General features: G+C 44.0%; 3 protein-coding genes across 4 annotated transcripts; 2 read left to right on the top strand and 1 right to left on the bottom strand.

Annotated features, from left to right (window-relative positions):
* Nucleotides 1-2,094: 2,094 nt before the first annotated feature.
* LOC147107548 (uncharacterized) lies at nucleotides 2,095-48,388 on the top strand. Its single transcript, XM_086006648.1, has 2 exons — nucleotides 2,095-2,871; nucleotides 42,859-48,388. The coding sequence occupies exon 2, from the start codon at nucleotides 42,982-42,984 to the stop codon at nucleotides 43,927-43,929; it is 948 nt and encodes a 315-aa protein (XP_085862774.1). The 5' UTR covers nucleotides 2,095-2,871; nucleotides 42,859-42,981; the 3' UTR covers nucleotides 43,930-48,388.
* A 6,531-nt stretch (nucleotides 48,389-54,919) lies between these two features.
* atp6ap2 (ATPase H+ transporting accessory protein 2) lies at nucleotides 54,920-93,629 on the bottom strand. 2 transcript variants are annotated; one of them, XM_086006643.1, is made up of 9 exons: nucleotides 93,497-93,629; nucleotides 82,662-82,789; nucleotides 77,456-77,584; nucleotides 70,733-70,828; nucleotides 70,021-70,158; nucleotides 68,787-68,840; nucleotides 63,435-63,584; nucleotides 56,688-56,807; nucleotides 54,920-56,369 (listed from the first exon to the last, which is right to left on the bottom strand). In XM_086006643.1, exons 1-9 carry the CDS (start codon nucleotides 93,573-93,575, stop codon nucleotides 56,175-56,177), a joined length of 1,089 nt encoding a protein of 362 aa, XP_085862769.1. In that variant the 5' UTR covers nucleotides 93,576-93,629; the 3' UTR covers nucleotides 54,920-56,174. The 2 variants fall into 2 exon arrangements, with proteins under 2 accessions (XP_085862769.1, XP_085862770.1); XM_086006644.1 differs by lacking the exon at nucleotides 63,435-63,584.
* Nucleotides 93,630-93,838: 209 nt separating this feature from the next.
* On the top strand, nucleotides 93,839-131,054 carry LOC147107546 (uncharacterized). Its single transcript, XM_086006649.1, has 3 exons — nucleotides 93,839-95,093; nucleotides 95,379-95,460; nucleotides 130,376-131,054. Exons 1-3 carry the CDS (start codon nucleotides 94,984-94,986, stop codon nucleotides 130,613-130,615), a joined length of 432 nt encoding a protein of 143 aa, XP_085862775.1. The 5' UTR covers nucleotides 93,839-94,983; the 3' UTR covers nucleotides 130,616-131,054.
* Nucleotides 131,055-131,818: the final 764 nt, after the last annotated feature.

Genomic DNA, 131,818 nt, shown 5'->3' with positions numbered 1-131,818 from the left:
TTTAAGTTTGTGCAAGATTAGGTCTTTTCCTGAGTTGATTCGTTTTAAAGGGAAGAATGCGTGTTCTGTCCAATTCCAATTCAAATGCTCTCCGTTAGCTGTCTGGTTTGAAATAACAAATCAAAGCTGTCTCCCACAGGCCCAGGCATGTCAGGTTTTAAGGTTTTGAACTTGACATGCTGTTTGCAGGGTCCTGCTTTAACCTTGCAGGTTTTGCCATGAAGTCCAAAAGCCATTCCCTTTAGGGTACCCTTATTAATAACTTGTCCTTCAGGGTCCCTTATTAATAACTTGGGAGATGTGGGAATTTTGAGAATCCTACACTCCCCATTTAAAAAATATTTTTATCTATTCTTCCTACCAAAGTGAATAAACTCACATTTCCCCACATTGTACTCCATCTGCCACCTTATTGCCCACTCACTTAGCCTGTCTATATCCCTTTGCAGGCTCTTTGTGTCCTCCTCACGGCTTACTTTCTCACCCAGCTTTATATTGTCAGCATCTAAGTCATTAATATAGATTGTAAATAGCTGAGGCCCAAGCACTGATTCTTGTGGCACCCCACTAGTTACAGCCTGCCAACTGAAAAATGACCCGTTTATCCCTATTGTTTTCTGTCCGTTAACCAATCCTCTATCCATGCTAATATCACCCCCAACCCCATGAACCCTTATCTTGCATAGCAACCTTTTATGTGGCATCTTATCAAATGCCTTTTGGAAATCCAAGTATACTGCATCCACTGGTTCCCCTTTATCTACTCTGCTAGTTACATCCTTAAAAACGTGAATAAGTTTGTTAAACACAATTTCCCTTTCGTAAAACCATGTTGACTCTGCTTAATATTATGATTTTTCTAAGTGCCCTGTTACCACCAATTCCTTAATAATGGATTCCAGTATTTTCCCGACGACTGATGTTAGGCTAACTGGCCTGCAGTTCCGCTTTCTCTCTCCCTCCTTTCTTGAATAGCGGGGTTACGTTTGCTACCTTCCAATCCGCTGGGATGGTTCTAGAATCTAGGGAATTCTGGAAGAGTACAACCAACGCATCCACTATCTCTGCAGCCACCTCTTTTAGAACCCTAGGATGTAGGCCATCAGGTCCAGGGATTTGTCGGCTTTTAGCCCCACTAGTTTCTCAAGTACTTTTTCTCTACTGATATTAATTACTTTCTTTAAGTTCCTCATTCTTATTAGCCCCTTGGTTCTCCACTATGGGAAGATGAAAGTGATGCTGCCTGACCAACCTACTTAAATGTTTTGAAGAAATTATATCCCCAAATACATTGTAGAAAGTCTTACAATTTGGCAAACCAAGACTTCCATAAAGTATTTGATAACATTTTGTGTAACTGGTGTACGTTTAAAGCAAGGGGATTCAAGATGTATCCTGGGAATGGATGAGAAATTATCAGATATTTATTAGAGGAGTTATATCAAGATGGGTGTAGGGAAGTGGTTACTGGAGTGCCTTCGATTAATAACTTATATTCAGAAACTCAATCCAAACTGGTCAAATTAACAGACAATATAAAGCTAAGAGAAACATTTGAAGGTGAGGAGGCAGCCCAGGAACTACAGGATGAGATACACAAAATGTGTAAATGACTAGAACAAAGACCGATGAAATTATTGTAGGCAAGTATCAACGCTGTACATGGGAAGAAAAATGGACATCCTAAGTATCCCATGAATTGTGTTGAAATAGCTAAGGATGAACTTAAATGACGTGTGAGTTTTAGTAGACTCACTGCTCAACATGTTCAATCACTGTGGACTAGCAATTAACAAAGAATGCTGAATTATGTAGCCAAAATAGTAGAGTACAAGTCTGAACATGTTTTGCTTAAACCGTATAGAGTAGGGGTTCTGGACCTTTTTGCTTCAGAGTCCCCTTTCCGTGTTATAAAAACACGTTTTTTCCTGTATAAAATTAGTTATACAATTAAGCATACATTTTTTTTGTTTTACTTAATGTGAAATTTGGTGCTGGTGCTGAGAAACAATTCTCAATTCCAATGCTGGAAACAGCAGGTCAGGCATCGGTGGGGAGAGAGAAGTGGAGTTAACGGCAGGTCGGTGACCAATTCTGATGAAAGGTCATGGACCTGATGCTAACTCCACTTCTCTTTCTCTACCTGCTTAGTGTTTTCCAACATATTCTGATTTTAATTTCAAATTTCCAGCATCCGCAGTATTTTGCTTGCGTGTAGGTGGGATGTCAAAAGCACAATAATCCCTCCCCTCCCCACAAAGGTTATACATGGGAACTTTACAGCTGCAAATCAAAAAAGGAACACCCGCATTGTCATAAAATGATGAAACTAAGAAACCGGTGAATCTCATGCATCAGCAGTGAGTCACTCATATTGGTTTAAACATGTGACTTAGTATGGTTGTCACTGATGATTGAACACCGCTCCATGTATTTGAGAAGGGCTACAATCTGCCTCACTCAATGATGATAAAGCTGACGCCCACCCTTGCCCTGAATCCTTTCAAACCGCGCGTTTCCCTGCTGCGAGCGTGGCCCAATCGCCCGAGGGTCGAAGCGCTGGATACCAGGCACCGAGGAGCACAGGGCCGAGTAGTTGCACTCGAGCCCTGCCTCACTTGCCGTACCTGTTCCTCCAAGGGCTGCTACTCCGGCTCCGCTAACATGACACCGCACAGTGCGGCCAGGCTGTGAAAGCGGACAAACATCAGCGGCGCTGTTGCATTTAACACTACGCATGCGCGACCAGGCTGAGGCGATGGTGACCGAAAGAAGGCCAAAAAAAAAGGCGAACAGTTGGATTTTACCAGCGGCGGCGCCGGAAGTGAAGGACAAATTGCTATTTGGATGGTGATGGTGACGGTGTGGCAGGTACGGTACTTCTTAGGCAGTCCCTCGGAACCGAGGATGACTACGTGTATTTTTAACAGACAACACCCCCCCCCCCCAAGGAGGCCGCGGACCCCCTGTTGAGAAACCCTGGTACAGAGCACAAGGGAGACAAGCCTTGGAAATGGTGCAGCGAAAGTGTTGCAAGACTGATCCCTAGTATTAGAGGAATGAGTTCTGAGGAAATTCTGGACAAACTTATGCTTTTTGGCCATTGTCTTTTTGATATGTACAATATAGTAAAAGCCTGAAACCTGTAGAATGCAAATTTAGGACCGTTTTGGAACTACTTGTAATATATGTGGGTAGAACAAATGAAGGACAGAGACATGATAAGTTGCTACTCTATGTGCTTGCTTTACTGGGCCAGAGCGAACTGAGCATCCTCATACTAAACCATGTGATAATATATTAAACTGCTTTCCCCTTAAAAAAGTGTGTATTCCCCTCTCAAATACAACAAAACTATGGCCCCACTTGTCCCAGCATTACATGTTCCACATAACAAAAACTCGTGGGTTTTTTTCTTTTTAAATGAACTACAAATCCAGTTTAATGACAGGTTTCTGAAACCATCCTGATCTCCTTAAAGAAGGTTTTGGTGTTGAACCAATTTTCAGGCTGTTTTGTTTTGGTTCCGAACTCAAAGATGATCCTGTTTCTATCTCAGACTTGTTTGAACCTGGTACTTCAATTACCGAAGTCAGAACTGAGTCAAACTCATGTATTTGTTCATGATCAAGGGGATCAAGATCACGTCTTCGTTCATCTCTAGCAGAGATCATTTGATCTACATGAACACTTTGGATGTTGTCACCAATTTCAACCAAATATCTCTTGGTTCCACCAACCTCTACTATGGTTCCTACATCCCACTTGTGTGAACTCGACTTTCCAGGGGGACTAAGAACATGAACACACTCGTTTTGTTTGAAACTGCATTCTTTCTGATTGCTGTCATAATAACATTTCTGACAACTGTTTCTGTTCAACTCTTGAGGCCAAATTTGGTTGAACAAGACTCAATCGTGTTCTCAATCTCCTCTTCATCAAGAGTTCTTCTGGAGTATATCCAGTTGTAGTGTGTGGAGTAGTTCTGTACTTCAGCAAGAAATTTGCCAAATGTTGCTTCATGCTGAGTCCCGAACAACCCTGCAACATTTGCTTTTTGAGAACTTTTACTATTCTGACTGACCTTTCAGCTGCTCTGTTTGAAGCTGGATGATATGGTGGAACGAGAGTGTGTTTGATACCATTCTGTTTCATGAATTCTTGGAATAGAACAGAATGGAACTGAGGGCCATTGTCAGAAATAAGCTCTACAGGTAAGCCATGACTTGCAAAGATAGACCTCAACTCATCTATGGTACGTTCAGTTGTAGTATTTGAACCCATGTGTTTCACTTCAATCCACTTTGAGTGACTATCTACAAGTACCAGGAAATAATCATTTGCTTTCTCACAGAAGTCTACATGTACTCTATGAAAAGGTCTACTTGGCCATGACCAGGGTTGTAGTGGAGTTTTGGGTGGTTTGTTTCTGCAATTTTGGCAAACACTGCATTTGCTGACAAGTGATTCAAGATCACGGTCCAATCCAGGCCAATAAACAAAGCTTCTTGCAATTGATTTCGTACTGACGATCCCTGGATGTTCAATATGAAGTTTGGCCAGAATTTTATCTCTCAAAGAAGTAGGTACCACCACTCTATTTCCCCACTTGATACAACCTTGCTCACAAGCCAATTCAGTATGACAGTTATGGAATGGTTTCAATTCTGTGTCCAGACACTGATCAGTCCATCCATTCATACACTTTTCAGTACTGAGTCCTTTTGAGTCTCATCTGCAATCTCAGTTGCATTCACGGGAAAGTCTTTGTCAACTGCGCCTAGCGTGAAAATCTCACCTTCACTCCCAACACATGAGTCCTCATGTGGCAACCTGGACAAAGTATCTGCGATTGTGTTTTGCTTTGAAGTGCGATATTCAATCGTGTAGTCATATTGTAACAACACTGCCCAACGTTGCACTCTTGATGCGGCAATTGCAGGGATGACAGATTTGGACCCCAATATTGCCAGGAGCGGTTTGTGATCAGTTATCGGGGTAAACTTTCTGACGCTCAGGAACTGTTGGAATTTCTTGATTCCAAACAAAATGGCGAGTGCTTCCTTTTCAATTTACGTGTTGTGGGCATTCAACCTTTGAAGCACTATATCTAACGGCTTTGGGTTGAAATGGTCCTTGAGTTTCTCGACAATGTCTTCAAACGACTCATCCTTCGCTTTCCCTGGCGCAAGTAGGTTTGTCAACCGTGGTGTATGTAACCTGTTCCACCTTAAGAGAACTTAAGCCTGTTCCACCTTAAGAGATGTACTACTTTCTCTGGCTGCTGTATACGTAATACCGGTGGTGACCACCGGTATATAAGCACTGTGTAGTAATATTGTATTTTAGTATAGTCCTGACCTCCAACCAGTAAAGACCTGTTGAACTTTAATCTTGTAGTCTGTGTTAGTAATTACAACTAGAACACACAGAGTTAACAGTGGCGACGAGTCCGATTCTTACCCTGCGGCAGTTTATATCCACGGCGGCTTCGTCCACAGAATGGACGTCGAAGAGAGGCTTCTACCCTCATCACCCTGCTGGAAGACACGGCGCGCGGCAGACATCGAGAAACCAGAGTGCAGAAGACATCCTGAACTCGAAGCCTCCATCAGCGGCTGTCAGCTATCTTCTTTCTTCCTCGGTGGTGGGTAAGCTGGGCAGCGACGCGACCAGAAAGTCGGCTGCGTTGGCTGTACAGACGGGGAGGGAAGACGGAGGAATAAGGGCGGTGAGATCGATCGCGACCGGAGATAAGGGCCGGGTCGCATTCCGGCCGAAAGGCGCAGCGCGGGGACATCGATCGTGGCTGGTGATAAGGGCCGGGCCGCATTCGGGCTAAAAAGGCGCAGCGTCTGGGGCAACTGAAGGCGCGAGAGGCGCGGTGAAGCGGAGACAGCGTCGGGGGATGGGTGAAGACCGCCAAGCATGGGAAAACCGCCATTTTGTAGGCGGAGGACGAAGGCAAGAGCGGGAAGCCGCCATCTTGGATAAAAATAAAAATAAATTAAATTGCAACGATGCCTAAACATGGGAACATTAATACCTTTGATAGTAACATCGAAGATTGGGCCATGTATGTAGAACGCATACAAAATTATTGTAAAGCAAATAAAATTCCAGATGAAGAGAAAGCACTAACATTATTAAACTTAATGGGTGCGAAGACATACGGGCAATTGAAACACCTTTTATCACCAGATGAACCGGCGGATAAGACGTTCGAGGAGATTGTTACTGTCCTGAAAAATCATCTAAACCCCACGCCGCTGATGCTAGCGGAACGATTTAAATTTTACAGCAGAAGGCAGCTGAAGGATGAAAGCAATGCTGAATATTTAATGGAATTGCGTAAGCTAGCAAAGTACTGTCAGTTTGGAACGAGACTGACAGAGGCGCTACGAGATAAATTTGTGTGTGGTTTATTAAAAGAAGATACACAAAAGCGACTGCTCGAGGAGAATGAGCTGACGCTTGAGAAAGTGGTCACTATGGCAACAGCACATGAAGCCGCAGCGAGAGGCACGGCAGTAATGCAGCTACGGTCACCGGAACTCAGTACAAATAAATTGGGTTTGAGTACTGTAAAATGTTATCGTTGTGGAAAGACAACGCACGATCAGAACCAGTGTTGGTTTAAAAACCAAGAATGCAGAACGTGTGGCAGGCTTGGCCACATAGCTAAAGTATGCCGGTCAGGAAAGAAGACCAGCAACAAAATGTCACTGCAAGGAAAATACATAAAGGTACACAAGGTAACAAAGAACAGTTCGACCGAACAGAAGTCAGATTCAGACGCTAGCAGTAATGAACTGGGTAGCTTAAGAGTACACAACGTTGGTAAGGATGCAGATCTCCAGACAATTTGGGTCACCCTTCAGATAGCAGGAGTCCAAGTAAAGATGGAATTGGACACTGGATCGGCATTGACGGTCATGAATAAGAAAGATTACAAAAGGTTATTCCAACATATTCCCTTACGGGATACGGAGATTATATTGAAAACATACACGGGGCAAAGAGTGTACCCCATCGGAAAGATAGAGGTAAAAGTGGTCCACAAGGGCGAAGAAAGCCAAGTAATGGACTTATATGTGCTACCTGAAGGAGGTCCACCACTACTGGGACGGGAGTGGATTAGGAAAATGAATATGGACTGGCACTCCTTGAAGGCACTAACGGTAGATTCCGGGGAAACCGATGTCAAACCTAAACGATTGTCCAAAATATTGGATGATGCTAAAGAGGTGTTCCAGCAGGGACTGGGAACACTGAGAGGAATTACGGCAAACATCAAGATTGATGAACATGCACACCCAAAATTTTTTAAAGCCAGACCGGTACCCTATGCAATACGACCTACTGTAGAAGCGGAACTGGAAGCGCTAGAACGTTCAGGTGTACTGTCTAAGGTAGATTGGAGTGAGTGGGCTACGCCCATTGTTCCCGTTATGAAACGTCCTTCGAGCAACAAGCCAGGAGAACCAGGGAAGGTTCGCATCTGTGGAGATTTCAAAATCACCGTTAATCCGGTGCTTCACACGGTGCAGTATCCGCTTCCGCGGATTGAGGATATTTTTGCTTCGTTGTCTGGCGGGAAACACTTCACCAAGATAGACCTGGCGCAGGCGTACTTGCAGATGGAGGTTGAAGAAGAGTCACGCCAATACCTCACGATCAACACGCATCGAGGTTTGTACCGGTACAATAGGCTGGTTTTTGGAGTGGCATCGGCTCCAGCAATTTGGCAGAGGGCCATGGAGCAGGTATTACAGGGAATTCCAGGCACACAATGTTACCTGGACGATATTCTGATTACAGGTGATGGTGATGAAGAACACCTCGCAAACTTGGAACTGGTGCTCAACAGACTGAAAGAGTATGGACTTAGAGTTAATCGGCAGAAATGTGAGTTCTTCCAGAAGCGGATCTCGTACTGTGGTCATGTCATTGACCGGGAGGGGCTTCATAAGTCTCCTGACAAGATAGAGGCAGTTGTAAAGGCTCCCGCTCCGGATAATGTCTCTCAGTTGAGGTCGTTTCTAGGATTGATTAACTATTACCATAAATTTCTACCAAATCTATCCACGGTACTGCACCCGCTAAACGCTCTTTTACAGAAGGGGGTACCATGGGAATGGAGCGAAAACTGTAAGAAGGCATTTCGCAAAAGCAAAGAATTGATCACCTCAGAGGAAGTGTTGGCTCACTTTAACCCGACACTGCCTATTCGGTTGGCTTGTGATGCTTCTCCATATGGTATTGGGGCAGTACTCTCACACAAGTTGCCAAATGGCACGGAAAGGCCAGTCGCGTTTGCATCCAGATCATTGACCTCCGCTGAGCGCAACTATGCGCAGATCGATAGGGAGGCTCTCAGCCTTGTATGGGGAGTGAAGAAGTTTAATCATTACCTGCAGGGCCAAAGATTCACACTTCTGACAGACCATCAGCCGTTGGTATCCATTTTTAACCCTAAGAAGGGTGTTTCAGTGATGACAGCACAGCGTCTCCAGAGATGGTCCCTTTTCCTAGGGGCACATCAATATCAAATAGAATTCAAAGGTACGAAGCAGCATGGCAATGCTGATGGGCTGTCGCGCCTGCCACTACCTGAAGAAGAAGAAACGACGAAAGTTGACCCTGTTGAGTTATTTCATTCGACCATCATCGAGTGTTTACCAGTCACCAATGCAAGTATTGAAAGAGAAACCAGGAACGACCCGACACTGTCCAGAGTCTACGAGGTGACAGTGAAAGGATGGCCAACACGTGGTGATCCTCTGTTACCGGCATTCTCGGCAAGGCGAGACCAGCTGTCCGTCTGCCATGGTACTTTGATGTACGGGACAAGAGTGATTATTCCTCCCAAGTTAAGGGAAAGAGTTCTAAAAGAACTGCATGAAGGTCATCTGGGGGGAGTTAAGATGAAAAGTCTTGCTAGGGCTTATGTATGGTGGCCGGGTATTGACCAACAGATAGAGGAGTTGACGAAAAGCTGCGCTGGGTGCCAAAAAGTGCAAAATGCACCTCCGATCACACCACTATACCCATGGGAATGGCCTTCAGACCCATGGGAATGGCCTTCAGCCCCATGGCAACGCGTACATATTGACTTTGCTGGTCCATTCATGGACTCCATGTTCCTAATTGCGGTGGACGCACATTCCAAATGGCCAGAAGTGATCAAGATGAATACCACTACTTCAGAAAAGACAATTGCGGTGTTAAGAACAATATTCGCAAGGAACGGATTGCCAGAACAGATCTGTTCGGACAACGGACCACAGTTCGTGTTGGAAGAATTCCAAAAATTCTTAAAGAAGAATGGGGTGAAACATTATACCTCTGCCCCATATCATCCGGCGACAAACGGGTTGGCCGAGAGATTTGTCCAAACATTCAAAAAGGCAATAAAGGCCATGAACGATGATCAGATTCCGCTACAGCACAAGGTGGACAATTTCCTAATGGCATATCGAAACGCCGCTCATGCAGTGACTAACCAAAGTCCTGCCATGATGTTTTATAACAGGAGGTTGCGGTCCAGGTTGGACTTGTTAAAACCAAATGTGCGGAGGGAAGTGGAAAACAAACAGTTCCGGCATATTAATAACAAGACCACTCGAAGTTTCGACGTAGGACAACTAGTGTTGGCAAGGGGCTATGGAAACGAAAAATGGCAGTCCGGAACAATTTGGGCCAGACAAGGACCTCTAATGTACACAGTAGATATTGATAACAATGTGATAAGGCGTCATGCGGATCAACTGGTAGAATCGAGAGCAAGGGTCGAACCCATGGTTGCGACAGAGACAACTGTGGAAGACGTTAATGAACCTGAAGCATCTACCTCGGCAGGGAATGTACCTGAGGATGATAACACCCAATGCATGGGAGACCAACTAGAGGAGTCACCTCAGCAACAGGAATCAGAGACCACTGAAAGGCGTTATCCAAACCAAATCAGAAGGCCTCCTGAGAGACTGAACCTTTGAACTGTTTATACCTGAAGTTATATATGTTATTATGTTATGTTAAATGGGGATATGACTGTTAAGCTAAAAAGGGAGGATTGTGGTGTATGTAACCTGTTCCACCTTAAGAGAACTTAAGCCTGTTCCACCTTAAGAGATGTACTATTTTCTCTGGCTGCTGTATACGTAATACCGGTGGTGACCACCGGTATATAAGCACTGTGTAGTAATATTGTATTTTAGTATAGTCCTGACCTCCAACCAGTAAAGACCTGTTGAACTTTAATCTTGTAGTCTGTGTTAGTAATTACAACTAGAACACACAGACTTAACAGTCAACGTTCCGTAGACATCTGGCCTGATCTCCATTTGAAAAAAATTGCTTTCTTCTGTTCCCGAATTACTTTATTTTGAGCTTGAACATTCTCATCTGCACCTTCGGTCTCAATAATGTTATTGGCCCTAAAAAACATCTCCATCCGCTCAATGTAAGAACATGCCGAGGCTTCCAATGAATCCTGTAGGTGTGGCCATGATTGTCCCGATCCCGTCGAATAGTGACTCAGCACGCTACCTGTGTACCTGTGAGGATCAATGCCGCTGTTGCTTTGTATACGTACACGCGAAGGCGAACCACAAACGATTCTGCATGAGCATTAAAGGTAAAACATCACAAATTCACCTTAAACTTGTCCAGTCGAAGATTGGACACTGTGTCCTTTCATGATCCCTAAAAATAACTTTGGGGTCCCATTCTCGTCTCCAAAATATAATATATGTGGGTAGAACAAATGAAGGACAGAGACACGATGAGTTGCTAGTCCATGTGCTTCCTTTACTAGGTCAGAGCGAACTGAGCATGCTCATACTAAACCATGTAGCAAACCATGTGATAATACATTACACTTGGCTAATTTTTAAAAAATCTAAACGTATAGATAAAAGAAATGACATGAATCTTGTCATTCATGTGAAAATGACTTATGCAATAATACTGGGCGGCCTGCTGGTAGCGCTGTCCAGGGAGAGTATAAATACTCGGGCATGGGCCCAGCTTGTGCAGGACATTCTTTAACAGGAACTAGTGAAGGACACAACTAGATCTCCATGTTGAAAAACAGTTGATTAAAGCCTTGTTTAATACTCAGACCAAGTGCCTAGTAGTTTTCTTACGTCAATAAATGTAGTGGATATTACATGTATGGATTTTCAGAAGGTGTTTGTTTAGGTGCTGCACAAGAGACTTGTTGCTACATAGGGGATTGTTATGAAAATTCAAGCACATGGTATTAAAGGGATTGTAGCTGCCTGGGCAGAGAGATAACTAGGGGGCAGAAAGCAAAGAGTAGAGGGTAAATGGGTGTTTTTCAGACTGGCAAGATGTGTTAGTGTTGTGCTCCAGGGGATCTATGCTTGGACCTCTTTTGTTTTCCATTTATATATAAATAATTTACACATGAGTACAAGAGGAATGATATCAAGGTTTGCTGATCATACCAAATTAGAGGGCATGGCAAACTGTGAGGAAGAATGCAGAAGATTGTCAGAGGACGCGCGCTGATTTGGGAGATGCGGAGAAATGTGAAGTACTTTTTGGGAGCAGTAACAGCAAAATAGTGCAATCCTTAGAGTGGAGGAACATAGATATCCAGGGGTGCAGATACATAGATCTTTAAAGGTGAAAATGCAGGTAGAAAAAGCAGTAAGAAGGGAAATGGAATTATGGTTTTTATATGTAGGGACATTGAATAAAAAGCAAGGAATGGTGTTGAATTTGCACAAAACATTGGCTAGGCCACAATTGGAGTACTGCATACAACTCTGGGCATCCTATTGAGACACAGGGCTGGATTTTGTCAGCCCTAAGGAGGCAGGACTGCCGGTAAAGTTGCAGAATATTGGGGCAAGTGGCAAACCCGCCCCCAACCCGCCTCCGTGCCCTCTTGCCAGGAGGCGGGAAGCTGTCCTGCCGCGGGTCCCGCCTCCTCGAGGCGGGAAAGGGAATAACGCCTATTAACTGTCTGTTAACAGGTAGTTAACAGGCAGAAAATAGGATTATCCCCATTTTTCATTCTGAAGTGCAGGCTTCCCGACCTCGGGGAACCCTGCCAGGGTGTAGGAGACGAGTAGGAGGTCTGCGGGGGTCGGAGGGGTCTGAAAGTGCGATGTAGAGGTGAGTTGGGTGCAAGTGTGGAGTGGTAAGTATGTAAGGTGAGTGTAAAGTGTTAGAAAATGTTCACTTACCTTTGTTTCTGCCGACAGCCTTCAGCCGCTGTGGAGCCGGAGTCCCGACATCTCCATTGTAGATATCACAGACTGGCTGTTGGATCCTCCGAACCAACAGCCACGTGATTTCTGCAAAGTTGAAAGGTTTGATGAGTCCTGAACACAAGAACTCATCAAACTACACAGAATGTCAGTGTTAGCTTCACAGAGCTGTCAAACAGTGACATTTCTTCTTTCAAAAGTTCTTGACAGATGGTACGTCATACGTTGACGTGCTCTGTCACTGACTTCCCCCAATTGGCCTGCTGGGCGGGCTTAACAAGGTCAATCAGGAGAAAATCCCGCTGGTTGGCCAGAAGCTGATGGAGGCAGGATTGAAAGCCGGCAAGCAGCAGTCCCGCCTTCAAAAGCTTCCCATTGAGAAAATCCAGCCCACAGACTATAACATAATTTGAAAGAGAATCGGTGAGTATTTGAAAAGGTCCTTGGTAGGAAGAACAGGAACTTGGTAGAAAGAATAAGGAGGCCACATATGCTTTGGAAAATAAGTGTCTAAACAGGTAGAGGAGCAGAGGGATCTGGGGGTAAAGATACACATGTCACTAAAAGTAGCGATGCAGGTCAATAAGTCATAAAAAAGCAAACAAAGCACTGGGGTCATTTCTAGAGGGATAGAATTGAAAAGCAGAGAAGTTATGTTAAACTTGTAAGGAGCCTTGGTTAGACCACCCTTGGATTATGGTGAACAGTTCTGGTCTCCATATTATAAAAAGGATATAGAGGCACTGGAGAAGGTTTTAGATTTACCAGAATGATACCAGAACTGTGAAGTTATACCTATCAGGAATGATTGAACATACTGGGGCGCTTTTCTCTAGAAAAGAGAAGTCTGAGAGGTGACCCGATAAGAGGCCTAAGATTATGAAAGGGTTTGATAGGGTAGACGTAGAGAAGATGTTTCCACTTGTAGGAGAGGGCAGAGCTAGGGGCATAAATGTAAGATAGTCACTAATAAATCCAATAGGCAATTCAGAAGAAACCTCTTTACCCAGAGAGTGATTAGGCTGCAATGCGCTACCACAAGGAGTATTTGAGGTGACTAGAATTGATGCATTTAAGGGGAAGCTAGATAAACACATGAAGGAGAAAGGAATAGAAGGATATTTTGATGGGGTTAGATGAAATGGGGTGGAAGGAGGCTCGTGTGGAACATAAGCACCAGCATGGACCTGTTGGGCTGAAGGGCCTGTTTCTGTGCTGTAAATACTATGTAATACAACTGGGAAAGAGCAGGGAAATGGGATTAGAATCCATGGCTCCAGTTGAAGAGCTAGCACTGGCACAAGTGCAATGGGCTGAATGGCCTTCTGCGCTGTAATTCCTATAATGCCAGAAATGTTCACATGGAATGGACTTCCAAGTACGGTTGTGGAGGTGAAAACCCTGGAATTATTTACAAACAACAACTTGCATTTCTATAGCACTTCTCATATTCAGGAAGACACTTCAATATGTTTATTAATAAAGTGGAAAATAAACTGTGGACACCGGGGAGAAGGGAAAAAGTGGAGAGCATTAGGATGCTCTGGTTATAGGTCAGTAGGTCAAATTCTGGAATGCATAGGACACCGGTCCTAGAAGCTGATTTTTCTGATACGCTAGAGGTTTGAAACTCATTTAGCTGCTAAAGGCCTTCCCTTATCATTTGGATGGTCAAATCTCTTAATTTGCATTGTTAAACAGACCACTGATCTAACCCAATTTCAGAGGTTGTGGGAAGGCTCCGGATGGCTAATTCTGCTCCAGAACCTATAAGAAGAGAAAGGGAGTAAGGTTTACAAGGTAAATAAGACAAAGTGCAAAATGCATACGTTTATAAGGATTTTAATGCTTTTTTCAACTGTAGCCCCATGCTGTGAAGACTTGGAAAGGCTGTATGTGTAGAAAGAATCATTAAAATAAGGATACTTGCTGGGTGGCGGCACCATTCCTCCAAACTGTTTTTGCCGTTACCCTCTATGGATTTTTGGCCAAAAAAGAGCACGGGCTATCTCCTCAAACTCAGATAACTGTTTCCGTATGACTGGCCCATTGTCTGTCCCAATTATTGTGAGTAGCCCAGGCCTGTAAGCAGAGCAAGTTTATGAAAATGTTATCAAACTTCTGAACACCCCAAATGCACCTTGTGTCTTGATTACCTCCGTCCCTCTATCAGGCCTTTTCGCATTAGTTGCATGTGTTTTTCCTAATGGTACTTGTTTGGAGTGTCCTGTGAAGAGCTATACACATGATGCTATTGTCCCCTGCTGCAAATGTGGCATACAACTTCTGTGGAATAAAAGTGCTGCAAAAAAGGGGTCAATGCTATGTGCCTGCTTTTCAGGTTATCTCTCTGAGGGTTCAGTAGATGAGAATTTACAAAGTCCATGCCTGATTTGAAGGGACAGTATGTAAAGGTTTTACCCCCACATGTACACCTTGGCACCTCTCCTGACACTGTACCTTTTCTTCCCATTTTCCAAAGTATGGTGAGTTTGGAAGTATGGTGAGTTTGGAAGACTATTCATTCACTCTGTGTCCTCCATCCAATCACCTTGTACCTGAGCTTTTACCCGCTATCACCAAACAGGTCCGCCTCTCCCTCTCACTGCATTTCCTGTAGAAACACTTCCAAAGAGTAATTACTGAGGGCTGGAGTCTTTGGCTGCGTGATCATTATGCACATACTGATCACAAATCTGTTCCTGCCAGAAGAACAATTGCTGCTAACTAAGGGCAAGTGCAGTTCACTCAATTTTGTGAGTTTCAGACAGCCATCTTGCCTCCATGTGCAGAAAGACTTGCCTTGCAAAATTAGGCTAGGCTAGTCCTTTGCAGTGCAACTGCTTCACGGGTAAGCAGGGCCCAGTTTTGCTGAACTTGGAAAGTCTGGCCTACAAAGTTAATTTAAAATGTTGGAAAGTAAGTGGTTTGTTGCCCTCTGCTGGAAGCTCTCATGAAATAAACAAACAGCACTCCCTAGTTGCAGTACCCAGGTGTATCTGGCTTGATCTGAAACTACATGGGTACTTTATTTTTTTCATTTAAATTTTATTACCAAATGTTATCAAGTGTTCAGAAGATTCATATAAACCAGATTAGGAGCAACATGCTGCTTAAAAAAAATCTCTGCCCAGACTGGCTTTTAAGCTATAGATGTGATCTAGGAGAACTTCCAAAAAATTCATATCAACACAATCTATGAGCTGGTGCATGAAAAATGAGATTACCTGTACCCAGGTTGTATAACAATTTGTTTCAACAGTTACATGTTCTACATTGTGCAAAAACATGGTTCAGAAGCGAAAACCCAACATGAAGAGAAAGCTCAACATGAGCCTTACCTTTGTCTCCTGGGACTGCTTGAAGAATTTTGTCAAATGTGTACCAGCCAATCACTAGAGTATTTCAGTGCAATGCAATTTTAGGTGAGGAGCAGAGAGATCTGGGGGTACAAATACACAAATCACTAAAAGTAGTGACGCTGGTTAATAAGCCATAAAAAACCAAAGCACTGGGGTACAAGGTTTAGGGAGAGCTATGGCAGTCTGATTTAATAATGGAATATTTTCAGAGATACCAAGTTTGGAATTATCCTTCAAATCATTTTCCTTCTGTAGATGAGTTTTAATATTTTCTAATCAGACCATTATCTAATATGCAACAACATTGATGATAGTTATGTAGGAATTTGTGACCCAGACATCTAGCTAAAGGAGGGTAGACTGAGAATAGGAAGATAAAAGAGAAATATCATTCTTAAAGTGTTTAAAATTTTGGATCTACCACATGCTTCTTGTTTGACACACTTACAATCTGCTATCAGACTGTTGCCATCAGATATTTGCCAAATAATGCCAAGGAACCAGATGAATCCTTAACACCCTCCCTTAACACCTCGCGAAGAAACTGTCTGGAGCATCGAGTTGATGAACCCCTTTGGCATTGGGTTATTTATTCCATTTGGATCTTCAGTTCTAGCAAAATCCATCTTCTGTATGAACGATGATATCTGAGCTGGCTGGCTAGCCTCTCACCTTGCTTGATCTCAAACAATTGTATAATCTCTGCCGTACATTTTTTAAAATTCATTCATGGGATGTGGGCGTCACTGGCAAGACCAGCATTTATTGCCCATCCCTAATTGCCCTTGAGAAGGTGATGGTGAGCTGCCTTCTTGAACTGCTGCAGTCTGTATGGTGAAGGTACTCCCACAATGCTGTTAGGAAGGGAGTTCCAGGATTTTGACCCATCGACCATGAAGGAACAGCGATATATTTCCAAGTCAGGATTGTTTGTGACTTGGAGGTGGCGGTGTTCCCATGCGCCTGCTGCCCTTGTCCTTCTAGGTGGTAGATGTTGCGGGTTTGGGAGGTGCTGCAGTGCATCTTGTAGATGGTACACACTGCAGCCACGGTACGCCGGTGGTGGAGGGAGTGAATGTTTAAGGGAATGGATGGGGTGCCAATCAAGCGGGTTGCTTTGTCCTGGATGGAGTCGAGCTGCTTGAGTGTTGTTGGAGCTGCACTCATCCAGGCAAGTGGAGAGTATTCCAACTCCTGACTTGTGCCTTGTAGATGGTGGAGAGGCTTTGGGGAGTCAGAAGGTGAGACACTCGCCGCAGAATATCCAGCCTCTGACCTGCTCTTGTAGCCACAGTATCTATGTGGTTGGTCCAGTTAAGTTTCTGGTCAATAGTGACCCCCCAGGATGTTGATGGTGGGGATTCAGCGATGGTAATGCCATTAAATGTTAAGGGGCAGTGGTTAGACTCTCTCTTGTTGGAGATAGTCATTGCCTGGCACTTGTGTGGTGCGAATGTTACTTGCCACTTATCAGCCCAAGCCTGAATCTGCTAGGCAAAGATTACTACGACTGACTACTCTATTCTAAACCATCAAGAGAGACTGCTGCTACTGGCTAATACTAACCGAGACAAAGAAAGACTGACTAATCTGTGACATGTGCCAGAAGGGTTTCACCCTTCTTCTGTCAATCATCCTAACAGTCAGCAAGTGGCTTGGGAGGCCTTTGAGCCACTGAAGCATGGACTTTTAGACATCTTAGCTCCATTTTACAACTTCCCCAGCCTCAGCTTTAAAAAGGACCAGATAAGGAGTATGGTAGTGTAGTGGCTATGTTACTGGACTAATAATCCAGAGAACATGAGTTTGAATCTCACCATGGAAGTTTGAGAATTTAAATTCCATTTTAAAAGAACACCTGGAAATAAAAAACTGGTATCAGTACAGGTAGACTACCTTTTATCCGAACTTCCGAAAACCGAAACCCTCTAAAAACCGAAGGTTTTTTCGTTCAGCGTAAGTCGTGCGCACGACATGACCAGAGTGGCGCACGACTTACGCTGAGCAGAGGGTCAGCATAAGTCGTGCGCACGACCCCGACCCCCGCCGACGACCCCCCCGACCCCCGACCCCGACCCCTGCCGACCCCAACTCCCGCCGACCCCCCCGCCGACCCCGACTCCCGCCGACCCCCACCGCCGACCCCGATGACCCCCACCGCCGACACCCCCGCCGACCCACCCCCGACAAATTTCCCAGTCTTATAAAATACCTTCCGAAATCCGAAATTTTCCGAAAACCGAAACACGGCTGGTCCCAAGGTTTTCGGATAAAGGATAGTCTACCTGTAATAGTGACCATGAAATTGTCAGGCTGTTGTTAAAACCCAACTGGTTCACCAATGTCCTTTAGGGAAGGAAACCTGCTGTCCTTCCCTGGTCTTGTCTAGAAGTAACTCTAGTCCCACACCAATGTGGTTCAGAGAATCATAGAATGATACAGCACAGATGGAGGCCATTCGGCCCATCACGCCTGTGCTGGCTCTTTAATAGAGCTATCCACTTAGTTCCACTCCCCTGCTCTTTCCTCATAGCCCTGTATTTTTTTCCCTCCAATTCCCTTTTGAAAGTTAGTAATGAATCTGCTTTTACCACACTTTCAGGCAATATATTCCAGATCACAACAACTCGCTACATTTTTTTAAATCCTCATGTCGCCTCTAGTTCTTTTGCCAATCACCTTAAATCTGTGTCCTCTGGTTATCAACCTTCTGCCACTGGAAGCAGTTTCTCCTTATTTACACTATCAAAGCCATTCATGATTTTGAACACCTCTATCAAATCTCCTCTTAACCTTCTCTGCTCGAAGGAGAACAACGCCAGCTTCTCCAGTCTCTCCACATAACTGAAGTTCTTCAGCCCTGGTACCATTCTAGTAAATCTCTCTAAGATCTTGACATCCCTCCTAAAGTGTGGTGCCCAGAATTGAACACAATACTCCAGCTGAGGACTAACCAGTGTTTTCTAAAGGTTTAGCATAATTTCCTTGCTTTTCATAGAATCATAGAAAGCTACAGCACGGAAGGAGGCCATTTTGGCCCATCGTGTCCGCACCGGCCAAGAAAGAGCTATCCAGCCTAATCCCACTTCCCAGATCTTGGTCCGTAGCCCTGCAGGTTAGAGCATCCCAAGTGCATATCCAAGTACTTTTTAAATGTGGTTAGGGTTCCTGTTAGATCCGTGTATCTTGATGTTGTGTCCTTCAATAATTAGACAAGAGACTGCAGGGAACAATCAACAGGTGTTTACTTGATGAGGGTTATTCTAAAACTAACTGTACAGATCCCTACTCAGGGTTTATATACAGGTGTGGTCACTGCCGGTACTACAGTATACAGGAGCTGTAAAAAGTAGTTCTCCCCTTAAAGGTACATACATTACAATTCCTCCCCTTTTAGATTAACAGTACCACAACATTCATTTAACAATTAAATATCAACTAATTACAATTAACACTTTTAACATGCAACATTAACTGAAAATAGTCTATTTATAAATTCAGTCTTTGGGGAGGCTTCCTGATCCTTCCTGGATAGTGCCTTTCCTGAGTGTCTTGCTCTTGGTGCGGAGGCGATTCTGGCCCCCTGTCGTCGGTTGGTTCATCAGCTTCCGATGCTACTGTTTCTAAGGTAGATGCTACCTGTATGTCGGGTTCATCACCAGGTACGTATGGGCGAGACATGGGGTTGACTCGTTCCTGTGACTCTAGGATCTGGTCAACATGGCGTCTCACAATGTTCTCCCCAACATCCACTGTGTACATTAGTGGCCCCTGCCGTGTGCATATCGTTCCTGGTTGCCATTTCTCTGTTCGGTAGTCGCGGGCCAAGACTGGTTGCCCTATATTGAAGCTCCTTGTCGGCTTCTCATTGATGTGCTGGAATTGCTTATTCTCAACATCTCTTCGTACATTTGGTCTGAGCAAATCCAGACGAGATCTCAACCTTCGGTTAAAGAACATCATGGCCGGAGTCTGGTTGGTGACTGCATGTGTCGCATTTCTGTAGGCTAACAGGAAATTGTCCACCTTATGCTGCAGTGGAATGTCGTCATCGCACATGACCCTTACTGCTTTTTTAAAGGTTTGTACGAAGCTCTCAGCCAATTCATTTGTGGCTGGATGATACGGGGCGGATGTGTAATACCTTACCCCATTCCTTTTCATAAATCTTCGAAACTCTTCGGACACAAACTGTGGTCTGTTATCAGAGCAAATCTGCTCTGGCAAGCCGTTCCTGGCAAATATGGTCCGTAGGACTGCAATAGTTTTCTCTGTGGTGGTGGAGGACATTTTGATCACCTCAGGCCATTTCGAGTGCGCATCCACAGCTATTAAAAACATTGAGTCCATGAATGGACCAGCAAAATCAATATGCACCCGTTGCCATGGAGATGAGGGCCACTTCCATGGGTGTAGAGGGGCATGTGGTGGTGCATTTTGGAACTTCTGGCATCCTGAGCAGCTCTTTGTCAGGTCCTCGATTTGCTGATCGATCCCCGGCCACCACACATAAGCCCTAGCAAGGCTTTTCATTTTCACCCCTCCCAGATGGCCTTCGTGAAGCTCATTGAGCACTCTCTCCCTTAACTTGGGTGGAATTACCACTCGGGATCCACACATCAAGGTCCCCTGGCATACGGACAGCTGTTCTCTTCTGGATGAGAATGCTGGCAACAGTGAGTCGCCATGTGTTGGCCATCCCTTCACCATCAAGTCATATACCCGAGACAGTGTCGGGTCATTTCGGGTCTCCTTCTCTATATCAGCGTTAGTTACTGGCAAGTGTTCAATTATAGTCGAATGAAATATTTCGAACCCTAACCCTATCAATTCGTCCAATAAAAAGCGACGAGTTAGGAACGTAACTAAAGGTTTTTATTGACTAAATAACAGAGCCCACCCTCGTGGGTGATCGGGTCCAACAAGGAGGAATACCAGCCAGTCGACTACCTTTATACCTGGGCAGGTAGGTGGAGCCATGGGCGGAGTCGGAGGTGGTCAGCCCAGGTATAACAGCGCGACAAGAGGCGACCTCGTATAGTGATACAACAGTGAGAACAGTACAACAGTGATAACTATAGTGTAACGATAGTGAACGATAAAAGTGGTTTACCACATTCACCCCTTGTTTAAATTTGAGTCCGGCGGGGTGAAGTGTACTACCAGTTCTGGTATGTCAGTCTGTCCGGAGGCCTCGTAAGCCTCTCCGATCGTCGCAGCGGCGGTGCTGCATTATCCGGTGTTAATGCTGGTGTCTGCGTGGTCGGCGAAGGCTCGTGGGGTTCCGGCATGCCGTCTACCTGGGCTGGAATTGGGTGGGTGGTGGGGGGGGTAAAGGTGGTGTCTCCGGAGTGCCCGAGGGTGCGAGGTCTCGTAAGGAGACAGTGTCCTCCCGCCCATCTGGGTAAGCCACGTAGGCGTACTGGGGGTTGGCGTGCAGGAGGTTCACCCTCTCGACCAGGGGGTCCGTTTTATGGGCCCTCACGTGCTTTCGCAGCAAGACGGGCCCCGGAGAGGTCAGCCAGGTTGGTAGAGTGGTTCCCGTAGTCGACTTCCTGGGGAAAACAAACATTCATTCATGGGGGGTGGCGTTAACGGCAGTGCAAAGTAGTGACCGGATGGAGTGCAGCGCTGTCGGGAGGACTTCCTGCCAGCGGGAGGTTGGGAGGCCCTTAGATTTTAAGGCTAAGAGGACGGCCTTCCATACCGTCGCGTTCTCTCTTTCCACCTGGCCGTTCCCTCGGGGGTTGTAGCTGGTGGTCCTACTTGCTGCAATACCTCTCGCTAGTAGGAACTGACGGAGTTCCTCGCTCATGAAGGAGGAGCCCCGGTCACTATGTATATAGTTCGGGAACCCGAACAAGGCGAAGAGGTCGTTCAGGCACTTGATGACCGTGGTACTGGTCATGTCTGGGCAGGGGAAGGCAAAAGGGAAACGGGAGTACTCATCAACGATGTTGAGGAAGTACACATTGCGGTCAGATGACGGCAGAGGCCCCTTAAAGTCGATGCTCAGGCGCTCGAAGGGGCGGGTGGCCTTGTGCACTCGGCGCAGGTCTGGCAGTTCCTGGTCATGGTCCTGACCTCCTCGATGGAGTAGGTCAGGTTGCGGGCCTTAATGAAATGGTAAAGTCTGGTGACCCCGGGGTGGCAGAGGTCGTTGTGGAGGGTCTGAAGTCTATCAATATGCGCGCTGGCGCATGTAATTCGTGAAAGAGCATCAGGGGGTTTGTTCAGCTTACCTGGCCGGTACAAGATATCAAAATCATAGGTGGATAGCTCGATTCTCCACCTCAAGATCTTGTCATTCTTGATTTTGCCCCTCAGCTTGTTATTAAACATGAAAGCAACCGAACGTTGGTCGGTGAGGAGGGTAAATCGTTTGCCTGCCAGGTAATGCCTCCAGCGCCGTACCGCCTCCACAATTGCCTGGGCTTCCTTCTCGACCGACGAGTGTCGGATCTCGGGGCCCTGTAGGGTCCTTGAGAAGAAGGCCACCGGCCTCCCCTCCTGGTTAAGGGTAGCGGCTAGGGCGAAGTCGGATGCATCGCTCTCCACTTGGAAGGGGATGGACTCATCCACTGCGTGCATTGTGGCCTTGGCTATGTCTCCCTTGATGAGGGAGAAGGCCGCGCACGCTTCCTCCGTGAGGGGGAAGGATGTGGACTTCATGAAGGGTCTGGCTTTGTCCGCATAATTGGGCACCCATTGGGCATAGTAGGCGAAGAGCCCCAGGGTTCTCTTAAGTGCCTTAGGGCAGTGGGGGAGGGGTAGCTCCATGAGGGGGCGCATTCTTTCGGGGTCGGGGCCGATGAGTCCGTTCTCTACTACACAGCCAAGGATGGCAAGGCGCGAGGTGTTAAACACACATTTCTCCTTGTTGTAGGTGAGGTTCAGCCGTTGGGCCGTACGGAGGAATTTCTCCAGATTCACGTCATGGTCCTGCCGATCGCGGCCGCAGATGGTGACGTTATCTGGATAGGGGAATGTGGCCTGCAGTCCGTTCTGGTCAACCATCCGGTCCATCTCCCTTTGGAAGACCGAGACCCCGTTGGTGACACCGAAGGGGACCCTAAGGAAGTGGTATAGGCGCCCATTCGCCTCGAAGGCGGTGTACTGGCGGTCCTCGGGGTGGATAGGGAGTTGGTGGTAGGCCGACTTAAGGTCGATGGTCGAGAATACGCGGTATTGTGCAATCTGATTGACCATGTCAGATATGCGGGGAAGGGGGTATGCGTCCAGCTGGGTGTATCTGTTTATGGTCTGGCTGTAGTCGATGACCAGGCGATTTTTATCGCCGGTCTTAACGACCACGACCTGGGCACGCCAGGGGCTGTTGCTCCCCTCGATAATGCCCTCTTTCAGGAGGCGCCGCACCTCAGAGCTAATGAAGGCTCTGTCCCCAGCGCTGTACCGCCTGCTCTTGGTAGCGACGGGTTTGCAGTCGGGGGTGAGGTTAGCGAACAGGGAAGGTGGCGGCACCTTGAGGGTGGATAGGCTGCAGGTGTTACGCGGTGGGCGGTTTAACATTCGCTGGTTGTCGACTGTGAGTGGGGGGAGGGGTCCACCGTATGCTAGGGTTACATTTTGGAGGTGGGATTGGAAGTCCAGCCCTAGTAGGATGGCAGCGCAGAGCTGGGGGAGGACGAGGAGTTTAAAATTTTTATACTCCGTACCCTTAACCGACAAGGTCACAACACAGTAGCCGCTAATGTCCGTGGCGTGGGACCTCGATGCCATTGAGATTCGGTTGCGCGTTGGCAGGACAGGGAGGGAGTAGTGGCTCACCGTGTCTGGGTGGATGAAGCTCTCCGTGCTTCCGCTGTCGAACAGGCAGGTCGTGGCGTGGCCGTTTACTTTGATGTCCATCATCGACTTGGACAGGTGGTGTGGGCGGGCTTGATCCAGAGTGACGGAGGCTAGTGTGTAGGTAAGCGAGTCGTTGTCGTCTGCGGGCGAGGCGGTCGTCGGGTCCGGGGGCCCGGTGGCAGTCGGGCGTGGTGGGTAAAATGGCGTCTCCCACGAGGTAGGACAAAATGGCGGAGAAGATGGCTGCCCCCATAGCTCACATGAGGCACTATTGGGGTCGGTTGCCTTGATCAAAGATGGCCGCCCCCATGACTCACGTGTGGGGATGCTGGCCTCAGTTGCCTTGAAAGAAGATGGCCACCCCCACAGTTCGCATGAGGCACTGCTGGCCTCTGAAGATCCGCTCCTGCAGGCCTTAGAGAAGTGGCCTTTCTTCCTGCAGGTTGAGCAGGTAGAGTTCCTGGCTGGGCAGCGCGACCTCGGGTGCTTCTCCTGGCCGCAAAAGAAGCAGCCGGCGGCCCGATCGCGGGTGCCCGATGTCGGAGCCGGTACCGGGGGTGGCGGTCCCGGTCGGGTCCGGGACGCCGACGCTGAGGTAGGTCCCGGGGGCGGCGCTGCGAAGGGTATTGCGGTAGGGGTCGGGCCCGAGTCCCAGGGTCGCGAGCAGTACCTGGAAAACGCCTCCTGGTCCTGATGGGCCACCTCTATGGAGAGAGCGAGGGCTTCAGCTTTGTCCAGGTCGAGGTCTTTAGCTTCAAGCAGTCTTTGCCGTGAGTAGTCGGACCGTAGGCCTTTCACAAAGGCATCGCGGATATTATCTTCCGTATTTTCAATAGCCGTCACCGCTTTAAAGTCACAGTTCCTGCCGAGTGCTCTTAGCGCCCGTAAAAATTCAGCTACAGACTCTCCTGGCTGTTGCGGGCGGGATCTGAGGAGGTGCCTGGTGTACATGTAATTTACCGGGCTCCAGTACTGCTGTTTCAGTAGGTTGATAGCGGCCTCATATGTAGTCGTGTCCTGGATGAGTGCGTATACTCTCGGGCTCGCTTGGGCGTTCAGAACTCTTAGTTTGGATCTCTGAGGGACGCCGGATTCTTCCAGGTAGGATTCGAAGCAGTCCAGCCAGTGTTTGAAGTTGAGGGCTGAGTTTGCTGCCTGTGGGTTTAGATCCAGGTACGGTGGTTTGAGGGCTTGCAGCCAAGCCGGCTGGTGTGGCTGGTGTAGCCCGGTGTCTGAAAGCTGCTGTGGCTGTGCTTCTGGGAGGGCTCCTGGCTGGTCAGTAGTAGACATCTTTAAAATTTAGTCAATAAAATTGATATACCTATCAATTCGTCCAATAAAAAGCGACGAGTTAGGAACGTAACTAAAGGTTTTTATTGACTAAATAACAGAGCCCACCCTCGTGGGTGATCGGGTCCAACAAGGAGGAATACCAGCCAGTCGACTACCTTTATACCTGGGCAGGTAGGTGGAGCCATGGGCGGAGTCGGAGGTGGTCAGCCCAGGTATAACAGCGCGACAAGAGGCGACCTCGTATAGTGATACAACAGTGAGAACAGTACAACAGTGATAACTATAGTGTAACGATAGTGAACGATAAAAGTGGTTTACCACAAATATCAACTAATTACAATTAACACTTTTAACATGCAACATTAACTGAAAATAGTCTATTTATAAATTCAGTCTTTGGGGAGGCTTCCTGATCCTTCCTGGATAGTGCCTTTCCTGAGTGTCTTGCTCTTGGTGCGGAGGCGATTCTGGCCCCCTGTCGTCGGTTGGTTCATCAGCTTCCGATGCTACTGTTTCTAAGGTAGATGCTACCTGTATGTCGGGTTCATCACCAGGTACGTATGGGCGAGACATGGGGTTGACTCGTTCCTGTGACTCTAGGATCTGGTCAACATGGCGTCTCACAATGTTCTCCCCAACATCCACTGTGTACATTAGTGGCCCCTGCCGTGTGCATATCGTTCCTGGTTGCCATTTCTCTGTTCGGTAGTCGCGGGCCAAGACTGGTTGCCCTATATTGAAGCTCCTTGTCGGCTTCTCATTGATGTGCTGGAATTGCTTATTCTCAACATCTCTTCGTACATTTGGTCTGAGCAAATCCAGACGAGATCTCAACCTTCGGTTAAAGAACATCATGGCCGGGGTCTGGTTGGTGACTGCATGTGTCGCATTTCTGTAGGCTAACAGGAAATTGTCCACCTTATGCTGCAGTGGAATGTCGTCATCGCACATGGCCCTTACTGCTTTTTTAAAGGTTTGTACGAAGCTCTCAGCCAATCCATTTGTGGCTGGATGATACGGGGCGGATGTGTAATACCTTACCCCATTCCTTTTCATAAATCTTCGAAACTCTTCGGACACAAACTGTGGTCTGTTATCAGAGCAAATCTGCTCTGGCAAGCCGTTCCTGGCAAATATGGTCCGTAGGACTGCAATAGTTTTCTCTGTGGTGGTGGAGGACATTTTGATCACCTCAGGCCATTTCGAGTGCGCATCCACAGCTATTAAAAACATTGAGTCCATGAATGGACCAGCAAAATCAATATGCACCCGTTGCCATGGAGATGAGGGCCACTCCCATGGGTGTAGAGGGGCATGTGGTGGTGCATTTTGGAACTTCTGGCATCCTGAGCAGCTCTTTGTCAGGTCCTCGATTTGCTGATCGATCCCCGGCCACCACACATAAGCCCTAGCAAGGCTTTTCATTTTCACCCCTCCCAGATGGCCTTCGTGAAGCTCATTGAGCACTCTCTCCCTTAACTTGGGTGGAATTACCACTCGGGATCCACACATCAAGGTCCCCTGGCATACTGACAGCTGTTCTCTTCTGGATGAGAATGCTGGCAACAGTGAGTCGCCATGTGTTGGCCATCCCTTCACCATCAAGTCATATACCCGAGACAGTGTCGGGTCATTTCGGGTCTCCTTCTCTATATCAGCGTTAGTTACTGGCAAGTGTTCAATTATAGTCGAATGAAATATTTCGACAGGGTCCACTGCTGGTGCTTCCTCCGCAGTAGGCAGTGGCAGGCATGATAGCCCATCAGTGTTTCCATGCTTTTTCGTGCCCTTATACTCGATTTCATATTGGTTCGCCCCTAGAAAAAGGGACCATCTTTGTAGCCGTTGCGCAGTCATCACCAGAACGCCCTTCTTTGGATTAAAGATGGAGACAAGTGGTTGGTGGTCAGTCAGCAAGGTGAACTTCTGCCCGTGCAGATAGTGATTGAACTTTTTCACTTCCCACAGTAGGCTGAGGACCTCCCTGTCAATCTGGGCATAGTTACGCTTGGCTGAGGTTAGTGACCGAGACGCAAAGGCTACTGGCCTCTCCGAGCCGTCCGGGAATTTGTGCGACAGCACCGCTCCAATGCCATAGGGTGATGCATCACACGCCAACCAAATTGGTAGTGCTGGGTTGAAATGAGCCAACACCTCTTTTGATGTGATCAATGCTTTGCTCTTCTGGAAAGCTCGTTTACATTCGTCACTCCACTTCCATGGTATCCCCATTTGCAGTAGGGTGTTCAGTGGGTGTAGAACTGTAGACAAATTCGGCAAGAACTTATGGTAGTAGTTCACCAGCCCGAGGAACGACCTCAGTTGTGACAGTTTCCGGTGCTGGAGCCTTGACTACTGCCTCAATCTTTTCAGGGGACTTATGTAACCCCTCTTCATCAATAACGTGGCCACAATACGAGATCTGCTTCTGGAAAAACTCGCATTTGTGGCGATTAGCTCGGAGCCCATATTCCTTCAACCTAGTGAGCACCTGCTCCAGGTTGGCGAGGTGATCACTGTCATTTTCGCCCGTGACCAGGATGTCGTCCAAATAACACTGGGTCCCTGGAATCCCTTGCAGGATTTGATCCATTGCCCTTTGCGAAATAGCCAGAGCTGATGCTACCCCGAACACCAGCCGGTTGTATTGGTAGAGACCTTTATGAGTGTTGATCGTGAGGTATTGTTTCGAGGCTTCTTCTACCTCCATTTGCAGGTACGCCTGGGCCAGATAAATCTTAGTGAAGCGTTTCCCTCCAGATAGCGAGGCGAAAATATCTTCAATCCGCGGAAGCGGATATTGTACGGTGTGAAGGACTGGGTTCACTGTCACCTTAAAGTCCCCACAGATGCGAACCTTCTTTGGTTCCCCAGGCGTATTACTCAACGACCTCTTCATTACAGGAACGATGGGTGTAGCCCACTCGCTCCAGTCCACTTTGGACAGTACTCCTGGACGTTCCAAACCTTCCAGCTCTGCTTCGACGGCTGGGCAGATCGCATAAGGCACCGGTCTGGCCTTAAAAAACTTTGGGCTTGCATTTTCCTCTATTTTGATCGTCGCTGTTATGCCTTTTAGTGTTCCGAGTCCCTCCTGGAACACTTCTTGTGCGTCAGTTAGCATTTTTGACAGTCGTCCAGGTGTGACATCGTCATCCTTTTTGGCATCTACAGTCAGTGCTTGTATGGAATGCCAATCTAGCTGTATCTTCCGGATCCATTCACGTCCTAATAGTGGTGGTCCTCCATCTGGCAATACATATAGGTCCATTTTTGGTGTTTCCTTGCCGTTATATATAACGTTCACCCTTATTTTTCCTTTGGGGTAGACTTTTTGCCCCGTGTACGTCTTCAAGACAATCTCTATCTCTCAAGGGTATATGTGAGAATAGCCGCTTGTAGTCCCTTCGGTTTATGACTGTTAGGGCTGATCCTGTGTCCAATTCCATTTTCACTTGGACTCCGGCTATCTTTAGCGTGACCCAGATAGTTTGATGATCCTCCGTTTTGATCACATTATGTAGTTTCAGACAACCCAGCTCCTTGCTTCCGGAGTCTGTATCACTTTTCTGTTCATCTGAACTACTCTCCGTCACCTTATGTACCTTCTTGTACTTCTCCTGTGGAGATTTCTTGCTGCTGGTTTTCTTTCCCGACCTGCAGACTCTTGCTATGTGTCCTACTTTCCCACACTGTCTGCACACTTTGTCCTTGAACCAGCAATCCTTATGGTCGTGTGTTCTGCCGCAGTGAAAGCACTTCACTGTTCCGTATGACATTTCATTTGTGCCATATTCTTGTGGTCTCCGTTGTATCTCTGCCGCGCCCCGTGCTGCTGCTTCATGTGATACTGCAATGCTGAAAGCCTGGTCCAGCGTAAGATCCTTTTCTGAGCCGTTTCTGGGTTCCTTCACTTTGAAGCCCACACACAAACTTGTCCCTTAAAGTATCTGCTAGTCCTGTTCCAAACTGGCAGTGTTTCGATAGCTTGCGCAGTTCCGTTAAAAACTCAGCATTACTTTCATCTTTATGCTGGTTCCTTTTGTGAAACTTAAATCTTTCTGCTATTAGCAGCGATGTGGGGTTTAAGTGGCCCTGTAGGATTGACACTATGTTTTCAAAATCCTTTTCCACTGGCTTCTCTGAGGTTACTAGGTTTCGCAGTAAGCCATACGTTTTTGCACCCATTGAATTCAACAATACCAGCGCTTTCCTGTCATCTGGCACTTCATTCGCCTTGCAGTACACTTCTATGCGTTCAACATATGTCGTCCAATCTTCGACTTCATTGTCGAACGCTGTGACACTGCCACTCTTTGGCATCCCTGGGTGTGGTTAGACTGGCTCAAAATGGCGTCTCCCGCGCTCTCCCTTCTCCGCTGCGGCTCAAAATGGCGTCTCCCGCGCTTTCCTTTCTTCCCCGCTGACGCTGCTCGGCATTTGAACACCGGCTGCGCTCTGCGCATTTTCTTGCGCACCTCTCTCTCTCGTTGACGCTGCTTGGCCCTTGAACACCGGCTGCGCTCTGCTCTCTCTCGTTGACGCCGCTCGGTCCTGAACAGCAGCTGCACCCTGTGCGCTCTACCCTCTCTCTTCTCCCGTCGATGCCACTCGGTCCTGAACACCGGCTGCGTCCTGTGCGCTCTACCCTCTCTCTTCTCCCGTCGACGCTGCTCGGCCTTTTTCTGTGCCGTCGGTCGGCTCTAGCCGCCGCTGTCCGGGAAGGGTCTGCGCCGTACCTGTTGCCAGCCCGTTTCGCTGGACCACCGTGACTGGAGAACCAAGCCCGGCTCTTGACAGCCTCCCCTGCGATGCTCAAATCTCCGCTGGATGACTGGGGGGTTTCCCGTGTTCGACGCCCGTGCTTCTGGACTCGGCCTTCTTCTTTCACTGTTCTCCAGGAGCGAATCCCTGGGAGGTGATGCAGAGTTGCAGGTAGGTTTGAATCTTCTCGTCGCCAATGTTAGATCCGTGTATCTTGATGTTGTGTCCTTCAATAATTAGACAAGAGACTGCAGGGAACAATCAACAGGTGTTTACTGGATGAGGGTTACTCTAAAACTAATTGTACAGATCCCTACTCAGGGTTTATATACAGGTGTGGTCACTGCCAGTATTACAGTATACAGGAGCTGTAAAAAGTAGTTCTCCCCTTAAAGGTACATACATTACAGTTCCTGCCTCTACCACCCTTTCAGGCAGTGAGTTCCAGACCCCCATGACCCTCTGGGTGAAGACATTTCCCCTCAAATTCCCTCTAAACCTTCCACCAATTACTTTAAATCTGTGCCCCCTGGTTTTTGACCCCTCTGCTAAGGGAAATAGGTCCTTTCTATCCACTTTATCTATGCCCCTCATAATTTTACACACCTCAATAAGGTCTCCCCTCAGCCTCCTCTGTTCCAAGGAAAACAGACCCTGCCTATTCAGTCTTTCCTCATAGCTAAAATTCTCTACTCCCGGCAACATCCTTGTAAATCTCCTCTGTACCTTCTCTAGTGCAATCACATCTTTCCTGTAATGTGGTGACCAGAACTGCACGCAGTTCTCTAGCTGAGGCCTAACTAGTGTTTTATACAGTTGATCTAATATTTCACACTCCTCCCCCGATAGCAATGTCTGCTCCGCCCCTCTCCTTTGTGAAAACAGATGCAAAGTATTCATTAAGAACCCTACCAACGTCTCCCGCTTCCACACACAGATTACCCTCATGATCTCTAATAGGCCCTACCCTTTCTTTAGTTATCCTCTTACTCTTAATAAAATGATAAAACATCTTTGGGTTTTCCTTGATTTTACTTGCCAAGAATTTTTCATGCTCTCTGCTTTCCTAATATCCTTTTTAATTGCACCCCTGCACTTTCTGTACTCCTCTAAAGATTCTGGAGTATTTAGTCCTTGGTATCTGTCATACGCCTCCCTTTTTTTCCTTTATCCTACCCTGTATGTCTCTGGACATCCAGGGGGCTCTAGATTTGTTAGTCCCACCTTTTTTCTTTAAGGGCACATATTTGGTCTGAACCCTCCGTATCTCCTCCTTGAATGCCTCCCACTGGTCTGACACTGATTTACCTTCAAGTAGCTGTTTCCGGTCTCTATGCCTCTATTAATAAAGCCAAGGACCCCATATGCTTTTTTTAACAGCCTTCTCAACTTGTCCTTGATATACCCATCAATTCATTCCATGAAAAGCGACGAGTTAAGATAGTAACTATAGGTTTTTATTGGCTAAATAACAGAGCCCACCCTCGTGGGTGATCGGTTCCAACAAGGAAGAATACTAGCCAAGCGGTCACCTTTATACCTGGGCAAGCAGGCGGAGCCATGGGCGGAGTCAGCTGAGGTATGCCTAGGTATAACAGCGTGCGTGGCAAGAGGTAACCTTGTGTAGTGATAACAACAGTGTAAACAGTGATAACAACAGTGTACCAATAGTGAACGGTTGTGAACGATAACAGTGGTTTACCACATTCACCCCTTGTTTAAAATTGAGTCCGGCGGGGTGAAGCGTACTACCAGTTCGTGTATGTCAGTCTATCAGGAGGCCTCGTAAGCCTTTCTGATCGGCGCAGCAGCAGCGGCGGTGGTGCAGTATCTGATGTTAATGCTGGTGTCTGCGTGGTCGACGAAGGCTCCTGCGGTTCCGGCATGCCGCCTACAGGAGCTGGATTTGGGGGAGTGGTGGGGGATAACGGTGGTATCTCAGGGGTGCCCGAGGGTGCGAGGTCTCGCAAGGAGACTGTGTCCTCCCGCCCGTCTGGGTATGCCACATAGGCATACTGGGGGTTGGCGTGCAGGAGGTTCACCCTCTCGACCAGGGGGTCCATTTTATGGGTCCTCACGTGCTTCCGCAGCAAGACGGGCCCCGGAGAAGTCAGCCATGTTGGTAGCGAGGTTCCCGTAGTCGACTTCCTGGGGAAAACAAACATTTGCTCATGGGGGGTGGCGTTAATGGCAGTACAAAGCAGTGACTGGATGGAATGGAGCGCTGCCGGGAGGACTTCCTGCCAGCGAGAGGTTGGGAGGCCCTTAGACTTTAGGGCTAAGAGGACGGCCTTCCAAACTGTCGCGTTCTCTCTTTCCACCTGGCCGTTCCCCCGGGGGTTGTAGCTGGTGGTCCTGCTCGCAGCAATACCTCTCGCGAGCAGGAACTGGCGAAGTTCCTCGCTCATGAAGGATGAGCCCCAGTCGCTATGTATATAGTTCGGGAACCCGAACAAGGCGAAGAGGTTGTTCAGGCATTTGATGACCGTGGTACTGGTCATGTCTGGGCAGGGGATGGCAAAGGGGAAATGGGAGTACTCGTCAATAATGTTGAGGAAGTACACATTACGGTCAGAGGACGGGAGGGGCCCCTTAAAATCGATGCTCAAGCGCTCGAAGGGGCGGGTGGCCTTGATCAGGCTTGCTCTGTCCGGCCTATAGAAATGCGGTTTGCATTCGGCACAGGCTTGGCAGTTCCTGGTCACGGTCCTGACCTCCTCGATGGAGTAGGGCAGGTTGCGGGCCTTAATGAAGTGGTAAAGTCTGGTGACCCCGGGGTGGCAGAGGTCGTTGTGGAGGGTCCGCAGTCTATCAACTTGTGCGTTGGCGCATGTACCTCGTGATAGAGCACCTGGGGGCTCGTTGAGTTTACCAGGCCGGTACAAGATATCGTAATCGTAGGTGGAGAGCTCAATTCTCCACCTCAAGATCTTGTCGTTCTTGATTTTGCCCCTGATATACCTATCAATTCAGTTCATGAAAAGCGACGAGTTAAGTTAGTAACTATAGGTTTTTATTGGCTAAATAACAGAGCCCACCCTCGTGGGTGATCGGATCCAACAAGGAGGAATACCAGCCAGTCGACCACCTTTATACCTGGGCAAGCAGGCGGAGCCATGGGCGGAGTCAGATGTGGTCAGCCCAGGTATAACAGCATGGCAAGAGGTGACCTTGTGTAGTGATACAACAGTGTAAACAGTGATAACCATAGTGTAACGATATAAACAGTGATAACCATAGTGTAACGATAGTGAACGATAAAAGTGGTTTACCACATTCGCCCCTTGTTTAAATTTGAGTCCGGCGGGGTGAAGTGTACTACCAGTTCGGGTATGTCAGTCTGTCCGGAGGCCTCGTAAGCCTTTCTGATCGGCGCAGCAGCGGCGGCGGTGCTGCAGTATCCGATGTTAATGCTGGTGTCTGCGTGGTCGGTGAAGGCTCGTGGGGTTCCGGCATGCCGTCTACCTGGGCTGGATTTGGGGGGGGTGGTGGGGGGTAACGGTGGTGTCTCAGGGGTGCCCGAGGGTGCGAGGTCTCGTAAGGAGACTGTGTCCTCCCCCCCGTCTGGGTATGCCACATAGGCGTACTGGGGGTTGGCGTGCAGGAGGTCCACCCTCTCGACCAGGGGGTCCATTTTATGGGCCCTCACGTGCTTTCGCAGCAAGACGTGCCCCGGAGAAGTCAGCCATGTTGGTAGCGAGGTTCCCGTAGTCGACTTCCTGGGGAAAACAAACATTTGTTCATGGGGGGTGGCATTAATGGCAGTGCAAAGCAGTGACCGGATGGAATGCAGCGCTGCCGGGAGGACTTCCTGCCAGCGAGAGGTTGGGAGGCCCTTAGACTTTAAGGCTAAGAGAACGGCCTTCCAGACAGTCGCGTTCTCTCTTTCCACCTGGCCGTTCCCTCGGGGGTTGTAGCTGGTGGTCCTGCTTGCAGCAATACCTCTCGCTAGTAGGAACTGGCGAAGTTCCTCGCTCATGAAGGATGAGCCCCGGTCGCTATGTATATAGTTCGGGAACCCGAACAAGGCGAAGAGGTCGTTCAGGCATTTGATGACCGTGGTACTGGTCAGGTCTGGGCAGGGGAAGGCAAAGGGGAAACGGGAGTACTCATCAATAATGTTGAGGAAGTACACATTACGGTCAGAGGACGGGAGGGGCCCCTTAAAATCGATGCTCAAGCGCTCGAAGGGGCGGGTGGCCTTGATCAGGCTTGCTCTGTCCGGCCTAAAGAAATGCGGTTTGCATTCGGCACAGGTTTGGCAGTTCCTGGTCATGGTCCTGACCTCCTCGATGGAGTAGGGCAGGTTGCGGGCCTTAATGAAGTGGTAAAGTCTGGTGACCCCGGGGTGGCAAAGGTCGTTGTGGAGGGTCTGCAGTCTATCAATTTGCGCGTTGGCGCATGTACTTCGTGATAGAGCATCTGGGGGTTCGTTCAGTTTACCAGGCCGGTACAAGATATCATAATCGTAGGTGGAGTGCTCGATTCTCCACCTCAAGATCTTGTCGTTCTTGATTTTGCCCCTCAGCTTGTTATTAAACATAAAAGCGACCGAGCGCTGGTCGGTGAGGAGGGTAAATCGTTTGCCTGCCAGGTAATGCCTCCAGCGTCGTACCGCTTCCACAATTGCCTGGGCCTCCTTCTCGACAGAAGAGTGTCGGATCTCAGGGCCCTGGAAGGTCCTTGAGAAGAAGGCCACAGGTCTCCCCGCCTGGTTAAGGGTTGCAGCTAGGGCGAAGTCGGATGCATCGCTCTCCACTTGGAAAGGGATGGACTCACCCACTGCGTGCATTGTGGCCTTCGCAATGTCTCCTTTTATGAGGGAGAAGGCTGCGCATGCTTCTGCTGTCAGGGGGAAGGAGGTGGACTTCATGAGGGGTCTGGCTTTGTCCGCATAATTGGGCACCCATTGGGCATAGTAAGCGAAGAGCCCCAGGGTTCTCTTCAGTGCCTTTTGACAGTGGGGAAGGAGAAGCTCCATGAGGGGGTGCATTCTTTCGGGGTCGGGGCTGATGACTCCGTTCTCTACTACGCAGCCGAGGATGGCAAGGCGCGAGGTGTTAAACATACATTTCTCCTTATTGTAAGTGAGATTCAGCCGTTGGGCCGTACGGAGGAATTTCTCCAGATTAACATCATGGTCCTGCTGGTTGTGGCCGCAGATGGTGACGTTATCTAGATAAGGAAATGTGGCCTGCAGCGCGTTCTGGTCAACCATCCGGTCCATCTCCCTTTGGAAGACCGAAACCCCGTTGGTGACGCCGAAGGGAACCCTAAGGAAGTGGTAGAGGCGGCCATTCGCCTCGAAGGCGGTATACTGGCGGTCCTCAGGGCGGATAGGGAGTTGGTGATAGGCCGACTTAAGGGCGATGGTGGAGAATACCCGGTACTGTGCAATCTGGTTGACCATATCAGATATGCGGGGAAGGGGGTATGCGTCCAGCTGGGTGTACCGGTTTATGGTTTGGCTGTAGTCGATGACCAGGCGGTGTTTATTGCCGGTCTTAACGACTACGACCTGGGCACGCCAGGGGCTGGTGCTCCCCTCGATGATGCCCTCCTTCAGGAGTCGCTGCTCCTCAGAGCTAATAAAAGCTCTGTCCCCGGCGCTGTACCACCTGCTCTTGGTAGCGACGGGTTTACAGTCGCGGGTGAGGTTAGCGAACAAGGAGGGGGGCGGGACTTTGAGAGTGGAGAGGCCGCAGGTGGTACGCGGCGGGCGGTTTAAAAACTGCTGGTTGTGGACTGTGAGTGGGGGGAGGGATCCACCGTATGCCAAAGTGACACTTTGAAGGTGGCATTGGAAATACAGCCCTAGTAGGACGGCAGCGCAGAGCTGGGGCAGGACGAGAAGTTTAAAATTTTTATATTCCGTGCCCCTAACCGACAGGGTCACCACACAGTAGCCGCTGACGTCTGTTGAATGGGACTTCGACGCCATCGAGATCCGATGGCGCGTTGGCCGGACAGTGAGGGAGTAGCAGCGCACCGTGTCTGGGTGAATAAAACTCTCCGTGCTCCCGCTGTCGAACAGGCAGGTCGTGGCGTGGCCGTTTACTTCGATGTCCATCATGGACCTGGACAGATGCTGCGGGAGAGCTTGGTCAAGCGTGACGGAGGCCAGTGTATGGCTGAGTGAGCTGCTGTAGTCGGCAGGTGAGGCGGTGGTCGGGTCTGGAGACAAAATGGCGGCCGAGTGCGGCGAACAAAATGGCGGCGCCCATGATGCGGATCCCCACGAGGTCGAAGTTGGACAAAATGGCAGAGAAGATGGCCGCCCCCACTACTCACATGAGGCACTGCTGGCGTCTGTGGCCTTGATCAAAGATGGCCGCCCCCACGACTCACATGAGGCACTGCTGGCGTCTGTGGCCTTGATCAAAGATGGCCGCCCCCACGACTCACATGAGGCACTGCTGGCGTCTGTGGCTTTCCCCCTGCAGGCGTTTGCGAAGTGGCCTTTTCTTTTGCATCCGGAGCAGGTCGCGTTCCTTGCAGGGCAGCGCGCCCTTTGATGTCTCGCCTGGCCACAGAAATAGCAGCTGGCGGCCCGATCGCGGGGCTCCGCTGCCGCAGCAGGTCCCGAGGGTGGCGGTCCCGATCGATTCCGGGACACCGACGCCGTAGCAGGTCCCAGGGGCGGCGGTGCGAGCGGTATTGCGGCCGGAGTCGGGCCCGAGTCCCAGGGTCGCGCAGCACTGTACCCGGAGTACGCCTCAAGGTCCCGATGGGCCACTTCCAGGGAGCGAGCGAGGGCTGCAGCTGCTTTCAGGCCGAGGTCCTTTGATTCGAGCAGTCTTTGCCGTGAGTAGTCAGACCGAAGGCCTTTCACGAAGGCATCACGGATATTTCCTTCAGCATGTTGTGCAGCCGATACAGCTTTAAAGTCACAGTCCCTGCCGAGTGTTTGTAGCGCCCGTAAAAATTCATCTGCAGACTCTCCTGGCTGTTGCGAGCGGGATCTTAGGAGATGTCTGGCATACATTGAATTTACTGGGCTCCGGTACTGCTCTTTTAGCAGGTCGAGGGCCTCCTCGTATGTAGCAAGGTCCCGGATGAGTGCAAATACTTTAGGGCTCACCTGGGCGGTCAGAACTCTTAGTTTGTCGGCTTCCGATGGCACGCCGGAGGCTACCAGGTAGGATTCAAAGCAGCTCAGCCAGTGATCGAAGTCGAGGGCTGAATTCGCTGCCTGTGGATTTAGATCCAGGTACGGCGGTCGGAGGGCTCGCAGCCAAGTCGGCTGCTGGGCCTGTTGTAGCTGGCCGTTTGGCTGGTCGTTTGGCTGCTCCAGTCCATTCATTTCAAAATTTAGCCAATAAAATTGATATACCTATCAATTCATTCCATGAAAAGCGACGAGTTAAGATAGTAACTATAGGTTTTTATTGGCTAAATAACAGAGCCCACCCTCGTGGGTGATCGGTTCCAACAAGGAAGAATACTAGCCAAGCGGTCACCTTTATACCTGGGCAAGCAGGCGGAGCCATGGGCGGAGTCAGCTGAGGTATAACAGCGTGCGTGGCAAGAGGTAACCTTGTGTAGTGATAACAACAGTGCAAACAGTGATAACAAGTGTACCAATAGTGAACGGTTGTGAACGATAACAGTGGTTTACCACAGTCCTGCCACCTTCAAATATTTGTGTACATATACCCTCAGGTCTCTCTGTTCTTGCACCCACTTTAAAATTGTACCATTTAGTTTATATTGCCTCTCCTCATTCTTCCTACCAAAATGTAGTACTTCACACTTCCCTGCATTAAATTTCATCTGCCTTGTGTCTGTCCATTTTACCAGTCTATGTCCTCCTGAAGTCTGTTACTATCTTCTTCATTGTTTACTACATTTCCGAGTCTCGTGTCATCTGCAAACTTTGAAATTTGCCCTGTTTACCCAAGTACAGGTCATTAACATATATTAAAGGTTGACTCTTAACTGACCACTGAAGTGGCATAGCAAGCCACTCAGTTCTAACAAACTGCTATAAAGAACACATGGACTGCAGTGGTTCAAGTAGGAGGCCCAGTACCACCTTTAGGGCAACTATGGATGGGCAATAAATGCCACCCGTGCCAGTGATGCCCACATCCCAAGAATGAATTTAAAAAAAGATTTTCGCCCCCTGGTTCATTCTCTGGACCTGAGTCTCCCAAATGGCTTTTAACACTAGTAAAGCATGCCTGTATACACAAACCTTCATCGTGAAATAAACTTGATGGCCTAATTAACTGAGAATATGTGTGTTAGCTAAGAGCCTTATCGTTTGACAGTTTGAATTGGCCTGCTTTCCAGCTTCTTCCCAACATTCAGTTCAACAGCTGAACTCCAGATTCAATGGAATAATGGTGGAAGCACTCAGCAGGTCAGGCAGCATCTGTGGAGAGAGGAACATAGGGTTAACGTTTCAAGTTGATGACCTTTCATCAGTTCTGACAAAAGATCATCGACCAGAACTGACGTCTTGATTTTAGAATCTTCGTGTTCAAATCACTCCATGGTCTCGCCCCTCCCTCTCTCTCTAACCTCCTCCAGCCCTACAACCCTTCAAGAACTCTGCATTCTGCTAACTCCTGCCTCTTGTGCATTGCCCACTCCCTTTGCCCCACCATTGGTGGCTGGCATTCAACCATCTCGACCCTAACCACTGGAATTCCCTCCCTAAACCTCACCATCTCTTAACCACCCTATCCTTCTTTAAGACCCTCCTTACACTGCATAGGTGCAGGTTGTGGACTCAACCATTAAAATCCCAAACTGTGCAGGTTGTTTGGCACACTCTCAACTGCATGAACTTCTGATGCTAAGCTACCCAACTGCATTTGTAGGCAGGTTGTTAGGTCGAAATCCCTGGGCTGAGCAGCTCAAGGAGTCCTCAAGCTGGCCCTCTGGCCAGCAAGTGCTGTTGCTGGGAATAAGAATATGAGAGAAAGTGTGTGTCACTTAGGGTGTGCGAATGTGCAGCATGCAGATACCTTATGTTGCCCGCATGCTTGGTGTGTTTGTTGATTGCCATACTTAATTATCCACAAGGCAAACATATTGACATGGTAGCAAAACAGACCACCCTGGTGAAACATCTAAGCTGACACAAACACTGTTAAGATGCATTGTAAGGCAACACACTATAATTAAGCCAGCTTGTGAGCAAATTTTCCTTGGCAATCTTGCCGAGACCAGCATTTTTTTTCTCACCTGCTCCCAGGTTCCGGACACACATGAGACAACATCCTTGCTTGCAGTCCCCTCCAGTGAAGCTACTCTGGTGCTGTTCTTATCTGGATGATGGCTCTCCGCTTCAAAAAGGTCCAACCTTCTTTGCGGGTCCTTCTGCAGCAAAGCCTCACACTGCTTCATTTAATGGTTCATTTTTGACTCATGTACTTGCTCCAGTTATTTTGATCCCTCTTGAGCAGTGGGACAGCTTTATGGGTAACCAGCAGCTTTTAAAGAGTAACTAGCACCAGCAAACCACAGCTTGACTGGATGCATCTTCTTCTTAGGCAGTCCCTTGGAACCGGGATGACTTGCTTCTACATTAAAAATGAGTTCTCAGGTGACTGATGAGTCCAATGCGGGACCTACAGTCTCTGTCACAGGTGGGGCAGACAGTGGTTGAAGGGACGGGTGGGTGGGGTGCTTGGGTTGACATGCGCTCCTTGCGTTTGGCTTCCGCTTGCTCCCAGCGAAGAGACTCGAGGTATTCGGCACCTTCCCGGATGCTTCTCCTCCACTTTGTGTGGTCTTGCACCAAAGATTCCCAGGTGTCAGTGGGGATGTTGCACTTTTTCAAGGAGGCTTTGAAGGTGTCCTTGAAGCGTTTCGTCTGCCTACCTGGGGCTCCCTTGCTGTGTCGGAACTCTGAGTAGAGCGCTTGTTTTGGGAGTCTCATATCTGGCATGCGGACGATGTGACCCGTCCATCGGAGCTGATCGAGCGTGGTCAAAGCTTCGATGCTGGGAATGTTGGCCCGAGCGAGAACACTGACGTTGGTGCGCCTATCCTGCCAATGGATTTGCAGGCGTTGGTGGTACCTCTCCAGTGCTTTGAGGTGCCTGCTGTACATGGTCCATGTCTTTGAGGCATACAGGAGGGCGGGTATTACTACTGCTCTGTAGACCATGAGCTTGGTGCCGGGTTTGAGGTCCTGGTCTTCAAACACTACTGGATGCATACCACATAGTGTGCTGCACAAATATACTAATGTGTGAGATTAGCTCAGTATCCAAAGAGCAGTGGTCCTTCTAACACTGCAGTGCAGGCTTTTAAGAAATTACAGAGATTATACTAAAGCTTTATAATGTACTGGTCGGACCAAGCTACAGATGAGATGTACATGCACTGGAGAGAGTACCGAGAAGAACAAGAATGAACTCAAGTGTAAAGAGAATGAATTATGAGAAAAGATTAGAGAAGTTTAAGCTCCACAGGCTAGATCTAGAGAGAAGGTTAAGGTGAACTTCACAGTGGAGTAGGTAAGATAGAACAGATTATTTCATGATAAATCAGGTGAGTAAGACCAGAGGACATAAATTTGTCATATTAAGGATAGTATTTTTTTGAATAATCTGCCAGGCAAGGTGGTAGAAGGATCTGGGGGTATTGAAAATTCAGTTGAATGCTAACCTGAGGTGGTAAAGAAATCAGTTTAATGAGTCTTGATTTGAACTTATGTTGTGGAATCACTCTTCCACTTGGCATTCTATGGCTTTAGAAGAGATTAACTTTATGGTAACATAGATTTTAATATTGCAAAAACCTTGCTTCATTTCTGACATTTGTTTGATAGGAGCCTCAAACATAACTCAGTGTTCATTTATTGATCAATAGAAATTTGTTTCTACTTGTGTTGAGGGGAGCCTTCTAACCCTCAATAATATTGTAGAGTTTTAATCTTGTCCTTATGACATTATGTATGTTTATTTTGAGCCTATACTCTTGTGACTTTTAATAAAAGCCACATAGTTGTATTTTGTCCTATGCTTTAAACACTTAGGCCTAGAAATTCAGTGGCCTGCGCCACCAGTTTGCGCCCAAAGAGGGCTTTTGCGCCAGTCTGCAAACTTCAGGCGAAATTCAGCGGTGCGCTAATGGCGGCGTTAGGCTGTAGCGCTGCGCCGCCACCGATGACATCATCGGTGTGCGCAGCGCCCCGTTTCCGCGAAGAACGCCATATTAAGTCGCGCCCGCCTCTTCAGCGCCGGCCGCAAACAGCGACCGGTACACAGGGCCTACCTGTGGCGGTAGTGGCGGTAATTAAAGTGGAGGTGCGGCCGGCCGCTTTTTCGGCGGCCGCTTGCCCGCACCTCCTTCCCCACTTCTCCGTTCTGCCGGGCTCTTTTGCCGGCACTCGCGATCGGGGCTCTGGCTGCTGCAGGCACCTCCCCCTTAAGAGAGGGAGGAAGGCCTGCAGTACCGCAGCCTGCCACTCCACTGTGGGTGGCGCTGCGGCCACTAGCGCGCCGATAATCAGTTTCAGCGCCCAAGCGGGGCGCCGAAACCCCTGTTTAGCGGCCGCCTTCCACTTGTGCGCTGACACTGATTATCCCGCTTGCGCAAGTGGATCCGCGCGCAGCGGTAATTCCGGCGCCCATGCGAGCTGGGCGCCCCAAAATGAATTTCTAGGCCTTAGTTTTTTTGCATTGATATCGGGCTATTTTAGATGATCTCAGATTTTTGTCTAAAATTGTTCTATCTTTCACAAGATGTAATGGTGTCCCATTTTTTCCTGCCGTCACATCCCTCAGAGATCAAATCCATATTTTACTGTGTAGGTGTTTGTACCAATGGGTCTGAAGATTTTGGTTATCACAGAATGGTTGCAGCACAGAAGGAAGCCATTTGGCCCATCGAGCCTGTGCTGGCTCTCTGCAAGAACACTTCAGCTCGTCCCACTCCCTCGTCCTTTCCCCATAGCCCTGCAATTTTTTTTTCCTTGAGGCACTTATCTAGTTCCCTTTTGAAAGCCATGATTGAGTCTGCCTCCACCATCCTTTCAGGCAGTACATTCCAGATTATTTTATTTCTTTTGACAAATTCTTAGCAACCAAGCTACTGAGTAATATATTCCCAGGTATGTTGTGAATGTGGGTTAGAACCTGGCTGGCTCATTCTACATAAACCAAGGACACTTCATGGGCCAAAGCCAAAGTCACCCCAGCTAGATTTTGTAAAGATTATGGTAAATGCTAGATTATGGAGTAATAGTTAAAAGTTTATGAAACAGTACTGTTGGATTTCTCATTTTTTGACATCAATTCTTAAGATCAGATTTTACATCAAATTACAGGTGCCTATATCCCAGGCCCACTTGGTTTAATTCAAAGAATGTTTATTGTTTCATATTACATGACTCATTCTTTTAATCCAGTTTAGCTTCTACGTATCTTACTCCTATTCTCCTTACCAAGTGCTTCTACTTGCACTCCTTTGCAGCAGGCAGTGATGTATACTAGGTTATAGTCCGATAGGTACTTTTGCTCTCTTGTCCAACGGGATCTTTCTTTTAAGCTGGGTAATGAGTGCTGGCAGTCCTTGCTTATAAGGCTCTACAACTCTGTCCTCACCTAATGTCTCCTAAAATGACAATTTGGTGAAATTGGGAATTAAGTGCAGAGGATGAAGGAAGTGCAAAGTAGACATGCTGATATTATATGCAAGTCATTAATTTTAAAGTAGAACAAACTGAATAAAAAAATGGCATCACAGGGAGGGACAGGGAGATGGTCCAGCAGGGGTCAGTGGGGTGTGTTTGGGAGTGGGGACCCTAGCTGATTTTCCCCTTACCAAGCCCAAGTCTGGTGAAGCTAATTTTAAATCGGCCACTATTGCTACCCTGGCCAAGAATTAATTTGGGACTTTCCGGTTGTTATGTCCCCTATGAGACTTTAGTATTGTGTTTTTTCTCCCCCTAGTGTTTTTACTACTTACCTCCTTAGTGTTGATTTATGTCATGTGACATGATTAGAAAGTGAAAGTAAAACAGAACCACGAGGGAGCCATCTTGAACTCATGGCTGGGGATGTTTACAGAATCTAACGCCATCCTTCTTAGTTTCCCCCTTGGTTGGCATTGTCTGTAAGTAGCCTTTTATCAGATGTTCTTTACGTTTGATCTATGTCACCATTTTTTGATATTTGTGGCCAGATGAGTTAATATATTGCACTTTGTGGAGTTCCGTGGTAGCTAGCTATTTAGTCTTTCCCCTGGCATTCATGTGTTAGACTTTTATTGTTGTATCATACTTACCTCAACTTGTAACAGAACTGTTGAGTTATAGTAGTAACGTTTCATTCTACTATCCTAGGTTTATTTTGTGTATTCAGATTGTGATTGTAATACCAATCAGCCTTATTTGATGTTGTAATTTCTTGTTCTCTTTGTAGTTTCACCCTGTGTCATTAAACTGGATAAAAAAGTAACAACGCCTCCTGTTTGGTGATGAGGGTTTAGCTGTCTGTCGAATCATAGTCGTGAGGAGGACAGAATAGTGAAAAGACACCTTTCCCATGGGCGAATCTACTAAAGGTATAGATACTCAACACCAACACGATTCAATGCATCTCCGAAGCCACACATTCCAGACACCAGTCACAAAAGCTGAAATGGAGGAACAGTCACCATTGAAACAAGCAGAGGAGACCAGATCTCACTGTTCTGGCTCCTCCAGGCATTCAAGTAGGTCTGTTACTGGTGCAGCAGCAGCGATGGCCAGAGCCAAGGCCGAAGCAGCCAAAGCAAGGATATCCTTTGCTCAAAAGGAAATGGACATAAAAATGGAAAAGGCACGTATTGAAGCAACATTAGCCGTATTGGATATGGAAAAAGAGGCAGCAGCAGCTCTAGCGGAGGCAGAAGTCCTTGAAGCAGCTGTTGAAGGTGAAGCAACAGGCAGCAACCTTTACCTTCATCTCCCTCATCAAGAGCCAGTGCAACGCACCACAGAATACATACAAAGCCACTCCAGGTCACAAACTGTTAACTCTTCAATGCCCGACATAGAGCCTGTTACAGAGTTAATACACGAACAGGAAGAGCCTGGCCATGCATCTCAGTGCCGTTGTGAGCTCAACAAAAACACTGTGGAAGAGGATGAACACAAGTTCCAACCAGAAGACCAAAGGCTAACCCATCATTATCGTTCACAACATCTGCAGACCTATCGCAGTCCAGCTGCTCTACCTCACTGCGAACAGACCCAAGGCATGTCAGATTTCGTGAGGTTCTTCGCACGTCGTGAACTCGTCACCACCGGGTTGCTACAGTTCAACGACCAACCTGAAGACTACAGAGCATGGAGGTCTACTTTTCGGAACACCATAAGAGGGTTAGACCTGTCAGCAAGCGAAGAAATTGACCTACTTGCTAAATGGCTGGGTAAGGAATCCTCTGAGCACGCCAAGAGAATTCGAGCTGTGCACATTAACCTCCCGGAAAGGGGGTTGAAGATGATATAGGATCGTCTGGATGAGAGCTATGGCTCCCCGGAGGTGGTTGAGAATGCACTGTTTAAGAAGCTGGAGAACTTTCCCAAGATCCTCTATCGAGACCACCTGAAGCTCAGAGAGTTAGGTGACATCCTAATGGAAATTGACTCAGCTAAAACTGAGGGAAGTCTGCCAGGTCTTCTGTACCTTGACACGGCACGCGGGATAAATCCCATTGTCGAAAAGTTACCATTCAACTTGCAGGAAAAATGGATAACTCAGGGATCAAACTATAAGATCACAACGTTCCCTTCCCACCTTTCTCCTTTTTTGCCAAGTTTATCTGCCAGCAGGCTAAAATAAGAAACGACCCAAGCTGCTTCTTCTCCACTCAAAGCCCTGGGCCACCGAAGACAGCACAGTCTGCTACAAGGTACAGCCAGAGAACTCCAGTGTCAGTTCATAAAACTGGAATGTCACTGTCCACCACCTCCTCCAGCAACGACGCAGATGGGAAAATGGACGACCCCGTCAAGCAATGCCCCATTCACAACAAGCCGCACCCGCTCAGGAGGTGTCGGAGCTTCAGAGAACGGACTTTGGAGGATCGCAAATCGTTCTTAAAGGAACGTGGCATCTGTTATAAATGCTGTTCCTCTTCAACTCACCTGGCACGGGACTGTAACACGGCCGTCAAATGCGCAGAATGCAATAGCGAAGGCCACAACACAGCACTCCACCCAGGTCCAGCCCCCTGGGTCTCAACGGCCTCTACCACCACAGCAGAGCACGGCGGGGAGGAAGAGGAAGACATTCTGACACCTGAAGTAACCTCACATTGCACCAAGGTCTGCGGAGCACACATCAGCGGCAAATCCTGTTCCAAAATCTGTCTTGTGACGGTCTACCCTGAAGGACAGCAAGAGAAAGCCATAAAGATATACGCCATGCTGGATGATCAGAGTAACAGATCACTCGCCAAGTCTCAGTTCTTTGACCACTTCAACATAGAAGGAAACAGCTCCCCATATTCACTGAAAACTTGTGCCGGCCTAGTGGAGAAATCGGGAAGGAGGGCCAGTGGTTTCGTAGTGAAGACCCTCGCTGGAAAGATGAGTCTGCCTCTGCCCACACTAATCGAGTGTAACCAGGTGCCTAATAACAGGTCAGAGATCCCTACACCTGAAGCAGCGCTTCATCATGCTCATCTCTAACCAGTGGCTTACCAGATTCCACCGTTGGACCCTCAAGCTCCCATCCTGCTTATACTAGGCAGAGACATATTGAGAATCCACAAGGTACGTGAACAGATAAATGGTCCACACGACTCACCTTATGCTCAGAGACTTGACCTAGGGTGGGTCATCATCGGTGATGTTTGTCTGGGAAACGCCCACAGACTTGCCAAGGTGAACACATTCCATACAAATGTGCTGGAGAATGGTCGCCCCTCACTCTTTGATCCGTGCCCCAACAGCTTTCAAGTGAAAGAAAGATACGGCATACAGGTTCCAAGCTCTCTCTCTGATGATCCTACTGAGCAACCAGAACACGGAAAGCAAGAGGATTGTCTTGGTCAGGCAGTCTGCAAAAGGACAAGTGACGATGACAAGTTAGCTCCTTCCATTGAGGACAAACTCTTTGCAAAAAACATGGATGAAGAGGTCTTCATGGACAGTAGCAATAGCTGGGTCGCTCCTCTACCATTCAGAACTCCAAGACGACGGCTTCCTAACAACCGAGGACAAGCACTCAATCGACTCATCTCTCTCCGCCGCACGCTGGAAAGAAAGCCGGATACAAACGACCACTTCATTTCATTCATGCAGAAAGCCTTTGCCTCAGAAGACCATGCCAATGACCTAAAGGACCTGGACCTTGGAGTTGACTTACCTCCTCTACAGCGCAGCTTTGGGCTCAGTTGGGACCTGAATACGGATGCCTTTACCTTCCAAGTTGAAGACAGCGAAAAGCCCTTCACTCGTCGTGGTGTCCTTCCTACGGTGAATGGCCTGTTCGACCCCTTGGTTTTGTGGCACCAGTCATCATCCAAGGAAAAGCTCTGCTTAGAGACCTCACGGCAGACACGAACGATTGGGATTCACCACTACCTCGAGAAAAGGAGGGATCTTGGCACACATGGAGAAACTCTCTCCAAGACCTCAGAAAGCTTCAAATTCCAAGACCCTATACTCTCATCTCTCCCTCTGAAGCTCAACACAGAAATATGTGTCTTTTCTGATGCTTCAAACGATGCCATAGCTGCAGTTGCTTACCTCAAGGTCACAAACCCCAATGGAGATTGTGAAGCAGGCTTCATCCTCGGCAAGGCAAGGTTAACGCCACGTCCCGAACACAGCATTCCACGACTGGAGCTCTGTGCTGCCGTTCTGGCTGTAGAGATGGCAGAACTGATCACCTCCGAGATTGATCTCAAGCCTGGCTCTATCCAGTCCTACACAGACAGTAAGGTGGTGCTGGGCTACATATGCATCCAGACTAGAAGGTTTTATGTGTACGTCAATAAGAGTCCAACGCATCAGAAGGTCAACACAACCTGAACAATGGCACTACGTGCCTACTCACCTGAATCCAGCCGATCACACCACCAGATCTGTCACTGCAGCTCGCTTAAGGGATACCACATGGCTTATAGGACCTGAATTCCTGTGTCATCCCCAGCAGAAAGTCACAAGTGTCATTCTTCTCCATACGTGGACCGGCCAAGCAGCTTCGATCTGACTGTGGTACCAAATTCATCGGAACCTGCAAGGAGCTCGACATTCCTTCTTCTAACGATGACAACACAGTTAAGGGATACCTCGCAGACCAAGGTTGCACCTGGATCTTCAATCCGCCACATTCCTCACATATGGGAGGTTCATGGGAACGAATGATCAGCATCACACGCCGCATATTGGATGCAATGCTTCTGGAACATGGATCTTCCAGACTCACTCATGAAGTCCTCACCACATTCATGGCTGAAGTGGTAGCCATCATCAATGCAAGACCACTCGTCCCTCCGTCATCAGATGCAGGGTTCCCACTCATCCTGATGCCTGCCATCCTCCTCACTCAGAAAGGAGAAGCCATTCCTACACCTCCAGGAGAGTTCGGCAGCAAGGACCTCTACAGACAGCAGTAGAAGCAGGTACAGAGTCTGGCCAACACCTTCTGGAGCCGTTGGCGATGTGAGTACCTGTCAACTCTCCAAGCACGTAGCAAATGGCAGTCATCAAAGACCAACGTCCAGACGGGGAACATAGTTTTAATGAAGGACAGTCAGAACAAAAGAAGTGAATGGCCGATGAGGATCATCTCAAAGGTTTTCCCCAGCAAAGATGGTAGAGTTCGGAAGGTAGATGTCAAGATCCCAAGCGGTGATGGGACAAAGCTCTTCCACAGGCCAATCACAGAGATTGTGCTTCTTCTCTCCAAGACCAGACGGTTGCTCCCTGATAAGTTGTATTTTCTTTATTATGTGGCATCTTGAGATACCAGACAGGGAGTGTTATGTCCCCTATGAGACTTTAGTATTGTGTTTTGTCTCCTAGTGTTTTTACTACTTACCTCCTTAGTGTTGATTTATGTCATGTGACATTAGAAAGTGAAAGTAAAACAGAACCACGAGGGAGCCATCCTGAACTCATGGCTGGGGATGTTTACAGAATCTAACGCTATCCTTAGTTTCCCCCTTGGTTGGCATTGTCTGTAAGTAGCCTTTTATCAGATGTTCTTTATGTTTGATCTATGTCACCGATATTTGTGGGCAGATGAGTTAATATATTGCACTTTGTGGAGTTCCGTGGTAGCTAGTTATTTAGTCTTTCCCCTGGCATTCATGTTAGACTTTTATTGTTGTATCATACTTACCTCAACTTGTAACAGAACTGTTGAGTTATAGTAGTAATGTTTCATTCTACTATCCTAGGTTTATTTTGTGTATTCAGATTGTGATTGTAATACCAATCAGCCTTATTTGATGTTGTAATTTCTTGTTCTCTTTGTAGTTTCACCGTGTCATTAAACTGGATAAAAAAATAACAACGCCTCCTGTTTGGTGATGAGGGTTGAGCCGTCTGTCGAATCATAGGCGTGAGGAGGACAGAATTGTATGACTCATCCATAAAGGTGGTGCATTTACTGAGTCAGCAGCATACTTATGACTCTCTCCCCACAAAGATTGTGGCCCAGAATGGGAAAACTTATCAAGATGTTAGAATGCAAACATTGGCAACACGTAAATACTATGAAAAGATGTATTTAGGCACAGTGGTGGAAGTGTCAATATATGCCATTGAATCTCAATTTTATTCAAGAAAAAGCATTAGAGCTCAAACACCAGCATTCAAAGAGCAATGATGATTAATTCCCTTCACTGAAATTTAAGCTTGGATTTTAACTTGTGCAATTGCAAGTCAATTGCCAGCTAACAGTCAACTGGAAGTTGGCCACTGGCCAGGTATTAGAAACTGGGTCATTGGGATCTGACCGACCAGTTTAAACTAGTTTGTGTCTGAAAGTTACATAAAGGTAAGTAGCTGTGAGTGTTCCAGCTCTGGCAAAGAGCACATCATGAATGAGGTGGGAACAGAGGGAAAGTAAGGACTCTTAAAATGGCAATTGGGTATTAAGTAGAGGATGAAGGAGGTGCAAAGTAGACAAGCAGATATTATATGCAAGTCTCAAATTTTAAAGTAGAACAAACAATTTAAAAATGGCATCACAGGGACAGGAAAATGGTCCATGCATCTGCTATTGACTAATAAACATCTCTGTTGGAAGGGTCACAAACTCTCATTGCTCAAGTCAAAATCTCAGGCACAAGGAGGAATCTGACATATCAAGGAAGAGAAGTTGTTTTTGGAATCCGTTTGAGATCAGGAGCAGACGGTGGAGGAGATAGTGAGCAGCTGAGGGACATGAAGGAAGTTAGAACAGGAGTGCCCAGACCCACTTATTTCTTAGATTTAAAGCTCTAGCTGCCTGCACCAACAGCTAAAAGATGGCTGGGGGATGGGGAAGATTAGCAACATGGCTAGAAGTAGTGGTTCCAAAATGCTATAGATTATGGAAAAGTTCCTGCAGATTGGAGGGTGGCACATGTCACCACACTCTTTAAAAAAGGAGCGAGAAAGAAAACACGGAACTACAGAGTAGGGAAAATGCTAGAGTCTATTATAAAGGATGTGATAACAGGACACTTAGAAAATATCAACGGGATTAGACAAGTCAACATGGATTTATGAAAGGGAAATAGTGCTTGACAAACATACTGGAGTTTTTTTGAGGATGTAACTGATAGAATAGATAAGGGAGAACCAGTGGATGTGGTATATTTAGATTTTCATAAGGCCTTTGATAAAGTCCCACATAAGAGGTTAGTGTGCAAAATTAAAGCACATGGAATTGGGGGTAATATACTGGCATGGATTGAAAATTAGTTAACAGACAGGAAACAGAAAGTAGGAATAAATGGGTCTTTTTCAGGGTGGCAGGCAGTGACTAGTGGGGTACCACAGGGATCAGTGCTTGGGCCCGAGCTATTTACAATATATATCAATGATTTGGAGGAGGGAACCAAATGTAATATTTCCAAGTTTGCTGACGACACAAAACTAGGAGGGGGGGGGGGGGGGGGGGGCTGTGGTGAGGAGGAGCAGGCGAAGACAAGTCGAGAGAGCAGGCGAAGACAAGTCGAGAGAGCAGGCGAAGACAAGTCGAGAGAGCAGGCGAAGACAAGTCGAGAGAGCAGGCGAAGACAAGTCGAGAGAGCAGGCGAAGACAAGTCGAGAGAGCAGGCGAAGACAAGTCGAGAGAGCAGGCGAAGACAAGTCGAGAGAGCAGGCGAAGACAAGTCGAGAGAGCAGGCGAAGACAAGTCGAGAGAGCAGGCGAAGACAAGTCGAGAGAGCAGGCGAAGACAAGTCGAGAGAGCAGGCGAAGACAAGTCGAGAGAGCAGGCGAAGACAAGTCGAGAGAGCAGGCGAAGACAAGTCGAGAGAGCAGGCGAAGACAAGTCGAGAGAGCAGGCGAAGACAAGTCGAGAGAGCAGGCGAAGACAAGTCGAGAGAGCAGGCGAAGACAAGTCGAGAGAGCAGGCGAAGACAAGTCGAGAGAGCAGGCGAAGACAAGTCGAGAGAGCAGGCGAAGACAAGTCGAGAGAGCAGGCGAAGACAAGTCGAGAGAGCAAGCAAATACATGGCAGATGCAGAACGTGGATAAATGTGAAGTTATCCACTTCGGTAGAAACAAAGGAAGAGTATTATTTAAATGGTGATAGATTGGGAAATGTTGATGTACAAAGGGACCTGGGTGTCCTTGTCCACCAGTCACTGAAAGCAAACATGCAGGTGCAGCAAGCAGTTAGGAAGGCAAATGGTATGTTGGCCTTCATTGCAAGAGGATTGGAGTACAGGAGCAAGGATGTCTTACTAGTTAGTTATACAGGGCCTTGGTGAGACCACACCTGGAGTAGTGTGTGCCGTTTTGGTCTCCTTACCCAAGAAAGGATATATTTGCCATAGAGGGAGTGCAGCGAAGTTTCATCAGACTGATTCCTGGGATGGCAGGACTCTCATGAGGAGAGATTGGGTCAATTAGACCTGTATTCAGAGTTTAGAAGAATGAGGGGATCTCATTGAAACGTATAAAATTCTGACCGGGCTAGACAGACTGGATGCAGAGAGGATGTTTCCCCTGGCTGTGGTTTTTTTTTGGGGGGGGGGGGGGGTCTAGAATGAGGGGTCACAGTCTCAGGATACAGGGTAGGACATTTTAGGAAAGAGATGAGAAATTTCTTCAGAGGGTGGTGAACCTGTGGAATTCTCTACCACAGAAGACTGTGGAGGCCAAGTCACTCAATCTCCTTCTTAAATATAGTCATAGTATTCTAGACATAAAAGGCATCAAGGGGTATGGGGAGAGAGCAGGAATATGGTACAGTATTGATAGAGGATCAGCCATGATCATATTGAAGGGCCTACTGCTGCTTCTTTTTTTCTATGTTTCTAGGGTAAATGATTCAATAGTTAGAGAGGCTGACAATCTTTTGCGATGCAGACCAACAGCTGCAGATGCTTGGTTGTCTTAGGTGCTGGGATAAGGGACATATTGCAGACTGGAAGATTTTGGAAGAAGTGGGAGAGCAACTAGACATCATGGTACATGTGGGATCTAATGATGTCAGCAAAGAAAGGCCTGAAGTCTTGCAAGATGAATTTACAAGATTAGGAACCAAGTTTAGGAGCAGGAATGCATATATGGTAATTTCAATAGTACTACCCCAGCCACAGTAGAATACACAAGGTCAGGCAGGTTTGGGAAATTAATGCATGGTTAAAAGAATGGTGTCAGGCAGAAGAGTGATTTATCTGCATTAGCACCAGTTATGGGGCAGTCAGGAGTTATTCAGCAAGGATGGGCTATATCTGAACAGGGAGGGTGCCAATGTACTGTTAAAATGGTTAAATGGGGATTGTGGCAAATAAACTAGGAATAATGGAGAATGTTATTTTACAGGAAGATCTAGACTAAATAGCATTAACAAAGTTGGCTGCAAACTGAAGAATGGAAAATAAACATCAAGATACAATAAATTTAAGAAAAGATAGAGGCAGAGGCAATATTGGTAAAATGACAAAATAAATTCTGTCAATAGTTGATCTAGTCAGGAAAAAGTTAGAAGAGACAATATGAGAACTCAAAAATTAAAAAAGGGCTTGTTTCAAAGACCTTGGAGTTGTGGGATGGAAATGCAAGAATTAATCTACAGCCTGAATAGAGACAAGTAGATGTAATAAAATTGTTGTGGGAGATTTTATTGATTAGAGGAATTAAATCAAAGAATAAGGTATTTTATAAGTATATATCAGTTTAAAAATGAGAAATGTTAAAAGCAAGGTAGGACCAGAGAGGATTAGCAGTTTGTAGATGATCAAAAAATGGCAAAGGTATTTAATAAGCACTTTGCATCAGTCTTTACTAAAAAGAGGGATTTCAGAGAGATGAGTGATATGATAGTTAAGGAAAATTAAGCTAAGTTAGTTAAGCTAAAGGAAGACAAAGTGCTGGGCTCATTGGAATACATTCTAGCATCCTGAAAAAGGTACAGGAAGAAATTGCTATGGTCCTAGAAATTATTTCAGGCCTCCATTGTGTCTTATGTGCTAGAGGCCTGGAGAATGGCCAATGTAAGAGACCTAATTCACATAATTACAGACCAGTTAGTTTAACATCTGTGATCAGGAATTACCACACATCTTGATAAAAGAAAGTTAGAAGTAGCCAGCATGGATTTGAAAACAGAAAATCAGGCTCAACAAACCTCAATTCTGAGAGACAAAGGCAGCCCATTGTTCAATTAAAGAGATTTTCAGGTACAGTTGAGGTACATTCCCACTAGGGGGAAAGGTAGGGCAACTAAAGCTAGAGCTCCCTGGATGACAAAAGAGACTAAGATGAAGCAGAAAAAAGTGTATGACAGATGTCAGGTTGAGAATACAAGTGAAAATCAGGCTGAATATAGAAAGTTTCAAGGGGAAGTGAAAAAGAGGGGCAAAGAGTATGAGGATAGATTGGCAGCTAACATAAAAGGGAGTTCAAAAGTCTTCTATAGGCATATAAATAGTAAACGGGTAGTAAGGAGGGGTGGGCTGATTAGGGACCAAAAAGGAGACCTACACATTGAGGCAGAGGGCATAGCTGAGGTACTAAATGAGTATTTTGCATCTGTCTTCACAAAGGAAGATGCTGCCAAAGTCAGTGAAAGAGGTGGTAGTGGAGATACTGGATGAGATAAAAATTGATGGGAGGTACTAGAAAGGCTCTGTACTTAAAGTTGATAAGTCACCAGGACTGGATGGGATGCATTCTAGGATGCTGAGGGAAGTGAAGGTGGAAATCACAGAGGTAATGGCCTTAATCTGCCAATCCTCCTTAGATACGGGGGTGGTGCCAGAGGACTGGAGTATTGCAAATGTTACACCCTTGTTCAAAAAAGGGTGCAAGGATAAACCCAGCAACTACAGGCCAGTCAGTTTAACCTCGGTAGTGGGGAAGCTTTTAGAAACAATAATCAGGGACAAAGTTAAGTCACTTGGACAAGTGCGGATTAATTAAGGAAAGCCATTATGGATTTGTTAAAGGCAAATTGTGTTTAACCAACTTGACAAGAGTTTTTTGATGAGTTAACAGAGGATTGATGAGGGCAATGTGGTTGACATGGTGTACATGGGACTTGTAAAAGTGCCACATAATTGGCTTGCCAGCAAAGTTGAAGCCCATGGAATAAAAGGAACAGTGGCAGCATGGATACAAAATTGGCTAAGTGACAGGAAACCGTAGTGAACGGTTGTTTCTCAGACAGGAGGAAGGTATACAGTGGTGTTCCTCGGGTCGGTACTAGGACGACTGCTTTTCTGATATATATGAATGACTTAGACTTAGGTGTTATAGTGAACAGCAGAGGATAGTGATGGACTTCAACAGAGACAGGCTGGTGAAATGGGTGGACACATGGCAGATGAAATTTAATGCAGAAAAGTGCCAAGTGATATATTTTGGTAGGAAGAACAAGGAGGCAATATAAACTAAAGGGTACAATCCTAAAGGGGGTGCGCATGTACAGAGACCTGGAGGCAGATTCAATCATGGCTTTCAAAAAGGGAATTGGATAAGTACACAAAGGAAACAAATTTGCAGGGCTACGGGGAAAGGGCAGGGGAGTGGGACTAGCTGAAATGCTCTTGGAGAGCCGGCACGGGCTCAACAGGCCAAATGGCCGCCTCTTGTGCTGCAACCATTCTATGATTCCATGGTTGATGGGAAAAAACAGTCGATGTCGGAAAATTGACAAAAGTAATAAATAACAGGAGAGTATTAGAAGATTAAAAGGGTATGGAATATGGGGAAAGACATCAAACTAGATTAAAATTGGTTGCAAGTAGGAAAGCACAGTAGAAATGAAAGGTAGTTTTTGCAAAGTGGTTGAAAGTGGATAGTGGTTTATCACTGGGTTCAGTTCTGGGAACACTTCTGTTCAATGGTGTTAACATTTGCAGATTATGCTGAAAGATTATGTATAGTTAATTCTTTAGAAACCCAAACTGATACTGGGAAGATGGGAGAATGGGCTAAAAAGTGGCAGATGGAATTCAATGCAAGTGGGAGGTGATGTAGTTTGGTTAAAAAATAATTATACTCTGACTGGAAGTAGACTCAGTGCTCTGGAAGAGCACAGGGATTTGTGGGTACAAGTTCACAGGACATCAAGGCAGCATCTCAAATTGATACAAGTGGGTTAAAAAAAAACTAATGGAATTCTAGATTCTCACGAGAGGTATAGAATAAAGGTAAAGAAGTCATGATAATCTTTTATAAAAATGTTGTATGGTTGCAGTTAAGAGTACTGGGCTCCATGCTAGAGGAAGGATATTGAGGCTTTAAAGTCAGGTACAATAAAACTCACTAGGATGCTGGCTGGTATGAGAAAATACAAATACCAAGAAAAACAAAGAATTGAGGCTTTTTTCATTAGAGAACACAGATTACAGGACATATAATAAATGTTTAAGATTATGAAAGGATGGGACAGGGTAGATAGACTTATTTCAGTAGTTGGGTCTAGAATAAGGGACTATAGATACAGGATTAAATGCAAGAGATTGAGAGCAGAAAACAAAATAAACTTGAGTTAGGAGTGTATGGAATGCACTTACAGGATTAGTGGTTAAACTAGGTCAACATTCAAGATTAAATTGGATCGATGGATGAAGGGAAGGATTGAAAAGATTTGGGAACAGGGCCAACGTGATTGGGACTATCTGCTCGTGTGGAGAATAAATGTCAGCATAGGTTGGGCCAAATGGCCTGTTTCCATGTTGTACCTGCTATGGATTTCTATAACTTTCAAAATTGAAATTTGGGACATGGTGGGCTGTATGTTACAAGTTTGTACTTATTGATTCGCATAACAGTGATGAAGTTTACTTCAGCAGTGAATTTAACTATCAAGTGTATACAGCTAATTCTTTATTAACATTTGCATTGAACATCAGTAAAACACAGCCATTCACAAATAGCAGAATTGACCACTATTTTCTACCATTATTTTAATTGGGTACCAGAATCACTCCATCTCAAACATTGCTGTAACAGTTACAATTGAACCATACAAAAAGACATGGCCACCATTCAGGGGCCTGCATAGTAGTTTACATCTTGACACCACATTCACTAGCTACGAAAATAGAGAAGCCAAATCATTTCAAAATCAATTTCCTAAGATCAGGTTACTTCTTGCAGTGCATTTTTGACCACATCGGGCATGTCTATCCATGATAGTTTCACTATTTCAACATGAAAATGACAAACTGAATCAAACAGTAAACTGAGCACAGTGGTGATTTACACAAGCAGAAAGATTGCCAACATTTACACACATTTAATTGCAAAATAAAAAAAGGTACTGGAAATGGAATTACAAGGCTTTTATCCAATGTAATGGTTCAGTAGAAGTCAAATTCACTTCTGGCTATATCTCAAAACTGGAATACGAAAACCAGTTCTTTCCTTGTATTTTATATAGTGGCATAAGTAAAAACTACTTAATATGGTAGAGCTTGGGCTAGCTCATTAAATGAAGCTGAAGAAAAGGTATTGGACTAAATTATAATAAATTCTATGAAAGATTGCAGAATCACATGAGTCACAACAGGTGTTACAATTCTTAAATTAGGCTTGTGTGTTGAAGATTGTAATGCAATAGCATTCTAAATACATTTAGCCAAAATTCTTTGTAACTAACAGAATAGTCTTCACTGGTTAGATTGATCATTAAATGGAACAAACATTACCTGGCAATTTATCTTTGAAGAAATCTGCTCAAAGTTCAATAAAGACACCAGTAATCTAATTCCCCCCACCGCCCCCCCTCTAATATTTTACTTAAACCACTATCACAATACAAGAAATCAAAGCAGAAAATCATTCATGACCAGGCAATCACCTCATCAAATCAAGAGTTGGGGATATTAGCCACCATAACAGCCAGATATTTTAAGCAAGGTACTGTGAAGTATTTAATTTTACATACTGGAAGGTGATTTTTTTTTTTTTTTTTTTTTAAATTCTCCCACTATCACTATTGTGGAAGAATACTCCTAGCAAAGAAGGAACTCCAGTCTTCTTGGTTCTTTAACCATTTCCAGAACTTCAGAAATTTACATTATTTTCATTGACTGGGTTCTTTGAACTTGATGTAAAGCAAGCAGCTTATTCCATTTTAATTCGCTGACTAGTCATTCTATAGATAATGCTATCATAACCAGGATCCATGTTCCACAGGTTGTAGGCAATGACGATCACAGCTAAAGCGAGGCCTATCATCAACCAGAGGACAATGTTGAACACAACAGCATAGTTATAGTTGTATTGATAGGCCAAACCATATGGATTGCCTGGGTGGCTCTATGAAGAAAACACAAAATATTAGCAATGTGCCATTGTTCCTTCATTAGCCAAAACCTCAAGCTGTAACTACTGTGTATTTAAAAAATACTCTAAGCTGCCAGTAGGATCAGTTCAATATTTTAATTTTTTTTGAGAACCTGTTTAAACAAATGTTTATACTTAGTCCTTTGTTGAAACACTGATCACTGTTAGTACTTTATAAAAAAAAAAGTATTTCCTTCACCTGAAGTTCTGAATATGTGAATTAAGACAAACTATTTAAAGGAGGTTCTAGGCAGTTAAACTATTAGAATAATTTTTTAATATTGTACTTACTATGGATGGAGACTCTAGGATAGATCGAGTCTTCCTCACAAGAGAAACATCAAACATCTTCACCGTCAGCAATTCAATCAAAGCATTTCCATTGTAAATGGAGAACACCTCATCTGCAAACTAGGAGAAAAATTAGAGAAATTTCCATTCATGTATAAGTCCCAACATATGGTAAGCTCTACACGTTTCTACAAATTGCATTAAAAGTATTCAGTGGGGTCATGCAAATTATGCACACGTTACAAAAAATATTAGCAGATGCTGCCAATGAGACTCTTATTTTTTGGGGGATTTTTAAAGCGAGGTCAGAAACACCCACTTAAAATGACAAAACTGTTCTAACCTCAGTATTTTAAAACTATTAAAAGATCAGTACAAACAGTAAATTATAGAATGAAACGTTAATTAGCTGGAGCACTTTCAGTTCAACTTGTATTTGTATAGCACATTTAACACAAAAATGTCCCATGGTGCTTAACAGAGGCATAATCAGAACAAAAAATGGTTGCCAAACTAAATTAGGTGGTATTAGGAAGAATCACCAAAAGCTGGATAAATGTGGTGGGTTTTAAAGAGCGTCTTTAATGGGAGGGAGATGGTAACAGAGGGTTTAAAGAGGGAATTCCAGAATGTCGAGCCTAGGCAAGCTGAAAGGACAGGTGCCAATGGTGGGGGAGATGCACAAGAGGCCAGAATTGGAGGAACGGAGAGTTCTTGGAGGGTTGCAGAGTGTGTAAGGTTAAAGAAAGGGGGGGGGGGGGGGCGCGAAGGTATTTAAGCATGAGGACAACAATTTTAAATTTGAGGCACTGGGGAACTGGGAGCCAATGTAGGTCAGCAAGCACAGAGATGATGGGTGAGCAGGACTTGGTGCTGTATAGAATATAGACAGCAGAGTTTTGGATGAGCTGAAGTTTAGAAGGTTGAGGATGAGAGGCCGGCCAGGAAAGCATTGGAATAGTCGAGTCTGGAGGGGACATTGGCATGAATGAAGGAGTCAGCAGCAGATGGGCTGAGGTAGGGGTGGAGGAGGGTGATACAATGGAGGTGGAAGTAGGCAGTCTTTATGATGGAAAGGCTATGGGATTGAACAGGACATTGAAGTTGGGAACAGTCTGTTTCAGCCCAAGATGATGGCCAGTGATGGGGAAATAGAATCAGCAACAAGAGTATGGAGTTTCTGACAAAGGGCAATGATGATGATTTTGGTCTTCCCAATGCTTAGCTGGAGGAAACTACAGCTCATCTAGGACTGATAGTTGGACAAGCAGTTTGACAACAGAGGTAGTGGAAGGGTGGATCGAGGTGGTGGAAAGGTAGAGCGGAGTGTCATCAGCATACATGTGGAAGCTGACAACATATCTGCAAGTGATGTCACCAAGGGATAGCATGTAGATAAGGAATAGATTCTTGGGAGGATCAGAGGTAATGTTGTGGGAATAGGAAAAGCTATTGCTGGAGATGTTCTGGCTAAAATTGGATAGCTAAAAGTGGAACCAAGCAAGGGCAGTCCCACTGAGCTGGACAACAGAGGAGGTGTTCAAGCAAGGTGATGTGGTCAATGGCTGCAGAGAGATCAAGGATGAATAGAGCACCATGGTCAAGTTCAGGGACCACTTGGCAAAAATGGGTCTGTTTGGGCAAATATCTATTGCAATGATTTACCAGATCCATCTGAATGGGTCACTGGGTGACCAGACTTTAAAAAAATCAATGCAAAAATATGTTATACTTCATCCACTGGGAAAGTCAGAAAAAGAAACTGAACCTGTCAGAGATTTGGTCAAGCAACTTCACAAGATTTCCACCAGTGGCCATCCTGCTGTTATATTTGGAGGTAGGATTGGAAGGATTCCAGGCTTCTGCAAAAATCCTACCAAATCCATCCAATGTATGGCCTACGATAACCACTCCTGCATGAAACAGGTGCAATTGCTGTACAATGACAGTAAGTGGGGCCCACAATGCCATATCCCAACGGCAATTAATCTCAGATTGCAGTTAGAAGAGCAGCACAACAATCAAGTAGCAAGAATGTTTGCCTTTGAACAGAGGCCTCATGTCTCCCCTGATGGAGCCAGATGCCACTGACATTCCAGTGCCCCTGAAGGGTAGGCACCCCAGATGCACCATAAATGATGCAGGCACCTGTGTTGCTTGCCATTCAAGATCTATGAAAATTGAAATTTGTTATAACTAATGCAAAGATGAGGGGACATGTGCAATTCTTGGGTGTTGAGTGGGAGCTAGTTTTTTTTTTGTCTTAAATTTGCACTTCAATTTTTGTCCCCTCCTCTCCAGAAGGCATCAACTCCCTCACTGATGTACAGTTCAATGGGTTGTGGTTATCCTCCAGAACGCCACCTAAATGTCCATTAGCACATGATCCTGGATAGTGTTGGCAGGATATCTGATATTGCAGACAGTGATCCTGTCCTCGCATGTGCACTTCCAACAGGATCGTTGTATAGCAATCATAAGTGGAAATGCTGGCATATTCTTGTCCCGGTCAATGGCTGTAGTGCCCTTCTTAGCTGTAGATCAACAAACTCAGCTTCTGTATGGCTCAGACACAATTACTTTAGCCTAGAAATTCCTGGAGTCACACTTCAACACCAGTATGTGGCAGGGCGAGATGGCCACTTGCTCCAGGCCGGATGCCATCAATGTACTGGGAGAAGAACCTTACTATTCTTCACTTTAGACTACAAATGTTACTATTGAAGGGTCTTATGTGTGCATTAGTTACAAAACCAGGATCTGTTTGGGTAAATTTTAAAACAATGCTCTTGGCTTAGAGCTTTGTGCAACATGGGCATTTATTGGGAGTAAGGTCATGGATGTTGGAGGCCAGTATCAGGTGTACTGTATTATGATTTTTATCCTATTAACGTGAATGGGTGTAAAATACTGCAGGCTGCAAACTGTATATATTGACAATATCTCTATTCCTGATGTGTGCTGCTGTCATGTGAAGCTGTGTGCTGGGAGCCCTTAACCATAACATTTACCCTGCAGTTCTTTACCTGTAAGAACCAAAATCTGTTACCAAAACAACAGGAAACACTGGAAAAACTCAGCGGGCCAGGCAGCATCCGTGGAGAGAGAAACAGAGTTAACGTTTCAGGTCGAAGACCTTTTGTCAGAACTGGAAAAAAGCAGGAAATGGAAAGCAAGTTTAGGGGCTGGGAAAAGGGGGAGGGGATGAAAGAACAAAAGGGAAGGTCAGCAATAGGATAGAAAGCAGGAGAGATTAAGAGACATTGAGATATTCAAGGCAAGAGGAGATGGTAATGGGACAGGTTAAGAAACAAAGGATGGCTCTAGATGAGTGTGAATTGCGCTGGCAGAATGAAGGACAGCTGTCATGTGGGAGGGGGAAAAAAAAGGCCAAACAAAAAAAGTGGATAAAAGTGTGATGGGGCCAAGGTTATGATTTGAAATTGTTGAACTCTATGTTGAGTCCAGAGGGCTGCAGAGTGCCTAATCGAAAGATGAGGTGCTGTTCCTCGAGCTTACGCTGAGCTTCCGTGGAACAATGCAAGAGGCCAAGGACGGTGAGGTCCAAGTGGGAATAGGGCGGTGAATTAGTGACAGGCCACTGGGAGCTCGGGGTCCCCCTTACGGACTGAACAGAGGTGTTACGCAAAGCGGTCACCCAATCTGCGTTTGGTCTCCTCAATGTAGAGGAGACCACATTGTCAGCAGTGAATACAGTATACTAAATTACAAGTACAAGTAGTAAATTGCTGTTTCACCTGGAAGGGGTGTTGGGACCCTGGACAGTGAGAAGGGGGAGGTATAAGGGCATGTGTTGCATCTCCTGCACTTGCACAGGAAGGTGCCAGGCAAAGGGGGAAGGGATGCTGGGGGTGGTAGAGGAGTGGACTAGGGTGTTGCAGAGGGAGCGGTCCCTACGGAATGTTGAAAGGAGGCGAGGGGAAGATGAGTTTGGTGGTGGGATCACGCTGGAGGTGGCAGAAAATGATCCATTGAATGTGGAGGCTGGTGGGGTGAAAGGTGAGGACAAAGGGAACTCTATCGTGGTTCCGGGAGGGAAGTGCGGGAGATAGAACGGACACGGTCGAGGGCCGTGTCAACCATAGTAGAGGGGAATCCTCGGTTGAGGAAAAAAAAGACATGTCGGAAGCACTGGTATGGAAGGTGGCATCATCTGAGCAAATGCAGCGGAGACGGAGAAACTGGGAGAATGGAATAGAGTCTTTACAGGAGGCAGGGTGGGAGGAAGTGTAGTCCAGGTAGCTGTGGGCTTGTAGTGAATGTTTGTCAATAATCTATCCCCAGAGATGGAGACGGAGAAATCGAGGAAGGGAAGGGACGAGTCGGACCATGTGAAGGTGAGGGAAGGGTGGAAATTGGAAGCAGTGAATTAAATTTTCTAGTTCAGGGAGAGAGCAGGAGACGGCACCGATAGTCATCAATGTACCAGGAAAAAAAGGAGGGAGGGGACCAGAGTAGGACTGGAACAGTGTTCCACATATCCCACGAAAAGGCAGGCATAACTAGGACCCATGCGGGTACCCATAGCAACACCTTTGATTTGGACGAAATGAGTGGAGTCAAAGGAGAAGTTGTTCAATGTGAGAACAAGTTCAGCCAGGCAGAGGAGGGTGGTAGTGGATGGGGACTGGTTGGGCCTCTGTTCAAGGAAGAAGCAGAGCACCCTCAGGCCATCCTGGTGGGGGATGGAGATGTAGAGGGATTGTACATCCAGTGGAAAGGAGGTGTTTGGGACCGGGAAACTGGAAACTGTTAAAGTGGCGGAGGGCTTCGGAAGAGTCGCAGATGTAGGTGGGAAGAGATTGGACAAGGGGAGGAAAAAAAGTCGAGATAGGAAGAAAAGTTCCGTGGGGCAAGAACAGGCTGAAACGATGGGTCTACCAGGGCAGTCCTGTTTGTGGATCTTGGTAAAATCTGTTACCATATTGTCCAAAAATGCAAACTGACAAGTTGGCTATTGCTTAATTATTTCCAGTAAACTAGCATACAATCCAAATTAATGCAGTAGGAAGATTTTTACATGCTACAGCAGAATGGAAAGGATGGTGAGAAGCAAAAATAGTCATTTTAAACTCTCCAGTTAACTTAGGCAGCACTTGAATCAAGCTCAAAATTGAGACGGTTGGAAAGTGGCATTTAAGATGCATGCTGTTTATGCAAGTATAAATAGCACATCTTCTGATCATCTTATGACCAGTAATTAAATGCCAATTCCCAGTCCTGTAACATCTACAAAGTTGCAATAGCAAAATTAAAGACTTAAAATAGCTTTCAGCTTCTTAAAAATGAAGTCTAATTTCAATATTGGTAATAAGAGTTTCTTTCAAGTATTCAATTTTTTTAAATTTTTTTTTAAAGCTTATATTAAGATTGTTAATTCTTGCTTTGAAACAGTAACACAACTGACTATGTAAATCCAAACTCCAAAATGGTTAGACTTAATATTTAAAAGATTAAATTTGCAGATTAAAGCACAATATCTAGTGGCTAGATTGAAGTTTTAAAATTGTATTTCTTTGGCGATTTTATTTTTAAAAGCTGTGCTGCTGCATTTAACATTTTCCCAGTGATTTTTTTTGTAGAAGCAGATTATAGATTTAAGCATTTGCAATATACTTATTAAACAGATTAAAACTGATCATTTCTGCAACGCTATATCAACTCCCAAAAGGACTGAGTTACATTGATCATTACTGAACATGTGGAGCAGCTGTTTCAATTAATAATGATGGCATCCAATCATTTTGAAGACACTTCCAAAAGAATGAGACCAGCCAAGAGTTAGTTAAGCATATTGAACTGCTAACTACCTTAACAAGGGGGTAGAAATTGGACCTTTACAGGTGCAACGAGGGCCAATGTCCTGTGCCCAAAGGGTGCTTGAAAGACATCCAACCCACTATTTTTCAGGCATTCTTGGCAGCCACCTAACAGGTGCTGGGCCCCTTATTTACATGTGAAAACCCTAACCTATTTTAGACCCCTTTGGAGAAATTGGATTGTGATTTCAGCCATTTATAGTGTTCATTGTGTTCGTGGTCACGACATGTAAATAAGTCAACAGCACCATAAAACTGCCATATTGTTGAAATACAGTTGAAATTAATTCCAAATTTGTCCCTTCCTGGCCCCCATGCTAACCAATATTGTAAATAGTTCCCTCAGGCATAGTCCCTTTCCATTTCACCCCCTCAAAAAACTCCTCAGCTCAAGAACATGCTTGATAATTTTTGTACATACATACAATCGGGCAAATTAGCTAAAATCTATTTGATCCTAACTGCTTTTACCTAATCTGCAGCAATAATGGGGCACAAATCATGTGGTATGGAATATAGATGGCAGGTTATACTGGCATACATCCAAATTGACATCAAAGAGAACTATCTGTTTGATGTTTGTTTTGTCTAAACCAATGATTTCAAACACATTACCTGCAAGGTATTGTATTTGATACCACCTTGCATCATGTATGTTGGTATAATGTTGAAAGCTTCTCTTCCAAAGATACTCTACCTATTAGCGTAGGTTCGGAGGTAATGGAAACATAAACCACTTCTGTAGGAGCAACAAGATCATATTAAGTAAAAAATCTTAATATTTTTAACCTTTAGTTTGGTAAAAGTTGAAAAATCAACTTGATGCACAGAAGAAATTTGCAGAGTAGCAGGCTAAGGTTTAGTGTGTAGAATCGATCACTGCGATGTAAACTCAAGTTATTTTTACCTTCTGGATGACTGAAGCAAGGATTTGGGCAGCATCACGAAACTGCTGAGAGTCCTGCCCATAACGTTTTATAATCTCTTCCAGGCCTGCCAGCTCCAGTGAATAAAGGTCAGGTGAACGGTCTTTTGCCAAATGCTTGTGTCTGGATAGCTGCAGGAATATTTTACATCCATGGTTATTCTTTTTTAAAAAGTGCTCTTTGATGTCATTAACTTTGTATTGCAACCACATAGTACTTGTGGGCATCAAATGTCCTCAAAGTATGTTGGATGTTCACACATGCTCTTTATTTTTAAAGTAGTTAAGGCCATTACTTGTACAGTAATTCAATAGCAATTCTTAAAGAAAATCCACATTTGAATTTCACCATGAGATAGAGTATTAAACTTGAAATTCTGGTCAGTATGCACATCTTCAACTCTCCCAACATTATTTCACCCACCACCCAGCATTTACTTCTCCATACTCATCTGATGTGATGAACAGTCAACAAGCTGCCAAGTTTCCAATGTTGCTGATCAAATAGGGATGTGTACAAGTCAGAGCTTGGCCTTTGTTCACTGTCTCCCTAATGTTCTGGCAGGGAGCACACCTCTGGAGAATTGCAACTATGAACTGGGGTTCCACCATTCTACAGTATAGCAATTAGTGTTCATGGCCGTGACAGGTAAATAATAGTCAGGAACACCATAAAACTACCATCTTCAGTCTCGTTGAAATGAATTCTAAATTCTTCCCTTCCTGGCTCCTATGCTAGCTGATTTTATAAATAGTTCTCCCAGCACTGTCCCCTTTTTCAAGGCTGCCATCATACACCACCATCCCCCCCATAAAAAATATACCACTCGACTCCGCTGTCCTTACCAACAACCACTACATCTCCAATCTCCTTTAACATGTCACTTCCCAGATCCATGCCCATATCTTAATATACTCTACTTGAATCTCTAATCAGGTTTCCACCCTTCCCACAGCACCAAAATGGCCCTAACCAAAGTTACAAACAACATTCTCCAACTATGGCATTGATGCATAATACCTCCTCGGCCTCTCTGCAGCCCTCGACAGTTAATCACACCATCCTCCTCTGTTGTCCAGCTCTGGGATTCCACTTTTACCGACCTTATCATAACCACAGCATCTGCAGCAATGGCTTCTCTTTCTATCCTAGTGTCAACTCGAGTCCCCCAAGGATCCATCATTACTCCCTCCTCTACATCCAGCCCCTTGGCGACATCCACAAACATACATTAATGCTTCCACATGTAAGCCAGCTCTACCTTTTCACCATGCTGTCAGACTGCTTGTCCGACTTCCATTTTTGGATGACTTAACTTCCTCTGGTTAAACATTGGGAAAACCTTTTAGCTCCTGCCACAAATTCCATACCATTGTGACCAACACCAATCCCTTCCCCAGCCCATTTGCACCCTAGCATCCAGTTCAACTGAGATGAGCTCCCGATTCCATATCCTTCCCATCAAAAGGATCGTATGCTTTCACCTTGGTAACACTGCCTGCTTCAACTCCACATAGCCCATCTGTTGCTGAAACCCTCATACATACCACAATCACATCTAGACTCTTATTGCAATGCTTGCCTGGCTGACCTCCCATCCTCCACCCTCTTAAATTCACCTCAAAATTCTACTGCCCATATCCTATTCCACACCAAGTCCCACTCACCCATTACCCAATCCTAACTGACCTACATTGGTTCCCAGTCTTCCAAAGCATCAAATTTAAAATTCTTATCCTTGTTTGAATCCCTCCAGAGCCTTGCACCCATTTTTTCCAGCACTTCAACCTGCTCCTGAGCTCTTGGTTCCTGACTTCAGCTTCTTATGCATCCCCTCCATTCTCACCTCTGGCAGACATGTCTTCAGCCACTTAAGTACCACTTTAGAATCCACTCCCTAAACTCCTCCACCTACCCTCTCCTACTTTAAGGCCTTCCTTAAGATCCACTTATTCAGCCAACCTTTTGGTCACCCATCCTAATCTCACTTTTTGGTTTAAGTGCATTGGGTCATTTTTCCATTTCACAAATATAAGTTGTTGTAAACAAGAGCCTTTGCATGGTTAGTGCCCACTCACAGAAAGAGTGCCACAGCAAATATACTGAAAAATATGTACATTCTATCTTCTTTTGGTAGCACTCAAAAACAAAGAATGATCATAAAGCCACTAGACCTTGATACCTGTTCCACAGGTACACATCAGGTACATGTTTGTGCAGTAGGCTGTGGACAATCCAAAGATTGCCTGCAAGTCACAGAATGTGAATTCCTATCCAGTTCCTTCATGGATGGTGCGCTTTGTGCAAGGGAACCAAGTGGCATGCAATTTTAATTTATATCACAACTTTACTCATCTATTTTTTGACATTTGCTGGTGAGGGGAAAGGTATGGCTGTCTCATTACTAGTGTAAAGAGAACTTAATCCTTGGAGTGGACGCTGGGCAACATCACAATATAAAGACAGTCACAATATTTACCTATTAACTGTAGATAATTTAATAACCTATATATTTGAGCTTTTCATATTTTAAAGTAAATTTGCATTCAATTATTCATGGACCAAGGGTTTCACTTATTATCTCTATCAACTACACCCACCATGTGGCTACTGTCAGAAAAACACTAATCCTGAAGTATATTACTATGCTAGTACATACAAATATCCCAAAAGTTCAATACATACATATAGCCTTCTGTGAATGGTGTATAACAAAAAGCACAATGGTAAAATTATGAAAAACTGAAATTTATCAGTACTAATTTTATTTTTGAACTGGAACAATTCATTTAGATTGTTCAAAAATCTTGTTGGGGATATCCTTTTTAACAGTTGCAAAGTTCCACTCTCTGCATTCCTTTCTCTAACAATTTATGGCATCCCAATTTAAAATTGTTCCACACAAACAAGTTAGCCACTGCTCGAGCTTACAAGTGAAAACATTGAATATCAACATTTATTCAATTTCTTGCTTTTCGGAGTTGTATACTGGAGAAACTGGCTAAGAGGGTTTGCTAAATTACATAATGCGCTTAACAGATGAACTGATACACAATTGATCAGTAAACTGTTTACCCACCCCCACAAATCAGGTTATCGCCCCTCCTTTACAGTTGAGCTCAAAAACTCTTGCTAGCCAGGTCCCCCAATTAAGACATTGGCATATACCAGGTATTGCTCCTTTTTAACAGGTTGGACCCCGCTAATCCAGCACCCTTGGGACTAGGCCGGTGCCAGACCATTGAAAATTCCAAATCACTGAAGGTGTTGAAAGTCACCACAAACACCGCCACCACCTGCTCCTCCTCTTCCTGCTGCTGCCCTCCCTGTGTCGCTGCCCACAAGCTGCTCGGGCTCGATCGCTCCGCCGGTGATGCTGCGCGGTCCAGGCGCTGACCCTGACCCGGCAGTGGTCCCGGGACCCGAGCCGGACCCATCCCAGGGAGGGAAATGTGACAGCAGGACCTTCCTCGTGCCGGACCACTGAAGGTGCCAGATTACCAGGGTTCAACCTGTAAATGGTGAATTTTACTATCTTGCACTGCAGACAGGATATGCTTTGAAAAGCTGAGTACATCATTCTTTACTTTGAGAACAAGGTTTCAAAATCTGCCAGAAAGACACTTAGCTGTTCTAACATCCAGTGTACTGGGGGTGAGGAATTTGTTGGCAAACATCTTGCAGCATCAAAATCAAACAACCATATCCCTTTTTGATCAACCCAACCAGTAAAGTAGAACAAGCCATTCAAAACACCAAGAGAAGTAGGCATTAAACTTTCCCGTCAGAAGATAAATGCAAGTTTAATATAGGAAAAAACCCATAGTACTGGAGGGAAAAATATAAAGGGATGGATAGCAAGAGAATTAGGAGGGGGGCACCAAAACTTTGATCAGAAAGACAGATTTTAAGTGGAGATGGTGAAGCTGTGGTCTTTACAAAGGAAGCTCTAGAGTGGGGCCAAGATGACTGAAGTCCCTGTCTCCAAAGGTGGGCTGAAAGAAGGGGTGCACAGAAACCAGAGTTGGAGGGCTGAAGGGTATAGAAGGGGGTACAATGCTGGAAGAGTTTTCAAAAGTATCTCGTTTGCAGTTCAGCATATTAAAATTCACCTTTTATTAAAAAAAGAGAAACACTTGAGGTAAGCTAATGACTTAATTGGAGAACCTGGCTGGGAAGAGCTTAAGGAAGTGGAAGTAACATTACCCTTGTCTGGAATAAATTGTTTATTCACCCAACAAGATTTTAAATTCAATGTGTTGGGTAAGGAGCTGGTTTAGATCAGCAAGGGAAGAACTGCTTAGGCCCCAAGCTCTGGAATTCCCTCCCTCTTTACCCTCCTTCAAGACACTCTTTAAAACCGACCTCTTTAGCCAAGCTTGGTCACCGGTCCTCATCTCACGTCAAATTTTGTTTGATAACGCTCCTGTGAAATGTCTTGGGACGTTTTACTATGTTAAAGGCACTATATTATGCAATTTGTTGTACCAGTCGAGTGGAACTGAGTGCAGGACTGGATACAGTGAGTTTTGAATGAGTTGGAGTTTGTGGAAACAGGAGGACATTGAAGAAATTGAGATGGGATGGAGGTGGGCATTGCTGAAGGTGAAACTGAATTGGTAGGGTGTAGGGTTTGAACAGAACATCAAGTTTTTAAATACGGCCTGAGCAAATGGTTGGAATCAGTGGAAAGGGAGCAGGGTTTATGGTAGAAGCTGAAAATCATCAATTTGGTCTTTTTTGTATGTCAAGTTGGAGCAAATTTTTAAATCATTACAAAACTTAGCATCAGTCAAGCTATCTGGTAACAGAGGTGATTGTCAGAAGTAGAAGAGATAGAGTTGGGTGTTATTAGCATGTCACCAAGGGTCAGCATGTAGATAAGAAAAAGCAGAGGGCCAGGGATAGATTAGTGTGGCGGTGACCATGCAGGGACAGGAAGAGAAGTCATTGCTGGAGATATGCTGGCTGTAAATACAAGTTGTCAGAACAAAACTGAAAATATATGGAATAGCTTAACACCACAGGAAACAAGGCTAACTTCACAACCAGATGGCAGTGTTCAAGTCAAAGAGCTTCCTGTTGCTCAAAAATCAGCAAAATTACTATTAAGTTAGTAAGTATTATGTTCAGCCAACAATGCTTAGCACAGTGCTCACAATACTGTCACACTCATCTTTCACCTGTAAGTAGGCTTCCCAGTTAATAAAGTGGCATTACTGGCAGCTGTTAAAGGAAGATTCAATATAAAGCAAAAGGTTTGAGGGAAAAAGGAAGTTTTAACATGTATGAAAAAGCCATTTTAATGTACTGAAAAATGATTCCTAACTTACCAATGCAGAAATATCATGAAGAACTTGCAGTTCTGAAAGGAATAGAAGGTCAACCTAAAAAACAAAAAACCTTTAGAATCCTTGTGGGAAAAACATCTAGAAGAATGGTGTATTCTAGTATAGGGTAACTACTAAAAAGTACCCAAGAATACTTGCAATAAAGCATGGCTCTACATTAACTACATGAACATGCAAGTAACCTACATGGAATAAGTTTTTATAGGCTTGACTATTCATTATCTACAGGTGTGTAGCATGAGTTTCACTCCCACATTAACATGTACCATCTGAGGAAATTTAATCATTGCTGAGTCCAAGCTTCAATAATTCTTTGTTTCTGTAATGTTTACAGAATAAGTTTAAAATGTTTGAGTAACAGGTACATTGACAAGTCAAAATATTAGTTGCACCAATGAGCTAGATTACCTACTTGTATATATTGTACACAGAATGACATGCCAAAGAAATCTCACCCAGCTCAAACTGGTGTAATAAACTTAGATACTTTTTTGGGGTGGGATGGGAGGGGGTAAAAGAATGGTGAAGTTTACCTGAAAACTATCCAGTCAATGATCTGATCCCAATAGTTATTTGACCATAGGCCTTTGCACTTTGGTCCATTCAATTTAGGCATACAGCAAGACTCAGGTCTTTATAATGGGGACTAAAACAGAATGATTTATGTTGACTATCTTCTTCAGGAAAAAGTGTCACTCACAGGCTGATCAGTGTTTCACAAAGAAAAACTCCAGCCAATAGCTTGAAACTGCCCCCACCCCCAAAAAAACCATTCATGGTCAAAGCTTAGAAAAACATAGAAGAGTCATTTTTATGTTGTGTAAAAAGTATCTTGGGGAGTTTAACTGCAAGTTCCTATTAAAGTTTTGCATAGATATTTTTTGGTTAGTTGAGTATCTGACATATACACACCATATTCACATAATGGCACACCTCACTTGCCCAAGTCCAAGGAGCTTAGGTGTAAATTGGGAGAGCCAAGGTTGAGGGACCCTTCCTCCAGGGTGCATAGGAATATTGCGGAGGTTTTTCCCAGCTAAAACTGCACATCTGACTGGGTTGCAGAGAGGAGGTAAACAGCTGAAAATTTGATAAACATTCCACTAATTGTCCAACTATAACTGCCCTACAGTTAGGGCATTGTCTTGTAGGATTACTGGCACACTATACAAAAGAAAGTACCTACAAAGTGAAAATTCCCCCTACTTCCTCTTACCTCGTTATTTTTATTCAGAGAGTTAGGAGGAAGGAAGCTCAGAACAGAGTCATCCTGGAACAAGCGGTTCCGCATCTGTCGTAATGTCACAGGAAGATCCTCAAAAATGGTGTTTGCCTTCCCCACCATGTACAGTCTCTGTAAAAATGTCACAAGCTGCAAGTCAATCTCATCATTATTCAGTTTCACAATCAAAACTTAAATGTCAAGTTCCCAAGTTCAGTTACTGGTTTGTGCTGAGTTAACACTCACCCAGACAGTGATGGGGACACAAAAGTCACCCTCTGTCCTGCACTAGCAAAGGAGAAATACAGAAATCCACCTTGGTTCCTATTCCTGATCATTATTCAATGATCCTTGCTAGAAGTGCACGTGTGGACACTGGATGAGATCATAATCAGCTGTAATACGGGATTGAAGAACCTGCTGATACTCACTGAATGGGCTCACAGATCGAAGTACTAGAGAACTGTCAATGCCCATAGAACAACATGAATTACTGTCTTCAGCACAGGAGAAAATTGGAAAAGCAAAGCAAAAAGCAGCTAGAACAGATGCATTACTGGAATTTCTTTATTAACATGTTTTTGCACTAACTCAAAGTTGAATATGCAAATATTTACATGCATATGTTGTGTTTGCTGCAAAGTTTCAGCTAAAGTTGCAATATGCTAACCACTTGTCAGACTTTTTATATATCCTTCTGACTCACCTCCTCACTGGGGGCCAACTGCAGAATCACTGGTGTTTCTTCAGAGAACAGCGAGTGGATAGAATTTGAAACACTGTCCAAAGTGAAAGGGACTGGCTACAAGGAAGCAAAAGGTTAAATCATTTTAAAAACTCTTCAGATAAGTGATTTACTATATTATGGTACAAGTTAAAAGGCATAAAAATTCAAAAACACCCAATACCAGGATTTGTCAATTTCCCCCCAACCCAAAAGTTGCTACAAATGTTCACCTGCAAATGGAAAGGAGAAAATCCTACAACAAAAATGGAAAGCCTACAACAGCTAACTAAATGACAAACTGCGGTTTTTATATGAATTACTGACCAACAGAATTACTCGATTTACATCGCCCTGACAAACGTAAACTATATATCAACTAGACAATGAACAAAACCAGGTGGTAATTCTTGTTGCAACAGACAGTAGCATACCTAGATCATTATGGTACTGTTGTAGTTTCATATGAAAACTGGAGTTAACAGCTGGTGGGACCACAAATATCTCAAATTATTCCCTTATGTTCAGAGTGCATAAGGATGCATGAAGGGCCATTTACAAATTATGCAACAATGAGAATTTAAAACAAATGTGTTACTGTGGGTCCCTTTCAAAACAAATTGGTTACACAAATCCTCCAAGGAAGTCTACTGCTAAAGTTACACTCCCCCTTCAGTCCTTAGAAAAGGGAACATATGTTCAATTCAGCTGCTATCTACAGACTCGTGTCACCTGGGGACAGAGTGAAAGAGAACAGTGTCCCTGTACAGAGAGATACATAGCTCAGAAGCATGTAGGCAACAGTGATTGGCATAATTCTAATAATACATTTGACTTTCAGTATTGCTGCCATTGATGGCAGTCCTAATTTTGGCAGCAATGCTGAAAAGTAAACAAAGCTCAAGAGCGCACACCACCATTGGCCCTTAGCTGTAAAGAGAAAGTGACCCAAACCAGAAAAGGTGGGTTAGCCTGCTTGTGCTACCCCTATCCTGGATCTGCCGCAGGCCAGAAGAGTGTTAAAGTGCACATTTAATCATTTTCATGAATAATTTGAAGTATATTAATGGAACTGTTTTTAAATTTGCTTATGACAAGATATATACAAGAGTTAACAACATAGATGAAATCCATAGGCTGTGTGCCAAACTGGCACACCGTGGCTGCAGTGTGTACCATCTACAAGATGCACTGCAGCAACTTGCCAAGGCTTCTTCAACAGCATCTCCCAAAGCCACAGCCTCTACCATCTAGAAGGACAAGGGCAGCAGGCGTATGGGAACACTATCACCTCCATGTTCCCCTCCAAGTCACATACCACCCAGACTTGGAAATATATCGCCGTTCCTTCATCGTCGCTGGGTCAAAATCCTGGAACTCCCTCCCCAACATTATGGGAGTAGCTTCATCAAAAGGACTGCAGCGGTTCAAGGCAGCAGCTGACCACTACCTTCTCAAAGACAATTAGGGATGGGCAATAAATGCTGGTTTTGTCAGCGATGCCCACATCCCAGGAATGAACAAAAACATTTTTTTAGATAAATTAGGAGAATAGGTCCATGTGCAGCAGATGTCCAACAATTTGCATTTATATAGCACTTGACATTAACAAACACCCCAAAGTGCTCTACAAAATGGAAATACAAGGAAACTAATGCCAAGGCATGGAGAAAAATTAGGACAGGGGAGTGAAAAGTTGGTCGAAAGGATGAGTTTGAGAATGTTTTTAAAAAAGGAGAGAAATGAAGAGGCAGAGGGGGTATAGGGAGGGAATTCCAGGGAGTGGGGCTAAGATTCACACAAAGGCAGAGTCAGAGGACTAACTGGTACAAGGCTGTAGGAGGTTGCACAGATGGGATGAGGTAAGACTCGAGAAATTTGAAGATAAGACATACAATTTGGACAAGTACAATGTCATGCATTTGGGGTTGGGAAACTCCAAGGGGTAGAGTTTCCGCTTTGGACAATTGGAAAATTGCACAATGCACGTGGTTAGGTTACACTTTAAGTTTGTGCTAAAATTCAATTGCCTAATCACAAACAAATTCTTCCATGAACCAGCACAATCGGGCAGCGTTTCCTTTACATTAAAAAGTATTCCATGATGTATTGCAGAGTGGTAAACTGGTAAGTTTTATTAATACAGCTGAAAATGGGTTTATCACCAAAAATAAGCAATTTTAATGAAGGTGTCCAGTTATGTTCCCCTGCGGCCCAGTCACAGTTTCGTGCATGCGCGAACTTTAACATTGGAAAAGCCAGGCCCGGGCAGGACCAGCAGAGAGCTGCACAGCTTGTAGGGAACGTTGGTGTCCAGTCCTCCACCTGTGAGTGACTTAAAAAAAACTATACTGAACATTTAATAGTTTCGTTGGTGTACAATAGTCAGTTTTACTAACTTTTAAAACATGTCTACCAGTGAGCACAATTTGAACAGCCTTCCTGAACCAGGACAATCGGCAGAATCGCCGACAGAATCTTGCAATTTCAACCTGGGGGCTTGGACATGTGGGCGAGGCCTATTCGGGCAAATTGAATCTTGAACCAGCTTAAACGATAATGGGAATAAATGAGTGCAAGTGGTTTTGGGCGTAACTCACTTAGGTTTAAAATTCTCCAATATTTTGCGCTGGTTCGGCTGATTCCACCTGGATTGCACTGATAACTAGTGGAACCTAAACTCCCTGCAAGGTATAAAGGTTACAGACTGAGAAAGGTATCTGGGCAATGGGTAATAAAGATTCACAAGCGTTGAGGAGGCTACAGGGAAGACCAGTAGGGTTTCACACTATATTACCAAGAGCATGGAGTATAAAACAAACACTATATTTCGGCTTTCGTACATCCACACTTGTAATGTGTCCAGTTTTGGTCCCTACATGGTGATAAAGCTCCTTGGGACGTTTTACCACACTAAAAGCACTATATAAATGCAAGTTGTTGTTGATGGCTTTCAAAGCTCTAAAAATGGAGAAGAAGGGTAACCAGAATTATAAATACCCTTGGAGGTACCCATTACTAGGATAAGCTCAAGAGTTAACAGTTTTGTGTGGCCAAGTGTTTCTTTTCCGAGTCATCGCCTCTGAAACAGACTACCAAAGCATCCTGGTATAGATTTGCAATAGTCCTTTAAAAAAGGGGAAGATTTTTAATTATGAGGACATTTCCAGTTATAGATACTAAGTTCCTAGTTACCAGAGATTATGAGGAGTTATGGGCTATGAAATTTTGCTGGATTGCCAGAGCAAGTCAGAGGAATTTCCAGAGTTTTCCACCTAAATTAGCCAGAGATTATTATTCCATTTCTTGGCCTCTCCTGGTAGATTCTATGGTTATGGGGTGGGTCAATGCACCACATGGTTGCAAAGTGCCTGAATGGGAAGGCTTGATGATCTTTTCCCATCCTTTTCATATGTTTGTTAATTACAGATAAATATGCACAGCTAGGCTGTCAAAGGACTCTGCTGTAAATACGGTGTTGAGACTATATAACAAAACTGGTTTCAAAACCAGTGTATGATTTTGTTTCCCCTTTTCTAAAATTTTTTTGACTGTCAAAATATGTCAGTTTTCTTGTTTAGTTTGTAACATTTGGTTTATTTTTGAAAAAGTGGGGCTGCATTACTCATTCAAGAAGCTCCAAGACAAAACTAAAGACAATATAAACAGGGTGGATTCTACAGCATTGAAACCCTTAAGCAGTATTGTGGAACAGTTTCTTAAAGCAGTTCTGGAATATGAATACACCATAGATAGCAGCCCTGGCAGTTCCCTTTTACTCTCCTGCTCCACCCCTCAAAATAGCTTGGATGTGGTTAATGTTCAGTTGCTATATTAACGATTTACATTAACCTCACAGGCAGGGTAGCAGATCTTCAGGAAGTTTCTTTGCAACTGCATATTGCACACAAGTAACCACCAACTGTGTGTGAAACTTTGTCTCAGCTTCCATTCTGAAGCTTCATTATTAGTTCTAGGAAAGCCAACAGATTTTTTAGAATTGCAAATCTGAATCAATACATTTAGAACATTAAATTGAAATCTTTGATAAAACCACTTTATTTACATAAATGATTGGAAATTCCAAATCACACTTGGGATTATAATTAAAATGACCCCCATTGCTGATATTAAGTTTAACCTCATATATAGCTTAAAGTTTAATAAAGTTCCTGGTTTATAAAATATTTAAATTTACTGCTGCTTATGTGGATCTGTATTGCACTAAAAATGTTCTGTAGCATGAATTTCAAGTCCAAACTGAAAAATGAATGGTCTGTTTGCAGCTGAATGCAACCATGGCAACAATACTAAAAGCTACAAATGTTACCCTAGTTGCCTATGCATAAACTTCACACACAAGAGCTGTTCTGGTAATGCTGTAGATAAATGCATTATGACATAGGACTGAACAGCACAGACCAGAAAATACCCTGGTTCAATCTCCAGCATGTGCTGTTGGCTGGTCTCAGCTGGGCTGCAGTGAAGTCACTCCACTGGCCAGTGTTAGATGGAAAGTGGGAGGGCAGGAAGGGGGGGGGGGGGGGGGGTAAGGAGTAGATCTCCTTTCCTGATTATTATCCAGTGAACCTGAAAGTGGTAGTGTAAGGGCAGACTTAGAAAGGAACATGGGAAGAACAGCACACATCACTTTGAATGTCTGGACAATCTGATGTAGCAATTAAAGCAAGTGGAACACAAACATAAAGCCAGACTAACTCTACATGTTAGCTAAGGCTTTATAAATGCACTAGAGAGAGAAAGCTTGGGAGTTTCATTTCAATTTACATCAGGAGAGTTTGCAGATATGCCCAATAAAAATAATACAAGTAAAGGGGTTGAGCTATCAGTGAAGATGAGAGAAGATTGAGGGAGGGGTCCTCAATGGTATACATGAAATCTACTAGTAAATCTCCTGTGGTGGTACATACAGGAAGTCAAGACTACATATATAGCCTTCAGCTGAAGCAGGGTTAGAGGGCAGGGGATAATTGGACTAGAGCAGGTGGACACACCTAAGTCACCATTTTAAAGTCAAATATTCTATCCTTTGATATATTATTTGATTTCATGTTGTTATTTATAGTTAAATCGCAATTTGAGAAGTAGAATTGGTTGGAGCACAGGAGTTTGGATCAGGCTGAGGAGCTCAGAGATGCTAAACTGAGGTACTACCAGTGTAATTATGGAGTGAGAAGTTTGCATAGGCAGTTTCCATTATAAATGTGACCATAGGGATTTATAAAATGGGGGAAAAATGCCGACATAAAATTCCTGATCGATTTCCTGTGGCATCGCAGAGAGTCAAGATTTAATGTGAAGCAGGGCATAACTGAACCAGGGAACACAGATGTAATACGATAGATATTAAACATCTTGCATCTGCATGCATGTCCCATCTTCAAAACTTTACCTTTAGTCGTCATGTTTTTGTCTGTCAATTTTTCCCAATTCCTATGCTCAGATTTATAATGGAAACTGCCTGTGCAAACTTTTCAGATGGTAATTATACCCTCACCAATGGTGGGGTTGTAGTGTCTGTTTTGCATCTCCCAGCTCGTCAGCCAGTAAAGCAAAGAAGCTCCTATGCCCCAATCACTACTACTCAGCAAAACTTACAGCAACTTGGAAAGCTATGTAACTATAAACTATGTAACCCACATAGACTTGTTGGGCTGAATGACCAGTTCCTGTGCTGTAAAATTTAATATAAAACCAAGTATTATAAACAAATAATAACAATGTATAATTTTAAAATAGGGACTGAATTGCATCTGCATGCCATGCTCCAATTACCCTTCTCTAACTCTGCTTCACCTGAAAATTGCACATGGGAAGTCAAGTGTAATGCCACAGGAGATCGACTAGTATAAAATGATAGATATGGTAAATCTGAAATATTACTTCAAATTAAGTTGGGCTAATAGGATCAGAGAACAGAAATTCAAATTAATTAAAAGTAAATTTATTTTATACTTAGAAAGGACAATAAATATTTGGAATGGAGACAAAGATATTTGGGCATTTAAAATGTAGTTTGATGCTAGGCCAGAAGAGTTAGAGTACTAGAGTTATGAGCTGAATGGATTAATGTCTCAAGTTCTGAATATTGGCAAGCTATTCCCAGAAAACACTTCACAGCAGAGGTTACTGAACAGCAATCAGAAGTGGGAAAGATAACCGAGCTCTCCCAGCCCAAGTGTATTGAGATCATGTGGAGAACCCACTCGGATACCAGCCAACTCAAGACAGACCATAATTAGATCTGGTGCCTCCCTTGCTCAGTTCCAGTGGACAATGCATTTATCCGCTAAACCATCAGGAAAACTTACAAACAGTACTTTAGTTGGGTTCACTATTTAAAGTGATGTACACTTAACGACAAGTTTGGACCACATGATAAGCCAGTTAGGTAGCTATACTCACAAATCTGTCCATCATAGAAATAACCCTGCAGTTTCAGGGATTAGAATTTTGGGTTTTAACACCTGAATGTTTGCTTTCTTAGTCATAATTTCTGCCATTTGTATAAAAAGTCTTGAATTGAAATCAGGTCAATGTTTTGAGGGCAACATTTTTCGATCTGGTTTATGAAGCAATATTATTCTGCCAGCATGCAACTTTATAAATCAATTTCCATGTCACTTTTAGTGCAAGAATCTTCCTTTAACCGAGTTACACACAAAATGCTGGAAAATTACTCACATTTTCAACAACGTATGAAATTCCACTCTTGGGCAGAACTAGCTCTTCTATTCCCCTCACGGTCACCAGAAAGTTGGCACGTGGTCGGTGAAACAAGCTGCCAATAGCAAGTCCAGGCCATAAAAGATCCTTGAGAAACAAAGTACATAATTCAGCCAAATCTGGCACAATTTGTTTCTGCTTTTTACAAGCTAAACATAAGCACAACATGGTTCTACAAATGTAAAAGTCAACTATGTTTTTCATTCACTTCCATAAATTTGTTACTTACATTTGCATTAAAGCTAGCACATGAACCAAATGATGCCACCTATGAACATTGTGTCCAGTCTTCTTTTGAATTAATTAAGGTCAAACAGCAATAACTTCACTCTAATCTTGCATTTTATTAGTTTGTTCTGATATTACTGGTAGTTTGTTTCCTCCCCACACAGGTCAAAAGGACAAAGGAGAGACTAAGAAATCTAGAATCTATTGTATTGGATTTGGACTGGTGTGGGGAAAAGGTTCAACATATTTGAGACAAGATGTAATTTTGTTATGATGGTGTGACTGTCATAATGGATTCCATTCATGTGGTAATTTTTGGGGGAAATGCAATCTGCTTTCCCCACCTCCTTCCCCCTGCCACATCCCTCATCCCTCCATAAAGCTGGAAGACCAACCCTGGTTTAATACAGCACCAGGTATATCTTAGAATGAGGTTCCAACCTAGTGATGTTACAACTAAGGGCATGTAGCATGCTAAACATCAAAAATCAGTATACTATAGACAGAGCTAAGCAGAACAGAGATACGCTCTGTAGCCCTACCAGACCCAGTCAATGGCTGTGGACAATCAGGCAACTAACAAGGAGGCTCCATGAGCATCCCAATCCTCAACCATGGCAGAGTCCAACATGTAGTGCAGGAAACAAGAGTGAAGTGGCTGTAAGCATCTTCAGCCAAAAGATCCAAGTGGATGATCCTACTCAACTCCCTCCCAAGGTACCTTTGCAGCTGCCAGAATCCAGCCAATTTGGTTCACTCCACTTATCAAGAGGTGGCTAGATGCAGCAAAGACTATTTGCCCCAACATCCCAGTTGTAGTACTGAAGACCTGTACACCAGAACCAAATGCATACCTAGCCAACCTGTGCCAGTGTAGTTATGACTCTGGCATCTGCCAAACATTGCAGAATTGCCCATGTATGCCCAATCCACAAAAAAACACATCTAACCTGGCCATTTAACCCCTTCCAGCAAGCTCCTCCCAATGAAAGTGTTCCGCTTTATACTCCATCACAGCCTTGATCCACATATTGAAGCAAAAGTTGAATATCAGAGGCAAGGAGAGATTAACTGCCCTCGATATCAAGGCAGTATTTGCATCAAGGAGCCCCAGCAAAACTGAGGTCACTGGAGATCAAAGGGCAGACATCCAGTGGCTGAGTCCTGACATACAGGAAGATGGTTGTAGTTGTCAGATGCCAATCATTGCTGAAGTTCCTCAGGGCAGTGTCCTTGGCCCAACCACCTTTAGCTGCCTCAGAGACCATCCTTCCATCACAAGGTCAGGAGAGGGGTTGTTCACTACAGTCTATGGTGTTCAGCTCCATTCACAACTCTTCACATAATTAAGCATGTCAGCTTACAGTAGAACAATTTCCTGGCCTTGGCTGACAATGTTACAACACAAGTATTACCTTCAGTGTTGGGCCAGGCTGCAGTATGTATTATTTACAGGATGCACTGCAGCAACTCAGTCAACTTCACATCACTGCCCAGCCTCAGAATTCTACAACTGAGAAGGACAAGAGCACCAAGTTCTCCTCCAAGCCAAAACCATCTGCATGTTGCCATTCCTTCAGTGTTGTTGGATCAAAATAATGGAATCTCTTACCTAACCATTGTGAGAACACCATTAAAGACAACAGCAGTTGAAGAAGGTGGCCCATGATAATCTTTTAAGGGCAACTAGGGATCTACAACAAACATGGCTGTGCCAATGCCCCCCACATTGTCAACATTATTTTTTTTTTTTTTTTTTTTTTTAAAAAGGCACGTGTGTCCTGTGAAAGCAAGTTTCCTTTGAGCAATGTATTAAACTGACACCATAGCTCCGTGATAAACAGTGAATTTAACAGAATTCAATTTCTCTATGGAACAGGTCAAAAACTGCTCGTTTGGTGCTAATAAAGGAATTATTAGCTGGAGGCAGATAGTCCTCCCTGAAGTTTCCACTAGTTCATATCGTATGAATTTCTATTAGGTGGCAATCCTGCTGGTTACTAGAGTGCTCCTTTGTTTGTTACAATTTGTGGTAATACCACCCAGAGTTCCTCCAGTTAAGTAGCAAAAGGTAAAAGTCAAAATGGAAAAATAGGTCACATGAATACATGTAAAAGTGGAATTAAACTTTGATATAATGCATGGTGATAACATACTAATTTATTTATCATAGATATATGATAGATAATGGGCCGGAATTTGCAGTCGGAGGCGTACTCATAGAAAATCCACACCTACCCACTGGCTCCCAGGCTTCAGAGACTTCAAGTCCTGGGCCTGCAGGCGTACACCTGCAGAAAGGCCCACAGATCCCAGGGACGCAGGCGGTTCAGAAGCGTCCCTGGGATCACGTGGGCCAGGTCCTCCTATCATAGGAACAGGAATAGGCCATTCAGCCCCTCGAGCCTGCTCCGCCATTCAATGAGATCATGGCTGATCTGCAACCTAACTCCATATACCTGCCTTTGGCCCATAGCCCTCAACATCTTTGGTTAACAGAAAGCTATCAATCGCCGACTTAAAATTAATTGATCAGTTGATCTAGCATCAGTTGCTGTTTGTGGAAGGGCGTTCCAAACTTCTACCACCCTTTGTGTGTAGAAATGTTTTCTAATTTCACTCCCGAAAGGTCTGCCTCTAATTTTTAGATTATGCCCCCAGTCCTAGAGTCTCCAACCAGCAGAAATATTTTCTCTCTCTACCTTATCTGTTCCCCTTAATATCTTGAAAACTTCAATCAAATCATCCCTTAACCTCCTAAATTCTAGGGAATACAACCCTAATTTGTGCAATCGCTCCTTGTAACTTATGAAGTCCGGGTATCATTCTGCTAAACCTACGCTGCACTCCCGCCAAGGCCAGTATATCAGAAAAGGAGTATTCCTCATATGCTTATAGGAATTCCATTTACGAACAGAATTCCCATAAGCATGAACCCAATCCCCAGATAATTTACATAACTGGAATAAAAATTATTCCAATGTTCAAATTTAATTAAAAGTCCATAAAAATTTAATTTTGAAAAATATTTTAATCCAGGATCAAATTTACATAACCAATTTTAAGTGTATGATTTTTGATTTTTTAATTTAATATTAACTCTTACACTGGTGAAAGCAGGCCCTAAAGATTGTGGGCATTTGCTGAGCAGTAGTTTCTACACCAGCGAAAGTGATTTTGCATCCGTGCGGCAGATCCATCAAGGCGAACCTTGACAGATCGCAAGTTCTGCGTTTTTGCGCATGCGGAAACCCGGAACTTGCCAGGCCTTTTACAAGTCTTACAACAGCGTACGCACATGGGGAACGGAAAATCCGGGACAATATTTTGGAAATTCTTTTGCAGTTTAAGAATCTGCAGTATGGTTATCGTATATACTTTTTATATATTTGTAACATCATGATCTGGTTTGGTCCAAATCTATATATGGGCAATTATATTCTAAAGTAGTAAATACTATGGATTGTATTATTGAAAGTAAAGCTCAGGCCTCCCTTGCTCTAAATATGCCACACCTCAGTATGGTGCTGGGTCTTAGCCATGGAATGTCACAGGCTCAATACTTGGATGTGCGGAGTTAATAGATCTTCTTATGGATTGTATTACGATCCTATGATTAGCCTCTGCTCCCCTGGTTACTGGGGGGGGGGGGGGGGGAGGAAAAAAAAAGAGAATTCAGCCAAGATCTCTATTCCCAACACCCTGTTCTTTTCTTCCTACCCCACTGTAAAGTGCATGTGTGGATGTTTTCTTCCACACCTCAGCTACTCAGCCAACCACTGGAATTGACAAAATAATGAGTTAACTTTCTTGGCTCCACTTACCACCTCCACTAGATGTCTCCTCTGAGACTGGAAATTCACAATGTGAATGAGTAAATCACTGTGTGCAGTGCAAGAAACTTGGTTAGTTACAAGTATGACTCAGTTTTACTGTACAGCTCTGCCAATTAGTATCATGAAAGATTTTCAGTAAAGTACTTGTTGGCCCAGATTTTGCAATCATTCATTACACTTACTCAGACTTTCTATGGGCTTTCGCACTGGAACTTGGTTATTAGAAATCCAAAACAGCAGGGTGCCCTCTACGGGATCTAGGATCTGTGTAAATAGGGCAAGCAACTGTGCATCTTCATAATTAATAAGATTGAATAATCCTTACTAAGACTCGCAGAGTCTGAATTAGGAAGTGCAAGTTAGAATAGTTAATTCAATGCCAAATAATGTACAAAAAACGAGGGAAAGAAAAATGGTATTGAGAAAGTGATACTTATCACCAACGTTCCCTCTAAGCTGCGCAGCTCTCTGCCAGTCCTGCACAACCCAGGACCGGCTTTTCCAATGTTAAGTTTCTGTACAGAAACTTAATGGACCACAGTCCCTTAAAGGGGCTGTGAACCTAAAAAAAATTAGGGGGAAACATTGCTCATCATGCCGTTAAAAATCAACTTACACTTGAATGACCAAGCCCCAACTTTTTCTGGCGTGTTTAGTAGGTATCGATCATTCCAGTACCCCAACTTCATGCCCTTCCATGTATTTGAATGCCAAGTCTCTTGGCAAGATACTGTATATAGCGAAGCTCTGAGTAGCAGGACAACTTGGACAGCAACTTTGTGATTTCTGTGTTTAACTGCACATGTGCAGTCGCTGGAAATTGCTGTCCTATTTACACTTTAATAACGGTGAGCACCGATAACCTCACCATTATTTCTACTGCAAAATCCAGGCCAATAGGTTTAGTACAAATGAAACTGCAGACCATATTTCATAGCATGTAATACTCTCATAGATGAACTTAACAGTTTCAAGAATTCAAAAGACAAAGCTCAAATATACAGTAAGTATCCCAGAAGATAATCAATGAGTTTTCCAATATAGCATCTTTGCAAAGATAAATCATACTCTACATCAATATACAGGAAAGTGTCAGTTACCTCCTCAACCGAAAAGCCCATAGACAAAGACACAACATCTGGAATGCGGCCCCCAGGCAAAGGCCCTGCATCTTGGAAATGAACGGTCGGTGAGGCCCTCAATATGCTGAATCGGTCACCAAGGACTCCTTTAAAATGGATATAGATTAATATTAGATTTTTTGGAACATTGATTTCTTCCTTCAATAGTTTTCTGCAGATAGTTCCATAGTAAGCACACCACCAGCTGTATTTGACTTAATTACAAGTTTCAATTTTGTACAGAATAAGCACATCAAAACTCTCCAATGCAAACATTTCTATACTGTAATGAAAAAGAGAAGGTTAAGTCTATGTGTTGAACCAAAATGGAAGAAACCTAGAGATAGTTCTAAAGCCATGCCTTGGAAACTCAGCCACGTGGAACAGCCTAACCGTTAAACATTTAGTTAAACATCAACAAAGCTCATGAGATAGGCAAATATTCAACTAATCATGAATGACCAACTGCCTTCCAGCAAAAGTGTAACTAATTAGATCTATTGGGAAGGGCAGAGAAGGGAGTTGAGAAAGAAACAAGAGGAAGAACAGAATTTCACAAGTTCCTTGAAAGTTCTCTAGCTTATTTTTTTATTAAAAACCCTGAGTAGAGTACATAAAAGTAAACAATACATGTTCTGCAAGGTGAGCAGTCCTAAAATATGTAACTACAGCACGAGGTCTTTAAATTCTGTAACTATGCTCACCAATAGCTTAGTTGGTAAAAGCAATGTGCAATATTGATCAGAAGGTTCCAGTTTTAATTCCCAGTCTGAGCAGTGTTAATTGATCTCAATCCGGATAGCAACTTTTTTTTTTTTTTTTAAATTTTATTTATTTATTTTTTTAAAAATATATTCGTTCATGGGGTGTGAGCATCGCTGGCAAGGCCAGCATTTAACGGCCATCAATAATTGCCCTTGAAGGTGGCGAGCTGCCACATTAAACCACTGCAGTCCGTGTGGTGAAGGTACTCCCACAGTGCGGAGAGAGATTTCCTGGATTTTGACCCAGCGACGATGAAGGAACGGCGATATACTTAAGTCAGGATGGTGTGTGACTTGGCGGTGGTGTTCCCATGCGCCAGCTGTCCTTGTCCTTCTAGGTGGAAGAGGTTGCGGGTTTGGGAGGTGCTGCTCAAAAAGCTTTGGCGAGTTGCTGCAGTGAATCTTGTAGATGGTACGCCGGTGGTGGAGGGAATGAATGTTTCAGGTGGTGTATGAGGTGTCAATCAAGCAGGCTGCTTTGTCCTGGATGGTGTCGAGCTTCTGGAGTGTTGTTGGAGCTGCATTCATCCAGGCAAGTGGAGTATTCCATCACACTCCTTACTTGTGCCTTGTAGATGGTGGAAAGGCTTTGGGGAGTCAGGTGAGACACTCGCCACAGAATATTTAGCCTCTGACTTTTTAAAAAAAAAATAGTTTATGGGATATGGGCGTCGCTGGCAAGGCCAGCATTTATTGCCCAGCCCTAATTGCCATCTAGAAGGTGGTGGTGAGCTGCTGCAGTCTGTGTGGTGAAGGTACTCCCACAGTGCTGTTGGGTAGGGAGTTACAGGATTTTGACCCAGCGACAATGAAGGATTGGCAATATACTTCCAAGTCAGGATGGTGTGTGACTTGGAATGGGAATTGAGGTGGTGGTGTTCCCATGCGCCTGCTGCCCTTGTCCTTCTAGGTGGAAGAGGTCGCAGGTTTGGGAGGTGCTGCCGAAGCAGCCTTGGTCTTGTTGCCACAGTATTTATGTGGCTGGTCCAGTTAAGTTTCTGGTCAATGGTGACTCCCAGGATGTTGATGGTGGGGGATTTGGCGATAGTAATGCCATTGAATGTCAAGGGGCAGTGGTTAGACTCACTTGTTGGAGATAGTCATTGCCTGGCACTTACGTGGCAGGTAATATTTGCACCTCACATCATCCCAAGCCTGAATGTCGTCCAGGTCTTGTTGCATGCAGGCATGGACTGCTTCATTATCTGAGTTGTGAATGGCAGTGAACACTGCAGTCATCAGCAAACATCCCCATTTCTGACCTTATGTTGAAGGGAAAGTCACTGATGAAGCAGCTGAAGATGGTTTGGCCTAGGACACTGCCCTGAGGAACTCCTGCAGCGATGTCCTGGGGCTGTGATGATTGTTCACCAACCACCACAACCATCTTCCTTTGTGCTCGGTATGACTCTAGCCAATGGAGAGAGTTTTCCCCCAGATTCCCATTGACTTCAGTTTTACAAGGGCTCCTTGATGCCAGACTCGGTCAAATGCTGCCTTGATATCAAGGGCAGTCACTCTCACCTCCCCTCGAATTCAGCTCCTTTGTCCATGTTTGGACCAAGGCTGTAATGTCAGGATAAGAGTGGTCCTGGCAGAACCCAAACTGGGCATCAGTAGGCAGGTTATTGCTAAGTGCCATTTGATAGCACTGTCGACAACACCTTCCATCACTTTGCTGATGAGTAGACTGATGGGGCTGTAATTGGCCGGATTGGATTTGTCCTGCTTTTTGTTGACATGACTTACCTGGGCAGTTTTCCACTTTGTTGGATTGATGCCAGTGTTGTAGCTGTACTGGAACAGCTTGGCTAGAGGTGTGGCTAGTTCTGGAGCACAAGTCTTCAGCACAACAGCCGGGATGTTGTCAGGCCCACAGCCTTTGCCGTATCAAGTGTGCTCGGCCGTTTCTTGAAGTGGAGTGAATCGAATTGGCTGAAGACTGACGTCTGTGATGGTGGGGACCTCCGGAGGAGGCTGATATAGATCATCCACTCGGCACTTCTGGCTGAAGATGTTTGCAAACGTTTTAGCCTCGTCTTTTGCACTCACGTGCTGGGCTCCACCATCATTGATGGGGATATTCATGGAGCCTCTGCATCCCATTAGTTGTTTAATGGTCCACCATTCACGACTGGATGTGGCAAGACTGCAGCGCTTTGATCTGATCCATTGATTGTGGGATCTCTTAGCCGTGTCTATAGCATGCTGCTTCCACTTTTTAAGCATGCATGTAGTCCTGCATTGCAGCTTCCCCAAGTTGGCACCTCATTTTTAAGTACACTTGGTGCTGCTCCTGGCATGCTCTTCTACACTCCTTATTGAACCAGGGTTGGTCCCCTGGCTTGATGGTAATGGTAGAGTGAGGGATATGCCAGGCCATGAGGTTGCAGATTGTGGTGGAATACAATTCTGCTGCTGCTGATGGCCCACAGCACCTCATGGATGCCCAGTTTTGAGCTGCTAGATCTGTTCTGAATCTATCCCATTTAGCACAGTGGTGGAGCATGTCCTCAGTGTGAAGACAGGACTTCATCTCTGCAATGACTGTGCAGTGGACAATACTGTCATGGTGGATTGGGGAGGACAAGGTCAAGTAGGTTTTTCCCCTCATGTTGGTTCTCTCACCATCTGTCACAGGCCCAGACTGGCAGCTATGTCCTTCAGGACTCTGCCAGCAGTGGTGCTACCAAGCCACTCTTGGTAATGGACATTGAAGTCCCCCACCCAGGGCAGTAGGTGGTAATCAGCAGGAGGTTTCCTTGCCCATGCTTGACCTGAAGTCATGAGTGTTCATGGGGTCCGGAGTCAATGTTGAGGACTCCCAGGGCCACTCATTCCTGACTCTATACCACTGTGCCACCACCCCTGGTGGGTCTATCCTGCCAGTAGGACAGGACATACCCAGTGATGGAGGAGTTTGGGACATTGGCTGAAAGGTATGATTCTGAGTGTATGAATGTCAGGCTGTTGCTCTCCCAATTTTGGCATAAGTCCAGAGATATTGGTGAGGACGACTTTGCAGGGTCGACTGGGCTGGGTGTGCCATCGTCATGTCCATAGCCGGTGCCAAGGTCAATGCCAGGGGGTCCATCCAGTTTTATTCTTATTATTGTGTTTTGTAGCGGTTTGTTACAACTGAGTGGCTTGCAGTTAAGAGTCAACCACATTGCTGTGGGTCTGGAGTCACATAGGCCAGACCAGGTAAGGACAGCAGGTTTCCTTCTCTAAAAAGTGAGCCAGATGGGTTTTTAATGACAATCTGATGTTTCATGGTCACCATTACTGATACTAGCTTTTTATTCCAGATTTATTTATTTAACTGCTGTCTCACATCTCTGGATCACAGTCCAGGCCTCTGGATTACTAGCCCAGTAACATTACCACAAAGCTACCGTTCCCATTGGGCAACTAGAATTGGTATTACTGGACTTGAGCTCAGGAGGATAAAAAATAGCAAGCCAGAGCCCCATCCCTGCTTCTGTGGCTCCTGCTTAAGTGTGCATGGATGGCTGTCAGGTAAGGATAGAATTGGTCTCTGCTGTGATGACTTCATGGTTTCGCCTGCTGGTACTTGCCTTCTAGGCTTGCACATGAAAAAAGCCAAGTACTAAAGGGCACCTATGGATCAGAATCCCAGTATAAATTAACACCTTTTAAAAACTAGAGGGAAGGTTGATGGGAAAAAATTTCCATAACATTGTCAGTGATCACAATCACACGTTACTACATAATAAAAACTAGTGCTTGAGCCTTCCAAGTTTGTTATTCAGGCTCATTTTTTAAAAAGAGGAAGCAGAGCATGTTTCAGTGGGAGATTTGATAAACAGTGATCACAGTATTAGGATCAGAGTACTCATGGAAAAGGACAAGGAAAAAGTGGCAGGTAAAACAGTAAATGAGCAGTGGGAGGGCTCCAAAGGAGGAGATAGTTCAGGTACAGGTTAGACACATTCCTACAAGGAGGAAAGGAAAGACATCCAAAAGCTAGAGCCCTGGATGACAGATTAAAATGAAACAGAAAAAAGGAGACTTGTAATAAATGTCTGGTAATGATGATGGTTCTCCAAGTGGAATACAAAGTACAGGGGTGAACTGAAAAGGAAATATGAGGGGCAGAGTGTATGAGAATAGATTAACAGGTAACAAAAGGAAAGCCAAAAGTCTTATAAACATAAATAGTAAAAGGGTAGTCCCGATTAGGAACCAAAAAAGGAGATCTTCACGTGGAGGCAGAGAGCATGGCTGAGGTACTAAATGGGTACTTTGCCTCTGTCTTCACTAAAGAGGATGCTGTCAATGTCACAGTAAAGGAGGAGGTAGTAGGAAAATTGGATAGGATAAAAATAGATAAAGAACAGGTACTAACAAGATTGGCAGTGCTCAAAGTAGAAAAGTCTGGATGGGATGCATCCTAGGTTGCTCAAGGAAGTAAAGATGGAAATTACAAAGGCTCAGGCCACAATCTTCCAATCCTCCTTAGGTATGGGAGTACAGCCAGTGCAGGAGGACTGCAAATGTTACATCCCTGTTTTAAAAAAGGGGAAGAGGACAAACCCAGCAACTACAGGCCAGTCAGCCTAACGTTGGTGGTTGGGAAACTTTGAGACATTAATCCAGGAAAATATGAATTGGTACTTGGGAAAATATGGGTTAATAAATGAAAGCCAGTACAGATTTGTTAAAGGCAAATTGTATTTGACTAACTTGATTGAGTTCTTTGATGAAGTAACAGAAAGGGTGGATGAGGATACTGTGGCTGATGTGTATATGGACTTTCAAAAGGCATTTGATGAGGCACCACATAATAGACTTTAGCAAAATTGAAGCCCATGGGATTAAAGGGGCAGTGGCTACGTAGATACAAAATTGGTTGAAGGACAGAAAGCAGAGTAGTGGTAAATGGTTATTTTTCAGGCTGGAAGGAAGTATGCAGTGGTGCCCCCCTGCCCCCCCCACCCCCCTCCTAGGGTTGGTGTTGGGACTACTGCTCTTTGATATATATTAATGACCTGGACTTGGGTTTATGGGGCATAATTTTGAAGTCTGCAGAGGACACAAAACTCAGAAATGTAGTAAACAGTGAGGAGGACATACAGATGGCAGATGAAATTTAACGCAGAGAAGTGTGAAATGATTCATTTTGGTAGGAAGAATGAGGAGAGACAATACAAACTAAAATGGTACAATTTTCAAGGGGGTGCAGGAAGAGAGAGACCTGGGGGTGTACGTACACATGTCTTTGAAGCTGGCAGGACAAGGCGGCCGTTATACAACAGCAAACAGGATCCTTGGTTTTATAAATTTAGAGAGAGTACAAAAGCAAGGAAGTTTATGCTAAACCTTTATAAAACACTGGGTGGGCCCCAGCTGGAGTGCTGTATCCAATTCTGGACACCACACTTTAGGAAGGATGTCAAGGCCTTAGAACAGGTGCAGAGCAGATTTACTAGAATGGTACAAGGAGAGACTAGCGAAACGGGGGTTGTTCTACTTGGAACAGAGATTATGGAGATTTGATAAGGGTTTTTGATCGAGTAAACAAGGAGAAACTGTTTCCAGTGGCAGAAGGGTCAGTAACCAGAGGACAGTGCTTTAAGCTAATTGCCAGAAGAACCAGAAGCAACAGGAGGGGAAAAAAAAATGTTTATGCAGCAAGTTATGATGATCTGGAATGCATGGCCTGAAAAGGTGATGGAAGCAGAACAACAACAACTTTCAAAAGGGAATTGGATAAATACTTGAAATGGAAACATTTGCAGGGCTATGGGGAAAGAACAGGAGAGTGGGACTAATTGGATAGCTGAGTCAGCACAGCCACGACAGGCAGAATGGCCTCCTTCTGTGCTGTATGACTATAACTGAACATTTTACTTGTGCATTCAGAAACACTTTCCCTTCAACAGAAACTCAAGTGAAGGTAACAAGTTACTTTTGAAATTGTCAAATATTGAATTCTCTCAACACTTTTTTTTTACAAATGTTCCTGTAAAGCTAGCTGTAAGATTTAGTGTTGGATCCAACATTCCCCTTTAATAAATATTCACGTTAACAAGGTGCCTATTCCCATTTACTGAAGTCGTTTATGTTCTCTATACTTAGAAACGGGAGCATTCTAACCACAAATTCAGTACAACTACCAATATTACTTCAATCATCTGAAAGCTGTAAAATCAATCATATTGTACTTCACAAATACCACAATATTTGCATAGTATTTACAGCACAGAACCAGACCATTCAGCTGAACAAGCCCATGCCTTTTACCTAATTGAGAAAAAGTTCAAATACTATTAGTCAGAACTATAGTACTATCAAAGAAATTGTAGAAGTGTCTATACATCTGATGGTTTCATCCTCGTGATGAAAGGAGGGGATAATAGAAAAGCATGAGAGAGATGCATGGGGAACTGGGTAACATTAGTTTATACAATAGCATTTCACGACTGGGATCTGGTTTCAAATACAGCCCAATCTGATGGCTGTTAATTGGAAGAGTCCGATGTGAAGTAAGTTTGGGTAGTCTCAATCTTAGTGAGCATGGACCTCATTCCTAATTGGCAATCTCAGACCACAGGATATTTGGTGGATAATGGATATGGGGTGCACTTATGAGGTTTGGGACTGAGGTATATTGCTGTTAATTAACTTTGCTGCATCAGGCTGCAGTGTACCTGACCTGGGAATGGCAGCCTGAAAAGGACCAAGTTTTATTAGTAGCACTACCATCTCTTGCTGAACTCAAAATAATCTTTAAAAAGTGATCCAGTGACAGAAACATAGCCTTCATGCCACACTACCAATAACATTTTTACTTGAGGAAATGAGCAAAATATTGCAAATGGGCAAACATTAAAAGTAAGAGCCATTTTCCTAGAAACTGAAGCAGTTTAAAAACAATACTCAAGGATTCGCAATTGTGAAGATGAATCTTGTAGATTCTGTAAAATACTCCCAAATCCCTAGTTTCAAAACATAACTGAAGAAAGCACAACTCCCAGTGTTGAATCAATATTGGCCTTCTGCAGTTTCGCAATGTACTTTGTTCCACTTCCCTGTGGGACTATGGCTCAGATGGAAGCACTCCTGCCTCAAAGAAGTTTGTAGGTTAAAGCTCACGACAGACTTGACTGCACATTCTAGACCGACATGCTGTGCAATACTGAGGGAGTGTGCTATTGTTGGAGATGCTGTCTTTTGGATGAGACGTTAAACTGAGATCCAATCTACCTGCTCAGCTGGATGCAAAAATATCAGCACGATTCAAAAAGGCACAGGAGCTCTCCTAGTATTCGGACTAACATTCAATTCCCAAGCAACACCACCAAAAACAGATTATCTGGTCATGTATTCATTTGCTCTGAGACTTTTTAGTGTGCCAATTGGCTGCCATGTTCACCTACGTAACAGTGACTGCACCACACAAAGGAACCTCAGTTGTAAGCAATATGATAAGGTGTGATATAAATGCAAGTTTACACAAGACAACTTGATAACTAAGAAAGTTGGCTATTGGCAATGCCAATTACACTTAAGTAAAATGGCAAACCATACCAAGTACATCTTCGTAAATTTTATAAATATCTACTTCCAAACATGACTAAAAGTAAAATTATTTATTAACAATAAAGAGTTCAGATGGTAACACCATTTAATCTGTGAACCAAGTTGTAAAAAATGAACACTAGTTATACATCTATTCCAATAAGCCATGTGACTGAGTAAACTAGCAATTTGCATAGACATGCAATTCTTAACGAACATAAATATAAATTAAAGCAGAATTTAATGCATTTCAAAAAGGCTTATAATCCAGGAATACTTACTGAATTTCAAAGAGGACTGTGTTGATACAATGCATGGAATTTTTGAATCCAACAACTGACTTAAAACTTAGTCTGCACCAACTAGAATAGATTGCACCACAAACAATTAACCTACACGAAAAGTGATCTCAACTGCCTGTAACTAGATTCCAAAGTAGGGATCGGTCATGAAGACTCCTTTTAATTCTTCTGCCAAGAACCAGTTTACTTTTGTGAATACAAGGCTATTGAATCTTAAATATTTTCTCCACACAAATATTTTAGAACTGAATTTCTAGTGTACTAGAATACAAATATTAAAATCTACAGATTAGCTTTACAATTCTCTGTTCTGGCATAGAGAAAAATATACAATTTGAAACATACAAATGTTCATACCCACTTGTGCATTTTACTACTTTAAATAGAAACTACAAATACTCAAGACAAGAAATAGTTCATCCACATCTTAACTACACCATTCATTTTTTTCTTTAAACAGAAGGGCTTTGCGTTATCTTGTCAACAGCAGTTTTACAGTTCAGTGGGTAATGGGTTAATCCAATCTGTATTAGTATTTTAAACTTACAATAGTATACTGGATTGTCAAAGATGCAAAAACACAAACTAGCAAGGTGACTTCTAACAAAGTGGATTATTACCATAATATTCAACACTCCCCAGCAAGAACTAACAAGTTTAAACCAGCAACCACATGTTATGAAGGAGTTGAAAATTTAAATAAATTAGAGTAGCAAAATAAAGCTTTTTCACATCAGGACATCCCAAGCCACTTCAAATCCAATTAATTACTTTTGACATGTAGTCATGGTTATTAAACAGGCAAATGCAGCAACCAAATTTGCACAGCAACACCCTGCAATTTTTATTTTAATATTTGTTCTTGGGATGTGGGTGATTCTGGCAAGGTCACATTTATTGCCCATCCCTAGTTACCTTAAGATGGTGGTGGACCTTCTCCTTGAACCTTTGCTGATGATGCTCCCATGATGGCATTCAGCAGCGAGTTCAAGGATTTTGACCCAGCAATGAAGTTAATGACAATATATGCCTAAAATCAGGATGGTGTGTAACTTGAAGATGATTGTGTTGCTATGATCTTACAGCTCATTCTTCTTGTTGGTAAAAGTCACAGGACAAGGAGCTGCTGTCAAAATAAGCTCAGAGTTGCTGGAATGCATCCTGTACAACTGCAGCCACAGTATGCCTATGGTCGATATCAAGTCCAGTGGCCAACAGAGTCAATTAAACACTGCTCTGCCCTTGATGGTGTTCAGCTTCGAGTGTTGCTGCAGCTGCACCCATCCAAGTAACTGGTAATTATTTCATCACACTTTAGCCTTGTAAATGTTAGAGAGTCTAAGAGGTCAGGAAGCAAGTCACAAAGTACAAAGCCTCTGCCCTGCTCTTGTAGCAATGTTGTTAATATGGCTGGTTCATTTAAGATTCTGGTCAGTGGTGACTTTTGGCATGCTGGTGGGGGACTTATGATGCCATTGAAAGTCAGAGAGAATGTAGTGGCACTGTTTTTGCTGGTGATAATCATTGCCGAACACTCGTGTTACCTGTCAGCTCAAGCCTGGATGTTGTCCAGGTGCTGCTGTAGGCGGACGTGAGACGCTAACCTGATTGTGTTGGCCAAGGAAAATATGTTGCAGGAGAACCCACTGCTTTTCTTCAAATAGTGCCATGGGATCTATAATGTCTATACATGGACACAGATAGGACCCCCGTTTAACGTTTCATTCAAAAGATGGTACCGTAATCAGTAATGTATGGGGCTTGAGCGAAGATTTCCATTCAGATGAGCGTGCGCTACCAACTAAGCTGACACTACAGAAAAATAAAACTGCTTTTTCCCTTCTCAATTTTGATTCGTTTCAAATAAAACGTCTTTACTTTAAAAAGAAACCTATGGTTTAATCCAGTGAATCAAAGAACCGAAAATCACATGATTTTCTCATCTCCTGGATACCGTATTTTCGAACGAAAGTAAGAAACCTTAATTATGTACAAAACCAAAAATAAGCTCAACCCTGAACAGTCTATTACACAAGTGCAAGAGTTTTTTTTAAACCTTTCCTTGGATCATCTGATTGTAATAATTAAGCCTAACAGGTGAGCCTGCCGATTGAAAATAACTAATCTCAAATGAAATGATGATTAGAGATGTCTCAGCAGGTAAAGGGATTTGATGGAACAGGTGGATCTGCATAATTCTTACCGGTTGTCAGGGCCGCGCTGATGAGGAACAGCTGGCAAACCCGGGCACGGCCGCTCAAATCCAGAGCTCCAGGCGCCATCTTGCCGCCGCACTGCCTTCTGGATGCGACACACACGAATAAGAGAGGCGGGGAGAGGCAAAACTGCGTCATTTATAGACCCGTGATAACGGCCGCGTCGCGCCGCAACCTGACTCGTGATCGGAATTGAGCGTTGATTGACAGAAATTAGACCAATAGGAAAGCACCGTAGGCGGGACAAAAGGGGTGGGAGCGCCCGGTTAATTTGATTGACACCGAAACTAACCATTCATAAGTGAGATTCCGCTTGGCTGGCCGCAGGATTAACCAATGAGGAGTGTGTTGGCATTTCTCTCTCGCGCTGTCCTGGCGGGTGGCCAATTATTATAATCAAGCTCGGTTGCTCGAGCGGTAAGACTCGTTCGGAAGCTGCTAATATCGGCGATGGCGTGCGGAACAACCAATGTAATCAATCGACGGAATAAATAAATAAATTCAGGCTCGGAATAAACTAAGAACGAAACATGCCTGATACGGGAGAGAATCCCAACCCACCCGCCCGCCCGCTCCCACAGTTTGAGATGTTTAATTATTACTGAGAGCTTTGTGCCGTTTGTTGAGGCGTGACGTCAGGCTCGCCTGGCTCAGTTGCTCTCGGATCGGCGCAGCTGAAACTTCCCGGGTGGTGGCCGCGCAACCGGGCCAGCCGAGCAAGCTGGCAGGCAGCAGGCAGCAGAGCACTGTCACTGCGACTCGCCGAGATCTACCTGTTTATTTTACTGCGGGCTTTTCTTTTATTTAAAAAAATCAACCACAACTTTAAAAAGTAAAACGGGAGAAAGAATTGAAAATCCAACTAGAGCAGGACCCGGGCAGAAAGGGAAATCCTGACTGACCTGAACCCCCCCCCCCCACAACCCGGGCTGAGAGAAAGTGGTGACACAGGGAGGCGAAGGCACGAAGCTCTCGGTGCATTTCAAACGGTCACGTCCGGTATAAATTGTTAATGTTCTTTATATTTAGAAAAACTACTGATTTAAAAAAATATTACTGACAGCGGGGAAGCTGGAACCTGTGTTTTTTCTCTCACAGCAGCGCTAGTGAGAAAAAGATTTGTAATGAACCTCCCGTGTGTTTAGGCAGAAAAGCAGAAGGAAGCGGTTGAAGTTCTTATAAGATTTGTTGGTAGGAGCAGCGTCTCTTCTCTAGTGCTTCGAAAAAAATAACGATACAAAACATCCCATCCAACCTCGATCTTATCTCTCCTGAGTAGTGAAAGCCGAAGAGACTCATCATCATCATCATCATGCTGCTGCTGCCGCCGTAGGGGCTCAATCAGTTTCGATACGTTTTCCCTGTGGGCTTTTTGTCCCCTCTTTTAAGTTTTAAAGAGAATGAAACAAAACGGTCTTTCGATCGCGTGAGGAAAGCTAATGGACTTTTATTAGAGACGATCCTGTGAAGACGCATGGCGAAAACCAAAGAGAAACACGTTTGGAAGGAAATGTATGGCGATTTTCGTTCAGTGCCCGGAGAACGTATCGGCAGCGAGGAGGATCGCGACAAGCCCAACACCAAGTGAGTTTGAGCTCTTTTTTCCCCCCAGCGCATGTACTGGTTCATTTAAGGAGCTATTTCCCAGCAATTTAATCCACGGATGCAATCGCAGATAGCAAATATTGTAAAATAAATATACGTAACAAAAACATTTTTAAAATGCTGCAACTACATAGCAAGTAAGTCCGCATCTTTTTTAAAAATAAATAAACGCATTAAATATGGTTTGCCACGGGCATTTTCAATATTGTGGATTAACTTTTTGTTAATTACATTATTGTAAAACCTCAACATCTTCTTCATCAGGTTAGACGACTCTGAAATCGGCAAAGGAAGACCCGAGAGTTTTAATGTGATCGATTCTCAGTGTTTAGGAGGTGGTGAGAAGGTGGGTCTTGCTTCTAATTATTTAACCATTTCACGCCGAAAGCACACAATAGGCCATCATAGGGAGATGCTGATAAGGCATCCAAAGGTAAACTCCAGGCTGGATTGAAGGTGGTCGAAAACAGATACCACCAGCTTCGTAATAGTTTGTACTTACATCGCAACTACGTAATTGAACGATTAACACACTTTTACATTGTGATCACTATGATTTAGCGCTTTGTTTTACTTAATCAAGTATATTTTCTGCGGACTTCTGGCTCCTTTTTTTTACTTCTGGCTCCTTGTCAATGTTTAAACACGCAATATTTTAAACCTCCCTATACAGTGGTACATTAAATACAGATCGGGTTCGCGGATGTTTTGGCCTGATTTCTTGTGGGATTTTTTTAAGCCGTGCAGTAAAAGCAATGTAGTTTTGCAGTTCCGTAGCAGGTAATTTAATTCTTAAAATGTTTATATTGAGATAATTTCTGGTTTCTCCTCACCACTACTATATGATACACTAAGATATTTACAACAATTACCATTTATAGAAAAACTTCCCAAGATGCTTCATAGAGACGTAAGGGGAAAAAATGGATGCTGAGCCAAATAAGAGATATTAGAAGGGGTGACCAAAAAACTTGGTTACAGAGGTGGGCATTCAGGAGGATCTTCAAGGATGAGAGTGGAGAAGCAGGGGGATTCAGGGAGGGAATTCCAGAACATTGAGCCCTGGCAGCTGAAGGCACAGCTGCTGGCGGTGAGATGGGAGGGAACGCATAAGAGACCAGAGCGAAAGGAGCAGAGAGTTTGGGGGGTTCTGTTGGGGGAGGTTACAGGGTTATAGAGGGACATGGGCATGGAGGGACTTAAACAGAAGGATGAGAATTTAAAATTTCAGGCCTTGGGGGACCGGGAGCCAAGCTCAGCAAGAATGGGTGAGTGGGACTAGGAGTGACATAGGATATGGACAGCCACATTTTGGTTGAGCTGAAGTTCATAGAGGACAGTGAATGGGAAGCCAGCCATCAGAAAATTGTAGTTGAGTCTGGAGGTAAAGATGGCACATGACGGTTTCAGCCGCAGCTGGACTGAGGTGGGGTGGAGGCAGGCAGTTTCATGGAGGTGGTAGTAGGTGGTCTTTGTGAAGGAGAGGATATGGGATTGGCAGCTCAGCTCAGGGTCAAAGAGGACACAGAAGCTGAGAACAGTCTGGTACAGCCTGAGACAGTGGCTGGGAAAGAGGGATGGAGTCAGTGGGAAGGGAATGGAGTTTGTGGAGGAGGCTGAAGATGATGGCATTGATCCCCATTGTTTAGTTGAAGAAATTGTAGCATATCCAAAACGGAATGTTGGACAAGCAGTCTGACTCTGCAGAGGCAATGGGGGGCGGTGGTCAAGAATGGTGGTAGAGTGTTAAAGTTAGGTGTCTTAAGGAAGCTGACTCCATGATGTCACCAAGGGGCAGTGTAGATGAAGAAAAGGAGAAGGCCAAGGATTGATTCTTGAGGGACTCTCGAGCAACATTCCCTGTAGTTTTCTTTTCATGCACGGTCCCTTTAACTGGCTGCATCACCCATTCAAATTTCCACGCATGCGTGGTTATTTCCATTGAAAAGCCGGTGGGCGTCTTGTGCGGGACCTCCAGACCGCTGCACAGTCATGCAGCTTAGTGGGAACGTTGCTCTCAAGTGAGTAGGAAGAGAAGCCATTGATGGAGGTGCTCTGGTTATGATTGGATAGGTAAGAGTGAAACCAAGTGAAGAAAATCCAACTGAACTGAACAGCAAAAGAGAGGCAATTGAGGAGGGTAGTGTGGTCAACAATGCCAAAACTGCAGAGAGTTTAAGGATGATGAAGAGGTATTATGCAACACAGTCAGTCACAAAAAATGTTGTTTCTGACTTTGGTTAGGGCTGTTGTGGTGCTGTAAGTGGGGGTTGGAGGTTGGAAACCTGATTGGAGAGATTCACAGCAAGGGTTGCAGGACAGATGGGCATGGATCTTAAATGCTAAAGTCTTTGGTAAGGAAAGGGAGGTTGGAGATGGGACAGTAATTTGTAATGACAGAGGGGTCAAGGGTGGGTTTTTTGAGGAGGAGGTGATGACAATGGTTTTAAAAGGGAGAGGGACGGTGCATAAGGAGAGGAACTATTTACAATATGAGCTAGCATTGGGGACAGGAAAGAAAGTTGGATGTTCACTGTTTCGTGGGAATGGGATTGAGGGAGCAGGAGGTTGGGGCTTGGGGGGAGATAGAATCATAGAAAGTTACAGCACGGAAGGAGGCCATTTCGGCCCATCGTGTCCGCGCCAGCCAAGAAAGAGCTATCCAGCCTAATCCCACTTCCCAGCTCTTGGTCCGTAGCCCTGCAGGTTACAGCATCCCAAGTGCACATCCAAGTACTTTTTAAATGTGGTTAGGGTTTCTGCCTCTACCACCCTTTCAGGCAGTGAGTTCCAGACCCCCACAACCCCCTGGGTGAAGAAACTTCCCTCAAATCCCCTCTAAACCTTCCACCAGTTACTTTAAATCTGTGCCCCCTGGTTTTTGACCCCTCTGCTAAGGGAAATAATTCCTTTCTATCCACTTTATCTAGGCCCCTCATAATGTTATACACCTCAATAAGGTCTCCCCGCAGCCTCCTCTGTTCCAAGGAAAACAGACCCAGCCTATCCAGTCTTTCCTCATAGCTAAGATTCTCTACTCCCGGCAACATCCTTGTAAATCTCCTCTGTACCCTCTCTAGTGCAATCACATCTTTCCTGTAATGTGGTGACCAGAACTGCACGCAGTACTCTAGCTGAGGCCTAACCAGTGTTTTATACAGTTGAAGCATAAACCCCTGCTCTTGTATTCTATGCCACGGCTAATAAAGGCAAGCATTCCGTATGCCTTCTTAACCACCTTATCTACCTGGCCTGCTACCTTCAGGGCTCTGTGGACATGCACTCCAAGGTCCCTTTGTTCCTCTACACTACTCAGTGTCCTACCATTTAATGTGTATTCCCTTTCCTTGTTAGCCCTCCCCAAATGCATGACCTCACACTTCTCCAGATTGAATTCCATTTGCCACTGTTCTGCCCACCTGACCAATTTATTGATATCTTCCTGCAGTCTACAGCTTCCTTCTTCAGTATCAACCACACAGCCGATTTTAGCATCATCTGCAAATGTCTTAATCATACCCCCTATATTCAAGTCTAGATTATTGATATATACCACAAAAAGCAAGGGACCTACTACTGAGCTCTGCGGAACCCCACTGGAAACAGCCTTCCAGTCACAAAAACACCCATCAACCATTACCCTCTGCTTCCTGCCTCTGAGCCAGTTTTGAATCCAACTTGACACTTTGCCTTGGATCCCATGGGCTTTTAACTTAGTGACCAGTCTGCCATGTGGAACCTTATCAAAAGCCTTGCTAAAGTCCATATACACTACATCATATGGGGGGAATGATCAGGATGGGAGACTGTGAAGGTTTTGCTGGAATGAGGGCATCAAAGGTGGAGGTGAGGGAGTGATTGAGCAAATCAATGGTTGGAGAGGCATTATGGTGAATGGAGGGTCAAAGGCTCGGCAGTTGGAAGTTTGAAAATGTAGTTGTAATTGACTCAGAAGAGGCAGATGGAAGGGCACGAGGGGATGTAGGTGGTGACAGATACAAGGAAGTGTCCTGTGATTACCTTGTTAGTGATTGAGACTGTTGTGGTAGAGAGGCCACAGGAGATGGAGATGTCGAGAGGCTGGGTAAGAGAGCTTAGATATAGGGAGAGATTTGGAGAGGACAGGAGGATGATGAATTAAAAGGAGAGGGGGAAAGGTGCGGTGAGATGGTGATTGATATCACTGAGGATGAGCTGTTGCTCAGTGCAGAGGCTGAGGGAGGACTGGAGGGGAGGATAGAAATTAAACGTTATTCAGTCAAATCATTTCAACTGCAAAAGTTACTAAGTCTAAGTAATTTTCTTAAAGTTAGTTTGCTGGTGTACTAACCAGGAAGGTTATTATGTAACATTTTAAAATACTATTAATAAGATCAAACCTCTTTGCCAAATGCACTAGCTGAAGAGAATTATGTATATTTTTATTTAAGGACTTACAGCTTTCATAATTGTGCCAACACTCAAGACTGATCAATATGAAAGTTAGATACTCACCTAATAGATATGGATTTGTATTTTTATAGCAATCAATTTAAACAAATTCATAATTATTATTGTAGAAAGCATCTTAATATCAGGAATATTTTGCTTTCAGTGACTAAGTTATTGAACAGCTTTTTTAAATCAAAAAAGTAAATTCAAATAGGATAAACGTATCTGTTCCATATTTGACAAAATTCAGTTGTCAGGCATGTAAATAATTAGACTTTTCTTAAATATTATTTAAAAACATAGGGCTGGTTATAAACTATACATAAAAGGAGACTTTGAATACTTGGGGTTATACAGTTTGAAGTTACAATATTTAAAATAATCTGTTGTAATTAGATGCCAAACAAGTTTTAACCAAGAATTCGGAAGACAAGATTTCAACACAAAACTTAGACCTTTGGTTCATCGTAGTCAGTTTGAAATATTTAATTTTGAAGCATTTTAATCCACATGCGGGAATCAATAAACACACAGGCATTATACATACATTTCCCATTTGAGGATTTTGCAACTCACTGAATTCTCAAGGGTAGTAATGCATTCACTAAGCTAACACCCCAATAAACTAGTGTACTAAAAGATTTTCAGTAGTTAGAATTCTTAATTTCTACATTGTAGGTAGGAACAAATTGCAATTAACATTTAATTTTGAAAGTAAAAGTCTGAATTATGACAATAGTTTACCTCCCTCAAACTTAAATTCTGCCCGGTGATATTACTGATGGTTTGTCAGACTGGAGCTTACTTGTAGATTTTACTGGAATTTATTGAACTTCTAGGTAGAAAAAAAAACTTGAAGTTTTATTATACTCTTTTTTGAATAGGGCATACTGGAGGTGCAGTCAGTAGCTGATGTACCTTGTAATTATGCTGTTTTATCAGAATATGTACTAAGTCTATTATGAAGGTTTGCGAGTCCTTTTCATGGTGCATGAAATCAGCTGAACTGTTGGCCTTTTCTTGTCTTGCATACATAAAAACACACACAACCATTTTTACCACATCTATCAGCTCTATATTGATACAGTTTTGAGAGCAGGGCCAGTGGACAGCACTGAATAATGCTGCCCTGATCACACCGATCTTAAATCAAAAATGAATCTCTCTGCATGTATATTTAAATGAATATGTAGAACTCTTCGCACCAGCCAGTGAAGTGATTATGTTTAGAAAGCGTAGTTGAGACAGTTGGCTCTTTTCAAACATTAAAAACTCAAAGGCAGTCTAGTGAACCAATTGGATCTTCTTTCCGCTCCTTTTTAACCAATTTCCTCCTTTTGTTTCGCCTCTCCTGGAGGTGTTGACTCTTTGCTGAGTTACATGTCTATTGATGTTGGTCATCCTCCAGTGCCTTACCTGTGGCCATTATTCATATATGAGCCTTTGCAATGAGGTTTGGCAAGCTATTTGATCGTGGTGAGAATCATAGCGAGCTCAACCCATGCCTCACCCCAACAGCTACAGGCAAATAATTCCATCAGGGACACTGCATAGTGATTAAGATTGGGAACACAAACTAATTTTTCTTCTTACCAAGCTAGCACAGCTAACATCAGCTAACTCACCACAGGTTACAGACTGAATCAAGAACCACCTGCTTTGTATCCTCAGCTACTCTGGATAAACTCACTTGAGTCATCAGAGAGTGTAGTCAGAGTTCTTTTTATACCTTGATTGTAAAATTTAAAAAAAGTTGATTAAAAGATATAGTGCAACTGATGGAGAACAGTGTGCGACTACTTTATGGAGGTGGTTCCAATGCCAAATGTTAGACTGTTTTCCTGCAGTTATGCGGCACAATTAGAGTCAATGTGAAGTGGAAATCACTTTGCGTGATGCATAATATGCAGTATTATGGCACTGTTAAGAATTATCCTGTTTCTGCAGAAAGTTGACATTTTATAAAATTCTTAAGGGAAAACCATGTAAATAGCTACAAAATTTAGTGCCACTTCCAAAAACGGTGCTTCCAAAATTAAATTTAGTGAAAGGAAATTGAAACATAGTTTCTTTCTGTTAAAAAATCATGTAGTTCATGTCTCAAATATGAGGAGAAAATTAAAGAAATCATTAGTTAGTAAAATTTTATATCACAATTTTAAAAAAACACAGGCTTCCTCAAGGGTCAGCATGCTTAATCAGCCAGTAGCTGAGCCATACAGACCTGCATAGTCCCAGATTAAAGTGCTGAATTAGCTGAGCTCAGCCAGAGTAGCAGTAGGACATTACAATTGGCTTCACTACACCTGGTTTAGGGAGTCTATGGTCTTGGGTAGATATCTAACTATCATTAGTAATGGAGATTCAGGGAAATGTGTCAAACCACAGAAAATTTCTTGCTGCTAGCTCGTGATTCCTGCTGGAAGTGCATATGTGCACAACTGGATAAGGACAGATTGGGCTTGGCTGTGATGTCCCCATCGATGAATAGCCTGTCAATATTCACTGTCAAGGCTCATAAATAATGGTGACTTGGGTATAGTATCAGAGGACAATCACTACCCATTGATTCGTACCCCAGGAAGAATACCTTGGGGGAAGAAAAAAAAACAGGAACACAAATTATAAACTCAACAGACAACCACAAAGGTGACTGGAAAATTCCAGTTATAAGCATATTGGGTAAAACTCATATGATTGTTATTCTGAATAGGCCTTTTGCTAATAACATTCTTCAAAATGCCCACATAGTGGTTGATTGACATTAAATATCCCAATTTCATGAGGTAATGTGGCGGTTGAGTCTTGCAATTTCCTTGGAAATCTCTACATATTGTTTATAACTACCAGTGTGCATTTATATTTAATACAAATCTCATATTATAGGCGCCTGATAGCTGTATGTTACCAAAAGTGGGTCAATTGATTTTTTACCCCGGTTTTCATTGACTGGTTTGTTGTATGTATATTTTTCTTTAAAATTTCGACTCGACATAGAAGTAAAAGCTATACTATTCCGCAATGTAGTTATTCAAACAACCACAATGGGGAGGGCGAGGTGTAACTCACAACAGAGCACCTTTGACTTGATTAATTTTTTTCACAGTACTGTGTTAGTAATGTGTAAAATTATTTTAGGTAGATTTTTTAACGATTGTTATTAACCGCGATTCTGAGAAATGTATCCAGCTACGGAAAAAAAATCTTCCTTAGTAGAACGATATGATATTAAAAATGTAACATTGCGTGTTAAAATGTAATCATGGATCGTAAAGGGTTAAAATCCAGTTTCCTGTATATCGGGTGAAACATTCTGCACGCAGTGCACTCGTCTACCAGATAGTGTGCCACAGAAATGTATATTCTGTATGCTGTATCGGGATGAGCGCTATTTCTGTCTGACAGACTGTAAATTGTTTAAAATGTTCATTCAACAGTTACTGTAAACTTTGCACACCGAATTGTTCACACGGAGAAGGTGTGTGGGAACTATCGTGTGTAACAGCAAGGCGCAGGACTTTAAAAAAACAAAGCAGTTAGCAGGAAAAAAAGATATTCGGCTTTTTATATTTTATGTGGTTGATATCGAATCCGTTTCTGCGTTTTAATGTTCACCAGATAATGTGGCGATCGAGTCTGGCACACTGGCGGCCGCATTAGTAGGAAAATTAGCATTTTAATCTCGCCGGGTTGCTTTCGCTCCCACTCACCATGTGCGCCTCCATTATATGGATGTTGCTGCCAATCTCAAACATGGGTCGTCACGGTCACCACATTGGCGGTGTAAAGCCCTGCTAAGAAATTCTTTCTGCTTTATGAATACCTTAAACCTTTGAAGGTAGTCGTCAACCTACTGCTGAATGAAACCTTTTTTATTTTGAGAATCTAGACGATATCATACCTTACCGAACAGAGCAAGTTGTGCACCATCATCACATGGTCAAATTGCTGGTTAAATAATTGTTTTCCTTCTACACAGTCCTGCGTTCGTGCCGTCCCCACTGCCCCAGTTTCTACCTATTACGTTTCGTAGGCAATCCGGAAAGGATTGCTTTAGGCGCATTTATTGATCCTCCCGCTGAATGCGTCTAAAAATATCGGTGTCACTTTTGCTATACCAGTAATGTCGCCAGTCTTATTCAGATGCCGTTTTTGCATAAGCAGATCAGACACAGAATGTTGTGTACCGTACGTTACCGTATCAATAGCACCTGGATTGACGACAGTCATTCTTGGATAAATCAGTTTATTGCAATGTTAAACCCACAAATTAGAATTCGGTCACAGTGATGTACATAATTTTTGAACAATGTGAAACACACTGTTACCAAATGGTTAATATTTCTTAGGCTTTACATTGTGCTGTACCATCTTTGCTATCAGTCATGTGAGTCTCACACACAGGAAGGTCACACAAGAAGCACCAGGGAGCTTTGGAACCCTTGTGAGCCGTGCACTTGTGGTGCCAAACACTTTAAAGCTGTATAATAACGCTTCAGAAACAACTCACTATTATATGCAGCGCAGAGTATTCATTTTAACTTTAAAAAAAAAGAAAATGTCCCCTTCAACAATTTGTTTTATAGTGATCTAGACTTCTATGGGATTTTTGAAAGATATGTTCGAGGGTGTTTTATGCTGGTGGAGTAGGTCAAGCTTTTGAAAGTATTGTGAAATAGAACTTTGCAGGATTCACATTGTGCTGTTCAAACTTGGTGGAGTTTTTTTTATTCATTTCCTTTCTTTCACTTCTGTCTTTTGGTACGTAAAAAGGTCTCTAGTTAAAATATAATTACCACTCAATGGGGGTGATCTTCCCATCCAGGGTTCGAAATCCAGCTTTCCGGCGTTTGGACTGTAATTTGATTTGATTATAATTCAGAACATAATCTCACTCAAGAAACGGATTGATATTTAGAGAAGTGGCGTTTTGTTTAACTTTGTCACCAGGACTAGCAGGAATATTCTGGTGGATTTTACACACAGATCTATACAATAATCTATGGATGTACCGAATATTTGTAAATCATTTTATTTAAATTAACACTAATAGTTTATCCAGATGAAAAATGTGCTTTGATTTTGACCCGATGCCTTAGTAATGCTGCAATACTGCTTTTCATTGTTGCCCATGTGTTCTCCAAATAAACATTTCAGTCATTTACTTAATTGTGATAAAAGCATCTGAAAGCTGTATCTTATGCGTTGAATTATTGATTTATTTTAATAAAAGACCCTCGTTAGGTATTTACAACGTTAATCGCTCACGTATTGAACCCAGATTGCATAGGCCCAGTTAAGCATGGTTGTTGAAAGGGTTGCTGTTCTTATCAACGGAGAGGCTTTCCCGTCTCGATCGTAACCCTCCTGTCGATCGCAACAGACCGTACTCAAAAATGGAGTCGAAAAAGTTTGATATCATATCCTTCCTCGCCGATGATAATGTCTTTCTTGTTGTATGAATCGGTTGTGGAATGTGCATATAGATCGTGCCGAGTGAATCTCTGAGGGGGGATTGGGCATGAAAGAGGAGCCACTTTGTTGTTAAGACTCATCGAATATTTACTTAGCTTTGACTGCCTGCTCAGACAATGGCTCCGGCTAATGGCTCCGACTCGGGAGCGGGAAAGCAGTCAGGAAGAGCAGTGAGCTTACAGATACACATTTCAACGATAGGTCCCGATCACATGCCCGTCATACCGGCCACCCCGGGTTAAAGCGTGATCTTTACCGACAGAATGGTTCTCGTTAAGGACGCAGGATTTGTGCTCCCGGCCACATTTTACATTCTACATTCAAAGTCTAACAACAGCGAAAGCAATAGCGCCGTCTTGAAAACGTGTGCCCTTTGCATCCTTGTGGGGTCGGAAGCAAGTCCGACCGCGAACCTGCCGCGATATGAAAGCAGAAGGGTCATTGCATATTCAGTATACACGGTGCCACGTTTACTTCAGGACTACACACGAAGATAAACCCACACTAGTATCACTAGTATTAAAATGGTCTAAACAATTAGCCTTAGCCAGGTGCTATGTGTTCTGTCGATCGCTACGGTATGTGTCTGGGGCTGCCGAGCACGCAGCAATAAATCCCATTTATTAAACCCAGGGATTGTTAGTCACGTACTCTTAGGTGCGGATCCATATTTCCTTGTGAAGTATGCATGAAAGCCATAAACATAAGCTATTTTCATTGGTGATCGGTGCCCTACAGAAAGCGGGGTCAGATACATGTCAATCAAACGTTATGGGGGGGGGGGGGGTTTGCAGGCGTGGGAAATAGAAAATTAAGATGTTTAAGCGATCTTTGCCTTTGAAGTTCCATATTGGTTTGTAAACTATTGCACGAATATCAGCTAGACCTTTAAGATCGTCCTTTATCGAAATATGTACTGAAAACCTTAAGGACACGAACAGACGATCTGAACAATAGGCGGTTGGTAGACTGCAATAAAATATCTCGACTGTAAGAGCTGCTTCCCTCCACGACACCATCTTCTGTGACTTGTAAAACAGATTATTGTAAACACTAAGTTGTCTTAAAATGATGCTAAACGCATCATTTAATGGTAATTTTCTGCGTGCGCCAGATCATTGTGCTGGTGTACTAGAGGGTAGGATCGCTGATGTACCGTATTGTAGCTGCCATGGAAATTGGACAGCCCTCGCAATCGGCTCTGCGCCCCCGCCCATGTTTATATGTAAAGAGCGTGGTTATAAAAGTTAATACTTTATGTGAAAATGCAAAATGAGCGTCTTACAACGATCTCTATTTACTAAGAGCAACTATGCCGAGACAGATTTGTTTTTAGACCTTATATACAATTGATTGTAGCTGCTGTTAAACCCATTGTATAACAGCATATATTTTCAGCAACATTTCAGTTAGGAAACGATTAGCTAAGTTATATCCTGAAGAATTAATAGGGCGATGTTAGTTTTAGATGTTGGCCGATCAGGTGCTGAAACCACAGCTATTTTTTTGAAGTTCTATCCCATAAATTTGGCACTTCTCATTAAAGAGGAAGAATTTACACTCTGTTTTGGGAACTTTCAAAAATTGGTGGGTCTCCCTTCCCGCAAATCCCCAAGATAGAATGAACAATTGCAGTCAATTTATGCCTGTCTGTACATCTATTCAGGATTGTTATTACTTTAAAGACAAAGAATAAAAGAAACTGCAGATGCTGAAAATCTGAAACAAAACAGAAAATGCTGGGATGGTTTAGCAGGGCAGGCAGTATCCGTGGAGAACGGATGGGTTAAGGTTTCTAATGTAGACCCGCGGTCAGAATTGACCAATTGTTCCGAGGAAGAGGCCACACCTGAAACGCGAATTCCTCTGTTCTCTCCACAGATGTTGCCAGACCTGCTGAGTGCTTCCAACAGTTTTTGTTTTTATTACTTTAAAGACGTTGTTTGTCTCAATTTTAACATTATTTTCAGCGTTGTTTAGATTAGGAATGCAATGTCTATAATTTATATAAAAACTGGAAATTGGACTTGTTAATTGGGGTTTAAAGCACTCAACCTAATTATAATTATGGTTTAAGGTGAAAAGTGACAGTTTTATTTTAGTTCAACTGCAAGGCTGTTAGTGTCCACGACTGTGGGTAATTTAAACCATATTTGCAATACCCAAGAGTGACTGTTGTCTTGTTAAATGGAGGTGAAATTCCTACTTACACTAATTTTGGCAAGAAAGTAGGCACAAGGATGAAACAGACAACACTTTATACTCACAACTGTTTTTTCACTTAAATTAACAAAGTCAGGAATTTCACTCTCGGTGCAATTAGCAGTTTGAGGCCTAAAGCATTTACAGGACTATAATCCTTTGTCCTTTCTTCCTTCTCCAATTTTCCATCTGATTGTCTCCCTAGTTCCTCCTTTCCTGAAGGTGGTAATTCATACTGCGATATGATTTTATGAGCACAGTTGCTCTGATACCAAATCCAAATAATAATTCATCCTGTGGGAGCCATCATAGTCAAGCTTTGTCCTATCCTCACACAATAATTAGCACTGTTGCCTCACCGCGCCAGGGACCCGGGTTCGAATCCGGCCTCGGGTGACTGTCTGTGTGGAGTTTGCACATTCTCCCCGTGTTTGCGTGGGTTTTCTCCGGGTGCTCCAGTTTCCTCCCACAGTCCAAAGATGTGCAGGTTAGGTTGATTGGCTATGATAAATTGACCCTTAGTGTTAGGGGGATTAAAATATGTGGGGTTACGGGGATAGAGTGGGATATGTGTTGGTGTAGGGGTTACGGGGATCGGGTGGGATATGTGTCGGTGCAGGCTCGATGGGCTGAAATGGCCTCTATCTGCACTGTGGGGTTTCTGTGATTTCTGTGAATACCCGCACGAGGAAACTTCCAACAGAAGTACCAGATAGCAAACAATACTGGGAAGTAAAGCTGATTTTCTTCCTCCCCTCTCTTACTGAGACCATTTGAAGCTAGGTGTGTCGTCTGGATTAACCCAGCTGAGATCAGCACAGCCAAGAGATTGAATTAGGCACCTTACAGATTGTATGGCTCAGTATCACACCACATGGTACATTTACCCAGTGAGATGCCAGGAATCTCAACCTTTGCCTCTTTAAATCCAGTTGTGCAGTTCTTGACCAAGTACTGTGTTGATATAAGGTCACTACACTGATAATTCCTCTTTCCAAAAGACACAATGTAAATCAGAAGTGGATTCTGTTCCACACCACTCTTGCGCATCCCTGATTTTCTTTGCTCCACCATTGGCAACTGTACCTTCAGCTGCCTGGGCCCTGAGCTCTGGAATTCCCTCACTGAGCCCCTCTGCATCTCTATCTCGCTCTCCTCCTTCAAGTCGCCTTAAAATCTACCTCTTTGACCAAGTTTTGGGTCACCTGCCTAATATTTCTTTGTGGCTCGATGTCAAATGTTGTCTAATAATGCTCCTGTGAAGCGCCTTGGGATGTTTTACTATGTTAAAGGCACTATATAAACGCAAGTGTTGTTGTTATATTTATCCCAAGCCAATCAATGAAATAGCAGTATGGCTGTCAGGAGAGGTGACCTTTTGAACTGCAATGACACTTGCATGTTGGAGTTTCCGTTGCAAGTTAACGCTGGAATGGTGTCCAATTTGTATTCACATAAACTTTAAAGTGTGAATGAGGCTTTAATTTCTTTGGAGAAAGTCTGGGCTGTGGGTTAAGGGTCAGCAGAGGTGACAGCTTGCATGGACAACGCAGCCAGAAAGAAGAAAAATGTGAGTGAGGCTGACACCTGACTTTAATTGTGTTGAATCCACCGGATAGAAATACCACTCAAGTTCTGTAAATTCTTACTGCAAATTATTTTCTTGAAATGGTTCAGGAACGGAACGCTTTATGTTTTAAATTTCAGTTTGATCTTGTAAGTGAGCTTTTGAACTTCCATAATGTCACTACTGTACCCTTAACTTAACTTTCATGACCCTTCTGATAGATAATTACTCTTGTTCAACCAGCGAGTTTCAATCATGTGACCTGCAGTTATTTTTACATCATCAGTAACTGCTGTGGAACCTTTGGTCCACTACAGGAAGTGAGCTGCATATAACTTCCAAAACCAACAGCTTTAAGCTGGTTATGCATAAAGAAATGAACCTGCTGTGTACCCAACTCTGCAGTGAAACTTGTGCTTCAGTTATACCACATATTTGATGTCAATCTTTTGCACTAATGTCAAATCTGTAGGATAAACCTGATAGTTTCAAAGAAATTGACAGTAGCAAATATCAGTAGTGAATGATTGGAAGAAGTGATCTTGCAAAAGGATTTCCATGATGAGTGGTGGGTTACTCTCCCAGTAAATTCAATATTTCCATGCCTTTGTTACTTCTAGATTTGACTATTCCAATGCACTCCTCCTGACCTCCCACGTTCTACCCTACGTAAACTTGATGTCATCCAAAACTCTGCCGACCATGTCCTAACTCACACCAAGTCCCGTTCACCCAGCACCCCTGTGCTCGCTGACCTACATTGACTCCTGGTTAAGCAACGCCTCGATTTCAGAATTCTCATCTTTGTTTTCAAATTCCTCCACGGCCTCCCCTTCCCTATTTCTGAAATCTCCTCCAGCTCCACAACCCCCTGAGAAATCTACGCTCCTCTAATTCTACCTGCTTGAGCATCCCTGATTATAATCGCTCAACCATTGGTGGCCGTGCCTTCAGTTGTCTAGGCCCTAAGCTCTGGAATTCCCTCCCTTAACCTCTCTGGCTCTCTACCCCTCTTTCCTCCTTTAAGACACTCCTTAAAACCTACCTCTTTGACCAAACGTTTGGTCACCTGCCCTAATTTATCCTTATGTAGCTTGGTGTCAAATTTTTGTCTTATAACACTCCTGTGAAGCACCTTGGGACATTTTACTACGTTAAAGGTACTAAATCAATACAAGTTGTTGTTGTTGTTGTTGTTGTGGCATTGCTATTAAAATCACTTATTCTGTGGTGTAATTGTTTAGATTTTTTATATACGTAATGAACTGTATTTTGTTCTGTTTGTTGTATTACTTAGATTGTTCCATGTTATCTATTTAAAACAAAATCATTAATTTTTTTTTTTAAATGCTTTTTAAAAAAAGTGTGTGTAACCTAATGTGCTGGCTTTTAATGTCTAAATAGAAAGAACTGTATGTCTCCCCTGATGGTTTAATGGATAATGCATCACATGGGTTACTGGGCCACAGAGACCAGAAAGATCCCAAGCTTGATCCCCTGTATGTGTTGAGTTGGCTAATCAGGTAGGGCAGTGGTGGAATACTCTGTTCCCTGGACTGCAGAGAGGGGAAACCAACCAGGGTTATTTTTCCTTGATTGCTACATAGTGACTCCTGCTTAATAAAAAAGTGTGTGTATATATGTCAGCTTTAGACATCATTGGACTTCGCTGTGATGCTGCCTCTGGTCAAACAACCTGCTAATACTGAAGAAGAATAGCCACTCGGGAAAGGTACTGGAGGCTTTTCGGTGCCTCTACTCCAGTACAAATCACCACCTTTTGGAGGAACTCAATTAAAGAAGTACAGAAGTTGGAGGCCAGCGAGTAGTGTTCAGTTTATACGTTTAACTACTGGATTGTAGTCTCTGGATTACTCCCAGTGCCACGTGCTAGTGAGTGTAGGAATAGGAGGATAGAGCAGATGAATGCGTGACTAAAGAGTTGGTGTAGGAGGGAGGGTTTTACTTTCCTGGATCACTGGGCCTGTTTCTGGGAAAGGTGGGACTTGTACAAGTCGGACGGGTTGCACCTGAACCAGAGCGGGACAAATATCCTTGCGGGGAGGTTTGCTAGCACTGTTGGGGGGGGTTTAAACTAACTTGGCAGGGGGATGGGATACAGAGGGGAGCTGAAATAGGGGGTGATGTGCTGCCAATTATAGAGAAAAAAACAAGTCAGCTTGGTAGACAGGGCAAATATATAAGGGCAAGGCTGGATGGCATCTATTTTAATGCAAGGAGTCTTGCAAATAAGGTGGATGAACTGAAGGTGTTGATAAACACATGGGAGTATGATATTGTTGCTATCACGGAGACATGGTTGAGGGAGGGGCAAGACTGGCAGCTCAATATTCCGGGGTACAGAATCTTCAGGCGAGACAGAGGGGGAGGTATAAGAGGAGGGGGTGTTGCAATATTAATTAAGGAGTCAATTACTGCAGTAAGGAGGGATGATATATTAGCAGGTTCCTCTAATGAGGCCATATGGGTGGAGCTTAAAAACAAAAAGGGGGCAAGCACTTTGCTGGGAGTGTACTATAGGCCTCCAAACAGTCAGGGGGAGATAGAGGAACAGATATGTAGGCAAATCTCAGAGAAATGTGCAAATAATAGGGTAATAATAATGGGGGATTTCAACTTCCCCAATATTAACTGGGATAGTCAGAGTGTGAAAGGCTCAGAGGGTGTAGAATTCTTAAAGTGCATCCAGGAGAGCTTTTGGAGCCAGCATGTAGAAAGTCCTACAAGAGAGGGGGCAGTACTGGACCTAATTCTAGGGAATGTGGCCGGCCAAGTGGAAAAAGTGCTAGTAGGTGAGCACTTTGGTGACAGTGACCATAATATGGTGAGATTTAAGGTGGTCATGGAAAAGGACAGGGATGGGCCGGAAATAAAGGTTCTAAATTGGGGGGAAGGCCGATTTTAATAGGATAAGGCAGGATCTGGCCAAAATGGACTGGGATCAGCTACTTGTAGGAAAATCCGCATCGGAGCAATGGGAAGCTTTCAGAAGGGAGATTGAGATCATACAATGGCAACATGTTCCCGTAAAGGTCAAGGGTGGTTCCAAAAACCACAGGGAACCTTGGATGTCAGGGGATATACGAGAATGGGTTAGGAAAAAAAGGAGGGCTTTTGGTAGATACAAAAGGCTAAAGATGGAGGAAGCCCTAGAGGAGTACAAAAAGTGCAGGGGGATACTTAAAAAAGAAATTAGGAGATCAAGGAGGGGCCATGAAATAACACTGGCGAGCAAAATAAAGGAAAATCCTAAGATGTTTTATAAGTATATTAAGGGTAAGAGGATAACTAGGGAAAAAATAGGGCCCATTAGGGACAAAAGTGGCAATGTGTGTGTGGAGCCGGAAGATGTAGGAGGGGTTCTAAATGAATTTTTTGCATCTGTTTTCACTATGGAGAAGGACGATGTAGACATAGAAATAGGGCGGGGGGACTGTGATATGCTCGAACATATTAACATCGAGAGGGAGGAGGTATTGGCGGTTTTAGCAGGCCTAAAAATGGATAAATCCCCAGGCCCGGACGAAATGTCTGCTGTGTGAGGCAAAGGAAGAGATTGCGGGGGCTCTAACACATATATTCAGGACCTCTCTGGCCACAGGGGATGTGCCAGAGGACTGGAGAACCGCTAATGTAGTACCATTATTCAAGAAGGGAAGTAGGGAAAAACCGGGGAACTACAGGCCAGTGAGCCTAACATCAGTGGTAGGAAAATTATTGGAAAAAATTCTGAGGGACAAAATTTGTCTCCACTTGGAGAGGCAAGGATTAATCAGGGATAGTCAACATGGCTTTGTCAAGGGAAGATCTGACTAATTTGATTGAATTTTTTGAGGGGGTGACTAGGTGTGTGGATGAGGGTAACGCAGTGGATGTGGTATACATGGATTTCAGTAAGGCCTTCGATAAAGTCCCGCACAGGAGACTGGTCAAGAAGGTAAGAGCCCATGGAATCCAGGGTGCCTTGGCACATTGGATACAAAACTGGCTTAGTGGCAGAAGGCAGAGGGTGATGGTCGAAGGTTGTTTTTGTGACTGGAAGCCTGTGGCCAGTGGGGTACCACAGGGATCGGTGCTGGGTCCCTTGCTGTTTGTGGTCTACATTAATGACTTGGATATGAATGTAAAAGGTATGATCAGTAAGTTCGCGGATGATACAAAAATTGGTAGGGTGGTAAATAGCGAGGAGGGTAGTCTCAGTCTGCAGGACGATATAGATGGGTTGGTCAGATGGGCGGAACAGTGGCAAATGGAATTTAACCCAGAAAAGTGCAAGGTGATGCACTTTGGGGGGACTAACAAGGCAAGGGAATACACAATGAATGGAAAGACCCTAGGCAAGACGGAGGGTCAGAGGGATCTGGGTGTGCAAGTACACAGATCCCTGAAGGCGGCGGAACAGGTGGATAAGGTGGTAAAAAAGGCATATGGGATACTTGCCTTCATTAGCCGAGGCATTGAATATAAGAGCAAGGAGGTTATGATGGAGCTGTATAAAACACTGGTTAGGCCACAGCTGGAATACTGTGTGCAGTTCTGGTCGCCACACTACAGAAAGGATGTGAACACTTTGGAGAGGGTGCAGAGGAGATTCACCAGGATGTTACCAGGGCTGGAGCGCTTCAGCTATGAAGAGAGACTGGGCAGATTGGGTTTGTTTTCCTTGGAGCAGAGGAGGCTGAGGGGGGACATGATTGAGGTGTACAAAATTATGAGGGGCATAGATAGGATGGATACTGAGGAGCTTTTTCCCTTAGTAGAAGGGTCAATAACTAGGGGGCATAGATTCAAGGTAAAGGGCGGGAGGTTTAGAGGGGATTTGAGAGAGAACTTTTTCACCCAGAGGGTGGTTGGAGTCTGGAACTCACTGCCTGAAAGGGTTGTGGAGGCAGGAACCCTCACAACATTTAAGAAGCATTTGGATGAGCACTTGAAATGCCATAGCATACAAGGCTACGGACCAAATGCTGGAATATGGGATTAGATTAGACAGGGCTTGATGGCCGGCGCGGACACGATGGGCCGAAGGGCCTCTATCCGTGCTGTATGACTCTACTCAAATGGAGCTCTGCTTTCCCTAACTTGAGCGGTGTGAGCAGGCAGTGTAACTAGAGCTGCTCAAGATACTGCATGGCTGGGTGCTGTATAAGCTCTTTGTAGAAGTGTCAACAACTAATCTATTTGAGCATGTGTTTCATACAGGTACTATGCTGATGTCAGTTCAGTGTAACCACAGGCCCTGGGTGACACCAAAGTCTGTCTTTTGTTCTGTGTTGGTTGCCTTTAAGCAAGAAAATGTGCCTGCATGGTAATATGATGTCCTGCTGTTTAGTCCTGTAAATTAATTCTAAGGTTTGAGGTCTGCAGTCACTTTATTGCTGTCTTTATCATTCAAACTAATGTTGCATATGTCTCTGGAAAACTCAGAACTGCAAAATTCAACCCCACACACACACACACACCCACACACACACACACACCCACACACACAATGGTGCAAGCGGACCTTATAGCTGCATGCCTTCCGTTTGTATCATTGTTAAAACACATACTTTGTTTAACATATGTAGGCACCATTAGTTGTACAGGTCTTGGGCTTTAGCTCAGTGTGTAGTAAATTGCACTGGAGGAACTATGGGTACTAATTTGTATGATGCATCATAATGAGCAAACTTCAGCCGTACTATAATAAATGGGGGAAGAGAGAAAAGGGAAATGTGATGGTTCCGCTTGTTCGAGCTCCAATGATTGGGTGCAGATTCCTGCTGTTTTTCCCCACATTGCCAGTTCTTCATTTCAGTGCAGCATTAGGAACATTGTGGGGGAAGGGCTGGTTGGAGGTTCCCCATGGAGAGGGAGGGAAAATAACAGGATCTGTCATGCTTGGTCACTCTTCTGGATCTCCTTTTAACAGATTGGCAAAGGCTGGGAACTGTTTGGCTACATGTCCCCATGCCAGGTAAGTTTCTGGAGGGGAATGAATACATCACCAAAAAAAAGCGAGGAATTGTCCTTTAACATTTCTTTCAAAGTGTATAAGTCCCACCTATTGTCATTTTATAACTTTTTAATCTCTGGTGTCTGGTCTCAGTGGGGAGCACTCTCGCCTCTGAGTTAGAAGGTTGTCCCACTCTAGGAACTTGAGCACAAAATCTAAGCTGACGCTCCAGTGCAGGACAGAGGGAGCGCTGCATTGTCAGAGGTGCTGTCTTGCGGATGAGACGCTAAATCGAGGCCCTGTCTGCCCATTTGGGTAGACATAAACCATCCCATGGCACTATTTTGAAGAAGAGCAGGGGAGTTCTCCCTGGTGTCCTGGCCAATATTTATCCCTCAACCAACACCACTAAAAAAAAAACAAATTAGAAGTCATTATCACATTGCTGTTTGTGGGACCTTGCTGTGCACAAATTGGCTGCCGCGTTTCATGCATTACAACTTCTAAACTAAGTCATTGGCTGTAAAGCACTTTGGGACCCCCTGAGCTCGTGAAAGCTACGATCTAAATGCAAGTCTTTCTTTTTTCTGAGAGAAGTAACTAACCTAAACATGAATCACTAAACTATCTGGCAGTGGTGATATTTTAACCCACACCATTGTAGATACTGGAGCCTTAAACTAGCACCTTGGACTGTTCAGTCATGCCACTTGTATTTTAGTTAACAAATTTATATTTCAGTTTTATTACAGGTTGGGGTAATACTTTTTCCAGTAACGTGATAATCGCAAACTATTATCATTGTAGCAGACTAATAGAAATTTGTTAGTATTATGGGGCTCTTTAAATTAATTCAGAGAGCTGTGTGCTGCTCCTGATAGTTGAACATTATTTTGCATGTGTAAATTGTATGTTTTTAATTCTCACATACATGAGACTGGTGAGTGGTGGGATTATCAGTAATACTTGCAGATTAAATAGTGGATATTGCACCTTTAGTAATTTATTATTAGGTTTATTTCATAAACATGAAACGACGTGGTGGTAAATTATGAGGATGTTCTCATGAGTGAAATAAACTCAAGTAATATACTGTTGTCAGTGTAACTTTCTACTATTAGAACTTTGGGTTTTAATAGAGCATTGACTCTCTCAACAGTTAAACAAAGCTTGATCCCTACAATCCAGAACTTTACCGTTTTAATATTCTGCTCTTGCAGTGTTATGTGACCCATAGGATTAAGAATGATCCTATTTGTCCTAAACTACATACTGGATTAGCAGTACCAATTTCTTTGGAAATGGCAGAATATTAAACAGGAATCAGAGTTTTTAAGAGGCTAAAACAATTATAATGTTTACTTACAATACAATGGAAATGCGAAGCACAAAATAATTCAAAGTGCTAATTTTAAGTGTAAATATAATGAGGAAAGTCCATAATGGGTTAATTACTCTCTTCAAGAAAGGTCTTTGGATTGAATTTGGAAAAGTCTTCTACCACTTGGCTCATTTCGGTCTTGGTGTCGATTGGACTTGAATTGTGATATACATAATGCAAGAAATTAACTTTGAATTGATAAACCTTGCAGATTTGAACTTGTTGAGTTGCAGCCATGTTTCCTGACTGCATTGTTTCCTTGTTTAGCAAATGGAAATGATTGATTAACATGTACAATTGCTATTGGATGCTTATAGATAGGTTCATAAATAAAGCATAATAATATTACAATTCAAAAGTGCAAATTGTTTCCTACATTCAACTGAAGAGAGTATCCTACAAAAGCTGAGGTACATTTTAATCTGTATAGTTTCACACCATTTATCCGTTACCAAACAACCACAACAATTAATCCATATCTCTTTCAAGTCACAAGCACAATATGCTGTTTATATTTTATCAACCATTGACAATTCAAAACAGTGTCCATCTCATGAACTGTATTTTAAACTGCCACAAGACATGCCACATATTTGGGACATCTATTATGTGTCCATTACCGTTTATTTGTGTCAACAGTTTTAGTTATTTTTGTGAAATTTGGATATTCGCACTTAAATTAACAGTTCAGACCTTACAGTACAGACTGTTCATTTCCTGTTTCCAAATTATGATTTGGATTTGACTTCAGCTTTTGTGCAGTTTTATTTTTATTAGATTAAGTAGGAGGTTTAGTGCTTTTGTGAGGTGAGGATAGTTTTGTGAAGATTGAAATTTTCATGTGTTGATTGTCACTTCAATGCAAGGTGTAAAGAATGCAACATAGACTAATAATAACAACAGCAACGTGCATTTATATAGCACCTTTCGTGTAATAAGACAATAATTGATGCCAAGCCAAAGAAGGAGATATTAGGAGGGGGTGACTAATGCTTGGTTAAAGGGGTAGGTTTTAAGCAGGGTCTTAATAGAGGAGAGAGAGGTGGAGAAATTTAGGGACGGAATTCCAGAACTTATGGCCTAGATGATTGAACGCACGACCACCAATGGTGGTGGGGGATGCACGAGAGGCTAGAGTCAGAGGAACACTAAGTTCTCGGAGTTGTAGGACTAATGTCAGCATGTTATTTTTTATTTTCACTGCTGTAAATGATCACATGTCGACATTGTGAATATAATAGGAATGGACATCCCGAGTGCCTAAGTTGGTAAGTCATAGTCCACTCAGACCTGGAAGGTCCCAGTTTGGATCCCTGATCTATAATGAGTTAGCTGATCTCAACCAGAGTGTGACAGGAAAGGTGCAGTTGGCCTCGGCACCAGTGGGCTCGGGAAGAGAAAAAGTCAGAGAGTTCCCACTGCTGGAAAGTGCTCCAATTTAGATGTCTGCTGGGGCAAGGTTGAGCTCAAGTATGATGCGCCCCACAATCACATAGCTTGGTAGCACTCATTGTTTAGACTCAAACATGGAGAGTGACAACTAGAGGAAGGCTGGGGACCTTGTGAGATTGTAGCCCGGCAAGAATCAACACTTTCAGGAGAGGACGGGAGAAACTTAAGAGAGAAAGTTGTTTTTAAAAGCACAGTAATTGACTGTAGTGAGGGCAGAGTAAGGATAATTCAAAGTGCCTCATTTAGTAATATTACAAAATAGGTTCGGATGAAGGCCCTTCAACCCATTTGATTTCATCCCCTCAAGAATACCATACCAATCTCCTTCCCTTTACAGTATCTAGCTGTTCTTAAACGACTCCAGTGTCCTGGCTTTATTTTTTAAAACAATGATTTACTATCCAAAAATCATATTGTAAAACGAATAGTTAGGTGAAGCTATTATAGTCTCAACTCCAGAATTAAACAGAATAACTGCTTAAAATATATTGCAGCATGAACTGTTGTACCACATTAGCACAAAATCTTTCCTTTCAGAGGTGACTTTCATGCCAGCATGACTTTCAGTCCAAAATGATTATAGAGTTGGGACAGTGTAAACTGCTGCCCTAGGTGACCCCAAATTTGACTTATGAGGTTGACGTCAGAGGTTTCTGACATTACATCACTGGTGTTCACACAATAAAATTGAAGCAGTGTATTAAGATTCTTATAGATCAAACAGGTTGCAAGTGTCATCTAGTTCTTTGTATTTTATTATCATTCATAGCCTGGATGCTTGGTTTGACACACACACAGCATTTTTTCTGAAACCAAACCATTAAAAAAAGTTTAAACACATGTTCTTTGTCTAAAATAAGGGTTATATAATTACTCGTAGCGTAGTGGCTTCCTGGGAGTGATTACAAAGCAGTAATCCAGTTGAGGATTTCAGATAACTACATAAATTACTAGACTGAAACATGAGTGGTTTATAATAATTAGTTGAGCATTGATATTACATAATGGCTTGAAATCATGTTGAACATCTTTTATTTGTTATATATTTTTATACAGTGGTTTGACTCTGTCTTTGGCCAGTTTATATGCTGGCAGCAGCTGTTGGTGCAAATGTCAAATGTTTGCAAGTTCCATGTCATTGCTACATGATGTTAATAGTGGAGGATTCATGATTATAATACTTGTATCAACAACAACAACTTTTATTTATATAGCGCCTTTAACGTAGTAAAACCTCCCAAGGCGCTTCACAGGAGTGTTAGCAAACAAAATTAGACACCGAGCCACATAACGAGATATTAGGGCAGGTGACCAAAAGCTTGGTCAAAGAGATGGGTTTTAAGGAGTGTCTTAAAGGAGGAAAGAGAGGTAGAGTGGCGGAGAGGTTTTAGGGAGGGAATTCCAGAGCACAGGGCCATGACAGCTGAAGGCACGGCCACCAGTGATGGAGTAATTAAAGTCAGGGATGCTCAAGAAGCCAGAATTAGAGGAGCGCAGATATCTCGGAGGGTTGTGGGGCTGGAGGAGATTACAGAGATAGGGAAAGAACATAAGAAATAGGAGCAGGAATAGGCCACTCGGCCCCTCGAGCCTGCTCTGTCATTCAATAAGATCATGACTGATCTTGGGCTCAAAGCCACTTCCCCGCCCGCTCCCCAGGCAGGGAAAGGCGAGGCCATGGAGGGATGTGAAAACAAGGATGAGAATTTTGAAATCGAGGTGTTGCTTAACCGGGAGCCAATGTAGGTCAGCGAGGGGGTGATGGGTGAACGGGGCTTGGTGCGAGTTGGGACATGGGCAGCAGAGTTTTGGATGACCTTAAGTTTACGGCGGGTAGAACGTGGGAGGCCAGCCAGGAGTGCATTGGAATAGTCAAATCTAGAGGTAACAAAGGCATGGATGAGGGTTTCAGCAGCAGATGAGCTGAGGCAGGGGTGGAGTCGGGTGATGTTCTGGAGGTGGAAATAGGCGGTCTTAGTGATGGCGTGGATATGTGGTCTGAAGCTCATCTCGGTGTCAAATATAACACCAAGTTTGCGAACAGTCTGGTTCAGCCTCAGACAGTTGCCAGGGAAAGCGATGGAGTCGGTGGCTAAGGAACGGAGTTTGTGGTGGGACCCGAAGACAATGGCTTCAGTGTTCCCAAAATTTAGTTGGAGGAAATTTCTGCTCATCCAGTAGTCGGACAAACAGTCTGACAATTTAGAGGAATAATTTACAGTTGGTTACTGATAAATTGTATTTCTAGTACATATTGAAATGTCATCTTGGCTCAGTAGTGGCACTCTCACCTCTGAGCCAGAAGTTTGTGGGTTGAAGCCCCATTCCAAGACTTGAGTACATAATCTAGGCTGACACTTCAGTGCAGTATTAAGGGAGAGCTACATTGCCATCTTTCGGAATAGGCCCTATCTGCCTGTTCAGGATGGATGTAAAATTCCATGGCAGTATTTGAAAAAGAGCAGGGGAGGTCTCTTGGTTCTGGCCAACGTTTATCATTCAACCAACGCTAGTGGAGTGGAGTGGAGTGCCTAGTCATGACTGACATGGCAACAGCAAATCAGGAGAAATACAATAATTAAAGCTTTTCTAGTTAAATCGTTTGGAAAAGCAAGCTGAACTCCTTTTTCAACCTTTCAACTGGGGGGAAAAAACTTGATAAATCTCTTAGATTTCTTTCCTAACTGCAAAGAAACCCCAGAGGTGCTCTTGTCACAAGTGTTGTTTGTTTGTGAACTGTTCACAATATTGAAAAAAAGCAGTGATTGTTAATAAATGTAAATGTAATCATGTGCCTGAAATAAAGTGTTAAGAATTTAGTTTGTTTCAGTCTCAAATCCTCACGTGAGGGGACACACCATTCTACATAATTCATGCTGATAATGCATGTATTGCATGCTGAGAAATTCTGCAAACTGCAGATGTTCCAAACACATCAATACATTCGGAAGTTCTGTCCAGCTACCGTGATGTAAACATTTCCAGTCAAAGCCTGAAGTAGGAATTTTAAGGAAGGCACTAAAAGACACAAAAGGCAATTCAGTTAGTAAATTTTATCACTTTACTGTAAAATATGTAATTTTTGAATATTTATTTTGTTCAAAATCTTATTTTTGATATTAGATGTTTGTTATTGGCAGGAATTCTTTTTCATAAAGCACTTTGAGAGATTTGATTTGCTTCATTGTGATATGAGTCTTGAAATTATGCAGGCTGTCAATTCTGGTATAAAAGCCAAGATCTGCCTGTTGATGAACTCTGAGGCTGACCCTGTCAAAGTAAGTGAGGTCAGGGGTATGTCACTTAATTTAGAAAAGCAGGGTAAATGCCAGTGCCAGTAGTGGTACATCTCGGGTGCTGGCCAGGTGGAGTAGGCCGAAAAATGCAGTTTTGGGTGCTGAGGCCTCCCCCACCCCTGGAAGGATCCTAAAGTGTACTGAGTGTCCCATTTTATAATGGGACCGGACAATGGGGGCAACAATTTCAAAATCTTTGTGGTTCAGACCATGACCTAGCAGTAGGTGCTGCCGTCCCACCAGGCTGGGGATGAGTAAACTGACCGGGGAGTCCTGTAGCTAGTCATGCTCCCTCTTGTGTCACTGTCATTATGTGCAGGAAGTGTGCACCATAAGGAAGACTTGTAATGATATATATAAAATATGAGTCTTGTTTTTAGTGCATGCCTGTCACACTTTAGGCATCACACTTCAAAGTGTCACACTTGTACCTGTTTGACTGGAATATCTTTTGTCATGCAACTTCATATCGTGACTAAACTTGTAGGAAAGAAGTAGGTGTAAAAATTACCAATGAAGAATGAAACATAGACATAGAAGATAGGAGCAGGAGTAGGCCATTCGGCCCCTCGAGCCTGTTCTGCCATTCGATGAGATCATGGCTGATCATCCAAACTCAGTACCCCGTACCTGCCTTCTCCCCATATCCCTTGATACCTTTAGCTCTAAGAAATATATCTAACTCCTTTTTGAATATATTTAAAGACTTGGCCTCAACCGCCTTCTGTGGTAGAGAATTCCACAGGTTCACCACTCTCTGGGTGAAGAAATTCTTCCTCATCTCTGTCCTAAATGGCTTACCCCTTATCCTTAGACTATGACCTCTGGTTCTGGACTCTCCGACCATCGGGAACATTCTACCTGCATCTAGTTTGTCCAGACCTGTCAGAATTTTATAAGTTTCGATGAGATCCCCTCTCATTCTTCTAAACTCCAGCGAGTATAAGCCCAATCGACCCAATCTCTCCTCATACGTCATTCCTGCCATCCCAGGGATCAGCCTTGTGAATCTTCGCTGAACTCCTTCCATGGCAAGAACATCCTTCCTCAGATAAGGTGACCAAAACTGCACACAGTACTCAAGGTGTGGTCTCACCAAGGCCCTGTACAACTGCAGCAGGACATCCTTGCTCCTGTACTCAAACCCTTTTGCTATGAAGGCCAACATACCATTTGCCTTCTTCACCGCCTGCTGCACCTGCATGCTTACCTTCAGCGACTGGTGCACAAGGACACCCAGGTCTTGTTGCACTTCCCCTTCTCCCAATCTATTGCCATTCAGATAATAGTCTGCCTTTCTGTTTTTGACACCAAAGTGGATAACCTCGCATTTATCCACGTTATATTGCATCTGCCACGCTTCTGCCCAATCACCCAACCTGTCCAAATCATCCTGGAGTTTCTCGGTATCCTCCTCGCAGCACACACGCCCACCCAGCTTTGTGTCGTCTGCAAACTTGGAGACATTACATCTAGTTCCCTTATCTAGATCATTAATGTATATTGTGAATAGCTGGGGTCCAAGGACCGATCCCTGCGGTACCCCACTAGTCACTGCCTGCCACTCGGAAAAAGACCCGTTAATTCCTACTCTCTGCTTTCTGTCCGCCAACCAGTTCTCTATCCAAGTCAATACCTTTCCCCCAATCCCATGTGCCTTAACTTTACACGCTAATCTCTTATGCGGGACCTTATCGAAAGCCTTTTGAAAGTCCAAATACACCACATCTACTGGTTCTCCCTTATCTATTTTCCCAGTTACATCCTCAAAAAATTCCAGTAGATTAGTCAAGCACGATTTACCTTTTGTAAATCCATGTTGACTTTGTCCGATCCTGTCACTGTTTTCCAAGTGCTCAGCTATTACATCCTTTATAATGGACTCTAGCATTTTCCCCACTACCGATGTCAGGCTTACTGGTCTGTAATTCCTCGCTTTCTCTCTGCCACCCTTTTTGAATAGTGGGGTAACATTAGCTACCCTCCAATCCATGGGTACAGTTCCAGATTCCAGCGAATTTTGGAAGATGATCAGCAATGCATCTACTATTTCTAGGGCCACTTCCTTAAGTACCCTAGGATGTAGATTATCAGGCCCTGGGGATTTATCGGCCTTCAATCCCATCAATTTCCCCAACACCATTTCCCTACAAATACTGATTTCTTTCAGTTCCTCCTTCTCATCAGACCCTATGCTCTCCAACATCTCTGGGAGGTTATTTGTGTCCTCCTTTGTGAAGACAGAACCAAAATATGCATTTAATTGGTCTGCCATTTCTTTGTTCCCCATTATAACTTCCCCTGCTTCTGACTGCAAGGGACCTACACTTGATTTCACTAATCCTTTTCTCTTCACATATCTATAAAAGCTCTTACAGTCAGTTTTTATGTTCCCTGCAAGCTTACTTTCATATTCTATTTTCTCCTTAATTAATCCCTTTGTCCTCCTTTGTTGAATCCTAAACTGCTCCCAATCCTCAGTGTTACTGCTTTTTCTGGCCAATTTATATGCCCTCTCCTTGGATCTTATGCTATCCCTAATTTCCCTTGTTAGCCATGGTTGAGTCACCCTTTTTGTTTTATTCTTATCCCAAACTGGGATGAACAACTTCTGTAGTTCATCCATGCGGTCTCTGAATGTTTGCCATTGCCTATCCACCGTCAACCCTTTGAGTGACATTCCCCAATCAATCCTACCCAATTCGCACCTCATACCATCGTAGTTTCCTTTATTTAAATTCAGGACCCTAGTCTCCGAGTCAACTACTTCATTCTCCATCCTAATGAAGAATTCTATCATATTATGATCGCTCTGACCCAAGGGGCCTCGTACAACAAGATTGCTAATTAATCCTCTCTCATTACATAATACCCAGTCTAAGATGGCCTGATCTCTGGTTGGTTCTTCGACATATTGTTCCAGAAAACCATCCCGTAAACATTCTAGGAATTCCTCCTCCACAGTATTTTTACTAATTTGGTTAGCCCAATCTATATGTAAATTAAAGTCACCCATGATGACTGCTGTGCCCTTATTGCACGCGTCTCTAATTTCCCGTTTAATGCCATCCCCAACCTCCGTATTACTGTTTGGAGGTCTATATACCACTCCCACTAACGTTTTCTGCCCCTTGATATTTCTCAGTTCTACCCATACAGATTCCGCATCATCAGAGTTAATATCCTTCCTTTCAATTGTGTTAATCCCCTCTTTAACCAGCAATGCTACCCCACCTCCCTTTCTTTTTGCCTATCCTTCCTAAATATTGAATACCCCTGGATGTTGAGTTCCCAGCCTTGGCCATCCTGGAGCCATGTTTCTGTAATCCCAATCAAATCATATTCGTTTACCTCTATTTGCGCAGCTAATTCATCCACCTTGTTCCGAATGCTCCTTGCATTAAGACACAAAGCCTTCAGGCTTGTTTTTTTAACGCTCTCAGACCTACATGAATTATTATTTACTGTGACCATGTTTGATTTAAACCGTTGAGTTCTTTGCCTTCTAATTTTGTTTTTCTCCTTGCTGTCTTTTGCTTTTTTCCTTGTTTCCCTTTCCTCTGTCTCCCTGCTCAGGTTCCCAACCCCCTGCCACTTTAGTTTAAACCCTCCCCAACAGCACTAGCAAACACTCCCCCTAGGACATCGGTCCCGGCCCTGCCCAGGTGCAAACCGTCCTGTTTGTACTGGTCCCACCTCTCCCAGAACCGGTTCCAATGTCCAAGGAATTTGAATCCCTCCCCCTTGCACCATTCCTCTAGCCACGTATTCATTTGAAATATCCTCCTATTTCTACTCTGATTAGCACGTGGCACTGGTAGCAATCCTGAGATTACTTCCTTTGAGGTCCTACTTTTAAATTTACCTGCTAACTCCCTATATTCTGCTTTTAGGACCTCATCCTGTTTTTTACCTATATCGTTGGTGCCTATGTGCACCACGACAACTGGCTGTTCGCCCTCCCCCTCCAAAATGTTCTGCAGCCGCTCCGAGACGTCCTTGACCCTTGCACCAGGGAGGCAACACACCATCCTGGAGTCTCGATTGAGGCCGCAAAAACGCCTATCTATTCCCCTTACAATTGAGTCCCCTATCACTATAGCTCTTCCACTCTTTTTCCTCCCAGCCTGTGCAGCAGAGCCACCCATGGTGCCAGGAAGTTGGCTGCTGCTGCCTTCCCCTGATGAGTCATCCCCCCCAACAGTATTTAAAGTGGTATATCTGTTGGAGAGGGGGATGGCCACAGGGGATTCCTGCACTACCTGCCTGCGCCTCTTACTCTGCCTGCTGGTCACCCATTCCCTTCCTGCCTGTACACCCTTTACCTGCGGTGTGACCAACTTGCTATATGTGATATTCACGACGTCCTCAGCATCGCGAATGCTCCAAACTGAATCCATCCGCAGCTCCAGTGCCGCAATGCGGTCTGTCAGTAGCTGCAGCTGGACACACTTCCCGCACACATGGTCGTCGGGGACGCAGGAAGCGTCCCTGATTTCCCACATAGAGCAGGAGGAGCACACTACGGGGCTGGGCTGTCCTGCCATGACTTACCCTTTAACTAATTAATTAAAATTAAGTGAATCCCACCAATTTCACTACAGTTAAATGATATATTTAAGGGCCCTGGTTTACAAACTGTCCCCGCTACACCACAGAGACCTTAAAAACTATAAACTACAGACTTAAAGTTTTAAAAGAGAGAGAAATACTCCAACCAATCACCTACCTGTTTTGTGGTGACGTCACATCTCGAATACTTTTTACCTCTCTCCTTCCCTGAGATTGGCGAGGCCTACCTGAGCCTCTGGGGCCTTTTGTAGTCGCTCTGCCACTCCGAGATTCCTGCTGCCGATGCCGCACTGAGGCCTACCTGAGCATCTGGGGCCTTTTGTAGTCGCTCTGCCGCTCCGAGATTCCTCCCGCCGCTGCTGATGCCGCACTGAGGCCTACCTGGGCCTCTGGGGCCTTTTGTAGTCGCTCTGCCGCTCCGAGATTCCTCCCGCCGCTGCCGATGCAAATGGTTAATAAAACAAGGAGGAGAGAGGGACCCAATCAAATAACTCAAAACATTTTTTCAAAATCCTTTCCACCAGTATCTTGTTTTATCAGTAATGCAGATTAGTACTAAAAACAAGTTAATGTCTCCTTTAAAAGAGCAAAAATTTGATCTGAGTATGTTGTGTTTATATAATATCACTGACAGTAATTTCCATCGTAAGTTTTCCAACATTAATACACATGGAGACACTCAACGTTTTCAAGGGGAGACTGGATAGGCACTTGAGGGAAATAAACTTGCAGGGCTACGGAGATAAGAGCAGGGGAATGGGACTGACTGGATTGCTCTACAGAGAGCCGGCACGGACTCGATGGGCTGAATGGCCTCCTTCTGTGTCGTTATGACTCTATGACAAAGTCACATAATTCAAAACACAGTTATTAAACTTTACCATCCAATTGTGTGTTCTGTGTTTGAAATCTCTTGAACAATATTTTCCTCTGGAGAGCACCACTCTTTCGGGACTTGACTTCATGGAGTACTCTACAGCTATCTGTTCGCTGAATAAAGTGGCTCAATCAGGTAGTTGACTATAATACCCAGAATGCAGCAATATTGCTCTGCAGTAAAACTGACAGTAGGACTGGCCATTCACAGAGCATGCCAGATTCACTGTTTGCCTCACTTCCAGGAGAGGATAGTGGGATTTACAATGAAAAAGAACTGACAGCATTAAAATCCAAAGAAGCCATTTTCAGCACCATTTAGACTCTTTTTGTATTAAAAACAGGAAACCGAGTAAAACAGGGACCTTTGAGGCTCTGTTTCAGGTAACTTTGACTGGAAAAACAGTAGAACTAACTACTGTATATACCAAGGCTTGCACATAATCATAAAACATAGCAGCAATAATATATAATGTAGGCAAAACTACAATTCATTAATAATTAGTGTGCAGAAACAATATATTATATATTCAAATCAATAAGCTGCAACATTCCATTTCAAAATGCATTGAAAACTCCTATGCCAGGTTCTGTCTATGGGAAAATCCATTTTAAGTGTCAACATTTGGATGTAGTATCTGTTACACCTGTAAGTGGCACTGTTATGTGTAATTTCCATTTTAGATCTGTCACCTATTGTAAACAAATGTTAGTAAATGTTAGTAAATCCTCCTACAGTTCCACACCCTAGAAACCAGTCTTTCACTTCCAACAAATTATGTTATTTGGTTGACTGTAGTCTCTCTGTTCCTGAAGGAAGAGAGCCTAGCATCACACTCCAGAAAAGGTAATGACAATTCAACCCCTCCTCCAATCTTACATCCCTGAACAGCACCAATAACTCTTTTTGACCCTCTCCTACCCACACTAGTCAGCTTTAGAATAGAGCTCTCGATGGTCTGTTTCACCTCAGGACGTTTCTTATATATTGAAGTGAGGGCACTTCCCCCAAGCCTGCTGGCTGAAAAGGAACCTCTATCCCCAATCACTCACCTTCCCGCCCCCTTCACCTCCCAACCCAGCTCTGCTCTTCCCTACCCCTGTCTTCACTCCTCTCGCCCTTCTCTTCCCCACTCTCTCCTTCACTCGCTCCCCTTTTCTTCCTCTCCACCCTCCCCTCTTTCACTCAGTGTTTCCTATACCACATCAACTTCTAAATCTCACTATGTACTCGTGTCTAAGGTAGTTTTGGGAAAAAAATTAAGTTTACTTACAGCTAGTAAACACTCAATTGAGATGGCATCAAACTTGCCCAATGCTAGTGTTGCCACTTTGATTTTAGAAAATTAAGGCTTCTGTTTCTGAAAACTATTTGGGAAACTGCTGTATTTGTTTTTTCTCACCTTAAAACAGTTTCAATATCTGCTCCTTGACCATCTTAATCAGAACCAACCTAAACATATGTATTGTAACTGTCACTATAAACTAATTCAGAAATATTAAATTTGCACAGAGAAGATGGTGAAAGGGGAGGGAAATTGTAAAGTAATGGAAAGTATTTTCACCAGCCACCAGCTTTAAGTAAACTTAAAATGTTTTTTTCCCAAAACTACCTTGGACACAAGCACATAGTGACATTTAGAAGCTGATGTGGTATAGGGAACTCAACTGGACCAGCCACATAACGGCTCTTATTTTCTAGGCTCACACATGATGAAAGACCACTTGGGTAAAATATTAGGTGCCTGTTGGTATCTATTAAACTATACCCTAGCAGGAATCAGAACCTTCAGGAGAGGACTGAAGAAATTGGGGGAAAATTATGGCAACCAGGTTATTAGTGGGCAGTTTTTACTAAGCATGAGCTTATTGTGAAGTTAAATCTCCACATCCTTCTGAACCAGTATGTGAATATTTTTTCAAATATTTTGTAGGCTTTGGAAGTTCACTGATGATAGAACTTTGCTTCCACATGTTGACCTATTGCACACAGCTCTACGATCTTAGAATTGCATTTGAGACTGCAATGGTGGGAGCGGCTGCTAGATGTTAGCGAGGAATTGGATTTGGTGCCACATAATGACCTGCATACGTGATATCCTATGCAGTGTCCTAGAATGTTGGGCAGCTCAACCAATTTTCCAAGGGAGAAACTGAAGTTTAGTGAGGGTACATTTTGAACCACAAATAGAGGATTATTTGGGTAAATATAATGTTTTGAGTTATTGGTTAGTAAGTCTGGCAGGAGGCAAGTCCAACTGGTTGTTTACTGCTGCTTGTGGGTGTGCACGTATTGTAAAGTTGTTGAGTTTGTGCTACACGTATGAAAATACAAGCTTTTGAATAAGAAATTGGGATTTTCATGATCATTGATGACATCATGATTGAGCTGACTTTTCCAAGAATGTCTCAGTCCAGCTGTATCTATCGAGTCCAAGCTGTCCCCCAGCTACCAGCCACCCCCTGCTGCAACTTGTCGCCAGACAGTCTGAAAGGAGAGTTCTAAAAATAAGTTGGATCACTTGTTTATTATAGTTTTCTTCTTTAAAAATAATAAAAATGAACATTCATTAAAAACAGGCTGGAGCATTTCATTTAAGCATAAAAGCTGGAGAAGACCAACTTTTCTCAGGGGTGAGGTTAAAGTGAGAACTCCACCTTATTTCTAACTCGTCATTTGAGTACTGAAAATTTTTCTTGGCTTCCAAAATGTGCCTAAGCATTTCTGCTGTGTACATCTGCTAATGTATTGTGAATTTATATTTCTAATACTGAATATAATAAAATTGAACTACAAGTGTACATAGCGCTTGGCAAAGACTTTTATTGATGGTGTGGAGATGCCGGTGTTGGACTGGTGTGGACAAATGTAAGAAGTCACACAACACCAGGTTATAGTCCAACAGTTTTATTTGAAATCACAAGCTTTCGGAGCGCTGCTCCTTCGTCAGGTGAAGTGGAGAGATGCATAAAGACACAGCTTATATAGTCAGAGAATAATGCCAGATGATTACAGGTAATCTTTCTAAGTGCCATTTATCACACCTCGGCAGAGAGATAATCACAGCGATCAAAGGTGTGAATGGTGTCCAAACAGGTCAGTCAGGAAAACATTACATCAAAGAACAATGAGGTGGGGTCACAAGGGGTCAAATGTTGCAGATGCTGGGGTCTGTATGAAAAACAAAAAACAGACAAAAAAACATTTTTTTTTGCTGGAAATCACAGCAGGTCCGGTCGCATCTGTGTAGAGAGAACAAGCCAACGACGACTCGAGTCTGGGTGACCCTACGTCAGGTGGGGTTACATGTAGCGTGACATGAACCCAAGATCCCGGTTGAGGCCGTCCTCATGATTGCGGAACTTGGCTATCAGTTTCTGCTCTACGATTTTGCGTTGTGTGTCTCGAAGGCCGCCTTGGAGAATGCTTACCCAAAGATCGGAGGCTGAATGTCCTTGACTGCTGAAGTGTTCCCCGACTGGGAGGGAACACTCCTGCCTGGTGATTGTTGCGCGGTGTCCGTTCATCCGTTGTAGCAGTGTCTGCATGGTCTCGCGATGTACCATGCTCCGGGGCATCCTTTCCTGCAACGTATGAGGTAGACAACGTTGGCCGAGTCACATGAGTATGTACCATGTACCTGGTGGGTGGTGTCCTCACGTGTGATGATGGTATCTGTGTTGATGATCTGGCATGTCTTGCAGAGGTTGCTGTGGCAGGGTTGTGTGGTGTCGAGGTCGCTGTTCTCCTGAAAGCTGGGTAATTTGCTGCGAACGATGGTCTGTTTGAGGTTAGGCGGCTGTTTGAAGGCGAGTAGTGGAAGCGTGGGGATGGCCTTAGCGAGGTGTTCGTCGTCATCGATGACATGTTGAAGGCTGCGAAGAACATGGCGTAGTTTCTCCGCTCCGGGGAAGTACTGGACGACGAAGGGTACTCTGTTGGTTGTGTCCCGTGTTTGTCTTCTGAGGAGGTCTATGCAATTTTTTGCTGTGGCCCATCGGAACTGTCGATTGACGAGTCGAGCGTCATATCCCGTTCTTACGTTGCAGGAAAGGATGCCCCGGAGCATGGTACATCGGCGAGACCATGCAGACACTGCGACAACGGATGAATGGACACCGTGCAACAATCGCCAGGCAGGAGTGTTCCCTCCCAGTTGGGGAACACTTCAGCAGTCAAGGACATTCAGCCCCCGATCTTTGGGTAAGCATTCTCCAAGGCGGCCTTCGAGACACACGACAACGCAAAATCGTAGAGCAGAAACTGATAGCCAAGTTCCGCACTCATGAGGACGGCCTCAACCGGGACCTTGGGTTCATGTCACACTACATGTAACCCTACCCGACGTAGGGTCACCCAGACTCGAGTTGTCGTTGGCTTGTTCTCTCTACACAGATGCGGCCGGACCTGCTGTGATTTCCAGCAAAAAAAAAAGTTTTTTTTGTCTGTTTTTTGTTTTTCATACAGACCCCAGCATCTGCAACATTTGACCCCTTGTGACCCCACCTCATTGTTCTTTGATGTAATGTTTTCCTGACTGACCTGTTTGGACACCATTCACACCTTTGATCGCTGTGATTATCTCTCTGCCGAGGTGTGATAAATGGAACTTAGAAAGATTACCTGTAATCATCTGGCATTATTCTCTGACTATATAAGCTGTGTCTTTATGCATCTCTCCACTTCACCTGACGAAGGAGCAGCACTCCGAAAGCTTGTGATTTCAAATAAAACTGTTGGACTCTAACCTGGTGTTGTGTGACTTCTTACTTTTATTGATGGTTGAGAGGCAGGCATATTATAATTCAACTCTAGTACTGAGCAGAAGATGATAACAATGACTTCTATCCCTGTTGCTCACACATTTTACAAATATATATAGAACAACCAGATATTTCTTAATTCAGAGTATTTCCTGAATACATTTTTAAAATAGTAATCTTCATTATATTTTGAATTTTGGGAGCACAAATGTTACCCCATTAATCATTTTTTCAAGACAGGTACTGTGTGAAATAATTGCTTATCTTTACCAGTTTCAGAAACAATCTAGCTCAAGTTTACTCCTGATTTTTTTTAATAGTGTTACCTTTACATTTCATTTCAGAATGTCGCCCAGCTCCTGCTGCTTAAGATGCTAATACTGTTGCCTCTGTGTTTTGCTTGTTAAAATGGTATATTCCGTTCTCATCTGAAAGTCTATTTGCCAGCAGAATGGGAGATTTTTCAAGGTAACATGGACAATATATTTCTGTCACACAAACTAAAAGCTCAGATGTGGGTGCAGAGTCTTTTATGTAATTCTGCTTAAAATGTTCTAGCAGTTTCCATGATAAATATTTTAGATCACGGATGGGTAGGAGGCAAGTAACAAAGAATTTTATCTTTTATTTTTCTTCTGCTGAAGATATTAACTCCTGCTGGAGTATGGTTCTACCAATACCTTGGATAACTGGTCTTTCTCACTGTGGGACTCTAGACAGAAAGTGGTG

This window comes from Somniosus microcephalus, chromosome 14 (assembly GCF_052327205.1).
Source record: "Somniosus microcephalus isolate GS21.2 chromosome 14, FLI_Smic_1.0, whole genome shotgun sequence".
NCBI lineage: Eukaryota > Metazoa > Chordata > Chondrichthyes > Squaliformes > Somniosidae > Somniosus > Somniosus microcephalus.
This window is presented reverse-complemented; position numbering and strand designations above follow the sequence as displayed.

Coding starts and splice junctions, on each gene's coding strand:
- LOC147107548 (XM_086006648.1), top strand. CDS start 42,982: ATGGGCGAATCTACTAAAGGTATAGATACTCAACACCAACACGATTCA.
- atp6ap2 (XM_086006643.1), bottom strand. CDS start 93,575: ATGGCGCCTGGAGCTCTGGATTTGAGCGGCCGTGCCCGGGTTTGCCAG. Junction 68,841..70,020: donor CTCTGAATAAAAATAACGAG/GTAAGAGGAAGT, acceptor TTTGTTTTTTAG/GTTGACCTTCTATTCCTTTC. Junction 56,808..63,434: donor TTGCTTCAGTCATCCAGAAG/GTAAAAATAACT, acceptor TTTTTCTCCTAG/TTTGCAGATGAGGTGTTCTC.
- LOC147107546 (XM_086006649.1), top strand. CDS start 94,984: ATGGCGAAAACCAAAGAGAAACACGTTTGGAAGGAAATGTATGGCGAT. Junction 95,094..95,378: donor CGCGACAAGCCCAACACCAA/GTGAGTTTGAGC, acceptor CTTCTTCATCAG/GTTAGACGACTCTGAAATCG. Junction 95,461..130,375: donor GTTTAGGAGGTGGTGAGAAG/GTGGGTCTTGCT, acceptor CTTACGTTGCAG/GAAAGGATGCCCCGGAGCAT.